This window comes from Peromyscus californicus, unplaced genomic scaffold (genome assembly GCF_007827085.1).
Source record: "Peromyscus californicus insignis strain IS unplaced genomic scaffold, ASM782708v3 Scaffold_16__1_contigs__length_79575227, whole genome shotgun sequence".
NCBI classification, from domain to species: Eukaryota; Metazoa; Chordata; class Mammalia; order Rodentia; family Cricetidae; genus Peromyscus; species Peromyscus californicus.
This window is the reverse complement of record NW_026294458.1, coordinates 47,025,223-47,169,401: the sequence shown is the minus strand read 5'-3', so window position 1 is coordinate 47,169,401 and position 144,179 is coordinate 47,025,223. Positions and strand designations below refer to the sequence as shown.

Genomic DNA, 144,179 nt, shown 5'->3' with positions numbered 1-144,179 from the left:
GGTTTTGACACAAAGCCTAGACTGGCCTCACACTTAGACCCCGCCTTGCTTCAGCTTCCCAAGTCCTAGGAGTACAGGCAAGCGCCAACACGCCCTCCATGACTTCATTTATGTTCTGATAATTTCTCTTTGTCTACAAAGGTTATAGTTACACTCTGAAGACCTCACGATCAACCATCTGGTGTCTTGTTCTCTACTTCCCTTCATCGCCAGGACAACATCAGTCCTGGCTGGTCTGATTCGATCCCACATTGTGCAGGTAAGAAACCAATAACAAGGAGTTCGTGCCAATAAACCCTTTGGGCCCAATTTTAAGCAAGTGGGAGTGAAAGGACCAAGCAGATGCCATAACATGCTGCTCAGTCTTTTCTCAGAGATCAGGCCTCAATTTCAGTTTCCTGAGACTGAGCAAGCAGTTTCTGGGAGGGCCATGAACAAAAGACATAGTCCTTGCAGTAGCTCCCTTTCTACACATACTCTGACTGCTCAAAGTTCAGCCAGATGTTTACTGTCTGGGACCCCTCATCAATTAGAGTTATGTGCATGAGTCAAGGACAGAGCCTAGACCACTGAGCCAGGCCCCACAGTCAGTACGTGCTTGGCTAGCTAGCCCCCATGGCTGCTCAATGACAAAGCCTGGGACTTGTGCTGGACTGCCCCCAAAGTGATAATTGTAACCCCCAACCAGTAAATTCAAAGGTTACATCATACCCTCACCCAATTAAAAGAGAAGAGATAAAAATAAACCAATCCGAGTTGCACCCGTGCAAACCTTCCCCCAAACCCCCTGAAGGGCTTGCAGTTTTTGCCTTTAAAAAGCTAGCCACACAAAGAAAGAGCAACTCCTCCCTGCCTCACTGTATTGGGTGTAGGAATGAGTTCCCTGTCTAGACTTGTATCTACAAAATAAACCTTGCTGTTGCATTCTGGACATCCAAGGTCTTCAGTGGTCTCTTTGGGGTCACAATCTGGGCATAACAAGAGGTGCAGAAGGGGTTGCTCCTAGGGATGGCTTGCCTGAAGCCCATTCTGCTTGTCCTGTGAGTAATGTCTAAGCATCTCAAAAATAAGCTCAGGTTCCTTCTTCTGAAGTGGCACTTCTGAAGGACTTTAACAGACAATTATAAAGCCGGGCGGTGGTGGCACACGCCTTTAATCCCAGCACTCGGGAGGCAGAGCCAGGCTGATCTCTGTGAGTTCGAGGCCAGCCTGGTCTACAGAGCAAGATCCAGGACAGACACCAAAGCTACACAGAGAAACCCTGTCTCGAAAAATCAAAAAGAAAAAGAAAAAAAGAAAGAAAACCCATAACTCATCGCATTTCCCATCAGGTCCAATCAGGGACAAACATATTTCCTGTCTGTGAGCCTCCCGCCCACATGTGATCAAGCATATCAGTGGGATGGGTCAAACAAACTTAATAGCCTCCAGCATTTCAGGAACTCTGTCCTTGGGCAAGGGGCTTGCAGATCAGAGGCATTTTTGTTTCAGGGAAGTCTTAGTTAAAATGTAACTTTGGCTCTCACAATATGAAGTCTGAGAAGTTTAATCACATATCACTATTATTTGAAAACACTTTTGGTAGATGCTGTTAGGTCTCAGAAACCCCAGAGGAATGGCTGAGGTGTCTATTAACACATCAAAGCAGACATTAGCCAGTTCTCCCAGCCTCATTCAGTACTTTTAGGGATTCCCAGGACTTCTCATCCTGCCCTACCCTAAACCTCTCCCTCTCTGGGTCGGGGGGCTTCTACTTCCCTTCCTCCTGGAAGACCCCTATAGAACTCAGCCATTTTTGGACCCAGGCCACTTCTCTTGGCCAGGGGATCCTCCCTTGCTCTCCCTATCACTTTCTCCTCTTATGGTCTGGCTTCGTCTCCGGCCGTGTTTAGCCTGCACTCATCCCTCTGCCTGCTTTCTCCTTATCGCTACAATAAAAATCTTCTCCATACTTGGGGAGTCATCATGACCTCCTCCTTTGATTTCACTTTTTTGCTCAGATGCATTCCACAAAGAAGAGAGTGGAATAAGCAACATTTCCTGTTTCATACAAACAGTATCAAAAGGGGAAGGGATTCTGAGGTGGATGAATTATAATGTCAGCCCAGCTAGAAAAGAATGGAAAGATTGGTAGGAGCCGAAGGAGGACTGGGACAAGGATCTTCTCAATCTTCTTTGAAGGGAACATACTCACTTGATGTTAGGCTGGATTTTCCTGGAATCACAACCTGAACCTCGAATTTGAAGGCAGATATTTTAATGTGTTGATGAGTCCAAGAACATCTGCAGAGAGGAATGCAGAAGTGAGACATGTGGAAAGGACGATAGTAGACTCAGGGCACATTAATAAGTTTGTTAGTCACTGTATCAAAACACCTCCCATCACCAGCTTAAAGGGGGACAATCTATTTGTGCTCACTATTTAAATGGTTTAAGTCTCCAATTGCTTTGCACTTATGAAGGCAGAGCATCACAATGCAACAGATCTGCTCAGTTAATCGCAGCTGGGAAGCAGAGAAAGATGGAGAGGAATCTAGGTGGAAGATAAAACTGCTATAAGGACATACTTTCCGTGACCTACTTCCTCCATCCTGGCCCCACCTCCTCCTAAGTATGCCATCACATCATAAATCTCTCAATAAGGTAATCCACTGATTAGGTCAGAGCCTCATGATCCAGTTGCCACTCAGTAATTGGATCTACCCACTGGCATCAAGTTTTCAACACATGAGGCTTTGGAGGGCACAATTCATATCAAACAGTTAACTGTGAGCAAGTTATCACTTAGGAATATGGGGCTAACTCTCCCTGGGGCCCTTTGAGAGATACAGAGCATGCCTCCGATTCGTTCGAGGCAGGGGCAATAATGGCCATTTATCCCTCATTGATTAAGAGCTTCTTCCATGGATAGTTACTCTGTGGAGGTTTCAGTAAGCCCCACCTATGCAAAACAGCCTCCTGAGGAACAGGAACTCTTCCGGCTAAAGGCTTTGGATGCTCCACATCAGCAGTTACTACCATGTGTGGTTTCCTTGCCCTGTTTTTTGTGGTTGTGTCATCCACTGAATCCCCTAAGTTCCAGACTTCCCATTCCATATCATCGTGGCTCATAATCTGAGGACTAAAAGTCAAAACTTGAATATTCTTTAGTATTAGCACCATAAGTTAGTCCCTCTGTCAACAGATTGTATCACTCTGGTTTGAATACATATGAAAGTGCTTATGTGGTAAGACAGGAAACCAGGCTAGCTTCAGTCTCCACAAGAACTCATTCTCCAGCCAGGCGTGGTGGCACACACCTTTAATCCCAGCACTCTGGGAGGTAGAGGCAAGCAGATCTCTGTAGCTGGAGAGTTTTCTCTCTGGGTCCACCAAGCCCCGGCAGTTCCTTAGTCCACTTATAAAATAAACATACAGATGCTTATATTATTTAAACTGCTTGGCCATTAGCTCAGGCCTATCATTGTCTAGCTCTTACTCTTATATTCAGCCCATTTCTATTAATCTATACTTTGCCATGTGGCTCATGGCTTACTGGTACCTTACATCTTTCTTGTCCTGGTAGCGGCTTCAGGCAGTCTCCTCCTTCCCTTCCTGTTCCCTTAATTCTCCTCTCTGTTAGTCCCGCCTATACTTTCTGTCTGGCTACTGGCCAATCAGTGTTTTATTTATTAACATATTTGCCATACAGAACATCCCGCAGCAGATCTCTGTGAGTTCAAGGGCAGCCTGGTCTGCAAAGCAAGTTCTAGGCCAGCCAGGGCTACATAATGAGACCCTGTCTCCAAAAAATTCTCACAAGAACCAACTAGGGTTCCTATAGAACTAGACCAATCCCTTCTAAAAATGCCTCTGTGACCTAATCACCTCCACTAGATTCTACCTCTTCCCTCCCCCTGTTGTGCCCAGATCGTAACCCCCAGAGAGACCACCAAAGACGAGCATGCCAGAATGCAAAAGTAAGGTCTAATTCTGGATATCCAAAAGCAATACAAGCCTAGGCAGGGACTTCATCCAATACATCCAACATAGTGGAGGCTGGAGGAAGTGCTCGCCTGTCTGCAAGCTCAGTTTTTAAAGGCAAAAACCACAAGGTTACATCATTTAGAGGTGCTAGTATGGGTACAATTCTGATTGGCTCGCTTCTAGGGGCTTTCTAGAAATCATGGCTTAATCTTACTTCTAAGGGGGTGGTTGCCTGCCACCATTTCTCATTGGCTGCCCTCAGGTGGGGACATTTCTGTGGTCAGTTACCCTGGAAACCAGGAAGAGGACATTCCATAGTCCAGTAGTCATTACCTTGTGACTACCTTGTGACTCTGTACTTTTACATTTCCTGATTTCTGGAATCTGGACTGACTTGTTTCAGTAACTATTGGCCTATTCCTAAAAGGAGAAATCTTAGGCCTTAGTTTTTGGGTGAAATAATTTTGGTCTTATTTCTAAGATGGCTCATTTTGGTCTTATAACCCCCACCCCCACCCCGGTTTTTCAAGACAGGGTTTCTCTGAGTAGCTTTGGTACCTGTCCTGGATCTCACTCTGTAGACTAGGCTGGCCTTGAACTCACAGAGATCAGCCTGGCTCTGCCTCCCAAGTGCTGGGATTATAGGTGCTCGCCACCACTGCCCGGTGTAGATTCTACCTCTTAAACATTATCATGCTGGGACAAAGCCTATAGGACATGGGCAATGGAGGCAAACACTCAAACCATATCCAAACTACAGCATATGCAAAATGTGATTGCACAGTGGATGTAGCCAAAATTGCTATAACATACCCACCCTCGCAAAACACAGACCTATTCATGCCATATTAAATCCTTTGTCTAGTTGCTGATCTTCATTTCAGTGAACTGTCACAAAAGAATGGGAAGGAATTTTCACAATAGGAAGACAACCTGAGAAACTGCAGTTGACTGTGGTGAATTCCGGACCTACCAGCAGCAGAGACTGGTACATCAAAGACTTTGTGGCGGGGCTGGAGATGGTTCAGTGGCTTCTCAGATCTTACCTGTAGCCTTCTTTCAGGTCACTTCTCTATCTACAATAAAGTCTCGTTCTGCTTGAAGCCTCACCCTCTGGGAGGCTCCCTTCCTCATGTTCCTTCAGGACGCATCTGAGTAAGTTCAGTGCGGCAGCAACTTGCTTTTAGCTCCCTCCAGTATATGGAACAGTCAATGTTTACATTCAAGCATACAGAAATATCTTGGAACTCCAGGGCATCTGAAAACTTTAATAGGCATGCAACCACCAACTTGTTGGTTAAACAGAAAAAAAAAAAAAAAGAAGGTTGAGGGGGACTTGAAACACTTAATACTATACATCAAGTCTTTGGAATACTACTGAACCAATGTTTAATGGAAATATTATAACTTGGATATATTTATCAGAAAGCTTAAACAATTAAAAACTAATGGGCTGAGCTTAATCCAAGAAACTAGAAAAGGAAGAAGAGAGTAAATGTATAGAAGAGGAGGAAAAAGTAGGGGAGAGTATTAACAGAAAAAGAAACAGTGTAAATCAAATAGAAAACGACAATGAAAGTAAATAAAAACCAAGGGGTGAAAGGGGAAATCAACAAAGCAGAGCTGATTCTTTGGAAAGATAACAGAGACAGGTAAATCAATAAGCTGTTTCCTTGTTCAGAGTCCAAGACAGTCTTGCATAGGTCACTAAAGGAACAATGTACGTTTAACGTAACGTTATTTGTGAAAGTAGTGTGGCGCTGTGGAGACAGCTCACTTGTTCTTCACCCAGATAAGAGGCAGGTAAAGTGTGATGACATTTATTATAGAACATTTTGAAGTAGAAAAATAAAACATGAGCTAGAAACAATCAAGGTCTCAGGACACCTCTTACAAACACGCTGCCAGGAAACAAAAATTAGTATAATATCACTTGGGTAAATTAAAATTACCTGAAAGCAATGAAACACTGAGATTTTTATACTTCTAGGACATCCTCTAGCTGAGGGGATAGAACAAGCACAAGAGAAAAGAGGATCTGAAGAACAAAGAAATAAAATTGAGCGAGGAGAAAAAACAAACAAAAGAAGGTCTCTAATGAAAATGAGGACATGACCCCTCCAAGGTATGATTGAGAAGAGATTTCTACTGTAGCTATGAGGGGAGAGAAAAGCAAGAGGCATCTGGAAGAGTCCAGACTGAATGTGGCCAGCATAATAGGCCTGACGGTGAGGAGGGAGGAGGAGCAAGAGAGAGGAAGGCGGAGGACAAATGGACCATGTAGTCCAAAGGTTTCTCCAGTCCTGACAGGCCCCTGAAGTCCCATGGCCTGCTTATAAAATAATCACTCAAAAGCTTATATTAATTATAACTACTTGGCCATTAGCTCAGGCTTATTACTGACTAGCTCTTACACTTAAATTAACCCATAATTCTTATCTATGTTTAGCCATATGGCTTGGTACTGTTGTGCCCAGATCGTGACCCCCAGAGAGACTACCAAAGACAAGCATGCTGAAATGCAAAAGCAAGGTTTAATTCTGGATATACAAGCCTAGGCAGGGACTTCGTTCAATACATCCAATGCAGTGGAGGCTGGAGGAAGTGCCCACCTGTCTGCAAGCTCAGTTTTTAAAGGCAAAAACCACAAGGTTACATCATTTAGGGGTGCTAGTAAGGGTAAAATTCTGATTGGCTCGCTTCTAGGGGCTTTCTAGAAATCATGGCTTAATCTTACTTCTAAGGGGGTGGTTGCCTGCCACCATTTCTCATTGGCTGCCCTCAGGTGGGGACATTTCTGTGTTCAGTTACCCTGGAAACCAGGGAGAGGACATTCCATAGTCCAGCAGTCATTATCTAATGACTACCTTGTGACTCTGTACTTTTTTTTTAATTTTTATTTTTATTTTGCAATACAATTCAGTTCTACATATCAGCCATGGATTCCCTTGTTCTCCCCCCTCCCTCCCCCCTCACCTTCCTCCCAGCCCACCCCCCATTCCCACCTCCTCCAGGGCAAAGCCTCCCCCTCCGACTGAGATCCACCTGGTAGACTCAGTCCAGGTAGGTCCAGTCCCCTCCTCCCAGGCCGAGCCAAGAGATCCTGCATAGGCCCCAGGTTTCAACGCATGCAATGAGCACAGGACCTGGTCCCACTGCCTGGATGCCTCCCAAACAGATCAAGCCAATCAACTGTCTAACCCATTCAGAGGGCCTAATCCAGTTGGTGACCCCTCAGCCATTGGTTTATAGTTCATGTGTTTCCATTTGTTTGGCTATTTGTCTGTGCTTTATCCAACCTTGGTCTCAACAATTCTCCCTCATATAAACCCTCCTCATTCTCGATAACTGGACTCCCAGAGATCCACCCGGGGCCTAGTCATGGATCTCTGCATCCAGATCCCTCAGTCATTGGATGGGGTTTCTAGCATGACAATGAGGGTGTTTGGCCATCCCATCACCAGAGTAGGTCAGTTTGGGCTGTATCTCGACCATTGCCAGCAGTCTGTTGTGGGGGCATCTTTGTGGATTTCTGTGGGCCTCTCTAGCACTTTGCTTCTTGCTATTCTCATGTGGTTTTCATTTACCATGGTCTCCTATTCCTTGTTCTCCCTCTCTGTTGTTGATCCAGCTGGGATCTCCTGCTCCCCTAAGCTCTCTTTCCCTCGACCCTTGCCCTTCATTACCCCCACTCATGTCCAGGCTGTTCATGTAGATCTCTTCCATTTCTCCATCATTGGGTGATCCCGTGTCTTTCTTGGGGTCCTGTTTTCCAGGTAGCCTCCCTGGTGTTGTGAGTAGCAGTCCAGTCATCCTTGTTCCACATCTAGTATCCTCCTATGAGTGAGTATATACCATGTTTGTCTTTCTGAGTCTGGGTTATCTCACTCAGGATGATTTTTTTTTAGATCCATCCATTTGTCTGCAAATCTCATGATGTCATTGTTTTTCTCTGCTGAGTAGTATTCCATTATGTATATGTACCACATTTTGTTTATCCATTCTTCAGTTGAAGAGCATCTAGGTTGTTTCCAGGTTCTGGCTATTAGTGACTCTGTACTTTTACACTTCCTGCTTTCTGGAATCTGAACTGACTGGTTACAGTAACTAATAGCCTATTCCTAAAAGGAGAAATCTTAGGCCTTAGTTTTTGGGTGAAATAGTTTTGGTCTTATTTCTAAGATGGCTCATTTTGGTCTCACAGGTACCTTTTCTCAGTTCTGCCTTGTCATGCTTCCTCTGTGTCTGGCTGGCAACTCCTGACTCAGCCTTCCTCTTCCCAGAATTCACCTAGTCTGCTCACTCCACCTATTGTCTACTGGCCAATCAGCATTTTAATAAACCAGTGTGTACAAGGGCATTATTTCACAGCAGGACCAAGAGAGGAGCCAAAAGGATCAAGAAGCCAAGAATGCTCATGGCCAAAACAGAAAGAGAAGCTGGGAGAAGGGAAGTGAAGCTCAGAGCCTGATAGGTTTAGGGTGCAGGGTCCAGTATTCCAGCCATGATATGTAGTGAGTCTTTCTCTGTTTCACTAGCCAGCTCCCAAATAATGACGAGGAGACTTCTTATTAATTATGAAAACTCAGCCTTAGCTTAGGCTTATTTCTAAATAGCTCTTATAATTTAAATTAACCAATTTCTAGTAATCTATGTGCTGTCATGTGGACTTTACCTTTCCTCCTGCATGTCCTGCTTCCTCTGTGTTCAGCTGGTGACTCCCCCTTTCTTCTTCCCAGAGCTCTCTTGGTCCAGAAGTCCCACCTATATTTTCTGCTTCTCTATTGGCTGTTTAGCTTTTTATTAAACCAATCACAGTGACATATCTTTACACAGTGTAATCAAAAGCTCTCAACATTTTCCCCTTTTTGTCTAAATAAAAAGGAAAGTTTAACCATAGTAAAACTATATACAATAAGAACAATTATCAATTAAGGATTATATTTACAGTGTCCATTTGTATTTGGTAATTTAGGAAAAAATATCCTATTTAATAAGTTTAAAGTTTTATACCTAAACCACTTTTTATAATAACTTGCATTACCAACCCCAAACTATCAAGGTCTCAAAATATTTTTTAGATAAGCAACTTTACTGTTAATGTTTTTTAATCTTATAAACTTTACATGTCTGATGTAAGTTTCTTTTTTGAATTTGGCAACAAAGAAAACTGTAAAACTATAACTATCTAGTCTTCAACCCCATCAAAGACTTGAGAAAGATATAATATTACCTGAATAAACAAGTACAGAGCAAGCAACCTCCAAAACTACAGAAATGACAGAGACAGCTGGCTGCCTGGACAGTCACACAAGTTTCCTTTGCAATGATGAGGCATCCATCTTCAGCCTACAGGCCTAGAATTCCTGACAGACTTTTTTTGTGAAGCAAAACTTTGAAGGACTATCCTACCCTGTCTTGGCAAAGTTCAACAGTTACATTCTTTTGTGTCCTGCTTGTCCAGTTTGGACAGCATACTGTCAGCAGTTGAGACAAGGGCAGTTTCTTGTCTAGTGACTAACTTTGCCAAAATAAAAGCAAACTTTATATGGAGGTTCTTCAATGACATCATCCTTTTATGAAGTAGATTGATGCTGCCAGGAGCAGACATGTCTCATGGTCAAGAAAAGCCCTATATTATTAAAACAATAAAATGCCATATTGTATAGGTTTGTGAAGTGTTTGAAGACCATATACATAGCATGACTATAAGTTTGATTGTTATAGATAACTATTAACCTGTATTTCTTTCCTATACTAAATAGCTTTTGAAGACTAGAATGTTACATTACATTGTTTTTTTTTAATTTATTTGTTATGTACACAGAAGAGGGTGCCAGATCTCATTACAGATGGTTGTGAGCCACCATGTGGGTGCTGGGAATTGAACTCAGGACCTCTGGAAGAGCAGTCGGTGCTCTTAACCTCTAAGCCATCTCTCCAGCCCACATTACATTGTTAAATGAGGTTTATAGGTACAATACCTTAAACAAGAGTAGAAGCATATATACAGTTATCAAAAATAACCTTAAATTTGTATCAACATACAAAAGTCCATACCAATGTAAAATATTTGAGACTAGTGGTTCTTCAAAAGTAGACTCAATAATACACCCCTTTATCCTATCATTTATATACTATACCCCCCTTTTTTCCTTCAGAAAGAGATCCCTGAATCTAATCTCCTCTGTTCATATTTTTTCCTGTCAATGACCAATAATAACTTGTAACCAACCCCCCTAAACAATAACAAGCATCTACAACCCACCAAATGACCAAAAACTACCCACCCCACCTCCTGGGAATGTGAGCATCATGTTCTCTAGACTACTTTCTGTTGTCTTGGGGTGATGGCATCTTTAGGGGATCCTGAGGAAATTGGGATAATGACCAAGTCCTGGGAGAGCTGGCAATGTCATTTGTTGTCCATTCTCTGTATAATGGGAAAGTGCAAGGCTTATTTGAAGACCTTGTGAGAGTAGTCTGTGAGGCTGGACCATCTCAGCTAGCAGCTTTGAAGATGTTCTGGATGCAGAGTTTTGAGGAAACTGCAAAAGAGGTATTCGAAAAGGCTGGATCACCTGGGCTGTTACTTGTTTTTATTGGTGTCTGGTCCTTTTTCTTTTCTGAAAACACACAAATTTTAAAGGTAACATATATATTAACTCAAATATGGAATGTGCAATGTGCACAAGTCAGTTAAAGATGATTTTTTGTTTTATGTTTGAGTAGGTAAAAGGCATCTGTTAACTTTATAAATTTGTTCAGACTGTATAACCAAATTATAATATAAATCTCTATCCATGCCATGTGAAAAGATGGCATGTAATAATAAATCATGAGGATTCTGTAGCCAACAAGATTTATCATGTCTCATCCAGTCTCAGAGCTGTTCCTATGTCAAAGGATCAGCATATACATCACCTGTCTTGTAGTTTTTCTTTTGTTCCTTTTTTTTTAATGCTTATAGCCAAGATTTTCAGGAGATCTCCCCCAGTCAAATCTAATCTCAACTAACTTTGAAGGAAACTTTTTCCTGTGGAAACAAAAGCACAACCTGTTTGCTAACACAACACATTTTTGGCTTCCATTCTGAAGCCAAGACATCTCTAAAGTATATGGGCTGGTTTAATTCAGCACTCTCTTCCACAATCCCATGCCTTTCAGCAGCTGTCATTCACTCATTAACATTCACAAAATTCAAAATAAACAAAACACCATACAGGATCTAGACACCTTGTATATTTTACATGGCTTATTTTTCTTACATTACTTTACTCTCTCCTTAAAGACTTTATTATTTTTAAACTATTTATTCTTATGACTGTCCATACTCATTTTCTTTTCTTTCTTTAACATCTAAGCATATTTTTAAACATGCTGTACCTTTTTATAGATTTTCTGTGTCTGAATTTCGCTTGACTAACCACCTTCAGCATTCTCTGACCACTTAAACTGTTATGTCAGCCACTGTGTGACTCAGCTTAGTGCATAGAGCTGGTATGTGATGTTGGCAGCTGGCTCCAGCCCACAGACAGAGGCCAGTAGCCATGCCTCTGTACACCAGGTACCGGCTGCCTGAGAGACTGCAGGACTAGGAAACCATGTCTGGCTCTTTGTCCAGAACTTTTGTTAGCTTTCTCAGGCCCTATGTTTAGATATTCAAGCCCCACATTGGGTGCCATATGTGACAAGTCTTTTTCTGTCCCACCAGCCAGCTCCCAGATAATGACACAGAGACTTCTTATTAATTATGAAAGCTCGGCCTTAGCTTAGGCTTGTTTCTAACTAGCTCTTAAAAGTTCAATTAACCCATTTCTATCGATCTATGTGTTGCCACATGACTCATGGATTTTACTTCTCTTCCTGCCTGTCCTGTTTTCTCTGCCTGGCTGGTGTCTTCCCCTTTCTTCTTCCCAGAGCTCTTTCTGTCCAGAAGTCCCACTTATACCTTCTGCCTAGCTATTGGCTGTTTAGTTTTTTTTGTTTTTTGTTTTTTGTTTTTTTGTTTTTTTTCCCGAGACAGGGTTTCTTTGTGTAGCTTTGCGCCTTTCCTGGAACTTGCTTTGTAAACCAGGCTGGCCTCGAACTTGGAGATCTGCCTGCCTCTGCCTCTCAAGTGCTGGTATTAAAGGTGGGCTGTAGCTTAAGTTTTCCTGCCTGGCCCACAGTCAGGACAAATCTCTATCACCTGCCAGTCCCACAGCCCCTCAGACCCAACCAAGTAAACACAGAGACTTATATTGGTTACAAACTGTATGGCCATGGCAGGCTTCTTGCTAACTGTTCTTACAGCTTAAATTAATCCATTTCCATTAATCTATACCTTGCCACATGGCTCATGGCTTACCGGCAGCTTCACATGCTGTTTGTCATCGTGGCAGCTGGCAGTGTCTCTCTGACTCAGCCTTCCACTTCCCAGCTTTAGTCTCCTCCTTGTCCCGCCTACACTTCCTGCCTAGCCAATGGCCAATCAGTGTTTTATTGATTGACTAATTAGCAACACATTTGCCATACAGAACATCCCACAGCAGCGCGTGCTGCCGCCGCTGCCGCTGCCGCCGGCACCACCACCCAGCATTAGCTTTTTATTAAACCAATCACAGTGACATATCTTTACACAGTATAACCAAATATTTAGCAACAAGGATGATTCTGTGACAGGTACCAGTGGGAAACTGCTACTGTTGTATTGCTAAATAGACAGGATGTACTTGTCAAATTGCTTTCTAAACCACCTGTTTATGTGCATAGAGTAGTGCTGCTGTCAACTTTGCTTATAAGGGCTTCCTTTTTCAGTGGTCAGCAGCAACTGCACAGACTTATAACTAGACAAAATACCAAAAACAAGTGATAATTGAATGTCCATCAATGGGACATCTATATTATCCCTTCCAAGGCTCAAGGAACATCAAGAAAGAAGGGACAGAAACAATGTAGGAGCTGGAGGAAAGAAGGAAAGCAATAGGGAACACAGACTCCCTGGCATGAGATGTCCCTTATACTCTTTTTTTGCAGGCCAGAAGAGGGCACCAGATCTAATTACAGATGGTTGTGAGCCACCATGTGGTTGCTGGGAATTGAACTCAGAACCTTTGGAAGATGGCTCTTAACCTCTGAGCCATCTCTCCAGCCTTGTCCCTTATACTCTTAAACTCATAGCAGCTGTGAGTATCTGCTCAAGATTGTTTGTCAACATCCTACCACAGGAAGAAGAGGAGCTCATGGGACCCCTCTCATCTCTGAGGATTTACATGCAGTTGATGGTTTCTGGGGAAGGATGAGACATTTTCGGCAGGGCATAGGCACTGATAAGGTGCCCATGCTCCCGTGAACAAACACGGCAAGAACCCACGATCCTGTAAATGTAGGGTTCTCTGCAACCACCAAAGCCAGCAGAGTAATAATCCTTGGGAAGCAAGAAAGTAGTTTAGTTCAGCATGACTAAGTACTCAACATCGGTTCAAACTGCCAGCATATTTAAGTGCAGCACAATTTGGTGTAAACTGTCCTGATGATAATTAACTCAATCTCACGTGCACAATGAAGTTTAAAGCATGACTACATCGAAACTCTTTGTAAAGGACAAGTGACAAGTAAAAATGGATTCTATAGATTAACTACATGTGACACCTTTCATAAAGGTAGACTTTAGAGACCGATAAGCTCACAGATAAGGGCCTGGGGCAGGATTTGGTATATGGTCTTGGCCACATAGCACAAAATGTCACCCAGTCTTTTACCTGGTCTGCTCCCAGCCTTCTGGGCAGATAACAGGTTATACATCCCTTACCTTGAAGGAACAACCCTGTGTGCTTAACATTTCTGGTTTCCTAGTTCTTTTTTTTTTTAAAGATTTATTCATTTATTATGTATACAGTGTTCTGCCTACATACCAGAAGAAGGCACCAGATCTCATTACAGATGGTTGTGAACCATGTGGTTGCTGGGAATTGAACTCAGGACCTCTGGAAGAACTGCCAGTGCTCTTAACCATGGACCTCCATGCCTCCCACATATAAACACTAATGAAATTCATTGGGTCACACATAAAAAAGACAAGTAGATGGGGGATTGGTTGAGAGAACAAAGGAGGGTGGGGAGATTAAATATGACATTGACATATTACATATGCATTTACATGTAATTTAATTTGAATATAATTGTACATATATTTGGGTTTTTGAGATAAGGTTTCTCTGTATAACAGTCCTGGTGTCCTGGAACTCACTCTGTAGGCCAGGGTGGCCTCAAACTCACAGAGATCCACCTGCTTCTGCCTCCCAAGTGCTGGGATTAAAGCTGTGTACCATCAACGCCCAGCCTGTAATTATTATATAAATAATTTAATTAATAAAACTTGCTATAATATAATTATGTAATATATCCACATATGTAAATGTCACAATGATCACAATGAGACCTATTATGATATATAATATATTAAATTACTATGTGCTAGTAAAAAATATTTGAAAAATAATTTGTTAAACAAATCATTTGTGTTACTAATGTATCTTATGTAATTTCATACACTGGGAATGTAGCTGTTACTTAGTTCGTACATTTGCATGAATGAAAGGCCAGCATGCTTGATCACAAAGTATCACTTTTTTAAATCCTTCATCAACTTTTTTTTGTGTGGAAGTGTAACAGCACGGCTCAGAAAGAGGGAGGCGGGGCTGGGAGACAGAGTACGTCCATTGGGTGGAGAGCTTGGTTTCCTGTGTGCTTTCTTTTCCTTGGAATGTTTCTCATCTCGGTCAGTTAGAAGCTTCCGATGCAGGGTTTGTCCGGAGGTGAAGTGCGTCCTTGAGGGTGGAGACCAACTGACTCTTAGGGCAGTAAAACTGCAGATTGCAGAGCTGATGGAAATGTGCAAGGAGAGGGTGAGGCATACCCCTCAGGCGGCGGCAGAGTTCACTCAAACTAGTTTCACTTTCAGTCTCTCTGTGTTATAGTTGGGTTTGGCAACGTCTCTGGTGGCTGGCACCGGATGCACAGTTTTACCTTTCATGTATCCTTAACAAAGAACTAGCATCTCATACCAAGACCCTTTGTAACAGACCCAGCTAGCAAAGGCTGGCGCTAACTCGTGTTTACTTCACTTGAGCTTGTGACCAAGCTGTGATTAACAATGCTGTAATTAACAATGCTGTTCCTGTTATCTGTGTCTCTCCGGGGAAACTCAGACATGGTTTGTTCTGGCTGTGGATGGACTAGCCCACTGAAAGTGCGGTGTAGTAACTTTCCTAGACTTATGCTGTGTGTGTGCATGTGATGCCTCAGCGCCTTGGGTGTGGAACCCTATGGTTTTACATATCTGATTTGAGGACTCTGAGCCCCACAGGACACAAGCTGCCACTTAGCCAGTGTTTCCCTCCTCAGTGCCTAGCTGAAATAGGACAGGCACTCAGTAACGTGGTATGAATAGCAAGAAAAATAGATGGAGACTTGACCGGAAAAAACTTATTCTAAGGGACAAATCTTCCCATCCAAGTATCACGGTTATTGCCAGCTCACTTTATGGCACATGCATTTCATGCATATATTTATTAACCTTACAAAAATAATGATTCTTAATTTTTTTTTCGAGACAGGGTTTCTCAGTGTAGTTTTGGTGCCTGTCCTGGATCTCGCTCTGTAGACCAGGCTGACCTCGAATTCACAGAGATCCGCCTGGTTCTGCCTCCGGAGTGCTGGGATTAAAGGCGTGCGCCACCACTGCCTGGCGATTATTAATTTTTGAAGTCAATTCAGTACCTAGTAATAGGTTTTCTGCCCCCCAACCTCCCATAATAAATTTCTCCTCGGACAAATTAGGCCAGATCAAGCAGAATTGGAAAAGTGTAACAACAGGTTTATTTGAGCAAAATCCCAGAGACTGGGGCCTGAGAAGCTACACTCCCGAACTAAAGCCAGGAGACTTTATAGATTGTAGGAGAGGGGTAATGATGTGTCAGCCACAAGCGGAGTTTGTGCCCAAAAGCTGAGCACTTAGGCAGAGATTTGGGCTGGTGGCCGCCATAGAGAAGCAAGGTGCAATAGTGGCCAAGAATAAGGAACTGGGCTTTTTGGTGCTTTTTCTTTGTTTGGAAGCTCTCTGGGCAGATGGGGTTTGGAGAGAGAGAGAGAGAGAGAGAGAGAGAGAGAGAGAGAGAGAGAGAGAGAGAGAGAGAGAGAGAGAGAGAGCGAGCTTTCACCATCATGCAGGGGCGAGCTGGAGGTTCCAACCAAAAACCCAGTTTAAGTAACTTGCATCAGGTGAAAGAAGGGCTGTATAAATATAAAACAACTCTTTTAGATTCTCCTACTCCTTTTATCTAAAATCAGCAAGCATAAAATAGACATAGAGTTCCTCTCAGTCCGAACTCAGGATCAAGCACGAAAGAGGGAAACACCAGGTAGAATTGGGTGGAATTGTCTGTTTGGAATAAGAAGTTGTTGGATCTCACCTAATGGGGTTCAGGTTCCCATTCAACTGACCTCAGGACTCACGCTTTCTGATCCGTGTTCAGACACACGCAAAAATAGAAACAAAAAAGAATAAGAAGATGTAACGTTTGCATCACTTTTATAGATACCACGGTTGAAAAGGCCTGAAAACAAAGACAAAACAACCCCCCCCACACACACACACATTAGAAAAGCGTCTCCTCAGAATACTACAGACAAAATAAAGCTTCAGCAGGAAGAATGATGTCTTAGGAGTCTCTTACCATCAGGTTCTTATAAGCCATCTTAACCCATTCCCCCAAGATTCAACCCAGTTAAGCAACACACTTTATTTTGTGTTTTCAGGCAGACCTTACTGACCTTGGCCTTATGTCTATGCCCCTCTCAGCCTCCTGATAAAACAGTCGTTCTCCACCTTCTTGATGCTGTGGCCCTTTAATACAGTTCCTTGTGGTGTGGTGACCCCCAAGCATAAAATTATTTTCCTTGCTACTTCAGAACTGTAATTCTGCTACTGTTTTGAAATGTAATATAAATATATTTGGAGATAGAGGTTTGTCTAAGATGTTGCCACCCAAAGGCTGAGAATCACTGTGATCAAAAAGGGCAAACATGAGCAACCACACCTGGCTAGCAACCACACTGCATTTTACCTCACAATTACAGAAATAAGCAAGTCTGAGGCAAGAGAGCCTTCTGTTTCCTAGAGATCAGTTAAGTTGGTCAGTTGAGTGTACACGTGGTGGGATCGTCTGGGAGTTGTCCAAGATTTTCCAGTTCCATGACTTGTATTTTCATGGGGAGACTGGGAAGGCTGAGTCGACTTGAAGCTATGACAAGGGCAGCAACACGCAGCCTTTCCAGCATGACAGTTCCAATGTCCTAGACAGTTACGCAGAGCTCTGTATAGAGATTTAAGGAGTGGGAACTGAAAGCTGTCGTTTTCTTCTCCAGCTGCCATGATCAGCTGGGCTCAGCTCTTCCAAGAGAAGGTTGTTGGAGTTGCCATTAGGAACTGTGTGTGTGTGTGTGTGTGTGTGTGTGTGTGTGTGTGTGAGAGAGAGAGAGAGAGAGAGAGAGAGAGAGAGAGAGAGAGAGAGAGAGAGAGAGAGAACCAGTTTCATTAGAATTGCTCATAGGAACACGGGTATTGGTTGCTTACAGGTGCATGGCACCCTACCTACCAGTGGTTACACTCACTGTTGATAAAAATGTACCTAACTCCCCCAGCAAACACTAGCTGCACATAAGTCCTCAGGGAGGGGTGGAGTCCCACGAGCTCCTTTTTCTTGTCATGACAGGGTATGGACAAGCCAGATCCTGTACAGACCTTGAGAGTTTAAGAGTGAAGTGGTCAGCCAGGTGGCGGTGGCACATGCTTTTAATCCCAGCACTGGGGAGGCAGAGAGGCAAGTGGATCTCTGTGAGTTCGAGGCCAGCCTGGTCTACAGACCACATTCCAGGACAGCCAGGGCTACACAGTGAAACCCTGTCTCAGCAAAACAAACAACAAACAAACAAAAAAGAATTAAAGAGAAATAATTTAATGCAACAGCGATTTTTAAAGTAAAGTGTCTGGGCTAGAAGGACCAATGATCAATGGATCAGAAAAGTGCCTGTCTGCAAGTATGAGGACCTGAGTTGAAATTCCCAGAGGCCATGTAAAAAGCCCCAGCAGGCACACTGTACCCCAGCACTAGGGGTAGGTGGTAATGGATGACAGGTGGATTCCCAGAGCTCATTAGTTGGCAGCTTAGCTGAATGCATGATTCCAGGTCCAGTGAGAGACCCTGTCTCAAACAATTGGGTGAATATTAATAGAGAAAGACACCTTATTTTTACCTCTGATCTCTACATGTTTATGTATACATGTGCGTTTACACCTCTCACTCACATGTGTACATATCCACTCAAATACATACACATACAGCCCTCCTTCACACATACGCACAAATTTGAATCTTTTAAAATATGTATAATACATACAGTATTTGCAACATCTGATCAACCAAGAGACCTAGAAAGGAAAAAGAATACATGAGTATAGGTAGGTACAGGATACACAATGAGACTTAAAATCTTGATCCAACGATGATTTTTCTCTTGAGATAAAAATCGGCAGAACAGGTTCAGAAAATTATGGAGAATGTGAGAAATGTAACTACTAAATCAAATAAGGAAACATAATTTCATCAATTTTTAACATTTCTTGAAAAAAAGGAAAACAAAGTGTAGTGACTGTTGTCATCCCTGGAAATGAATGTTCCCTATGGCCTTCCACCTCTCCACCAGCTTTTATATTCTTTCTACCCCTTCTTCCATGATGTCTGAGCCTTTGAGGGAGTGATATGGAAATCTCATTTGTGGCTGAACATTGAACAGTTACTTATTCACCATTTCCATCAATTATAAATCTGTTCGGTCACCACTGTCCACCGGCAAGGATTGTGGGGAGCTTCTCCAGCCAAATCTAGTAGAAGCACTAACCTATGTGTATAAATGAAGTTACTTAGTAGAAGACAATTTAATGAGAATATCACATCCATTTAGCCATGCAGCAGAACAGAAGCACTGGTTTCCCCCTTCACAGCCTATGACCTCCTAGCACAAGGTTTTGAACAGTTTTACAGTAAGAGAGGTAGCTGGAAATATGGCATCCACTGTCATGAAGGCCATGAAGCAGAAAAATGCTTGTGTTCACTTAACTTCCTCCTTTCTTTATTTCTTGTTTTTTTTTTTTTATTCATTCCAAGACCCTATCCAATGAGATGATACCACCCACATTCAGGGTGGTCATTCTTCTTCAGTTAAACCTCACTGGAAACATCGTCACAAATAAACCTGGGTCTCCTAGGTGACCCCAAATCCAGTCAACTGGACGATGAAGATCAACCATCACAGATAGTTTTAGACTTATTGCTATATTATCTTTTGGTGTTGCTTTCTTGCTTTATTTCCTTATTGATTTGTCTGCTCCATTGAATTTTATTTCTAAATTTTATGTCTATTAATGGTATTTGAAGTTATGTGCTAATTCTTGGTGGGTTTTGTTGTCCATATGTAAATTCATTTTATAGAAATATTTAAAAGTTAACTGCAACTGCATATAAGGGTAATAATTTTTTGGAAAATTATAGTGCATTTTAAAGCTTTACTTCCTTTTTCATTTTCTTCATTACCTCATCCCAGTCTTTGAAATAATAGTGCCATTGAGAATCTTATAAATGTATTTTTCAGTTCGTAAGCAATCTATGTCATCAGTATTCAGATCAAAGTGCATATTTGTGTGCTGCTCTTTCTTGTATATTGCATCTTCTGTTTGATTTATCCATCTAAATTTTTCTCCTAAGAAATACTTTACAAAAGATTTTATTTTATTATGTTTTAGTTATGTATGTCTGTGGTTTTGTTCAATGTGCAGTGTCTGAAGAGGTCAGAAGAGGGTGTTAAATACCCTGGTGTTGGAGTCACAAGTGATTGTGAGCTGCATGATGAGGATGCGTCTCCTGGAAAGCATTACATGTTCTTAGTCACTGAACCATAATTTTTACAATACTCAGAAAATTTTGTAGGTGACATTTCGAAGACTTTGCAAGTATGAATATCTCTTATTTTGATATCACACATATATTATAGTTTCAATAAGTGTACTGATTGTGGTGGTTTGAAAGAAAATGGCCCCCAAAGGGCATGGCACTATTAGGAGATGTGACCTTGTTGGAGGAAGTATGCCACTGTGAAGGCGGGTTTTGAGCTCAAGCTTCTCTCAGTGTGGCTGTCAGTGCTCTCAGCTCCAGCACCGTGTCTGCATGCATGCCTCCATGCTCCCTGCCAAGATGATAATGGACTGAAGCCTCTGAAACTGTAAGTGAACCACCCCAATTAAACGTTTTCTTTATAAGAGTTGCCATGGTCATGATATCTCTTCACAGCAATAGTAACCCTAACAAGACACTGATGTAGTCTCAAACTAATACATCCTCAGAATTTGGGAGGAATTGATCTATTGACTTCTAAACATTATTACCCAATGCTTCAACAATACCTTTCTTCAAGAGATACTCTCTTTGTATCTTAAGGACACAAAGCCTAGAGAATATCATGCACATGGTGCTTCATGGTGTTTGTGATATCTCAGTTTTTATATAGGTAGCATCTTTCCTTCATGGATGTTTAAAGAATTCCTCTGAGTTTTAAGAGTCCTGAAATTTCACAGATATCTATGATATCATTGTTTTATTATTATTATCACCATCACCAGTTACTTTGTGGTAACTAAGATCAAGTCTCACTGACAGGCTGTCCTGAGACTTGCTATGTAGCCCAGGCTTGCCTCAGTCTTAACAAACCCTCTGTCTTAGTCTCCCAAGTGATAAATATAGGCATGCATCTTCTCTCTCTCTCTCTTTTTCACCTTTCATTGTCTTCATGCTTTCTAGAGGAATAAATAGACATTTAAGGCAAGTATCTCTGCTCTTTCCTTTAGCTCATCAAGGTTGACCATAGGTTCACCTCAGTGCCTGATGACAGACCTTTCTTAGGAACTGAAGGGATTGTAAATGTAGCTACTCAAACTTTCTTAGTCTTCAAGCTTACAGGTACTGTCTTAGTTACCCTCTATTGCTGTGAAGAGACACCATGACCAAGGCAAGTTATAAAAGAAAGCATTTAAATGGGGGCTTGCTTACAGTTTTAGCTCATGACTATCTTGACCAGGAGCATGGCACCAAGCAGGCAGTCATAGTACCAGAGGAATAGCCAGGAGTTTACATCCTCAAGCAGCAGGCAGAGGGAGCAAGATCTGGCATGGTATAGCTTTCAAAACCTCAAACCCCACTCCCAGTGACACACCTTCTCCAAGAAGGCCACACCTCCTAATCCTTCCTAAACAGTCCACCAACTAACTGGGTTTGGTCCTCAAACTATCAAACATATGACCCCCTGGGGCCATTCTCACTGAAACCCCACCACAGATACCTTGAGTTGTTCAGCCTCCTCTGAATTCTCTCTGTGGCATGCTGATGTAATTTTCACCACTTTCTTTCCAGATGCCATGGCAACAGCCTTTTCAGAGATTAATAAGGGATTTTGGTTCTCCCTCTGTTTCATCTCTCAGTACATCTTCTTGTTATGGCACAATCTTTTTGTACACTGTGAAGATGTGTTGCTCTCATTGGTTTAATAAAGAGCTAAATAGCCAATAGCTAGGCAGGAGGAGGTATAGGTTAGAGAGTCAGAGAAAGAGAACTCTGGGGAGAAGAAAGAAGGAGTTGCCAGCCAGATGGAGAGGGAGTAATACATACAAGAGGACAGGTAAAAGCCATGGGTCATGTGGCAACATGTAGATTGATAAAAATGGGTTAATTTAAGTTGTAAGAGCTAGTTAGTAACAAGCTTAAGCTAATTGGCTGAGCTTTTATAATTAATAAGATGTCTCTGTGTGGTTATTTGGAAGCTGGCTGGTGGGACAGAGAAAGTCTGACTACATCTTCTTGATTTGCTTAGTCTTCAGAATGTTCTTCAAGACACCCCCAGAGCCTGTTGATAAGATCTGGCTTTAATCTATCAGTCTCCAAAACACCAGCAAGACATTCCTGTTTAAGTTCAGCAAGCTTCAGCTTGTGGGGTTCCACTATCTCCTTTGCCATCTTGCTGCACCTATGGCAGACTTTTTTTTCATTTTTCTATTAGTTGGTGAGTTAAACTTGTAGCTTGAGAGTTTTCTTTCCGGGTTCCACCAAGCCCCGGCAGTCCCTTAGCCCACTTATAAAATAAACATACAGATGCTTATATTATTTAAACTGTTTGGCCATTAGCTCAGGCCTATCATTGTCTAGCTCTTACTCTTATATTCAGCCCATTTCTATTAATCTATACTTTGCCACGTGGCTTGTGGCTTACTGGTACCTTACATCTTCCTTGTCCTGGTGGTGGCTGTCATCTCTTCCTTTCTGCCTTCCTGTTTTCACCATTTTCCTCTCTGCTAGTCCTATAATTCCTGCCTGGCTACTGGCCAATCAGTGTTTTATTTATACAGAGCAATATCCACAGCATAAACTGATATGATGGATTGAAATGTGCCCCCCAAGAAGATATGCTGGAACCAGTGAATAGGACTTTGTTTTGAAATACAGATGATCTCAAACTATCAGTAGTTTGACTTATGGTATGAGAACTTTTCACTTTCACTTTATGGTGGTGAAAAAGAATACATATTCAATAATTTTTTAAAAACCTTCAAATTTTGAGCATTTCCTGGACTTTGTAATATGTTTTCTTGTCATGCTGTGTAGCAGTGGGCAGGAATACATAGTTAACAGTTAGCCACGTGAGCTTGAAGATAAACAACTGATATTAGGAGCACACCATGCTACTCAACTGTGGGGTTCAATCATTAAGTATATCAGATGCATTTTTAAAATTTGTGATAGATGTTTTCCATTCACAATGGAGTTAGTCAGGAGATAATTCATCACCACCTAAGAAGCATCCCTAGAACAAATTACAGACTTAATTAAGTTAAGAAGGCATTAAAATGTTCCTAGTTCGGCGTGAATGGTGTTCTTACAAGCATAGGGAAATTTAAATACAGACACAAAGAAATAATTCCAAAGAACAGCAGAGGTAGAGACTGGAGGCCGCAGCTGTCTGTCAAGGAGTGTCAAAGATTGCTGTTAAACCACAGAGGCTAGCAAGGGGCAGGAAGGAGTCCCTCTTACGGATTTCAAGAGGAGAGTCCTGGTAAGTCTCCAGACCTTTCTCCCCTAAGGGCTCATGTATCACAGGCAAGCACCTTATCAGCAATCAGCCACCTGCGAACACCTTGACTTTAAGTTTGCAATTTCCAGAATTGGAGAATACACTGGTGTTGTTTTTAGCTATCTACTTTATGGTTCTTGCTACAGCATTGCTGGGAAATGGATATAGCTGGATTTCCTGGGGTTTGTTGCAACTATGTGAATCCTTTATCCTATCAATCTCACTTGCAAGAAGACCATAGCCAGTGAAGTGACACTTGAGTTATAAGGAGATGAAGGACAAAGGTCTAAGTTATGCCCCCCAGCAACCCCCCCCTTCTTCTAGAAGAAGGAAGGCCGCACCTGAATGAATGGGCTTTTGTCACAGCCCATTCACATTTGGGAGAATAATCTTTCTTCAGTCCACAATTCAAGTATGAATTTCCTTCAAAAGCACCCTCACAGTCACCACCAGAATAATAACAAATTTCCATGTACCTCTTGGCCAAGTAGCCCACTCATAAACTAACACAAGTTTACCTGTCATTAACTTGATACCCATATGTATCTACTTAATCTATACTTAATATCTAACTAAAGGCAGTATCAAAGATGTAGTGCCACTTGAAAACATATTCACCTGTTTCCTGGAACTGAGGTTAGCAACCCATGAGGTTTTTCATCTTCATATCCTGTGACTTAGGTAGTTATGTAAAATTAATAATACTTACATTGTACACTATCAAGTTGACACATATTTGCATCTCAAGAGAGATGAATGAAATGTGTGTGTCTATATACACACATATTTGCATCTCAAGAGAGATGAAAGAAATATGCATGTCTATATACGAACTCAAGTTTTTATGAATACCTTACACAAAATCCTGTTTGCAACAAAATAAAGATAATGTCACACTTGTGTGGTGGTATTGTGTTCCCCAAAATATTGTGTACCCTAATAAACTTATCTGGGGTCAGAGAACAGAAAAGCCACTAGATACTTAGGATAGGCAGTGGTAGCACACGCCTTTAATCCTAGCATTCCAGAGGCAGAAATCCATCTGTTCAAGGATACAGCCAAGCATGGTGACTCATACCTTTAATCCTAGAAAGCGAGCCTTTAATTGTTTAAGGGAGTGATGGTAGAAAGCAGAAAGGTATATAAGGCGTGAGGACCAGAAACTAGAAGCATTTGGCTGGTTAAGCATTCAGGCTTTCAAGCACAGTTCAGCTGAGAGCCATTGGGATGAGGACACAGAAGCTTCCAGTCTGAGGAAACAAGATCAGCTGAGAAGTTGGCCAGGTGAGGTTAGCTGTGGCTTGTTCTGTCTCTCTGATCTTCCAGTGTTCACCCCAATACCTGGCCCAGGTTTGATTTTATTAATAAGACTCTTTAAGATTCATGCTACACCCTTGCAGTCTTCTTTGCTGTAACTGTGCTTGTGGTTATAGTTGGAATTTATGATAGTATGGATCCTGAATATGCTCCAAGGATCCATATATTGGAAGATTTTTCTTTAGTCTGCAGCACAATTCAGAGTTGGTGAAGTCTTTAAGTGGGAGGAGCTTGGGGGGGGGAGTTAGGCTACTAAGGGCAGGCCCTTAAAGGGGATAGTAGGATTTTGGGCCTCCCCATCCCATCCCCCACCCACACTGCTCTCTCTGGTTCTGAACCACTATGAAGTGCACAGCATCTTTTCCACATGTTCCCTATTGTGCCATCTTGGCCTTTCCACTGGCCAAAAGAAAAAGCCTAGTAGCCTAGGATGTAGCTTTGTTTTCCTGCCTGGCCCACGGTCAGGGCAAATCTCTCTCACCTGCCAGTCCCACAGCCCCTCAGACCCGACCAAGTAAACACAGAGACTTATATTGGTTACAAACTGTATGGCCGTGGCAGGCTTCTTGCTAACTGTTCTTATAGCTTAAATTAATCCATTTCTATTAATCTATACCTTGCCACGTGGCTCATGGCTTACCAGCATCTTCACATGCTGTTTGTCATCGTGGCGGCTGGCAGTGTCTCTGACTCAGCCTTCCACTTCCCAGCTTTATTCTCCTCCTTGTCCCGCCTACGCTTCCTGCCTAGCCACTGGCCAATCAGTGTTTTATTTATTGACCAATCAGAACAACACATTTGCCATACAGAACACCCCACAGCACTAGGACTGAAACTTCTGGGCCAAAATAAACTTCCCCTTCTTTATTCATTTATTTTTTGTTCTTATTTTTGCTCTTCGAGACAGGGTTTCTCTGTGCAGCACTGGCTGTCCTGGAACTCTCTCCATAGACCATGATGGCCTCAAACTCAGAGATCTGCCTGCCTCTGCCTCCCGAGTGCTGGGATTAATGGCGTGTGCCAACACCGCCCAGCAGCCTTTCCTTCTTATAAGTTGATTTCTCTCTTTCTCTCTGCTTCCATAACAATGGAACACACAAGACAACCTGAGTGTCTTCCACAGCTGAAATACATTGCCTCACAATATTGCAGAGTTGAAGACCACAGTTGGAGCAAGGTGGATTCCCTTGGAGGTCTCTGTAGCAGGTTATGTTTCACGCCTGTCTTTTAGCTTTAGGTGGTTTGAGGCTTGGTGTTTCTTGAGCCGGGTTGGATCATTTCAGTCTCTACCTTGCTATTCTTTGGGTTTACATTGGTGCCATCTTCATTAATCAGGGGCCTACTCTACACTAGTATGGCTTATCCTATATCATCACTAATAAGCCTATTTAAACATAAGTTCATACCTTGCTGGGCTGGATGCTAAGATTTCAGCATGTGAACACCTAACTCAGCTCCTGCTCTCAGTCACCCTGCTCTCTTTGATGCTAGAGAGATGGAAAACCTTTAGGAAAGTTGTTTTTAGACTGACTTTGGCATTCTGTAAAGATTGTTGTTTGTTTCTATGTTCCTAAGGATGACTTTAAACATTTTTTCATATTTCATTTATTTTTATTACATCTCCATTGGTGTTTTGCCTGAATATATGTCTATGTAAGAGTATGGGATCCACTGTAACTGGAGTTAAAGACAGTTGTGAGCTGCCATGTGGGTGCTAGGAATTAAACTCAGGTCCTCTGGAAAAGCAACCAGTGCTCTTAACCACTGAGACATCTCTCGAGTCCCAGCATTTAGTTGTTATGTATGAACAAATAGTCAATGACCTCTAGATACTTAAATGTCTCCAATAATTGAGGCACAGTTGAGTAATTGAAATACAGAGTTGGAAATAAAGAAGCCTGGTAGAAAAGAGACAATATAAGAGAGAAGAATACTCTTTATTTATTTATTTATTTATTTATTTATTTATATATATTTTTGAGACAGGGTTTCTCTGTGTAACAACCCTGGCTGTCCTGGAACTCCTCTGTAAACTAGGCTGGCCTTGAACTCACAGAGATCCACCTGCCTCTGCCTCCTGAATGCTGGGATTAAAGGCATGTGCCACCACCACCTGGCTGAATGCCTTTATTTTATTTATTTTGTTTTTATAATGTTTTTTGAGATAGGGCCTCATGTATCCAAGGCTGATCCCAAGTCCACCTTATGTAGCTGAGGATGACCTAAACTTCTTTAAATTTTTAAAAAATTTAATAGCCTCAGGAATATAAAGTGCTGCAATGATAAACTTAAAATAGGATGTTATTAAAAGTAAATATTCTAAAACAGCAAAGATGTCTGTGGTAGTTTGAATGTAATTGGCACCCATAAGCTCATAGGGAGTGGCACTATTGGGAAGGTATGGCCTTGTTGAAGTAGGTGTGGCCTTGTTGGAGGAAGTGTGTCACTGTGGGGGCAGGCTTTGAGGTCTCTTTTGCTTAAGCTTCATTCAGTGTCACAGTTCACTTTCTGTTGCCTGCAAGATGTAGGACTCTCAGCTACAGTTACAGCACCATGTCTTCCTGCACTCCATTGTGTCCTACCATGATGATAATGGGCTGAACTTCTGAACTGTAAGCAAGCAGCCCCAGTTAAATGCTTTCCTTTATAAGAGTTGCCATGGTCATGGTATCTCTTCACAGCAACGGAACTAAGACAATGTCTTAGATATCAAAGGAATAAAACTACACACAGCGACTAGATTATCAATACCACAATATAAGATAATTACACATATTCATTTCTATGGAGATCTCCTTTCTCTGTCTTCTTTATTCTTACTATAATCAAAACTTGTCTCTCTAAGTCATTTTGAGTTGTCTTTGAATTCCTGTTTTGCAGCGGTAAATATTTATAATATAATGTATAAAAAGATGATATAAATCCATATTGAGGAAGACAGAGGAAAGCACCAAACCTTCTATTCTAACACATGGGACATGGAAGGAGCAAACAGTGTTGTTATTTCTCTTTATAGAGTATTTTAAAAACAACTAAAGGAAATTACTTTCAAGCTATTTAGTCAAACTTTCAATCAATTGTGAGGGAATAATGAAGTTATTTTTAGTCCTGCAAAGTGTGAAGAACTGTACCTTCGTTGCATTCTTTCCCAGCGACAAAACATGTTCATTAGTGCATGTGTGTGCTCGTGTATATGAAGGCGCACTTGCAAGTGTGTGTGATTCATCATGTGTGGAGGCAGGAAGACAAACTTCAGTGTCCCGTGTCATGCCTGGCGGTCCTTGTGCTCACAGTCAGTCACTGTACCAACTGAACCATTCTCCCAGCCCTCCTAGGAAACTTTTGACCCGGGCAAGCCAAAGAATTGATTAAGCAAAGCATAGGCTGTGGGACCCAGTTAAGGAAGGCTCTAGCCAGAAGAGCCCCATGTGAATGGAGGAGATATTCTAGAATCAGGACTGCGTTAGACCTGGAGGGAAAACATTCAGACTCTAACTGAAGAGAAAGGAAGCTGGAAAGGGCCATGGTCAGGAAGAGGTGCAACTGAAAGTTGATTTGGCATATTCAAGCATGGGGAGGATCCCTTATGGATGTTGGCTATATCTTTTGGAATCAACGAAACAGCAAATTAAAGGAAGTTATCCTTTTCTACAAATGACTTTAAGAAACGTTGAAAACCATATGAAGAGATTAATACCCATTGTTCAACAGTGGACAGTCATTTACATGGTCATAGTGATGGAAACCTTACCTATTGGTTTTAACCACATAACAAATCCTGTGGTGAAGGAAATTGTGGGATGATCATACAACAAAAGGTAAACTCATTTTTTTTAAGGTTTGTGACTAAAATTGATAATAGCACAAACGTTTTGTTCAGAAACAGGAAAGTGATGATCAGACTAAACATCTGAAAGACTTTCAAAAGGGGAGACTTTAGTGGCACCTGGGAAAATAAGGAAAATGAGAGGGTGAACAGAGACCGCTGACATGGCCTCTTTGCATCATTCGATGTCATAAGACATGTGCACCTATTGTTCTCACAAAAACAAGCTTTAAAAGAATCAGAAGCAAAACATTAAATCCCTTTATGTAGCATGAATCTTAAAAGGGCTTATTAATAAAAACCCGAAACCAGGTCTTGGGGTGAATGCTGAAAGATCAGAGAAGCAGAAACAGCCACAGCTAACCTCACCTTGCCAACTTCTCAGCTGATCCTGTTTCCTCAAGCTGGAAGCCTCTGAGTCCTCATCCAAATAGATCTCAGCTGAACTGCTGCTCAAAAGCCTAAAAGCTTAACAGATCTAGCTTCTGGTCCTCACGCCTTATATACCTTTCTGCTTCCTACCATCACTTCCTGGGATTAAAGTTGTATGTCACCATGCCTGGCTGTTTCCAGTGTGGCTTTGAACTCACAGAGATCCGGATGGATCTCTGCCTCCAGAATGCTATGATTAAAGGTGTGTGTGCCACCATTTTCTGGCCTCTATATCTAGTGGCTGTTCTCTTCTTTGACCCCAGATAAGTTTATTAGTGTTCACACTATATTGGGGAACACAATATCACCACACCATTATTCTGGATATAATTTTAAAACACATTTAGAAATGTTATTTCTTAAATGTAGCATAATGATTGATACTCTACATGGGCTTATGGAGACAGCAATTAAGTTGATCAGATACTTATAGTATTAACTTCATTAATATTGGCTAACACACAAAAAGCCAATATGACAGACACATTAATACTCATCTAATGAGTTTCATGCTAAAAACCTTAGAGCGTTGTAGAGAGTTTTATTGCCATTCTCACTTGTATGGAAATGTAGAATCTGAAGTCATATTTATAGGCAAGTTAGTCAAGACACTAGCTGTCACATTCTGTTAGTATATGATGACTGAATTGGACAATTTTGCTTTATGTTCTGGGTGTATTTAAAAATGTGGACTGATAACGACAAGCTTCTGGACATGATCAGTTTGTGAAGGGTCTCACAGTGAATTGATAATATTTTGTTATGCAAAGCAGCAACACCAGAATTGACAGAGGCCTTAAAGGAGAAGGAATCAGGTAGGAACACATTCACAAAAGAGAGCCAGCAGTGAGGGAAGGATTGCACTTCGAGTCTTCAGCTTTGAACAAAAAAGTATGACGTCAGCAAGCAAGGATACACGAAGCAATTTCTAAGAAGGAGAAGAACATTCAAAAGATTTAAGTTCTGAGCTAGCAACCTTTAAATACCAAATGTGGATTTTTAATCCTGATCTGGTAGTATTTTTCTAAAGTGGAAAATTAAAATAGTATGTAGAAGTTGTCACAAGTTCTAAAGAATTATCCGATGATATTGTGTAACATTTGTCTTATTTCTGTCAATTGGTGGATTTTTAAATATGTTCCAGGGCTTTGGCAGTGGTTCGATATTTGTTGGTAAGAAGCATCATGAATTATAATGGACTAATGTATACAAGTACTGTAAACAATTGGAAGTTCTTGGTTATGAATAGAATCATAATGTAAAGACATAGATATCACAGATTTGAACTTCACTCCCCTTTACCTATAAAAATAACTTGAGCAAAAAAAGACTTAACTTTACAAATGTGTAACTAAATTTTATAGATTTACAAATATTTTATCAAATTAGCATTCTGTAATGGAAGTTAAAGAATTAAATATTTACAATGTTTAATATTTCCATAATAAGGAGGATGAATTATTCAACTTGTTATTCTTTGCATTTAAATATGACTTTCATGTAAGCTGGTTTTAATGAGTTACTTCATATTTTATGTGTATGGTAATGATAACATATGCTATTGTAAATGAGTCAATCATAAAGGAGTGTATTAAAAAAAGGAAATATTTTCCCCTTGCCATATCCAATGTCTACATTTTTCAGTTATTTTTACATCTGATGAGTATCTGTCCATCTCATATAAACATATTACACTTAGGTAGCGTTGTTCTTTTCAAAGGTGAGAAAATATATCCTGTATATTTTAAACTTAGCAATTAGCATCGACAAATCTGGTCCAAATGTTTAGATAACTTCAGTAGTTTATAATACATCTATGCCATACATTTTACCCATCACTCTACTGCTGAACTTTTAGAGTACTTACTGTTGGTTTTCATTGTATTAAAATGAACCAGACAGAAACGGTGGCAGCATGGCCTTACTCTCAGCACTTGAGAGGCAGGGGTAAATGGAGCTCTGTGAGTTTGAGGCTAGACTGGTCTACACTACATAGTGAGTTCCAGGACAGCCAGGGAGGGCTAGGTGGCGAGACTCTGTGTCTTGTTAGGGTTTCTATCGCTGTGACAAAAACGCCATGACCGAAAGCAAGTCGGGGAGAAAAGGATTTATTTGGCTTACACTTCCACAATACTATTTGTCATTGAAGGAAGTCAGAACAAGAACTCAAACGGCAGGATCCGGCGGGCAGGAGCTGACAGAGAGACCATGGAGGGGTGCTGCTTACTGGCTTGCTTCCCCTGGCTTGCTCAGTCTGCTTTCTTATAGAACCCAGGACCAGGAGCCCAGGGATGGCACCACCCAAAATGGGCTGGGCCCTCACCCATTGATTACTCATTGAGAAGATGCCCTGCAGCTAGATCTTATGGAGGCATTTTCTCAATTGAGGGTCTCTCCTTTCAGATAACTCCAGTTTGTGTGTCAAGTTGAAGTAAGACTAGGCAGCACACTCTGTTTCATAGCCCCCCCCCCCAAATCCCCACACCTCCTTTTACATATGATTTACACTTGCTATTTGTATTCAAAGGGGAAATTTACTAGATTAAAGGGAATATATAAAATTAATCAAACTTTATTTTTTATATTTTATTCTCATGCATGTGACAGCTTTCCTGTCTGTGCACCCTGTTATTGGGGAATATTATTTTTAGGTGTGTTACTTTTTATTTTGTTGCATTTGTTTAACTCTGTGAAGCTGTGTTACTGTGTCTGTGTAAAACACCTGATGGTCTAATAAAGAACTGGCCAATAGCAAGGCAAGAGAAAGGATAGGCGGGGCTGGCAGGCAGAGAGAATATATGGAGGGAGAGAAGAGAGAAAAGAGAGAGAACTAGCCAGGGAAGAAAGGAAGATTGAGGAGCCAGAGAAGGAGGAGGATGCTGTGATATGTGTTGCTCTGATTGGTTGAAAAATAAAGCTGCATTGGCCTATGGTAGGGCAGGATAAGGTTAGGTGGTACATTCAAACTGAAGACAAGAAGAAGGGTAGAGTTTCGGAGACGCCAGCCCACTGCTGAAGAAGCAATAAGATGCCAGCAGACCGTCAATGCCACAGCCATGTGACAACATATAGATTAATAGAAATGGGCTGAGTCAAGTTATAAGAGCTAGCTAGCAAGAAACCTGACCCATAGGCCATATAATTTGCAATTAATATTAAGCCTCTAAGTGACTATTTTGTAAGCAGCTGTGGGACCGTGGGGCTGGGCAGGACTGGAAAAACATAGGATCGCAGGACCGAATGGGACTGGAAAAACTTATGGCTACAGGAGGACATCAGGGGCCAGCCACCCAGCTACACAGCAAGTCATGGAGTAGGAGTAAGATTTTCAGAAGTACTAGAACGAGAAAAACCCTGAGGCAAAAGGTAGATGGGATAATTTAAGTTAAGGAAAGCTGTCTAGAAACTAAGCCAAGCTAAGGCCAGGCATTCATAATTAAGAATAAGCCTCCGTGTGTGATTTATTTGGGAGCTGGGTGGTGGGCCCCCCAAAAGGAGCCAAAAAACTCCCAACAACACCCTGTGCATACAGAGCCTGTGGTAGTCAAAAAGAGTGCGATGGATTCCGGGGACTGGAGTTACACAATGATCTGAGACACTTAATTAGGGTGCTGGGAATTGAACCCTGGTCTTCTGCAAGAGCAGAAACTGTTTTTTAACCACTGTGCCATCTCTCAGCTCCCATCACTATTTTTACTGAATAGGTATTAAATAGCATGGTTAAAGGGGAAAAATGCAAGAGAGAATGTAGTGTACTGCTTTCATGCTTAAACAGAAAACTTTGGAGCATTTATTATGATATACATACGAACCCAGAGGTTTGGGTTATGCTAATCATTGAGAATGTGCTTATGTACACTTATGACTATCTTCACACTGAACAATGAATTGTTTGGCATTTTGTGCACAACTCATTAAAATTCTTGTGGTAGGTTCTTTGCAAGGATTTCAATTGGCAAATACCATTACTTGATTTTTTTTAAATCTGAAATTGGTATTCTATAAATTATATAGAAACCAGATTTTTTTCTTTTTTGGTTTGTTTTTTCAATACAGGTTTCTCTAAGTTGCCCTGGCTGTTCTGGGACTCGCTCTGTGGATTAGGCTTGAACTCAGAGATCTGCCTGCCTCTGCTTCCTGAATGTATGGATTAAAAGTGTGCACCACCACCGCCCAGAGGAATACCAGATTTCTAAGACATATGTGTCTGCAGGTATTTGAGGATCCAGACAAAAAATTGGCTGGTAGCAATTCTCATGAGAAATGTTTATAGCTGCCTGGAAACAAAGGCCTGTCCTTTTGCAGCATGCCACTGTCCTTGAGTCCTGAGGGCAGACATCTCTCTGATGTCACCATATATGTCAGGAACATTGGAGAGACTCATTGCATACTAGTTGGGTTTACTCTTAATAAGCTGAGCTTTAGAAAACCTGAAGACAGTTTGCTAACATAAAACTGAACAGTATGAGGTGATTTCTAAAGATCTTTTCTACCAGTTTGATTTCAGGAAAAAAACAAAACAAAAACAAAAAACCTCCAAACACTCTAATTCATTCGTTGTTACAGATGTGAGTGGAGGCAGAGACAGCTCTGACAAACCATATAAAATTGATTTAAAATAACTTTATTGTCTTGATGAGTTTCAAAACATATAAAGATGCAAACAAGGCCCTTTTCATACATATTTAATTGACCAGTCCTGCCTGTGGCTAACATTCATGACATTTCTAAAGATCTATCTTTATATGTTTGTCTGTACGAGTTTACATGTACTTGCATGCAGGTGCCCGAGGAAGCTGAAAGAATGTGTCAGGTCCCCTGCAGCTGGAGTTATAGAATGTTGTAAGACAATCAGTATGTGTGCTGGGAACCCTGTACAAGAGTGTAAGTCCTCTTAACGAAAGAGCCATAACCCAGGCCCTTCATAATACCTGTAAAATGTTCCCATTAAGATGTTGACTGAAACTTAAACATGGCCTATAGTATTCTGGGAGAACAGAGCAATTTGAAGCTATGATGTCACTCTGGCCTAAAGCAACATGCTTTCACACAGGCAACAAGGCTAACACCACAAACAGGAGAAAAGATTGGTAGAAAAATCAAAATTCAGTAGGCAAAACCTTGAAATTATGAAACGTTTGTCATTGGCTCACAAAACAAAATATGCTTTCAAAAACTTTAGAAACTTTTGAAATTTATTTCTAAATGTCACAAACTTTTAAAAAGCAACACATTTATACTAAAATACGTGCATGAGCAAAAGTAAAAAATAAGCACAGGAAGACAAAAATTAACATAGTAAAATTTTAATACAGTATTCTGGATACAAGTAGAATAGCACTAGGTAAGGACCGTAGTTACCTCAGTGATCTATGAGTATGGGTGGAGATCATCCAAGGTTTAGGATAGCCACTTCACATTTTCATCAGTGCCGACCAAAAGCCAAAACAATCTATTATGGAAACTATAGGACTAACCTTCCATGTACATTAATTATTTTAAGGTGATCTGTCCTCATTAAGTGGCAGTTGAGGTAAGTCAAACACAGAAAGCCCTTACAAAGACTAAGAACCAAACAAAAACTTGTTTCTAGCCTTTGTTTTAGGTCACCTTAAATTTAATTTACTTTTATATATTTGCTAACATTCACGTACAAATTCTTTCAGGCCAAAGTTTTAGCTTGGAAATCTTGCCAATTCTATGTTCACCTTCAGAACATTCCCAAGCAGACACGCAACTGTTTAAACAGTAAGATGTAAAACTTGTAAAAGTTTTCTGGTCCCTTAAAATTCAGTAGGGCCACAGGCATTAACTGGAAGTAGCATTTACTAAATAATATTAGAAAGCCTTAATCAAAGATAATGGATAAAATAACTATATAGGCTGTCATACACAATCTAATTTCTCACTCTGTAGAAAATGATTACAATGTTTCAGGCTTGCTATATGCCACAGATAATGAAAAAGAAACCAACAGAAAATTCAATAAGCTAGGACTATTTACTGTCAGGATATAGTGAGGTTCTGGAAGACATACTACGATACTCTGAGAAAACATTAACAGGTTAAGTATGTGTTGAAGGCAGTTTATAAATGAAACATTACAAAGCTTGTAATAATGCATCCAACTTAGAAAAAAAGCTGCTATTGGTCCAATAATATAGCATCATACTACCACTATATAAGATTGAAAGCTTCTGTACACACGTTCACTTTGCCTCCCAAGTAGCACATGCCTTAGTCTCATTTGTTATCTAACATGCCAATCATAGTTTTGCAAATCTTTACCAGTTTGAGCAGGCTACTATATAACCACTGGTATTATTTATGAGACAAATTTAACCAGTTCCAAGAAACAAACTTTCATAATCAGTAAAGAAACATTAATACTAACTTTCCCCCAAGAGAATGGAAAACTCATTCTAAGGACATGATCCAACCCTAACAGAATGAACTATGCCCCTAGAGATGCAAAAATGTAAGAATAGTTGCAAGCCTGGAAAAGCAGTTCTACAGGAACTAAGTGACTGTGAAGTCATTCTAACTGCAAGAAAGGCAAAGGTGAATTGTTTTTCTAGTGCAACATCAAACATGTTACTAGATTACTAGGCGCTGTTCTGCCATGTTTACTTATAGTGCATAGTCCCAGACAATAGGGAACAGTCCAAATCACATGGAATCCTGAAAAATTAGAATGATTGTTTTTATTCGGAAAATAGTGGTATAAAACTCAATTATTTCTTTAGTTGCTTAGATTTCCTACCATCTTAGACAATTTAAACATGGTTGCCTGCCAAGTCTTTGAGGAAGAAGCAAGACACTGTTTACACTTTGCTGCTGATCTCTGTGTGCTTTACCAACTGCAGTTAGTAAACAACTAGTCTAGACATTAATGTTCTACACGAATATAACCAAACATGAGAAAATGGAAACTACAAATTTTAAGAACTGATTTTTTTTTTTCTTCCATAGCAGGCTTTTAAAATAGAAGAAGCAAGTGGTCACTTTGACAACCTGAATTGGGAATGTTAAATCTACAAAGGACCCTAAGACAAGCTGTTCTTAAAAACACAAATTATTGCTGGGTGTGGTGGTGCACGCCTTTAATCCCAGCACTCAGCAGGGAAAGAGGCAGGTGCAGGTGGATCTCTGTGAGTTCAAGGTTAGCCTGGTCTGCATAGTGAGTTTCAGGACAGCCAGGTCTATGTAGAAAGACCTTGTCTCAAAAAAAAAACAAAAAACAAAACAAAAAAAACCAAACCAACCCCACAAATTATATTACTTTTTACTAACTTTGGCTTTTTGTTTAATGGAAATTTGCGGCACAATGACCAAGTCACACAGGGCATCTTGCCACTGATTTACAGTAGAAATATAACTTCAATGTTTTCAACTATTTGACTTTTTATTTTTATATTAAAGCTCTAACTAAGTCTTCTGTTACTAAACTTTTAAAAAATATAATTTGGATCTGATGAAGAGGACTTATCTGAGCTAACTTCCTTCTAGTAAGCTTGAAGAACAGTGAGGTTCAGAGAACCTAAGCATGGTTGACCTTTAACAGAACTGATTCTTTCTGACTCAAACAGCTAAGCAGCATCCTGCTTATCTCTACTATAAAATTCTTGCCTCGTTTTTTTGACAACTGTTTAGCATCCAAGTTTTAAAACCTGTATCACCAGAGGCAAAGCAGTAAAAGTCAAACTAAAACTCATTTCTAGTCTATTTACCTAAATAAACTCTTATGGAAAAATTAATGTATAGAAAGCAATTTTCTTATTTGCTGTTAGCCAAAAAGGAACTAATTCCCTGTCAAAAGAGGAAACTGAACCACAGTGTATTTAAATGAGAAAAAAAAAAAAAAGTCCTGTAGTCTTTTAATACCAAGACATAAAAAGTTTGCAAATCCAAGATGGTATTTAACATGAAAACTATGGTTCAAAAATTTGTGTTCATAGTTCGAGACGAAAATCTCATCACTGCAAAATCCCCCATGGCTTTTGGCAAAGACATTAAGAGATTTTAGTCTTTTGGTCACTTGAAGCTGCTACTAAAGTACAAGTCTTTAAAAAGGCAAAGACGACCGTGAGGAAGTAAAGGTCAGGCAATTATTTCACATACAAAGAAAATGCAGTTTGAATAGTCATTTCTCCTAGAGATCTCAAGCTCTAAGAACATTTCCCGCCTTCTATTTTGAAAAGAACTCAAACTTCAAGTTCCTGTGAGGGTATAGCCTGGGAGCAGCTTCAATTTTCTAGGCTAGTTCTCAATCCAAATAATTCAGTAACCTCACAAGAAATAATCATATATGGCAACACGGCTACAGCGCAGGGCAGTTCTTCCATGCACAAACATTTCAGGAGAAAAGCCATCAGGTTTAAAGATAACCACCAAGTTTCAGATATCCTAATACACTCTATAGCTACGTTTTGCTTTATACCATCGGTGACTAAAATTAGCAATACGTTTTGCAGTGAGGTTTTTTTTTTCTTTTGCCTGCAACTATATACACATTGCAAAACTATTCTGTATCACATGATTTTAATGAAATAAATATAAAAATGAACCACACAATCAACACATTAACTTTAATACTCCACATTATTTATCTTGATCACAATGGTCAGAACTGCCTTGTCAACAATCTTGTGAGTTGAGGAGCTGATTTTCATTCTCATATCCATCGGGCAGATAGGCTCTCCTCAGCTGGTCTGACTTAGGTATGGATCCTCCGTTCTTCACATGTCGAGACAGGAACGCTCGGACTGCTGGATGATCAGCCTTCTCCAGGGGGATGTTGGCTTCCAGGCACATCTTCACAAAGTCCTGGATAACACTGACTTTCTCTGTCTGCGCAGTACTGTTGCACTGGAGAGATGCAGTCAGGGGCCTCTGCTTCTTTCTCACATTCTGCTCTTCAAATTCTGCCTTCCTCTTGGTGTGAGTCTTTGACTTGAGGTGGTCACTGATGGCAGACTTGCGAACATGATTCAGAACCACATTGCAAGAAGTGCAGAAGAGTTTTCCTCCATCTTCATGAAGCTCACCTCCAAATTCAGTGACTCGATCCAGAGGGGTCACATACAAAGCAGTCTTAGAACGATTTCGGGCAGGTGGGGCTGTTACTACAAACCGTTCCATTTTGACTGAGTAAGGTTCTTCTACGACAAGAGAAAGATGTAAGTATCATGAAGATAGTTCATTCTAGAAGTGTTTAACAATAAAAGGAAGGGTTATAAGTGCTTTTTGAAGAGTAAAGATTTAAAGGAAAACCAATCCCTCCTCCTCCCCCGCAAACCCCAAACTTAATTCAATGATCTTCAATATCCCCCAAATGCTTAATTCAATTTGGTAGGTTGTAGGTCTTTTAAATCTTATCTGAAATACTCAAGGAAAGCAAAACTAAACCAAATTAGCAGCAAACAACAAATGTCCATTCCTTGACATTTGTGTGTATGTGGTATATGTCCATGGGTACACCTTCGTTTTTTTGAATAGCTTCTCTAACTGCACCTAGAACTGGGATTACAGACTGCTGAGACCAGCTTTTACATGGATGCTGGGGATCTGAACTCAGGTCCACATACCTGCACAGGAAGCAGTACACCTAAGCCAACTTCCCAATACCTTGACTTTTAAGACAAATAAATTAGATTTATGAATAACTCAAATTATTCTAGATATTTCTATTTTTTAGGAAATCCCAATCACAGTAAACATTCAGAGTATTTTTTATTTTTATTTTTTTTGGTTTTTCGAGACAGGGTTTCTCTGTGTAGTTTTGGTGCCTGTCCTGGATCTCGCTCTGTAGACTAGGCTGGCCTCGAACTTGAACTCAAGATCCACTCAGCTCTGGATCCCGAGTGCTGGGTTTAAAGGCGTGTGCTACCGCCCCCTGGCCATTCAGAGTATTAATAGCACTGATGAATAGCCCAAGTCAGATATGTTCAAGGTAAAGTGTTTGTGGGAAACTGATTTTGAGAACTCAGCTGTGCACAAACCTGACAGCAAAACTTGTTTTAAGAGAAAAACAAAGAATATAAACAAGTGTAAACATGTACAATGACATTAAGAGTTGAGGCTTATGTATAATTGAAAATAAGTATTTATTTATTTAAGGAAGGGTCTCACTGCCTGGTGTGGTGGTGGTGGTGGTGCACACCGTTAGTCCCAGCACTGTGGAGGCAGAGGCAGGCTGATCTCTGAGTTCTAGCCCAGCCTAGTCTACAGATACAGAGTTCCAGGACAGCCAAGGTTACAAAGAGAAACACTTTTTCAAAAAAAAAAGGGCAGGGCCTCATTCTGTAGACATAGAGATCGACCCATCTTTGCCTCCTGAGTGCTGGAGATTATAAGTGTATGACACCAGGCCTGGAAAAAATAAGTTTTTTGAGCTGAGGATCGAACCAGGGCTTTGGGCTTGCTAGGCAAGTGCTCTACCACTGAGCTAAATTCCCAACCCATGTTATTTTTAATACACGTTTTTCTCTAAGTTCTTTTAAAGGGAGATAATCAAGAGAAGCCAGTATGTTCTTTAACACTTGGTTTCATTTCCACTGAAGAATAATCTTAATTTCTCTTAGCATAGTGACTAATATGTGACAGAGTGTCGATCAAAACTTGATGTTTGAAAGAGTAGGAATGGCTGGGTGTACAAATCAGTGGCAGAGCAATTGCCTCGTATGAGCCAAGTCCTGGATTTGACCCCAGCAATGCAAAAAAACCCAAACCAAAATAAAACACAAAAAAAGCCAAAATCAAATTAACAAAAATCCCCAAGTAACCATTTATCCAAATACGTAATTTAGAAGCAGCTTAATAACTCACTTTAGCCAAATAACAAACTTTAAAAACCAAAAAACCTGTTGTCCAGCCTGGTTTTCAATGTGAAATCCTCCTGCCTCAGTGTCCTGAGTAGTTGGGATTACAGGTATGTACCACCATACTTGGCTGCTTTTTACTTCTTACAGTTACATATATGTATGTATGAATGTGTGTGTGTGAGCCTCTGTACCAGCACGTGTGTGGAGTTCAGAGGACAACTGGAGGGAGTTGGATCTCCCTTTCCACCCAGTGGTTGCAGGGATTGAACTCATGGTTCAATCAACACCCCCAGCAAGAATTAGTTTTGATAAGTATAATTACAAATCACGGAGGATCCCACTGTATTAGTTTACTTGCTGGGCAACATCAACATTCTTTCATTTTTTTTTTTTTTCAGTATGTTAGCAAAAATCTATGGACCCAAATTAGAGGACTTAGCAAGTCATGAAAATTCTGAGCCAGGCGGTGGTGGCATATGCCTTTAATCCCAGCACACTCAGGAGGCAGAGTCAGGCAAATCTCTGTGAGTTGGAGGCCAGTCTGGTCTACAGAGCGAGGTCCAGGACAAGCACCAAAACTAGACAAAGAAATTCTGTCTTGGGGAAAAAAAAAAAAATTCTGTAAGGCACAAAAAAGTCTAGAATTTAATAGGCTTAATTTTTGTGGATTTCTGCCCCATTGCATCTTTGATACAAGTCTTGTCAGATACTGTGTTAGGGTAGAGATTTTCCATGGCAGAAAAGACATGTCAATGAATTCTGCCTAAAATACTCAGTGAGTATCAGTGCAAATATTTGCAATTTCTAAATGTATTCTATACCTAAAAAACCAACCTGTTCTAGTAACAATGAATGGTTATAAGACAGTTATGAAAAATCCTGAATTCTTGCTTTGGGTTCCCCTTAGATTTTTTTTGCCATGGAAGTATATTAGTACTTGGACTGCAATCTTAGAAATAATGAATCTGTAATTCTTGTACTAATGTGAGGTCTGAACTTTTCTGATCTTTTAACTTGAAAAGTTTGTTCCGGATATTGCCGATGCAAATATCCACCCCATAGAGGGGTGACGATCTCAGTTACAAGTATTTTCAAAAGTCAGAAACATTTTAAACAAATGAGGAAGTAGAGAAGTTAAGTGCAAGAACTAGCTAACAAAAGCGAAGCAGTACTTTTCTAAAGCAAAACTAAACTCAGAAGTTTTCAAGTCGAAATGTGTACCGGCTTAATTTCCAGTTTTTTCTTGTTCCTTGATATTAAGCAGTGAGGGTTTTCCGGTGCAAAACGAGAGCCGCATCCAATCCTAGCAACTTTCCGTTTGTTCAGACCCGGAGACGCCTTCGAATCAGTTTTTCAACAGGTGGTGGTGGGGAAAGAGTTTCTGGGCTTGCACCCTATTTTCCCTGCGGCGCCGGGCAGTCATGCCTTTACTGTAAAACACAAAAACAAACAGAGAGGGAAGATGGTGGAGGGGCGGGAAAGGTCGACCGCGGGCCCGCCGCCGAGCGTCTTAGGGCACGCACGACCCGGGTGCTGCAGCCCTTCCCGTGCGCGATCCGGGGCGGGGGGTGGAGGGGCCCAGACCTCAAGGCAGCTCCGGGCCGTGTGGCCCCGGGGCGGGTGTCCCCGCGGGCCGCGCGCTCCGCAGGCCCGAGGCTCCGGTGGGGGCGGGGAAGGCGGGCGCGGGCCGCCCGACGTCTAGACAGTCTCCTCCCGCCGCGCCGGCCGAGGTGGCGCCCCGGCGCCGAGACCCCGCCTGCGGGCCCGGGGCCGCGTCCCAGCTGCCCGGCGAGGGCCCGACAAGTCGGCCGCCGACTCGGTGGCTGTCCCTGGGGAGGGGGCCGAGGCCGTCGCTGTCAGGTCGCCCGTCTCCTCCTCCCTCCTCCTCCTCCCCCTCCTCCTCCTCCGGCCGCCGGCCCCGCCCCCGGCTCCCGCTCACGGGGCCCAAGGCCCCGGCCCGCCGCCCGCACCAACGGCCAAGCCCACCTTCCGTCTTCCCAGCTCTTCGGGACCGTAGGATCGGGCCGCCGTTACGGGAAGTGCACGAGCCCTCGGCGGGGAACGAGAAGAGGAGGAAGGGAAGGCAGAGAGCAACGGGATGAAGGAGGTCCCGTTGCGGCCGCCGCCGCCGCTGCCGCCGCCGCCGCCGCCGCCGCCGCCGCCGCCGCCGCCCGAGCGAACCCCGCCGCGGCCGCCGTGTCCCCCGCCGCGCCCCGTCCTCGGGCGCGCCCTATGGCAGAGCTCGTAGGCGGTCCTCAGCAACCGCCGAGCGGCCTCGGCCAACAGACGGCGGGGCTGCCCGACAGACGGCTGGCCTAACCAATGGGAATGGAGGGCGGGCGTGCTCATGATTGGCGGCGTCCTCCTCCAGTGAAAACTGGGGGCGTGGGTGGGCGGAGCCGGAAGTAGAGCCCAGCCGAGTGGCCCCTGTCCGGCTGGGGCGGAGGGAAAGGAGGAGGGAACTAGAGGAGGAGGAGGAGGTTAACCCAGGCAGCGGCGGCGGCGGCGGCGGCGGCGGCGGCGGCGCAGGGGCTGGGTACGCGCTGGGCGGCGAGAGCCTCATGGCGGAGGAAGAGAGCGATCAAGAGGCCGAACGCCTCGGAGAAGAGCTCGTGGCCATTGTGGAGTCCCCCCCGGGCCCTGTGGGGCTCAGAGCTGCGGGCGACGGCAGAGGGGCCGCCGGCGTTAGCGGCTGTGGCGGCGGCGTCGGGATCAGCAGCCGGGATTACTGCCGACGCTTCTGTCAGGTGAGGCGCCCGTCGGCCGCCCCGACTTGTCACCCGGCTCCTGGGCCTCTGCGCGGCTCCTGGCCTTGTGGCCCAGGGATCTGGGCTGTGTCCGGGACTGATCCTCCAGCCGGACGGGGAGCGGAGTCCGGGAAGCCCCCGGTTCCCTCTCTGGACCTCTCCGGCTCGGCGAGGGGGACGGGGAGCAGGTTTGGGGGGTGAGTTGCGGACTTCGGGGTGAGGAGAAAGTGAGTTTGTCGTGGCGGTGGGGGGGGGGGGACCGGGAGCAGGACGGTCAGCTGGAAAGCACCGCGTCCTGACATGTCCCTGCCTCACGCAGACCCCCTTCGTGCCCGAGGGTCCCGCCTTTCTACGTTGCCTGCCCGGTTCCTCTCACTTCTGCCGAGCTCCCCTGCCTTTCTCTTAAGACCCCCGTCCCCGGCATTCTCGTTTTGGGAGACACCACGCATGCTATCACCCCACTACCTGCCCTCCTGTCATCCCCACCCCTCCCCCTCTGCTAGGGTCGCCTGTCATTCCCTCACTAGGTCCCTCTGGGCCGGTTCTTCAGTTGGCTTTGGCACTGACCCACCGTTAGCTACTTTTCCCCCTCCCCCGGGTGTTGGGGGGGGGGTGTTTGGGGTGTGGGACGTTGGTGGAGTGATTGTCATCTTTCCCTTTTTTGACCCCCACTTCTCTGACAAACACAGTTTCCTAATTAACTGCACACAGAGAAAGTCGTTTTCCTGAAACTATTGCCCTGGTTACACCGCCCCTCCCCCATCCTTTAAGTTACACGTTTTTTGGTTAGTCTGTTACATTCAGTATCGGAAAAGTGACAGTAAATTATTTCCTTTAGTCTGCGGACTGCTTTTAGGATTGAATGTAGTTTTGTATACAGTTGTGAGCAAATATAGGGACAACCTACATGTTTAGGAATAGTTTGTAAAATCTGCATTCTCATCCGCATTCATCTGTAATACACGTCTTTTTTTTTTTCGCATTCGCAACTCTCGCTTAAAAAAAGGTACTTTTTCATACTGCCTTTAAAAAAAATGTTTCTTATTGTTCACGGCTTGCGCTACCATTTCTTAACTGTTTACCTGTACAAGTTACTTAACCTCTGTGCCTTAGTTTCCTCTTTTGTCAATTGGGATAGTTGCTAGCTGGGTAAATACATGAATGGTTTGCATCAGCTAGCCGTTAATTTCACTCAGGTCACAGGTGCGAAATTAAGCGAACAATGAGTGGGCATTAAATTGGTTGACATTTCATTTTGTGTCCTGCCAAGCATTTAAGGGGGAAAAAAAAGGATAAAGTTGATATTTTTGGATAAGTTACTAATGGTTGGATTTAAATTTTCTTTTGGCAAGTTTTTGCCAATGTCATAGGTAAATTGGTTTGAAGGTCGAAACAGTCTGGGTGTGCACAGTGTATATCTTTAACATTTTTATTTTCTCTATTTAGTGACTTTCTTGAAAAAATGTTTTCATCTTGACAGTTGTTCACTGAAGTTCACTGTCTTGATTTTTAGAGCATTTGTCTTCTAACTACGTGTTTAATATTCAGCAACCGTTATGTTTGTAGACTATGTACTTAGGAACTTCAAACAGCCAAATTAGCATGCATTTGATATTTTAAATATATTCTGAGACAAATGGTATCGCACCTTTCTTTTTTTACTTTTTGAAAGAACAACTTTTCTCTTTCTCTCTGTTTCTGCCCCCCACCCCCACCCCCACCCCGTGTGTGTGTGTGTGTGTGTGTGTGTGTGTGTGTGTGTGTGTGTGTGTACACTGGGCATTGAAACCAAGGCTAGATCTCCCATCAGTCTACCCGCAGCTTGGTAGTGTTAATTTACTTGCTCAATGACTCTGCATTGCTGAAAATTTTGAGTGCCAGAGCATTTTTTGGAGAACTTTTACCTACCCTTAAATTTCTTCTTGAAGTAAATTTTTTAAGAACAAATGAGCAAATCTAGCTTCTGAAAAACTGTGACTACTCCTGAGGGAGGGACACCAGGCGCACAAGTTCAAGGGTTGCCTGGGCTACATTGTGAGACCCTGAGTCAATAAACGAAACAAAATCAGATTCTGACAGTTGACTTTAAAATGTTTTAAGAACAGATGAAGTTGACTGTTCTTTGAAATTCTAACTTATGAGTAACCAAGACTAAAACTGAACAGGAAAAACGCAGTGAACTTTTATACAACTAAATTATGAGTGTTATATTGACATACCTTCAGATTACCAATTTTTTTCTGAAAATTGATTACCTATTTTGGAGATCACTAATAGAGCTGTTTTTGAATTTCTGTTCTGGTTTTATTTCCCAAGTGATCTTTATATTCATATATATATTATTTTTACATATTTTAAATGGAATGAAAGAATCACTTAATGAATGACATTTTATCTATTACTTAATAAAATAGGAGTATATTTATTGTTTGATTTTCCAGTAAGGAAAACAGTGGCCTATATAACTGCATTCTTAAAGATCAATTCTTTTAAACAATTAAGATTCTATTATTTACTAATAGTGATAATAAATAACTTTCATTGATTAGCAAATTACCTAATCATGAGTAATTCTTAAAATAGATAATTTACTCTTATCTACTGTCTGACAGTAAGCTAAATATATGAATTATGTATACAGCTTAGTGATATTGAGAAGAAAATCCACAACTTATCTACTTTTTGGAGGGAAATATGAATCAAAATTTCTTGGCAGTAGCTGCTAGGGTTATGGGAGAAAGGAATGGAACAATTCTTTTAAGAGAAAGTAAAACAAAAGACTCCCTGGACTAATTGCCACTAATTACCTCCTCCCTTGGCCTATGTTAAGTTATCTGCACAAGTAATGCTCCAGTAGAATGGGTACTAACTCATACTTATTTGCTTTGATAGGAGCGGGAAGGGAAGGCAGCTTTTACTAAGAGCCTAGTAACTCTTCACCTTCAGATATTGAGTTACAAAGCAGAATTTGAAGCCTAAACAAGTTCACTTTTCTTAGATTCCAAAGGAAGGGCAAGCAAGGATTTGAATGCCACTTCAATATCTACTGCAAGGCAAATAATCAAACACATACTTTGAATTGTGTGGTGTGGATGGGATAGAGTGGTGAAAAGTTAGTAATCGGCAGGGGGCAAAAATCCTGAAAGGACTCAAGGAAGCACAGATACAAAGTTTCAAAGAGCCAGGTGTGGTGAAGTGGCCCACGCCTTTAATTCCTGCACTCAGGAGGCAGAGGCAGATGGAGCTCTGTGAGTTAGAGGCCAGCCTGGGCTACATAGTGAGTTCCAGGACAGCCAGGACTATGTAGACAGACTGTCTCAAAAAACAAACAAACCAACCAAACCAAACCAAAAGAAAAAAAAAAAAACACCTAAAGTTTAAAAGAAAAGTTTAAAAGGGATGCTTTAGTATACCATAGTAGTAAAACTTATTTCAAGAAACATCATTTTATCTCTCTTGACTTGTTAAGTGTAGGAAACATTCACTCAGTTCCTAAAACCTACAATAATTTGACTTTGGTCATATATTGTCAGGTAAACAAGTTAAAATACTTCATTCTTGGTTTTAGTAGCAGAATGATTATAATGAGACACATAGCTGGATCTGAGAGGTTCAAGTAGACTGTAAAATTATTTTGTACTACAGTGGGCTTAACAGCACCTAAGGAAGACGACAGGCGTATAAAATGAGGGAATGGACATAATGAACATAAAGCTCTCATGTTCCTACCTAGCACATGGGTAGGAGTAAAGAGACAGAAGCTATTAATATTTCTGTGATGCAAAATCCCCTGCCAGTTTAAGAGGGGCATTAGAGATAATCCTATCTTTGGAGTTGATAGCTTTTATTTCATAATGAACTTCAGAGAATATTTTTGAATGTTACCATCTTTAAATTTTAGTGTTTGTAAATATTGTCATAGCTAGACGCTCCTGATGAATAAGGCACAGTGATTTGCAAAGCAATTACATTTTCTTTCTGGTGGGTTTTCAGGAATTTTGTTTCCTGCAAGGGGCATTTGGCAGTCTCAGAATGGATTGTCCTGACAGGCAACTAGTGGATGGGGGCTGGAAATACTGCCCAGCCTCCTCCAGCGCCCGACAGTAAACCTGGTCTAACATGCAGGTGGTCGGTCCCTAGGGGAGAAAGCCTGCTCTACCTTTAAGTTTGACTTTGTAACAAGCCGGCTTTCCATTTGGGTTGTTCTTAGCAAAAGGTACTAATACTTCTTTAGTAAGTTTAACAGCAATTGTGCTCTATGCAAGACATCTAAAGAGATGGGTCTTAACAGAAAAGGAGTTTGCCTCATTATTTTATTTTATTTTTTACAAAATAAATATTTAATGTCTTTTCAAGGAAATTCAAATTGTCTTAGAAAACAGCCTTGATATGTTGGACTTGGTGCAAAATTTACACAATATTTACACTTTTATGAAAGATTTCTGAGGGTGTGTAATTCACTATTTTTATTATTAATTCTTGCTATTAATTGGCATTACCTTTTAATTTATCTTAATCAATGTACATATTTGAAAAAGTCATATATGAGGCCTAAATATGAGGAATTCCTTTTTGCCGCACGTTCAGACCTGATTGCAGTGCCTTAAACAATTGCAGATATTTACTGCTCATGTAAAAGTCTTGACTAGATAGTGCAGGGATGGCACTGTAGTCTCATTATGACTGCACAGTTGCTATTTCTAAGCCACCCTTCTCTTCCTGGTTTATCCGATAAGCCAAGATATGTGCTGGGATTCCAGCTATCACAGCCGACTTTTATGTGACAAGACCAGGGTATTTCTGTGGGGTAACTGAAAAATATCTTGCTGGGCAGTGGTGGCCCACGCCTTTAATCCCAGCACTTGGGAGGCAGAGCCAGGTGGATCTCTGTGAGTTCGAGGCCAGCCTGGTCTACAGAGTGAGTTCCAGGAAAGGCGTAAAGCTACACAGAGAAACCTTGTCTGGGAAAACCAAAAAAAAGAAAATAAAAATATCTTGCTCTAAATCCTCTTCACAGGCTTCTTCCAGCTTGTTTAGGCATCCCCCATCCACAAAGAATGTTAGAACTTATTAAAAATGATTAATTGGTGCTTATGATTTTATTTAGTAAGGAAGGAAGAAAACAAGTTTGGGTATTGAATTATAGAGGCAACCAACTTCTTATTTGCAGGGGGGGAGCATAACTTAAAAAAACCATTTTCTTCCCTTTCTTTTCAGAGACAGTCACTTGCAACTTACACACACACACACACACACACACACACACACACACACACACACACACCACTTACCTACTTATGATTCCCCCCCCTTAATTTTCGGTGTGATCAGGTGGCCTAGGTGAGGGAGAAAGTAGGGACCTCCTTGCCCTTCTGTTACTGAGTAGTACATCCAGCATGAACTCTTGTGTCTACTCATTTTCTTCACGTGTCCCTTATGGAGACCTTCTCTCTGTTTATTTTGAGTCCCTTTCTTACAGTTCTCTCACAGAAGCAACTAAGGGTTAGGTTCCATTTTTGGGAAGGAGACCTGGGGGAAATTTTTATCCCATTTTTGTGATTTTTTTTTTTAACTCTTTTTACTTCCACTTTTACAAGTATGTAGTTCCTCACATTCCTGTAATCCCAACACCCCCTCTCCCACCTCCCCCCAGGATTGTTCCTGAACTTCCTCCACTGATGGTTTATATTTTATCTTCCCAGGTCTCAAGCTAGGAACAGCTTCATCCAACTACTTTCTAGCTCCCAAAATGTAGTCATGAATCCTACGTTTTGACATCTTTGTGTGTTTAGGTCTTTTAAAACAAAAGCATTTTAACTCTTATTTTAGTTGAGTTTTCAAATGAGAACAGAAGTAAATGTGTGTTTATTCTGCCACATCTAAATAATTGTTGAAAATTGCTCAGTAAAGAATAAATACAAGGTTGAGCGTGGTGGTTCCCACCCTTAATCCCAGCACTTGGGAGGCAGAGGTAGTCAGATCTGTGAGTTCGAGGCCAGCCTGGTCTACAGAGTGAGTTACAGAACAACCAGGGCTACATAGAGAAACCCTGTCTCAACAAAAACAAACAATAAAAACAAAAGAGTAAATATAAAAGATGAAGGCAAGTATGGACAGTAACTTGCACTGATTTACTCCCTTTTGCCAAGTAGACTCTATGGTCTATTGAATTGTGAGTGTTCAAAGCTACAAATCAATTACTGCATCACTTTATATGATGCATATGTTCCTTTTAATCTTTTTAAAAAAGTGGTCTTTACCAAGGTTGGATAAAGCACAGGGACAAATAACCAAACAAATGGAAACACATGAACTATGAACCTATGGCTGAGGGGTCACCAACTGGATGGATGAGACAGTTGATTAGCTTGATCTGTTTGAGAGGCATCCAGGCAGTGGGACCAGGTCCTGTGCTCATTGCATGAGTTGACTGTTTGAAACCTGGGGCCTATGCAGGATCGCTTGGCTCGGCCTGGGAGGAGGGGACTGGACCTACCTGGACTGAGTCTACCAGGTTGATCTCAGTCCGCAGGGGAGGCTTTGCCCTGGAGGAGGTGGGAATGGAGGGTGGGCTGGGGGGAAGGTGAGGGGAGCGGGAGGGGGGAGAACAAGGGAATCCGTGGCTGATATGTAGAACTGAATTGTATTGCAAAATAAAAATACAAAAAAAAAAAGTGGTCTTTAAACAATGGTTTTCAGGAATTTGAGTATTAGAGACATTTCCAGTGTTCATAAAAGGTGAAGTTCATGAAAAGCTATTTATTTACTTATTAATAACTAGGGAGCACAAAACAAAATCAACTAGTCTCATGTTCTTTAATACTTTTTAGGTTGACTTTCACAGTGAAGTCTAATTGTTGCTAATGATATAATAGCAAATTACTGAGAACAACTTTAGTGACAAATGGCATGGGAATCTATGTCCCTTCCCCCAAGGCATGTTTGTAAAGAACATTTATTCACATGCAAAACTGTTTTAGCAGGCTGACTAACTTTTATCCAAGATGCTTAAGACCAGATAGAAGTGTTTTTCATTTAGGATTTTATTTTTTATTTATTTACTTTTGTTTGAGACAGGGTCTCAACATGTAGCCTTGGTTGGCCAGAAACTATGTAGAACAGGTTGAAATCACAAAACCTCCTCTACCTCCCTCCCTCTACCTCCTAAGTTCTAGAGCTAAACTCTAGAACTTCGAAGTTCTAGAGTTAGACTCAAACTCTCCCCCTCAGTCCAATTTGGTGGTTAGATTTTAGAGTATTTGCATATACCCATATGATACATTGCAGATGAGACCTAGATCCAAACCCTAAATTCATTTGCTTCCCATACACCTTATTTATAAGCTGAAGGTAGTTGTAGACCTTTTTTTCAGTGTATAGCGTTTCACTTTGAACCCTCACATGCAGACAAGTGTGGAATCTCTTGGTGATATGTTTATGGCTTAATTTTATTATTTTCTTTATTAAAACCTACTTCATATTTTTTTCTTTTTCTTTCTTTCTTTTCTTTTCTTTTTTTTTTTTTAAGACGGGGTTTCTCTGTGTAACTCTGGCTGTCCTGGAACTCACTCTGAGACCAGGTTGGCCATGAACTCAGAGATCCACCTACCTTTGCTGCCTCCCAAATGCTGGGATTAAAGGTGTGCATCATCATGCCCAGCTCTTGAAAACCTACTTTTTTTTAAAGAAGGGAAATTACAGGATGAAATTTATTTTATTTTCTTGCTTAGATAATTTTCAAGTGCAGTCATTTAGCATAATGAAATTTTCTCTTATTCCCAAAGATGACTGAAATACCTCCACTTTGGGGTGGGTAATAGGGAAATGATAATTTGCTTAAGTGAATGTAGTAAAGGTTATTTTTTACATTTACCAGTGAAATCCTAAACAGAAGTAATTTATTGACCCAAAGTCTTTCACATGTTTACCATTGTCTTCCAAATCACTAGTTACCTGGCTTTGAAAAGCTATCTCCGGCTGGGGTTGCGGCTGTGTGACAGACACATCGGTTTGTCTAGAATATTAGTTTATAGCTCTTGGTTTGATCCCCAGTTTTAATTTTGTAAATAATATTTTAGAAGGAAATACTTTTACGGAAGTTTATTGCTTTATGTTTTTAAATAATTTTTATAGTCTTGTCAAAAAAAGGTTATTAGTTGTACTCTTGTTTTTGGCCTATTTTTTTTTCTTGCCAAAATGTTCCAGATTATACCATAACCATTAAGAACACACACACACACACACACACACACACACACACACACACACACACACACATTCAATCAAGTTGAAGAAATTTGTGTAGCTGGGTCTGATTGATACAGGCGCTAACAACTAGAGTAGATGGCTTGCCAGTTCGAGACCTGTGTACACTACAGAAGGAGCTGAAAAGCTAGCCTGGGCAACTTAGTGAGACCTTGTCTGAAAACAAAATGTGAGAACGAAGAAAAGGCTGCAGATAGAGCTTAGCTGTAGAGAGCTAAGCTGACAAATTCCCGGTACTGCAGAAAAAAAACAAGAAATTAGTATGTAGTAAATTAGTAGTCAATATAATCTAGTTGATTGACTGCCATTTTAGGTGCATATTAGTATGGAATGGTAAGGGACTCAGGAGATGGTCAAGCAGTAAGTAGTACCAACACAAATGCGAGAAAAAGTGATATATAAGATTCTAAAGTTGAATACATTAATACTCTATATGATCAACTTCAAACCAGCAGTGAATCAGAAAAGAATGGAAAACTCTCCTCATCTATGTAGTAGACAAACTATTGATGTCAGTGTTGATACATGTTTATAAAGGCTTCTTGAGAAGGAGGTGTACAGTTATATACATGGAGCTAATAGACATGACTGTTTTTGGATTCTTACACAAGTTGAGCTCTGCTGAAGTTCTTTGGTTTAAGCATGAAATTTACAGTATATTGCCCCATTTAAGTTGAGTTCAAAGATAGCTGGGCATCCAGAAATCACAACTCAGCAAGGGAAGTCTGTTTTTTGTAGCTATGTGGATGGTATTTGATACCAGATATAATATGATACCAGTTATTTTCACATAGGGAGAAAATAACAACTAGGTTCATAAGACGAGGAATCACAACTGAAGCTCTTGGAGGAATTCCAAAATCAAATGGTCCATGGGAAGACTATTCTGTAAATGAAGTCTGAGGAGAGTTAATTATTGGAGAAAACCAGGGAACAGAAGACAAACTACCTTAGTTTCAAGAAGATAGTGTGGTTACCAACTGCAGAAAACTTGATTTGTGGAGAGTTGGGGTGCCTGGAGATAGAGAATAGAGGTCTAAAATGGCAGCTGCTTGAGGAGGTAGTTTGAATTGATAGACAGGATCATTTGAGTTTATTGATACTGGATATAGAGTGGCACTAGTTTGTACCTTACACTCTCAGTGCTCATCTGTCCCAGTAAAGGCAAGGAGGACATAACTCCCAGATGCAGGAATGGGGGACATACTGTATAATTGATCACCTAATTAACTTTAAGAAAAAAGGTGGGCAGGCTTGTTTTCTGGCTTCATGTAGGACAAAACAACAGAGAGAAGTGAAAGAATAATACAGAAGTGCTGATGTCGGTAGTGATTTGTGTTTAGGTGCAGAGCATTGCTCTGTATACTGTGGAAATCTGTGGTAGTCTAATCTACATTATCTGTTGTGTCAACTTTTCCTGAAGAGCCATGAAAAAGTGTCTGTTCACTCCAGATAGGGAACCAGTGACAGACTAAAGTAATGATTCTACCAAAGTCAAACTTGCCCAACTAATGAGTTTATTAAGGTTATTTAGCAGAGTATGGAATAGGGGTTTTTGTGCAGAAGCATGGATGACTCATTCCTGAGCCCTTAGCCCCTATGGTGATGATTCATGAAGGCTGCATCCTTGGAGACCCCGTCATAACTTGCAGATAGCTCAGTCATTAGGAGAGTCTCCTCTTGAAGAAGTTAACTGTCTGTATAAACTTGGGAGTCTTGTAAGCTTCAGCTTTGCTGAATTTAGGAGGGTTGTTTACTTCCTGAGTCTAGGAAGGAATCTTTCAATTATGAGAAAATTGCTGATCAACACTATCCCAATACATATCTACTCTGTTTGTTAATAAATATTTCTCCTACTAAAGTTGACATTTCCAGGGTATTTTCACTACTATAAGGTTTAAATGTTCTAAATTCTATTTAATGTTATTGTGTTGATTGGCATGGACAATGATTTAAAAAATACTTATGATAACAAAAACTTAATATTGTCTTAGTATATTTTCTGTTGCTAAAATAGATTACCACAGACTTAGGTAATTTATAAAGACAAAAGATTTCTTTCAATTCTGGAAGTTAGCCATTACAAGACTAGAAGCTGCAGCACTGGTTAGGGCCTTCTTACTGAATCAAAACTCGGTGGAAAACATTGTGTCAAGAGCAAGGGAGCATGTATACTAGGGTTTCCTCTTCTTTTTGGGGGGGAGGAATGTAAAACCACTAATGCTATCATGATTGCCCCATTGCAAACACCATGAGAAAGTAAATTAAGTTTCCAGAACACAAACTTTAGAAGAGATATTCAAACTAAAGCAGTTTTAAATATCCAGAACATTTTTTTAGATTGAACTCTATGTATGTATACATATTACTCCTATTTTCAGTGTTATCCATGCATCAGAGATTTGGTAATTGCTTTGCCTATTGTAATGCATTTATTTAATTTGCTGCCTTTCATGGTATGTGCCATTATTTTCATTTTATAGATAATAGAACTAAGATTGAGAGAGAGAGATGATTTAGCCAAGTTATGCTGCTAGTATGTGATAATCAGACTATATATAGCCTGGCTGGTCTTACTACTCAAAACCAGCCTGTACATTTTGGCTACTATGGTAGACATATAAACTGTATTCTATATGAGACAAGCATTTGACATATGTTATAGTGTTTAAAATTCATTATTGAGTAGAAGTAGTGTCATGGACACCAGTTTTATAAATAACACAAGACAACAAAACTGCAGCTGTTCATCAATGTGTGTATTACTTCCCTGTTGCTGTGATAAAACACCAGGACCCAAAGCAGTTCATGGAAGAAAGAGTTTCTTTGGGCTTACGGTTGCGGAGGGACAAGACTCCATCATGTCTGGGAGGCATGGCAGCAAGCAGCAGGCATGGGGACAGGAGCAGACAGCTGAGAGACCACAGCTTCAGATCCAAGCAGGAGCAGAAAACAAGCTAGCTGGAAGGGGCGCAGGCTTTTAACTGGCAGATCCTTCCTCCAGCGACCCTTCTCCTTCAGCAAGGCTGGACTGGCTAACCTCCCCAGACACCACCACCACCCGAGGAACCTGTGGGAAACACTTTCATTCCAGTCACTACCGTGTGGAAGAGAAAAAAGGGAAAGGGAAAAAAAAGGGAAAAGGGAGGAAAAAGAAAAAAAGAAACAAAGCAAAATAAAACAGAAAAGCCCCCAAACCCCCAAACCCAAAACATAAGCTTTCTGAAATTTCTTACAAAAAATAATTCTTAACTCTTATTCCATGTCCCCTATAAACCTTCGTGAAGACCCATGTATCCCAAAAGCAGTGGTTTATGGCAGGAGTTAGTCTCAGTGTAAACGTTGTGATGATTCCAGACCAGTAGAAATTATGTCTATTATCTTTTTAAAAGAGGAAAATATGGAAGATTTTAAATGTTAATAAATGATGAAAGTTTTATCTGTCCATGCTACTTAGAATACCTTAAAAGTCTCTACCAACTCTAAATAAAGTGGATATGTGTTTTTCTTCCTTTATTGTCTTTCAGTTTAGCACCCTTTAGGAACTATTACCTTTGATCTTCTAGATTATAGATGTTACTTATAAGTTTGTAAAATTTGTACTTTTTTTTTTTTTTTTTTTGGTTTTCTGAGACAGGATTTCTCTGTGTACTCACTCTGTAGCCCAGGCTGGCCTAGAACTCACAGAGATCCCCCTGCCTCTGCCTCTCAAGTGCTGGGATAAAAGGCGTGAGCCACCACCGCCTGGCAATTTGTACATGTTTTATGTATATAATGGTGGTAAAATTGTTTCTCATTGTCCTCTGAAGGATCAAAAATCACCATAATCTTTTGGACCATAATTAAGACACTTGCAAAATAATTTGTGCATTTTAACTTTCTTTCAACTCTCATGACCTAAAACATTTTTATCCAGAAAACTGATGTTTTAATTAATATGTAGCAACCTAGAAAATACAATAATGCAAAAAAAAATCAAATGAAACAGTTCATTTGTAGTGGGAATACACAGTTTGACTATAAATCAGCTCATCCCTATTGTATTTACATCTGGAATTTAAGGGCAAAGGAAGTATTTTAAAGAATATTGAGATGACATATTTCACTAGAAAGAGGATGTCTTGAAGTCTCGAGCCTTCTGAAATTAAAATGTTAGAATTCCATTTTCTTTATGAGCTACGTTGAAGTTTGCAAGTCAGATTCTTGCCTTAGAAACATACCCCAGCAGTAATCCAAACATGCACAGTGGTGAACCTCTGCTGCCCATGGCGTGGCACAGCAACGCTGCCTGTCTGTTTGCAAGTCAGCATTGGGGCAGTTGCTCCTGGGTTCATCTCTTTTCTGCCACTGTCTTCATGTTGTCTTCAGGACCGCCGGCCAGCTAGGGTAGAGAATGTATGCAGCCCTTAAGCCACCTGCTGGTCTTATGAAAAAAAAAAAAAGGGTCACTCTGTCTTAGGTTCTTATTTATTATTTGCAACAATATTAAACACTATTTTTTTTACTTACTTATTTATTCATCATTCATTTATGTATTTATTTTTGGTTTTTCAAGAAAAGTTTTCTCTGTGTAGCCATGGTTGTCCTGGAACTCACTCTGTACACCAGGCTGGCCTGGAACTCACTCTGTATACCAGGCTGGCCTGGAACTCACTCTGTACACCAGGTTGGCCTGGAACTCAGAGATCTCCTGCCTCTGCCTCCTGAGTGCTGGGATTGAACGCGTGTACCACCACCACCCCTGTTAAGCACTTTTTATGTTTATTTTATGCAGCTGAGGTTTAGATAGGTAAAGCACGTTTCCTTCCTTCCTTCTTTCCTTCCTTCCTCTCTCCCTCCCTTCCTCTCTCTTTTCTTTTCTTCCTTTCTTCTTTTTTTTTTTGAGACAGGATTTCTTTATTTCTTTATTATGTAGTCCTGGCTATCCTGGAACTTACTTCAGACCAGGCTGGCCTCAATTTCACACAGATCTGCCTGCCTCTACTCTTTGAGTGCTGGGATTAAGGTGTGCTCCACCATGCCTGAGTAAGCACCTAGTCTTAAGACACATAGATATATACAGAAGTATAGCAAGGTGTTAGTAGTGGTTATAGGTGGGTAAATTAATGCTGGATAATTTTTTTCTCAAATGTTGTTCAAATTAAATAAAGAAATATATGTGTATAACTTGTAATCAAAGTGGGAACAAGGTCTAAAGATTAAGTAGACAACAATTATGAGAATATTAAAAGCAATGCTTAAAAAATTATTACTTGAGTTTCATGTGTGCCATCCTGTGTTTATAAAAAGAGCAGATATACATTCATTACTTTACATTCCATTGAATGTACATTGAAACTGGAACCAGAGTCTAAGTACGCATGCTTTTCATGATGAGATGTCCATATTCTTATGTGGACTAGTGTGAACTGGGTCTTGCTAGTCAAAGAATTCAGTTAAAGAATGGAAAGCCTAAAAACAATTTAATCAGCAATTTAGAGGAAAAAAACCAACACACACAAGCTGTAAATCTCAGCAGTTTTGGAAGGAGGGAGGTGGAGAGGAGGAAGAAGAAAGCCATGCTACTTGAGTTAAAGAGTCTGAAAGCTGGCATGTGCAGCAGTGAAGGTTGGTAAACAGCTGCCTGGCAGAAAGGGAGAAACTTCAGAGACAGGGAACAGCCCAGAGAGTTAGGGTTAACACATCTAGGGATTGATCACTGTCTGAAAGAAGATACAGAAGAAAAGGAATAGGTATGCTTTTTCCTCTCCTCCTCTTAGCATTTTTTTCAAGTAAATCAAATTTCCTGTGGCATGGACTCCTGGCCAGGTGATTGACAGGCTTAGCTGGATTGCCTCTTAAAAGAGACAATACTATATAATGTTCTAATCTTTAGAACAGATCAGAATGTCATGGTCTCCACCCAGGGCCAGAGTTATTTTATTCTTTTGACCAGGAGGCCCAAGAGTGGCAAAGCTGATATGTTTACCTTTTTAGAGTTACCAGGGAAACAGGAAGTACAATGCAAAGCTTACTTTGAGGGAGGAGTCTATCCTCAATGGACTCTAAGACTTACAGCATCAGACTGAAAAGATGAATTCATCTAGAACTTGGCTTAGGAGTTTGAATTTTATGGAACAGTATGCACAGAGATTAAAGCAAAGCCATCTTTTTGGGAACCTTAAATGTTTTAAGATCTATTAGAGAAGGTAAAGTATGAAAGCCTACCCAAAAAAGGATACCGTTGTTGAGTAGCTAGAAAACAAATGATTGAAAGCCGGACAGATTAGTGAGAGTGAATGGAGTGAGAGGACAGTTACTAGAAACGTTAGCATTTTGTGAGTGAGGAGAAGATGCCCAAAAGAATTTCTTGAAATTCCACCAGGTTCTAATCTGAATACCTGGAGATATGCTGTTAATAAACAGTAGAAGAAACAAGTAAGAAATGGAATGAGTCAGATGATTTGCTGGCTCAGAGAGTTAATATATTCCTGCTTCAACTATTAGTATATTCTTTTAAGAAAGACCAGAAATTGTTTATCATCTAGCGATAATGTGTCATGTAGGTACGTAACATATTTATTAATTTGAGGATGTTCTTCCTGGTGTAAGAACAATGAAGTTTAAAGTAGCTGATGTGTCTATTGAAATGCAGAACTTGTTTTCTTTCCTTCACTAGTGCTCAGGCTCTGTAGGAGTTACCATATACCCAGTCAAATTGGTTGCATTTTCCTTTGGCTGCCCCCTTGTGGGACTAGGGTCCATCAATCCCAGACCCTGCGTTTACCGAACTTTTTTTTTTTTTCCCGAGACAGGGTTTCTCTGTGTAGCTTTGGATCCTTTCCTGGAACTCACTTGGTAGCCCAGGCTGGCCTGAACTCACAGAGATCTGCCTGGCTCTGCCTCCCGAGTGCTGGGATTAAAGGCGTGCGCCACCACCGCCCGGCTCCTTTCAGGTTTTAATTTGGGGGTTGAATAGCTTTGGTTTAACTGATTAAATGTATCAAATTTAATCTACTGATTAACGTATCAGTTTGTTTAATTGAATTCTCTCCTGTTACCAGAGATTTCAGACCGTGGTTGGCTGGCCATATTGCTTAGGGCCTGAGATGAGGATTGGTAGAATAGAGCTGCTCAATTCATGGTAGCCAGGAAGCTGAGCAGGTGGGAGGAGCCAATGACAAGATACAGTCATTAACAACATGCCTCCAATGACCTATTTTCTCCACCTAGGCCCCACCTCTGAAAAATTTGATAACTTTCAATAATGCCATCAAATTATGAAACTTAGTGGATTAATGAATTTATTAGGTCAAGACTCTTGTAATTCCAACACATGAGGCTTTGGGAGATACTTTATATCCAAATCAAAACAGATCAAAAACTATATGAAGTAAGTAAGTTTGTTTCCAGCTTTAGCAGTCATTATCAACTATTTGAAACCATAATGTTTATTTACTTACATGTATGTGCACATATATACATGTGGGGGGCAGAGGCCAACTTCAGGTGTCTTAATGTTGCTCCACCTTAATCTCCCCCCCCCACCCCCCCCTCACCCCCACCCCCACCCCCGCCCCACAGACAGGGTTTCTCTGTGTAACTTTGGAGCCTGTCCTGGAACTCGCTCTGTAGACCAGGCTGGTCTCGAATTTACAGAGATCCGCTTGTCTCTGCCTCTCGAGTACTGAGATTAAAGTCGTGTGCCATCACTGTCCAGCAATTTTTCTTTTCTTTTAAACTACAAGATCTCTCTATGTAGCTCTGGCTGGATTAGAACTCTGTCTGTAGACCAGATTGGCCTTAGAACTCACTGAAAGCAGGCTGTCAGCCTCCTGAGTGCTGGGACTAAAGGTGTGCACCATTATGCCTGGCTCCACCATAATTTAAAACGGGGTCTTACTGAAGCTGGAACTCAGGCTGGCTGAGAGAGCTGGTAGAGAGCACTGGACATGGATTTGTCTCTCACTAAGGCTACAGACTCATGCTGCTGTGCCCAGTTTGCGTGTGAGTTTAGGGGTCTGAACTCAGGTCCTCGTGCCTGGGTGGCAGGCCTTTTCCTGACTGAGCTCTCTCTCCTCTGTTTGCATTTAAATTGTAGTCGAAAGCTTCACCAAGTGGTTTATGCCACTCTGTGTGTGTGTGTGTGTGTGTGTGTGTGTGTGTGTGTGTGTGTGTGTGTGTGTGTATATATACATACATATGTTCCTTTTGAGCAGAGATTTCTTGTCCCAAACATTTTTGCATTCCTGCAAGTAGTTTGAATTGTTCCTTTACAACTTCTACGAACTCAGTGGTTTACAACCACAGGTACGAAGTCTTAATTGGTGTTTCCTACATTAGCAGGAGGGCATACTAAGGACTTTAATCATAGTTTTTCGGTGGGGTCCTGGTACTTTTTGCTAGAGTAAGTGTGGCATGTGCGTGGAGCACAGCACGTACTGTCTGAAGAACCCCAGGTGCAGCTCTTGTCCTCCAGTTGCCCAGTGTCCGGTCTCATGTCTGTTTTCAGCCTGGTGCTAAGACTTGGGTTGTCGCTGCATCCTGACATTTTCAAACTTACTGAACTAAATCATGAAAGCAATCTTCTGCTCCATGTTCACATCACTTACATAATAACCAAAACATGAAGTTCTTTTAGATGTTTTTGAAATATTTTTTTTTTTTGGAATCTAATGGAGTGCCTTTTTTTTAAGAACCCCCGCCCCCATTGTTTTATTTCTAATTGTGTTTGTTTGTGGATATGTGCGTGTGAGTGCAAGTGCCCACAGAAGTCAGAGGAGGCTGTAGGATCTCCTGGAGCTGGAGCTACAGGTTATGAGCTACCCAATGGGGGTTCTAGGAACTGAACTTGGGTTCTTGCAAGAACAATATACTGACCTTGTCTATTCTATATATTCCTTTCAATTTTTTGTCTACTTTTCTTTTAATTGTTCTAAGTCCTACATAATTTAACTTTATTGGCAGGATAAACATCCCCTTTGTCACATTTCTGTGAACGGTAGTAGGTATAGGATGCTTCACTTCAATAAGCGTCACTGAGTTTTGTTTGTACTTTTTAGACTACTTGTGAATTGGCCAGCCTCCCTCCCTCCCTGCCTCCCTCCTTCTTCCTTTTCCTTTCTCTTTGCATTTTACTCCTCCCACTGTCTCATACTTCTGTGATGCCAAGAGACTAAAATGTCAAGGAGTTTGAGTCAAGACATCTTCAGGATCAAACAAAATTTACTCACTCTTATCTTCTTCAATTATGAAAATCTTACTGGCTAAAGCAGATCTCCTACTTTCTCTTCATTGTTGCTTTTCTTCTCCCTAGGCCTTTCCTTGTGACACTATGCTGATTATATAATTGCCATTGGTATTAACTAGTAACTCAAAATGTGCTTGAAATGCTCAGGTGATTTTATAGAATCTCTCTTTTTTGCTACCTGTCAGAACTGTACACATTTTATGTTACTTTTATAGATTTCTCAGTGTTCAAGGTGAGGTTTTCTACATTCTTTTATTATCAGTTTTCTATCAGTTTATAAAAGACCACTTTATCATAGTTGAATTTCCACTCTGACTCAGTTTTGAGATTTCTGTCCTATAGTTAGCTTCGTTTCCTCAGTTACTTACCTTTGAAATCATCAGTGAAATCATCACTGAGTTATTAGGTACCTTTGAAATCATCTTCCTAATGGGTAGCAACTAGTGTTTTGTTCTTCCCTAATTCCATCTTTGAGAACAGTTTGGTGTGGTGTATATATTCCTTGTTCTCCCTTTCTCTCTCTAGACTTAGTATACTCTCTAGTATACTCTGTAAGGAAGCCCAGGTTTTTCCCCATCTTAGTAAGCATGCCTTCTTACTTTTCTTTAATTCTCTCACTATGAGTGTAAGTGTATCATCTCTTGTAAAATTTAATTCATCTGGAGACTGAGCAAACCTGGTATCGAGAGTTAGGATTTATTTTAGCTTTCATTTTAATTTAATCTTAAATTGTGCATATATTTGTATTCCAGGCACCAATCTGAGAATTTATGAAGCAAACAGTATGTTACTCTCTCCCTTAGTTTGGGTAATAAATGAAAATTGACATCACGGTTGATGTAAAACCTTTACTATTTATAATAGGAAAGCCAGATCTTTACGCCGACCTCCATTTAGGTGCCCTGACCTGCCTCATGTACAATGAATGTAGAGAACTTGAGGAGGAACATGGAAAAAAATCTGTACAGATAACCTTGGCCTACTGTTGTAGAATATTATTTTATGATGTGTTACATTTGTTTGTGCTCTGGAACATTTGTCTTAATGATGCAGAGATGTGTTGCATTCTTTTATATTGCATTTGTTTAACTCTGTGAAGCTGTGTTACTTTGCCTGTCTAAAACACCTGATGGTCTAATAAAGAGCTGAAAGGTCAATAGTGAGGCAGGAGAAAGGATAGGTGGGGCTGGCAGACAGAGAGAATAAATAGAAGGAGAAATCTGGGAGGAGAGAAGGAGCAAGAAAACACAAGAGAGGAGGACATCAGGGACCAGCCACCCAGCCACCCAGCCATCCATGGAGTTAGAGTGAAAGTAAGATATACAGAAGTAAGAAAAGGAAAAAGCCCAGACAAAAAAGGTAGACAAGATAATTTAAGATAAGAAAAACTGGCAAGAAACAAGCCAAGATAAGGCCGGGCATTCATAATTAAGAATAAGTCTTTGTGTGTGATTTATTTGGGAGTTGGGTGGCAGCCCCCCACTCCCCAATAGAGCAAAAACAACCAACAACAGCCTACAGCTGGTAGGATCTCACTAATCATTGCAGACATCACCCCGTGGACTAAGTGACTTTTTGGGGAGGAGTTGGAATTTGTCTTCACTATGGTATATTTTGAGAAGGACTAAGTTCATATTTTATAGACAAGAATGTAGTGAAAAAGAGTCATACTATCCAGAGTTTGAAAATACAACAAAAGTAGAGTGAGAATTCTGACTGCTGTTTTGGTGTTTACCCTTCTTCTCTTTTTCATTAGCTTTCTAGTATATAGTTTTCGGTATAGGCTTTCTAGCTCTTTCCTGAGTACATAGAAAGTGCTGGCTACAGAAGTGAAAAAGAAGAAAGTTGGTCCTTACTTTATACAAAGTATAGATAAAAAACAAAAATATTTTTATATTGTGGGAATGTAAGAAAAAATTGATTGCATCTGGATAAAGTTACCTTTTAAAAATAAAAAAGCTAACTGGAAACTGCTGCATATTATTTGTGTAAACTAGCAGAATGAAGTTTAACAGAATATTTAAAATATGAAATCACAGCTAATTTTAAATGTTGCAAATATCTTAGTTCAAAGAGTTATTTACAGTGTTTTAATGACAGTAACCTCAAAGCATAGTTGCTATGGAGATAATGTGGTGTAGTCTTTTTGTTTTTTTTCCTTTCCTTCTTCCTTTTTTTTTTTTGAGACAGAGTTTGTGTAGCCCTGACTGTCCTGGAACTCACTCTGTAGACCAGGCTGGCTTTGAACTCATAGAGATCTGCCTGCTTCTGCCTCCCAGGTGCTGGGATTAAAGATATATACCATCACCACACAACTTTGTCTTTACTTTTTCAAAAAAGTTTTTTTGTTTTATGAGTTCATGTATTTATACAGTGATTATAATACATCTACCACTCCATTTATAACTCCCTCAAGTGCATACGACCTAGTCTCCCTCTCACTTTTATGTCATCCTTTAAAAATTATTATTAATAACTCTTTGAGTCCAATTAGTGTTACCTATATGTATGATGTGGGACTATAAATGGGCATGGGCAACCTCCCAGTAGCCAAGTACTCAAAGGAGGGTGACTCTCCATCCCTCAGCAGCCATCAGCTGCTAACAAGTCTTCACTAGGGACCTTGCGAGCCCCTCTCCTACCCATGTTGGATCATGTATAGGTCCTGTGTAGGAAACCATAGCTGCTGTGTGTAACATCCATGTCATCTCCAGAAGGCATCGTTTCTGTTCTCCTTCCCATCCATTGGCTCTCACATCTTTCTTCCCCCTCTACTTCCATGGTCCTGCACTGTGGACTTGGGAGGCTGATATAGTTCAACTACTTTTGTGCTTCTGTTTTGTGTGTATACACACAAGTATTTAGAAACCCACTCCCCCCGCCAAAAAAAAAGCAGTAGGTTTTCCCCACTAAGGCCTATGTTCTTCCCAGTCATGGGATTTTGACCAGGTTTACTGTACCAGGTATAAAGCCCCTCCTGTGAGACAGGCCTAATATCTAATCAATATTTTAATATTTCTTGATTTACTGAAGTCCTTTATTTCATATATTAGATTTTAGTTGAATATTTTCATGTGAAAATTATTTTTTAGGTTGAAATGCTTTCAGAAGTATATTTGATAATGATAGTGCTAAATCTGGAGTTTGTTTCAAGCTTTTATGTGTAGCTATTTGATTTCTGTTAGAAACTAGTTTTGATGTCTTTTCTTTCCTTTTGAAAATCTTATAATATGATTTTACTTAATTTCCTTCTTTCTTGTGCAAATTTATTATCTTTTGTTAAGTCGATGGATATATTCATTTAATGCATTTCTTTTCCACTTTCAAAGACAGTTGATTTTATTTTCAGATTTATACCATGAGCTAAACAGTATAGGATGCTTTTCTTTCCTTCTCAGGCATTTGCGTTCACACAGAGCTAATGTTTCCGCATATCCTTTACGTTTAGTCTGCATTGGAAAATTTCAAGTTGGCGCCATTCTCCATAGTAATGTGCTTTTAAATCACTTCTCTATAAGGTGGTTGAAGATTATGCTGGACGATGGCAGGTCCCTTTGCCACAGCTTCAGGTTCTTCAGACTGCACTTTGCTGTTTCACCTCAGCCAGCGCATCCTTCCCAGATGAATGTGAGCACGTGCAGTATGTTTTGAGTAGTCTTGCTGTGTAAGTATTCTTTACTTCTTATCAACTCAGTTTTTTGCTTTGATATATTGGCTTTTGGTGTTTCTTCTGAGGAAAGAACCTTTCCTAATGTCTTACCTCAAAAAGAAATTACCATTTTTCACTTCAGTTATTTTCTTTTAATTTTCAACATTTAAGAATTATTTTACTTTTATTGGGGTGAAGTGGATTTGTGGTACACACATTCTTCTGGGTTTTAATTCTCCAGGTGGCCTTGGAAAATTCTAACGGTAAGTCTCAGGGTATGGTAATTGAGGCCATGGTAATAAGCAGAGAGGGACCTTAAAACTTTCCAAAAGGAGGTTAGGAAACTCCTGGTTTTAAAAAATGCTTGTACGTAACATTGAGTTAAAATTATACACTGGGCTTTGTGCTGGGAATTAGCTGCTTTAGTAGAGTAGTAGTTTTAGGTTCTCCTTCAAGATCCATGATTTCACTTACCCTGAGTTGTTGGCTAGGTGTTCATTACTAAGCATGATTTCCCTCTTGTTGAGTTGGTCATGAGGCCAATTAGAGAGCTATTAGTTACCACCAAGGTATGTGTGCTGCTAATGCACCTTTAGGATTATCGTGCTGTGCTGGTTGTTGATGTGGTTCATAGGCATCATAGTGGGGTTAGGACTGTTGGTTGATTTTCCTCCTTTGGAAGCTTTCATGGCACCTTCTGTTAATATGAAAGCTGATCCTCAGGGAAGAAACACTCAAATTCTTTCAAGCTCAGGGAGCCTTTGAGCCATGTGTCTGAAGTGCATGGTGGTCTTCAGAAATAGAAACTTCTATTCTACTTCTGAGGTGACCAAGGACAATAGCAATAGTCTCTAATGTTTGGGGAGTGTCTTGGACAACCCTGACCAACAACTCATACTCATATATAGAAAAGGAGTCAGTCATCACTTTGAGCTTTCCTAACTAGAATAGTTTTGGATTCATTCTCATTTCTTGGTATTGAGGTTTTTTATTAGGTGGTCTTGGGCTCTTGGAGGGAGTATTGTCAGCCCATATGAGAAAACTTCATTTAAACTATTCATATTTATACAAAGACTTATAGTTTTTCTTAGATAGATAGTTAATAGTATGATTTTTTAAGACATCCCTACTGTTATTATATCCTCCCTCCTGTATTTATTCCACTCCCTATTTAGAGCCCCCCTTTCCCATTATTTAAAATGTTATATAGTGATTTTTATTTTATTGTTTGATAGCATATTTACTGCTGCTCAGATAAAATACAATAGTTTAAGAATCAAATCTTAAACTATGTGCCCAGGGTGTGATTACACTAGTCTGCAATCCCAGCATGTATCTTATAGAGGCAGGAGAATCAGAAGTTGAAGGTCATCGCTGCCTATGTAGGGAGTTTGAGGCCAGCATAGGTTACATAAAACCCTCTCTCAAAAAACAAAAATCAAATGTTATGTAAGATAGAGAATGCTGGGTGAAAGAATTAGTTATTTGAACTGCTTATTAAGTTGTGCTGTGTTTTAAAAGGAAAAGTTTATTATTGGAATTTACTGTAATAGAAAAGAGAGCTGTATTTTCCATACTAGAAGAAAAATAGAGAAACAGCAAAATGATTGTTCCATTAAAATAGTAATAAGTTTGTGATGATGGTATTTTATTTTTCTAAAATAACCAGAAAATTATAGAAGTCCATAACTATTCTTTATTTCCTGTAAAGCTCTGTGTTTTTTCCTTAGGCCAGAGTTGGAAACAAATAAGTCTTATTCTTAAAAATCTGGCCGAGAGTTTAGAGATACTAAATCACCAGTTATACTATTATGTAATTGTAATTTTGAGATAATTACAGTGTATAATGAAGGGGCATAGCAAAGGTTTTACCTGGTATTGGATGCTATGGGAAATCTTCTGGTTGAGTTAACACTTGACTTCTGAAAGAACGTGAGGAATAGCTAGATGGAGCAGCAGAAGAGGCTCCCATAGCCACATAGAGTACCTATACAGAAAGTCAGAATATTCACAGAATTCATTATATTTAGTTTCTGTTTGAAGACTTCTGTTTCATAGTTTATATTATGTATGTATAACTTTTATTCAGTTGAAAAGATATATATATATATATATATATATATGAGCTATGTGTTTAAGACTCTGCTTTATATGCATGTAAATATATGCATATATATGCTGTATATAAATATGAAAGCTACTATAATTTATATATGCCCATCTTTACAAAATTCTCTATTAACATGATTATGCCTATAGGAAGACAGGCCATCTCTAGGCTGCACAGTTGAATTATAGCCTTAAGGGGATCTTTACAGAGAATGAAAATGAATTCTGTCTTTATTTACAGGAGTATTTTTCAAATGTTTTGGAAATGAAGAGCTATGCAGAAACTTACTTTAAATCAGCAGCTACAATATGTCTGGCTTTACTGGGGTTTGCTTCCTTTGTAAGCTGTATTTTATAAAGAAATGAAAGTTTTATATATATATTAAATTAAAGTATACTGCAAAAATTTATTCTTGGTAGATAAAGAAACTGAGGATCGAGAAGTTTAGATTGCAAATTTCGGGTAGCTAGTTATGACTATTTAGTCTTTTTCTCTTCTTTTGTAAATTGATTAAACAATTTATTCCTTCCTTTACTCTCTCCCTCCCTCCCTCCGTCTCTCCCTCCCTTCCTTTTATTGAAAATAGATTCTTCTCTCATACAGTACACCCCAACCACAGTTTCCCCTCCCTCCACTCCTCCTAGCCCCTCTCCACTTCCCCTCTACCTCAGATCCATTCCCCCTCCATTTCCCTTCAGAAAAGAGCAGGCCTCCTAGCCATAATGGCCAAACAGGACAAAACAATATACAATAAGATAAGGTGAAAGCCCTTATATTGAGACTGGACAAGGCATCCCAGTAGGAGGAAAAGAGTCTCAAGAGCAGGCAAAGGAGTCAGAGATCTATCTGCTCACTGTTAGGAGTCCCACAGAAACACCAAGCCAACACCCATAACATATATGCAAAGGACATGGTGCAGACCCCTGAAGGCCCTGTGCTTGCTGCTTCAGTCTCTGGGAGCCATGTTCTCCTGGTGCCATCTATCCCTTCTGACTCTTACAGTCTTTACTCCCCCTCTTCGGTGTGACTGCCTCATCTCCGAGGTGAGGGATCCTATGGAGACCTCCACGTTAGACTCTCTCTGCATAATATGTGGCTCTGGATCTCTGCACCCATTCCCATCTGCTGTTGGAAGATGCCTCTATGATGATGACTGGACAAGGCAACAATCTATGAGTATAGCTGTAATTTCTAACTTTCATAGATAAAACACAATGGCATATGAAACTGAGAACAGATAGCTACCAGTTTTATATAAAATTCAGATATTAATGTTGCTTTCCCAGCATTTTTTTTTCACCAAGGAAAGAATGTTCATGGATTTTAGCATAGCAGACTGAGATGAGCAAATAGGACATTGTTAAGTATTTGCCTGATAGACATCAGGTTCACAGATATTACCAGAGGAGTGGACTGGTTAAACTAGTAGCATTCATATGTATAGTGGCAAAAAAAAAAAAGCATATACCCATGTATGTCTTAGTATGTCAAGTTGCAGTATGTATGTATGATTAGCTTCTCATTCAGAACAATTAGACATTTGGGGGCTGTACCACATGTGTAATGGTAGATCACCAATCCTTTTTGATTATCTTACTTTATTATACTATATTTCAAACTTGATTTTCTATTGTATTGCAACCAAGTTTTATTTGATTCACTTATACTATAATGTAGATGCAAGTATCAATCAATTTGTAAATCAAAGGAAGAAAGAATAATTATGATGGTACATTTGTTTTCTTTTTAAATTACAGTGTGTATGTGAGTGTGAGTATGAGAGTGTGTGTGTGTGTGTGTGTGTGTGTGTGTGTGTGTGTGTGTGTGTGTAACTTGTGTGGAGGTCAGAGGACACCTGAGGTAGTGTGTTCTCTCCTACAGTGTGGGTCCTGGGGATTGAACTCAGGTCATCAGGCTTGTTGGTAAGTCCTTTATGCACTGAGCCATCTTGCAGGCCCCATGAAGGAAGAGGGAAAGGTTCTAATCTGAACCCCTTTTCTACAACAATAGCACTCTTAACTGTGTCTTAACTTTTAATTATATTGATCAACTCTTATTTAGTACTCTTTCCAATTTTGCATGTATTCTCTTCCATAATTATATTTTAGAGAGAACTATACATCGTGTAGATTTCTACTTTTCTGTTTCTTCTCCCTCTGAAGACAAAGAAATGTTTGTTGCTTTTGGAGGCAGTTGTTGGCTTTAATTCTATTTCCTTATTAAACTCAGCTCCCCTCCACCCCCATTGCCACTAGTACTGGGGATTAAACTCAGGGCCTTGTATTTTCCAGACAAGTGCTCAAACACTGAGCTATACCTCCAGCCCTTTGCATTATTTTTTATTTTTTATTTTTTTCAAGACAAGGTTTCTCTGTGTAGCTTTGGATCCTTTCCTGGAACTCACAGAGATCCACCTGCCTCTGCCTCCCGAGTGCTGGGATTAAAGGCGTGTGCCACTACTGCCCGGCACATTGTTCTTTATTTACTATTGCACTAGAATATTTTCTTTTCAGTATTTGTTGTACCTAAAGACAATATTAAACAAACCTGTATGTATTATCTTGTTCATAGTTAGAAATTGAGTGTTTCATTGGCACTAGTATGACTGGCATTTTCATATCTGTAATTTTGATATTTATTTCATGTTTTGTGCATTTTGCACTTAAAACGTGATGAAAATCCAGGGCTTTGCTTAAACTACATTTCCAGCCCCTTTTTCATTCCCCAGATATATCAAATATACTAATGAACTCATCAAAAACACTAACCATTGAGACTGACACTGTGGTTTTAGTTTCTGGCATCTAACTTTGAATAGTATATTGCGCATTTCTGTGCTGAAATCTGTAGCCTGTTCATGCATGTTGCCCATCTACTGGAAGATTGTTACATGAAGCCATGCTGTTTAGTGTAGTAGTTAAGCTAAACAGATTTTCAGTGTAGATGGAATAGCCATCCATTAGAAGATAATGCTGTCTAGGGGATAGTTTCTGAAACTATGTTGTGACCACACAGGGTTGGTAACTTAATGGGAGGGTTGTGAAAAAATTGAAAACATTAAAGTTTGTAAACATGAAATGAAGAAAACTTAATTCAAGTTCAGTGTGTGATGAATTCAAGGTATTTCTGGTACTGTTCACCTGTGTTACATCATACAGCTTCACTTCAGCCTTGGTTCTGAACATACAACATGCATTATGTTGTACTTACTGCTTACTAACTGTGCTATCACTCTATGCAGTACCAGCAAATGCGGCCTCAAACACCTTGGCTCAAAATAAAAAATACTTATGTTATAAATTGAAGCATTTTTACTATATGTACAAAATTTTCTACTTAGAGAAACATAATGGTAGAATTCTAGAAAACAAGACTTTAGTTTCCCACCCTTCCTCAGCATATAAGTATCAAATTAGTGTATCTTTGTATTGTATTGTATTGTATTGTGTTAGAATTTTTGACTGTAATAGTTGCTATTTGAGAGGTGGTTTGAATCTTACAAAGAAATGATAAATGAATTTGGGTTTGGGATTAGGACGGGATTGAACGCAATTTCTGAAAGGCCCCAAACATACTTCTGTCATTTTGTACTATGTATTTTTATTAAGGAGCATTCTCAACATTGATGATTATAAAACCAAAATATCAGTCAACTCTGAAGAACACAACTTATTCTATGTCCTACATTATAAAATATTCAACCGATATATAATTTTCTATGTAGCAGTAAAGAACGTGTATGGAAATTTGCTTTTATCTTTAGTAAGTGGTAAAATTAAATGTATAATGAAGAATTATTTTACAGTAAGTTTTTTCTGATTATTATCAATAAGTGATTTGTATACCTCTACACGCAGGATCATGTAAACGTTTTTTGAGTGAAAAGGAACAACTGTAGTGGTATTTGCTCTGCCCATGACCTTGGGGTATGGGGGGAGGGGGGCAAAGGAGGTGGTGCTTCCTGCCGTGTGCTTCTGGCAGTGGTTACAAGAACCAATGCCTTGTGAGTCACCTGACCCTTCTCCAACTCCTTATAAGAGGTCTCGTACAACATACAACGGCAGGAAGCACTGCCTCCTTTGGGCCTTATAGCCCATGGTCATGGGCGGAGCAAATACCACACACACAAAAAAAAAACCAACAAGGAAAAAAGTTTAAAGAAGCCCAACTGTGAGGTTCAAATGGCTAAAGAAGGTTTGTACCAAGCCAAGCTGACTCTTACTAATAGCTAATGTGGCTGGTGACTCTGTGTGGAAGCTTGTCTACCATTTCTGAAAAATCTAGGGTCTTTATGGATTCTACCAAGTATCAACCAAGTTCTACTAGTAGAACAATGCCTGAATGATGGCACGTCTGTTTACAACATGGTTTGATGAATATTTTAGTCCAGTCTGGAGACCTACTGCTTAATGAGAAAGATCACTTTCAAAGTATACTGTTTGCAGTCAATGGACCTGTTTGCTCAGGTGAAGGTTTACAATGAGATTAATGTTATTTTAATGCTTATATATCTATTTTTCATTGAGCAGTAACTTAAACTTTCATGTCTTATTATTCGAGAATTTTATTTTGTAAGGTGATACTTGTCTTAGGTAGTGATCCCCTGATGGATCTGAGCAAATTATATTATAAACCTTCTGGAAATGGTTCATCATTCTAGGTTGCAATGAAACAAACACTTGTAGTTCATAGGAGGTTGTGAGAGAGAGAGCGAGAGCGAGAGAGACAGAGAGTATATGTATGGGAAAAGTTGATTCTAACCTTCATGGATAACTTTTGAAAGGTTCAAGACTCCAGTAGAAGAATTAGCTGCAGATGTAGAAAGATCAAATTAGAATTACACATGAAGCCTGGAGATATGAATGAATTGCTATAATCAATTTTAAAATAGGAAGAGTTACTTCTTATGAATAAGTATAGTGCTTTTAGATGGCCCTGGGTAGGCACCTATCAGAGCTATTTGATAAGTTGACATGGGTAGGTTTCTTGAATCCAGAAGTTCGAGGTTAACCTTTGGGCATGGGGAGACTGAGTCTTAGTGCAAAAAGAAAAATGGTTTTTGAGATAGAATCTACTCTTGGTGAAGAGTAGATTAAATATTGCTAAAAGGTCAACAGAAGACTAATATACTACCAAACTCAGTTTATAAAGAGGTTTGAAAGTTTCATTCCAATTTTTACTAAGATCACAGACTTTCTCCTCCCTGGTGCTAGGGATTGAACCTAGGGTGTTGCTCATGCTAGGCAAGGACTCTACCACTGAGCTACATCCTTAGCTCATTCCAATTTTGTGAAGTTCTACTTCATGTTGTAGCATGGTGATCCTGTCTGAATTACATTCCAAAGAAGTCTTTGTGAAAAGGAGAACCAACTGATGTGGCAACTTCATTATTTTTTCTCTCTTTTTTTCATTATTAGAGTATATTCATTGTACAAAATAATGGGTTTTATTATAAGATTTTTTTTATACACAGATATAATAAACTTTGCCTTTATTCATCCCATCAGTACACTCACTTGTTCACCCTTCTTTCTCCCACTGGTGTTTTTTGGTTGGGGGGTGGGTGGGTGGGAGGAGGGCAGTGTTTCATGTATTCAGGCTGGCTTCAAACTTACGTGACTGAGGATGACCGTGAACTTCTGATCTTGTTTTCACTTGCCAAGTGCTGGGATTAGAAACATGTACCAATACACCTCTTCTGTGTTGTCCTAGGGACTGAAGTAGGTGGGGCTTTATGCATGCTAACAAAGTACTTTGACAATTGAGCTAAATTCCTAGTCCTTTAATGAGCTTTTTAAAACCAAGTATTTATAAGTAAAATACTTGGTACTAGATAGATGTTACAACTTGGTAGAACAAAACCACAAAGCAATGAAAATGACATTTTTTTTTTCAGGAGTTTCTTTGAGTTGCTCCTGTTCTTCGGAAGAGATGAGTTTTATGAAGAACCCTTAAAGGATATTCTTGGCTCATTCCAGGTAAAACAATTCACTATTTTACATTTTATACACACATACATCAGTTTGATTCTCTAAAAATACTTTGTCATATTAAATTTTTGCTTAAAAGTTGTTATGGTCACTCTAGTGACAGTTTTAAAGATTTCCCTATACTGGCAGATGAAGAAAGATCATAAATCAATTTTAACTGTATTCCCAAGCAGCTTATATCCAGGACACTAATTCTACATTAGGTAGGCCAGCGTGGTCACCACGCTTAAAGAACCTAAGCACATGTGGGAATATAGTGACTTTCCCCCCTGTCTAGAGCTTTCCCCCGGGGAAGAAGCAGTCTTGATGATTACAGAAGCAAACTGCTTGCCCTAGGTTGCTTTTTTCCTTTGCCTAGCTGATTTTCCCATCTCATAGTAACCTTTGCAGGTTGTTTGTTTTGGCCTCTAATGTAGGGGAAGAAAAGAAACAAATCTAGACAAGAATGACCAGTGAAGTGAGATGGCTCAGTTGATAAAATGCCTGCCCTCGAAAACATCAGGATCTGAGTTTGGCTTCCAACATCCAGAAAAAAAGTTAGTGTAGGGGCTGGATAGATGACTTAGGGGAAAAGGTGATTGTGGCCAAACTGAATGACTTGAGTTCAGTTCCTGGATCCTCCATGGCAGCAGGAGAAAACAGACTCCCAAGGGGTTGTTGTCTAAATGTCACATGTGTGGTTTGACATGCAAGTGTTCACACATGTACACAAATTCTTGTAGAAAAAGTGCTAGACATAGTTGTCATCCTTCCGTAATTGCAGTGCAGATACTCATAGCTCACTGGCTACCCAGTAGTCTAGCTGAACTGAGAAGCTCCAGGTTCAGTTGAAAGACTCTCAAAAATAAGGTGGAGAACAATTGAGAAAGACATCCACCATCAATCTCTGACCTCCACACTCATGAACACACTTCCATGTGCACCCGTATGAACTCACACACATGAATATGTACGTCCAGTGCACAAACATAGGCTGCTAAAAGATTTCAAGACCTCTTCTATACATCTAAAATATTTTGGTGCTTTTAGCCATATATTTAGGAAACAATAGTCTTAGTTAGGATTGCTTTGAAGAGACCCCATGACCATGGTAACTCTTATAAAGAAAACGTTTAATTGAGGTGGAGGCTCAGTTTCAGAGGTTTAGTCTATTATCATCTTGGTGGGAAGCATGGCGGCATGTACGCAGACATGGTGCTGGAGAAGGAGCTACTACATGTTGATATGCAGGCAACAGGAAATAGACTGAGACAATGAGTAGTATCTTGAGCATATATGAGACCCCCAAAGCTGCCTCCCTAGTGACACACTTCCTCCAATAAGGCCACACCTCCTAATAGTGCCACTCTATTTGGGGACCATTTCCTTTCCAACTGCCACATTCCACTCCCTGGCCCCCAAAGGCTTTTTAGCCATATCATAATGCGAAAATGTGTTCAGTCCAACTTCAAAAGTCCTCATATTCTATAACAATCCCAAACTTATTTAAAAGTCCAAAGTTCAAAGTTTCTTCTGAGATTCATGCAATCTCTTAATTGTAATTACCTGTAAAATCAAAATCAAAAAGCAGATCATATATTTTCAACATATGATGGCACAGGATATACATTACCATTCTAAAACATAGGGAAGAGAACATATTGAGGAAATACTGGACCAAAGCAAGACAGAAAACCAGCTGGGCAAACTTCAAACTCTGCATTTCCATGTCTGATGTCAAAATGCTCTTCAGATCTCCAACTCCTTTCATCTTTGCTGACTGTAACACACTTCTTTCTCTTGGGCTAGTTCCAATCCCTGTTAGCAGCTTTCCTGGACAGGTATTCCATGGCTCTGGCATCTCTAACATCTTGGAGTCTCCAAGGCAATCCAGGCTTCACCTTCACAGCTTGACGAAATGGCCTCTCTAAGCTTCCATGTAGGGAGACCCCTGACACATGCCTGGACTCAGCAGCTTTCCTTAATCACTGAGGAAGCTTCCACAACACCTTTCTTTTATCCTTGAAACCAGTACCATGTGGCCCAAGCTGCCAAATTCTGCTGCTTCCTGGGGCTGGAAAATGGCCCCTTTGTTCAATTAGATCTTCACTAGCTTTCTGTTTTCGATAGTTCCTTTCACTGCTTAAACTTGGCTGTCCTAAAACTTGCTCTGTAGACCAGGCTGGCCTAGAACTCAGAGACCTTTCAAATTACATTTTCACCAGCTTTCTGTTTTTGATGAATTCCTTTACTGCCTAAGCTTGGCTGTTCTGGAACTTGCTCTTTAGACCAGGCTGACTCAGAGACCAGCCTCTGCATTCCAAGTGCTGGGATTAAAGATGTTCACCACCACACCCAACTCTAAGCTTTTCTTTAATTCGTTTTCACAAGTTGGAAACAAGCTGGGTGTGATCTTACTCTGAGGTCACCACTCATTTTTATTTTTTCAATCCACACCACAAACACACAGTACTCTGCTCATCCATGTGTTTTCACTATTCATCAGCACTTCTTTGAGGTTGGAATAAAACATGGCATACGTGAAGCACCTCCAGGGGCTGATCTGCAACCTGTCATATATAATATTACTGTAGTGTTGAAGGCTTACGACCATTAAGGAGTTTAGCTGTATTATGAAAATTATATTCAGCATTCTACTGTGCCTATTCTTAATTCAACAAAATAGATCAAAATACTTGTTTTCCTAATATCAGCACTTGGTAGGCAGAAACAGGCAGCTCTGTGAATTCAAGAGCAGTTTTGTCTTCATAGTGATTTCCAGATCAGCCAGAGCTACATAGTGAAATCCTGTCTCACAAATACACAAATAGGAAATAACAAAAATCAAAGCAAAACTGTTTTCATGACATTCATAATCTATTCAGATGATAATATTCAAGTTTTTAACATTTACTAATTTTCCATTTCACTTTGTGTTTGACACTTGTTTTTGGTAATGTACTCTTGAACTTCTCTGCTCAGCGATGTTTATTGAGTCCACACACTGTGCTCAGCACTGAGCTCCATGAAAAACAACAGTAAGCAGAATAGTGAACTCCTGTAGTTGTGGCAGAGTGATAATAAGTCAAAACTTTTAAAGTGAGTATTTTGGAAAGCAGCAGCTACATTAGAGTTAAACCAGATAGGAGCTAGAGAATGCTGGCACAGTGGTACTGGAGAAAGGACATGTCAGTGTTAAATGATGGGCTCGGTGAGTGTGGCTGTGCGCTGATACTGGGAACCATCTTAGTGGCTGGAGACATTGAGAGTTTTTTTATTCCTTTTTTATATGCACATATATATATGTATATATATATATATAAAGTTTTGTTTTATGTATCTGGGTGTTTTTGTCTACATGCATATTTTTCCAACTCCAACTAAGGTTATTTTTTACTTAAAATGTATGTAAATATCTGTGAAGAAATATATCTTGTATTTTTTCTCTTGTGAGCAGAATATCATCAGTTACTGAAAATCTGCCATAATCAGTCCCCACACCCCCCCAAAAAAAACCCTTAAGGGAAAGTTAGATGTGTGTGTGTGTGTGTGTGTGTGTGTGTGTGTGTGTGTTACAGTCAACAGGGGCTAGATCAATAAATAATCTGTGGGATGAAAACCTCAAATATTTACTGAAGAAGCCTAATTTTGACAGTGTATATAAAAATGGAAACTAAAATATGTTTAATTGGCGACTAGAGAGATGGCTCAGTGGTTAAAAGTACTGGCTGCTCTTCCAGAGGACCTGGATTCAATTTCTAGCACCTACATGGAGATTGACAACTGTCTATAACTCCAGTTCCAGGGGATCTAAAACCCTCACACAGATATACATGCAGACAAAACACCAATGCTATAAAATAAAAATAAATAAAAATTAAAAAAATGTTTAATTGTGAGAAACAGAGGAAAAGATAGTATCATCTATGAAAGAAACATTTGCGAAGTGTACCATACATGTAACATTGGAAATGAAAATAATTGATGTTAGAATTAAGTTTAGATTCTTTTTTTTAAAGATTTATTTATTTATTTATTTATTTATTTATTTATTTATCTATTATGTATACAGTGTTCTGCCTGCATGCCAGAAGAGGGTGCCAGATCTCATTACAGATGGTGGTGAGCCACCATGTGGTTGCTGGGAATTGAACTCAGGACCTCTGGAAGAGCAGTCAGTGCTCTTAACCGCTGAGCCATCTCTCCAGCCCAAGTTTAGATTCTTAAACTATTTTCTGAAGACTATATTCTTAGCTTTATTGGATGAGATAAAGCTTTAGTAACTTTTTATTGGCATTTATCTACTTAAAGTAGCTAACTGCTTCATAATTCTTATATATCGTTCCCTGAGAAATGCTTGCTTTTGGTGTTTAAAAATAATCTTATGTTTGAAAAATATCATATTATATCTGTTGAATTTACATAACTTAGGGAGGTATAAAAGGCAGAGTTATTTTTAAGCTGTTTTTCCTCCCAGATAAGGTCTGTCCAGGAAGTCACTATGCCTAGACTGGCCTCGAACTCACAGAGATCCATCTGTCTCTGCCTCCCGAGCGCTAGGACAAAAGGTGTGTGCCACCACCTCTGACTGAAGCATAATTTTAAGTAAGAGACTGTTAGCCCAAGAAGCTAAGTTCAAGTGTTTAAAAGATTGAACTGTCACCACCAATGTATTATTTGTCTTCTGAAAAAGCAGAATTCTGGCCATGGAATAGCAGTTATCTCGAGAGGATATTAAATATTGTGCAGTAATAGTTTTTCCATACAGTATCCAATTTGTTAATAAACAAAGATATTATATTCTGACCACCTTGATGTCTGTTGTTGTCAAGAGCAGGCATGTAAATGACCAAAAAAATGGTAAGATTAGCATTTTGTAAGTAGTTCTAAGAACATATTAGGGTTGAGATATTCATTGTTCACTGAAAGCAGACTGTAATACAGAATTAAAATTCTCAACATATTAATGCTTGAGGCAGTCCATATTTTCTCAGATAACATATCACAGAAAATTAGGCATGTGGAATAGTAGAGAATATTAAGGCCAGTCCTATTTTAACATAGTGAAACAAAGAGATTCATTCATTCATCCATTCAGACAAAATCTGAGATTTAGTAAGTTGCCCTGCTGGTGGCAGGCAGCATAGAGAGCAATAGGACCTCTTTCTTCTCCAGACTGCAAGTGCTTCTTCTACTAAACTGGATTTTGTATGTATTTCTTTGGGTGGGCTCCTGTGTTCAAGTAAGTCTTACATACATATCTTAAGTCTTCAGGTCTTGTGTTATGGGTTAGAACAATAAGATTAGCACATTGTCTGATAGTTATGTTAATTCATTATTTATTTACAACATGTTGTGTAATAATGATGCCCAGTTTAAAATTCCTTGTACCAATTATAGAAAGGTTTTGTTGAAATCTGTTGACCTCTAAGTTTCTATTATTTCTCCCCCACCCTGCCCCCAGTCCTTTGTGTGCAGTGATGTGCTGTGTATGTCCGTAGTATGTTGTGTGTATGTTATGTGCTTGTTAGAGTGAGTGTGTGCATATGTGTGAAGGTGCACGTGGAGGCTCGAGGTCAATTTCTGGTGTTGTTGTATTCAATCACTCTTAGTCCTTGAAGTAGTAGCTCTCACTGAGCCCTACGCTCATTAATTTGACTAGGTTAGCTGGCTAATAAGATTCAGGGATTCTCTTGTCTCATAATGATGGACTCCTCAGGCAGTCTCCCTATCTCTTTTGACTTCTTTGTCTTAGAGCAGGTCTGCCTCTGGGTCCTGATTCTGCTGTTCTTCCCAAGGGACTGTGATATATCAGGGTGTAGGTCAGGGAGTGCAATCCAACATCTGACTTTTTCAGGGATCCAGACTCAGTTCCTCATGCATGGTAAGCACTCTAGTGGATCAAGCCATTCTTCTGGCCCTAGTTTCTGTTACAGCTGAACCATTGCACTACCTTCCTTGTCTGTAGCTGATGCTCAGGGCCTGACAAATGGGTCAAAAACTCATTAAAAAACTTCAAGTGAAAGGCTTTCCAACAGTCAATTCTGCCGTGAAAATGGAAGATAGCATGCCTATAGTAATAACAACCATAGGATGGAAATATACTGTCACTGGAAATTTTCTCCATTAAAAGTATCTTTTCTAAAACAGTAATGTTTTTATTATTGTGAATGTTCCTTTATATTAGAAAACATAGATTTTTTTTAGTTATTTTCAAACTCATCATGGAAGAGAGGAACAAATTAATTTATTTTAAAAATATGTAACGATCATTAATATTACATTTTTTTGCCATGTGGTAACAATGAAATTGTAATATAAAAATCAGTGATAGGTAAATGATCTTAAAAACTTTTTCAAAGTACTGTAAAGATTTTTGTTGTTTGATTTTTTTTTTTTTTTGAAGGCGGTTTTGTATGCTAGCCTAGTCTCCAGCTCTCTATGTAGCCTGAAATGACATTGAGCTTCTGATCTTCCTGTTGCATTCCCAGTGCTGCAGTTTTATGTGATTTTAAGGATCAAACCCAAGGCCTCGGGCATGCTGGGCAAACATACCAAATCTTGATTTTACTGATCTGTGTTTTTTGTAAATAACCATACTGAAGACCATTTACATTTTTGCTTCCATTTGATATGGTAACTTACTTACAAAGAATTTGATACATGATATTATAAGTAAGAAAAATGCCGATGATGCTTTCATCTACACAAATGCCTATGAAATCTATTTTGATCAAAAAATTAACACTAAGCCGGGCGGTGGTGGCGCACGCCTTTAATCCCAGCACTCGGGAGGCAGAGCCAGGCGGATCTCTGTGAGTTCGAGGCCAGCCTGGGCTACCAAGTGAGTTCCAGGAAAGGCGCAAAGCTACACAGAGAAACCCTGTCTCGAAAAACCAAAAAAAAAAAAAAAAAAAAAAAATTAACACTAAGAATATACCTCTGGGTCTGGAGAGATAGCTCAGCTGTTAAGAGCATATGCTGCTCTTCCAGAAGACCCATGTTTGATTCCTAGTACCCACATGACAGCTCGTAGCCATCTGTAACTCCAGTGCCAGGGAATCTGATGCCATCTACTGGCTTCCATGGGCACTGTACTGTACACACATGGTGTTAGGAACATAAATGCAGGCAAAACATCTGAAATAAAAGAAAATTTTTAAAAGAAAAAAAAAGGAGCTTCTTTGGCATACCTTTCCTGACTATGAAACGCCCCCCCCAAAAAAAAAGCTTGTGTGTGTTTGTGCAAGCATGTTGTGTGGCATATGCACAAATGAGTACATTGGTGCTTATACTCATGTGCTCACATGCATAGGACAGAGAGGATATTGGGTGTCCTTTATCACTCTCCGCCTTATTTTTTGAGACAGGGTCACTCTTTAAACCTGAAGTTGGATGCCTGGCCAGTGAGTTTCCTGAAGCTGTCTGCCTTTGCCCTCAAAAATGTTGTTATAGGCATGCCTGATTTTTTTTGGCAGTGCTTGGGAATTAAACCCAGGTCCTCTTGTTTACACATAGCAAGTGCTGTGACCCCCTGAGTTATGGCTCCAGACCTGAATAAGCTCCTAATTACCTAAGGAAAGTAAGGTACTAACACTCAAGACCCTCTTCTTAATATATAATTAAGAGTGGATTAGTATAGATTTACAGTAGTTACATCTTGTTATGGATTGAAGTAGATAGTAAACACTTCTATAGAAGTGGAAATATACACAGACAATACAATAATCAATTATTTGACTTACTAGGATAGTTTCAGATAGCCTCATGGAATTTGGAGAAGAGTGACATGAGAAAAAGGCACAGGTAAAATACAAGGTGAATTGGAATTTGTTGAAGACAAGGATGGAGAAAAGGATGCAGGTTGGGCCTTCAATTTCTAATTATGACAAAGACTAATTATGAAGGGGTCAAACCGGTTTGTAAAAAGATCTAGACACTGAAATACTGCTTTATGACACATGTAGAATTTAAAATGGCATCCACTGTAGGATGGAATAAAATCTTCCTTCAGAACATCAATCCCATTTTCCAATCGATTCTGAAAGAAAAGTGAGTAAAAAGTTGTGTTTTCTTCATATCCCTGCAAAGGCACCAGATTGACAGGAAATATCTGAAGGAATTGTGATCAGCCCACTGCACTAAGTACAACAGGAAATAGTTTAGGTAGAGGAGTGTTTTTATGTACACCTATGTATTGTTTCAGAAACATTCTAAACATATCCCCCATGCTCTAGGAGAGAAAACAATTCTATGGTGCTCTATGTGCTTTCTTACTAACTTTGGAGGTGTTGGATTAAATACCATGCAAAAAGCCATTAGTACTAGTTAAAGAAGGGAACTATTTTCATATTTATTTATTCTCTTTCACTATGTCTTTTAAAAAATAGACCACACTGTAATGTTTCATTTTTATTACCTATCATATTATTTATCATAGGAATGCTCTCTAAAATGTAACAATACTACACAAGAAGCACACAAATAAACATACCAGGAAAATCACATTGATGGACTGCACATTAAATGAGGAGGGTAGAGTTAAAAATGTATCTTATGAGATGCAGAGTGTGTATTGTCATCCTAGTCAGGGTGGACGCTGAGCTAGGTTTGTTTGGCATAGGAGTCTGGGAGCAGTCTGGGAAACAGTAATATCTCCTCTCTTACACACATGCACGCACAGCTACAGCTACCTACCTATCTTACTCTTAAATTTTCTTGGGGATAGTAGCTGCAAAAGATAAAAAGATTGTTATGGCTTTCTCTCAGGAACTTTCAGTGGTCTAAATAGGGGGCTTTGGAACTTTTTTTTTTTAACATAGGGTTTAAACTAAACCTCCATTTGTTTTTTTGGAAACTGACAGTGTACACTAACAGACGCCCAGTTCTAAATACCTCAGCATAAGTGACAATTGGCTGGTAATTCATGTGCCGTTACACATACTTTTTCTTCCCACATACTGCTTAATAATAAATGTTTTAGCATACTGATGAGAAAATGCACATTGTTTTTGATGCTCAGGCAAGTAGGTATCCTAAAATATATTATTTTACACATGCACACACACTTTTTTTTTCAAAATGTTAAAACTACTGTAAGAAATGAAAGCTAACATTTATTGATTGCTTACTATATGTGAGGTAATATCCCAAGAACCTTTTAGTACTGTGTATTGTTATTTACCCCTCACAACAATCTTATGAAATAGGTTCTTTTTAGTAGACCCATGAACTGCTAGAGCACAGGAGCTTAACTAATTTGCCCACTCTAGGATTTTTTTTTTACTTGCTTATTTTAATTTGGGGACACCCTTGAATGAATAACATTTAGGAGTTAACTTATTTCCTAATGTTTGAACTTAATGATCCTTTGACCTACTTGATATTATTTTTTTGTTATTAAAAAAAAAAAAAAACAACCAAAACCCAAAAACTTTGAGCTCTTTAGTGTGGTGCACTCCTCTAGTTCCTGCTACCTGGAAGCCTGATGTGGGAGGACAGATTGAGCTCAGCAACCTGAGACCAACCCAGGGAAAAGGGATACCACATTTGAAACTCTTTTTTTTTCAATTTCTCCTATCTTGTTCTTTAATAAAATAAAGAAAACCCCCTTTTCCCTTAACTAGTAAGTGAAAATAGTACGTAGAAATATTTAGCCTAAAATGTAATGCTCAAATGATATAAAACATGATAGTTTAATACAAGTAAAGTAACAGCCACCATGAATTTATTAGTTGATGATTCATCTAATAAGCAAAAATTTTAACACCATTTAAAAAACAATGAAGCAAAATTTATAAGATGCTAAAGTATCTGCCTGAGGCATTTTGTAGGTACAGAAAAACTTCTGGCAATTGTGCTTTAATTGCTATGCAGATAATATTCAACTATATTCAGATACTGCCAGCTTCATTATTGTCTTTTTCCTTAAGTGCTCAAGCTCAACTTTTTAAAAATAAATTTACTCAGTCTTAGTTCATGTTTCAAAAATCTATGACTAAGTGTACCGAACAACGTTTCAAACTCTTAGTGTATAATGATCCAGAGTGAACAGTACAAGTAAACGAACGGTCCATATTTAAAGCTAGTCCCTCAAACGCAGTCAATAGGATTAAGTGAACCAACTTAATTTCCTTAACAGATTTCACAATATAATGAAAGATACTGAAAAGCACTGTATATACCTAAAAAATACAGGGGATGGAGAGTTCTTATTAATTACTACTCACTTTATCATCTTTATCCAAACTTGATGTAAACTGCTCCTGTCACAGGTTTAATTCTTTCCTCAGCTGTTGTTTCTTCTTCTGCTAATCACAAATTTATTTCCAAACAAAGGGAAGTGGAGTTTTCTGTTTTGAAACCTGTTCCTGCACCTTAGATTTGGCATAAATTCAGGACAAAGCAAGGGACCTGTGTCTCCTGTGTGTAGAGTGTACATTCTGAGCAGAGTCTCCCCTTAGGCTCTTGCCTGCCATTGTTAACAGGAAATTTTTGAATCCATATGTAAATTTAACAGAGCATTTAATTTCCAACTTTTTGCAACCTGGCTCTTTCCCTACAAGTGATTCACCTGTAAGTTTCACCCTTTGGTTACATTTACCCCTGTTTTAATGGGACTTTTCTCAGTCTGATCATGTATATCTGTGTAACCTTTGGCATTAAGCCTATTTGTTACTAATAGGGTTTTGTCACCCTTTAGGTTGCAATGATACCCTTTTCTCTTACAATTTAGTAGCTATCACATGGCCATCAGTCACTTTATGGACAATGATGATCAAGTAGTTTTTAACCCCTTTAAATTCACAAAGCCGAAATGATTTTTCTCTCGTAGGAATGCCAGAATCACCTCCGCAGATATGGAAATGTGAATCTGGAACTGGTGACTCGAATCATTAGAGATGGTGGCCCATGGGAAGATCCAGTGTTGCAAGCTGTTCTTAAAGCCCAACCGGCATCTCAGGAGATAGGTACTTCAGGAGAGTCAAAACCCCAGCCATTGCTTTTCTGACTTGGCCCAACGCTTCTTGACGCCAGCGTTGTTACAGTGCTTTCTAGTAATGGGACTGGCTGCTGACGTATTTACTGGATGTTACAGGGAATTTGTTTTACTCCTTCGGTTGCATTTAAAAAATTGGTTTAAGTAGGAATGCTTTTTTTGTTTGTTTTGTATTTTTGTTTTGTTTTTAAAGCCCAAACCCTAAACTTCCTTTCATAAAAAGAACATGCAGAGTATCCATTGATTGCATAGGAGTTCTCTTGTGAAGCTTGGTGAGTGAACTTCTCTTGAAGTTCTCTTGATGAGTGAATGAATCAGTTAAATTTCAAATAGGATAGAAATAGTATTTCCTAAACTAATAAAAAATTGTCTCATCCCCTCATTACTTACATCCTTCTTTGATATCAGCTCCTGTCATACAGACCCACAGTGGACTCTTAGTAGCCAAAATTTCTTACTGAAGCCAGAGGCTCTCTTCTCTACTCCTCCCTGTTAATTCTTTAGTTTCCCATAGTATTAAAATGTTGTGAGTTCTAGGATATGTTACATCACCAACATTTAGGATGTAAGCTTAACCATTAGTGAATAAACACAAAAATGTAAAAAATATTTTGAAATCGTGGAGAGAGTTTATAAAGTGCAGTTATAAGAAAGCACAAGAGAACAGACAAGCCCTTCCAACTTGGGAACAGTTTACACTAGCATGTGTTGTACATGTTAGGATATTCCCATTTGCACCAGATTAAGAGGTGGAGTGTGTGGAGAAGGGACTATGATGCTGGGCTTAATACTGAGTGTGGAGGAAGGGAAACATGGGAAGCTGCTGCTTGATGTTTTGATCTTGGAAAGCACTTAGAGAAGATCAAGAGGGAGACAGTTGGAATTGAGGCGAAACACTTGCTTGTTGAGGAAAGTTATGAAGAGTAAAATATAAGAAAGATAAGGGGCATAATGAAAGGAAACCAGGAAATGTGGCCAGAGAAGCTAGAGGGTGGCATCAAGCAAGCCACACATGGGAGGAGGCAGGAGCTCGCTGGATGGCTCAGAAGGGAACGGCACTTCCCGCACATGCTTGTTAATCCACGTACAATCCACGTTGACAAGCTTGTTAACCTGAGTACAATACACACAGGCACGCACACATTCTCTCTCTCCCTCTCCTCTCTCTCTCTGTCTCTTTCACACACACACACACACACACACACACACACACACACACACACACACACACCATTAACAGTATTTTTTTGTTTTTTATAATTTTTTAAGAGTGCAGAAGAGAAGAAAATTTATTAGGCTTTTAAGGGAGCTTTTAGGCTTCATTGAGTAAGAGCCAGACTTCTTGTTAGCTGGTGTGAAGGCTGAGGGCTCTTCAGGTGGGCATCACATTAAAATAATGAACATGCCTTTTCTAACTAACTAGCATTCCTCCTTTGGGCAGAGGCTCTTTCTCTAGAGCCTCTTTAATATCGATGACTCTTTTGATAGTAGTCATTATGGTAAAGTTCAGACTGAAATTTATTTTTGCATTAACTCCAAGTCAGCGTTTACTTATACATTTTAAACAGAAGTATAAGTAAAATGTTTAAGTCAAAATAAAATATAGTCCATCAACACTTTAGTAGCTTTTGATGAAACTTCAATAATTGCAAAATGTTTGAATTTAAAAATCGTAAACTATAGGTTCCACTTTAGTCTCTGCCACTGATTTCTTTGTCATTGGAAAAGTCATTTAATCTCTAAATTGAATAGCATAGCACCTGTCATAAGGTTGTTGTTAGGCTTAAATAAACTTACAGAGTTAAGTGTGTTTGTATATTATGAAAATGAAAGTAAGCATAAATTAGTAATTATCCTTGGTGATACATGAACATAGTGATAGACCTCTTTGGCACAACTTTGCATTAATTTTATTTAATATTTATTTATTCATGATTCCGCCTTTTCATTAACTTAGCTTACACTTCTCTACAGTTAATCTGATTTAATGTGGTTTTAATGTACTAATTTAGCATTCAGTATTTTATAATAATGAGAATGTGGGACTACAAGAAGCAAAAGTGTGTAATCTTAGACTAGAGGAGCATTTTACACTTGCTACTTGAAACATTCTAATGCATTCATGAACTAAAGAACATTTGATTTTTTTTCCCCTTTTCTAAAGTTTTAATTCTGTTTTTACCCCTTTTTTTAGACTGAGAAGAAATCAACTAGTATTTCTTGAGCACTGTTTTAGTGTTTTATTTTCATTTTATCAGCCATATTAACTGACTATGCAAAAATAAAAATTTCATTATGGAGCATGTTACTTAAATCTCATTAGATAGGATGTTTTAGTTGTAAAGTTTCAAGCAAAGTTTGAATATTTTTTTAGAGTAATAATATGTTTTCTTTTTTTAATATAGTGAACAAATACTTAAGTTCTGAAAATCCACTGTTCTTTGAACTACGTGCCAGATACCTAATTGCCTGTGAGCGCATACCTGAAGCAATGGCTCTTATTAAATCTTGTATAAATCACCCAGAAATCGGTAAAGACTTGTACTTCCATCAAGCACTCTTCACCTGTCTGTTTATGTCACCCGTAGAGGATCAGCTATTCCGGGAGGTATCATCTGAGACGATTTTTTTCCTCTTACCACTTCAACCTTACTAAAATTAAAACAGAAGCCCACTGTTAGGGAATTTCTTCTGCAGTAATACCCAAGATTTATCTGAATGTGTTCTCTTAGGACCATTCTTTAAGTTCATGTGAACTAGTCAGAATCTGATATTAACAAATGATTGAATTAATACAATATATTTACTAAATTTGTGGTATGATTCAGACATCAAATAAAAACTGAGAAACATCGCCGGGCGGTGGTGGCGCAAGCCTTTAATCCCAGCACTCGGGAGGCAGAGCCAGGCGGATCTCTGTGAGTTTGAGGCCAGCCTGGTCTCCAAAGCGAGTTCCAGGAAAGGCGCAAAGCTACACAGAGAAACCCTGTCTCGAAAAACCAAAAAAAAAAAAAACTGAGAAACATGATTTTCCTCTTAAAGTGCTAAGAAGGTAAATGCTTATGTTTGCTTTTCACAATAAAAGAAGGAATTCTTTCCTAATCTGAATCTTACTTACCCATAAGCATTGATGACCTTGCAAGTACTTGTGAAATGCATATGTTATACTCTAAAACTATGAGACCATGAAAGTATTTCAATATAGTATATAATTGTAAAAGAAACTAGAAATCTACCAGTACTTGCAAGTATTTTAATCAGTAACTGCAACTAGATTTTTATACATTGTTGATGACAGGAACTGATTCTCCCTTTCTTCTTATAGCATTTGTTGAAAACTGACTGCAAGAGTGGAATTGATATCATCTGTAACACTGAAAAGGAAGGCAAGACTTTGCTAGCCTTACAACTCTGTGAATCCTTTCTTATCCCACAGCTCCAGAATGGGGACATGTACTACATATGGTAAGTGTTTCTGATCATAAGTAGAAATGGAGAAATGATGAACAGAAGGAGGATTGATTAGTGGATTTGGACTTTATATTTTCCTTACAGTTGTGTGAAAGTGTTCAACTGCTTAAAAAGGTTTAGATTTATTAATTTTTAATTAGTGTGTATGTATATGGGTATGTGCATGTGAGTGCAGATACCCTTGGAGACCAGAAGAAGGCATCAGAACGTCTGGAGCTGGAGTTGACTGGTGTTTGTGAGCCATCAAACATGGGTGCTAGGAACTGAACTAGAGTCTTCGACAACAGCACTCCAAGTTCTTAACCACCAAACCATCTTTCCAGCCACATTTTTTTGGGGTGGGGGGGTACAGGGATGTATTTTGCTTACCAAGTCCAACCCCCATCCCTGATTTAACACAGACAAAATTCTTTTACCACCTAAGAATTAAAAAACAAAACAAAACTTTTGTGTGCGAAGAATGTCCATTTAAAATCTCATATTATTTTGGAATAAGTTGGGATATATATATATGTAATATGTTCATTTGTAAAATACTAAATGAATTATTTATCTTATGGTTTCCAGCATCATTTTGTCTTAAAAATCTGTTGCAGTTAGGCCATATATGCTCCTAAATATAATTCAGATTGATCTGCCTGCTTTCTTTATCCATCTCCCTTTTACAAAAACACTCCTTATTTAAAATGTTTACCATCATCTTTAATCTCATTTCATGTGTACACTTACCTTACTAAATTCCTCAAGAAGCTTCAGCATTTAGGAATATAATAGTTACCAGATTATCTGGATGGGGGCAATAGCTTAGTTATAGAATAGTTGATTGGCATCTGTGAAACAATGGTAACAGACCAAAAATAAAATAAAATACCCCAGATTATCAGCTAACAAAAATTTATTGAACAAATGTTATTTCTTGGTATCCTGAAGGTTACATTGAATGTATGTAAGAAGCTAGTGACTTATTAAACTTTAGTACATTACCAGGCAGTTCACTATTGATGTCTTTAAAGATATTGAATCTTGGGCTGGAGAGATGGCTCAGTGGAGAAGAACTGGCTGTTCTTCCTAAGGTCCTGAGTTCAATTCCCAGCAACCACATGGTGGCTCCCAACCATCTGTAATGAGATCTGGCGCCCTCTTCTGGCATGCAGGCAGAACACTGTACATAATAAATCTTTAAAAAAAAAAGATATTGAGTCTTTATTGTAAACATTGACTTTTTTAGTTTTTAAGTGTCAGTTACTGTCTCCATCATACACTGTGTTACTGAGGAGATTTATGTGCATTAGTCCTGGGAAATATGATTCATAAAATACATAAACAAGCCCATCCAGCATCTCAGGAAGGCAGTGCTTCAGGAGATTTAAAACCAAAATCACTGTGTGTAGCAAACACATCGTTGCTTCCTCACTGGAACAGTGATAATCATTTAAAAAATTTTCATACTACAGAATAATGGAGTAATGAATTTTTAACTGAAGAATGTTTGTTACTCTGTCCTGGCCCAAAGCACTTTTTGATACCAGATTTGTTACATTTCTTTCTAGTGGAATTGTATTTACCTGGTGTTACTTACAAGGTAACGCCCTCTTATGCAGATAGGAGCCCAGTGCCCAGTGAGCCCAAATCTGTTTGCATGTGTTGATGTGTTGGGCTCACAAGACAGAGTAAATAACTTGAAAAAAGGAAAACTCTACCAACTATTTTATTAGTTCCAAATTACAATGCTTTGCATAACTTTAGGGCAGATTTTAAAGTATGCTAATTTTCTGAGTTATATCCTTATGTTCTGCCTTTACCTCAAAACCCACTGGCTTTATTTGTTCTTGTTCGTCCTTGACCATGGATTAGAAAAGAATCTATCTATAGTTTGTCTGTTCAAAAGTATTGCATGTTACCAGAAAAGCACATGATTAAAGATGATATAAAGGATACAGTTTCAAAATCAGTACTATAATAGTGCTAAAATTTTAAAATTACTTTTAGTATCTTAACAGAATGAAATACTCTACAATACTCGTTTCTAAATTTGCAAGTAGTATGTTTATTGCTCTAGTTGACACTGTAACCTGGGAGAATGAAGCCAATAAATGAGGTGGACTGAAGTCTCATGCAATAACTAACTTTATTGAGAGCATCAGACAATTTATACTCTGAAGGTTAAGAGGAATCACATGAGTACAGTGTACAATCAATCATAAGGGCAAGCCACACATGGCAAAAACATGTTTTTCCATAGAGGCGTATAAACAAATAACAATAGCCTGTTGTAATGAATAATCAGAAGTAAACTCACTCCTATCTGCTACACCTGGGAGGGGCATGAAAACACATTCCAAGAACAATTCTGTGTTTTTGAAGAAAATGGGGTCACAAGACTTTTGTCTTATTTTCTTGGAGTTTTCTCACAAGCACTCAGAATTCATCTCACATGACTCCATTCTTGGATGGTGTTCTGACAGTAGTATACTAAAGGTCAATGTGTGTGTTTTAAAGTTATAACATCAGTATTAGTACATTAAAATTAGAACTGCTTTGATTCAACACTATAAATTTCTTAGGTGTGCCAACTTATCATTGGAAATCATTACTATCAATGCAAAATTATAATTTCTTTTTTATTTTTCTCTCTTAATTTATATTAATCTCAAAGGTAGGACAGATAATGTGCACATTTATAATTACTTTATGTATATCCTAGCTAGGATAGTATAGAATCGGGGAAAGGTAACTAATGTCTGTACTTGAATAAACTATTTTTTTGATATATGTCTTTTTCTCATTTACAGGGAGTTGATTTTCATATGGAGTAAACTACAGCTTAAATCGAATCCTTCGAAACAAGTGTTTGTAGATCAATGTTATCAACTTTTAAGAACAGCAACTAATGTGAGAGTCATATTTCCTTTCATGAAAATCATTAAAGATGAGGTACATATGATATTTATCCTTTTAGTTTTAGCTTTTTAAGGCTGCATTCTCTATATGTCACAATCTTTTCTCTCCAGCTTCAAACATTCAGCATGGTACATGAAATAGAGGGGAAAAAGCCAGTCTGTTGTTACTTAATTTGAGAACAATTGCTTCAATATGAAATGTTTTTCTTATGACTTAAGCAAATTTATCATTTTTACCATTATAAGTTCTGTTTTTGAACATTAATTTACAAATGATGTGATCATACCCATTCACTGTCTCAGAAAATCTTAGTTGATAGTAAAACTCTATCTAGTTAAGTGAGATTACCATACTATAAGAGACAAAGAGAACAGGAGGCTTGCAAATGGTTACTTTTTCCTATGATCCATAACCATATGTAGGCAGTATGACATGCAACACACACAGATACCTTATAACATAAAGACAATTCTGATTTCTTGTCCTATTCAAATAAGTATTGATTATTCAATCATTAGAGGCATAAAATCAACTGCAGTGGATCATTAAAAATTCTGCAGTAAAAGCTAATATAATTATCATGAGCAGAAGTAAAAGTTGACTTGTTTTCATACAATTTCTAGTAGGCTTATTATTCTTATACTTCATTAGATTTGTATGATGCCCCCTTTCATATTTGTATAAAGCACTTGCCTATCATATATAATAATAACAATAATAATATCTTATACCAGTATTATAAGTACTGTTTAATATGACAAAATTTGCATAGATCTTAAAAAAATAGTTACTTCTTGGCATCTGTTCGAATATCTATAGTCTATCTCTTTCTGTCAGAGAATGAGAATGATCCCCCAAGTGAGCTCAGAATGGAAAGAAATTCTACAATTTGCAAACATTTTTATACTGTGGTTATTGGTCTTTTCTCACTTGAAAATTAAATGTAAACCTATATCAGGTTATTATCATTTAATAGAAGATACATGTTATAGAAGAGTAAAAACCTCATAATTATTGAAGAGATGTACAGTAGCAATTCTTCCTACACTTCAGAACACTGTTTATAAAGCTTTCCCTTTTGGAGTTGTATTTAAAATGCTACAGCAGTTAAAATGATTTTTTAAGTTATATTTAGTGGGATTATTTTTGTTTTTTCCAGGTTGAGGAAGAAGGCTTACAAATTTGTGTTGAAATATGTGGTTGTGCCCTCCAGCTTGATCTTCATGATGATCCTGAAACTAAATGTCTAATTTATAAGACAATTGCATATTTTTTGCCAAATGATCTAGAGATCGTCAGGGTTTGTGCTCTCTCAGTATTTTTTCTCGAGCGTTCCTTAGAGGCCTACCACACTGTTGAAGAGCTTTACAGACGTCCTGATGAAGAGTATAGTGAAGGCACAAGTACTGTTCAAAATCGGGTTCGCTTTGAATTACTGCCAATTTTGAAAAAGGGATTGTTTTTTGATCCTGAGTTTTGGAACTTTGTAATGATTAAGAAAAACTGTGTGGCATTACTGCGTGATAAGTCAGCAGTGAGACTTCTGAATGAAAATACACTGGAGAATTCTGCAGGTAGTCTAAAAAAGACAGTGGGCCAGCAGAGCGTGGATGAAGGGCTTGACACAGTCCCAGATCAGAGCCCTGGAGAGACTGATTTTGATGATGTGTCTGGAGTGCAGCCTAAAGGGCATGTTAATGTGAAGAGAAGCCTCACTGCTCTTAACACTTCCAAAGTGGATCACAGTGTCCCAAGGCATCGGTGCATGTTATGTAACAAGGAATTCCTAGGTGGCCACATTGTAAGGCACGCCCAGGCTCATCAGAAAAAAGGCAGTTTTTCCTGTGTGATCTGTGGTAGGAAATTTAGAAACAGAGGACTTATGCAGAAGCATTTAAAGAACCATGTTAAGAAGATCCAGAGACAGCAGATTGCTACAGCACAACAGGATGATCCAGAAGTTATCACTCTGGAAGAGATAAACTGTTCCAAATCGTCCATTTCTTTTGAAAATGGAAATTCAAATACTAAGGGTTTAGAAATAGAGACATTGACTGCTTCCAGTGATAGAAACAAAGAGGTCATCCGTGAACACATGGCTGAATTCATTAAAATTCCCATTGGTAGACCAGAGAATGCTATTGAAAATGGCAGACCAGACACTTCTTTCAATAATATCTCCGAGTCTTTACCTCAGTGTGATGATGACTATGAAGAGGAAGAAAATGAAGATGATTATGAAGATGATTATGACCTGAATCAAGAAACATCAGTACTTCATAAAATCAATGGAACTGTGTGCCATCCAAAAGATGTATATGCTACAGACCAAGAAGGCAACTTCAAGTGCCCTGCTCTTGGCTGTGTAAGGATATTTAAAAGAATTGGATTTTTAAATATGCATGCAAGGACTGTACATCCAACTGATTTAAATGTGCGGCAAACAGTAATGAAGTGGAGCAAAGGAAAATGCAAATTTTGCCAAAGGCAATTTGAAGATTCTCAACATTTTATAGATCACCTTAATAGACACAGCTATCCAAATGTGTACTTTTGTTTGCATTTTAATTGCAATGAGTCATTTAAGCTGCCATTCCAGCTTGCTCAGCATACAAAAAGTCACAGGATATTTCAAGCTCAGTGTAGTTTTCCAGAATGCCACGAGCTTTTTGAAGATCTTCCTCTGTTATATGAACATGAGGCCCAGCATTACTTAAGCAAAACTCCGGAATCATCTGCACAACTGAGTGCAGCAGTTCCTAATCATCAGGAAATAGACCCATCTAGTAATGAGAACCAAATGATTTATCAGCCAGTTTCTACTAGTAAATCAAGGAAAGATTCTACAGAACCAAAGACATGTATAGACACTATGGAAAAGAAAACAGACAGTTTAGTTCAGAATGGAAATGAACATTCTGATGATACTGTTTCAAATATAAGCTTGATAGACCAAAAGATGCCTGCCATAGAGCCAAATCCTGAAAATAGTCATAGTACCAGTGACTTAGTCAATGGACACAGTGAAATAGAGCAAACACTGTTAGGTGCATCAGATCCTAATCTGAAAACAGATAGAAACAGGACGGAAAATGGTTCTATTTTACCGAATGTTGTATCACAAGAACACCATGCCCTGTCAGTATCTCAGGCGCCATCCAAACCAAATCTTACAAGTGAACATACTTCATATGGCTTAATTTTAACAAAGCCATATGTCAGACCATTGCCTCCCAGTTACCTTGATGAACGATACCTTAGTATGCCAAAACGCAGAAAATTTCTGACTGATCGAGTAGATTCCTGTTCTGATCAAGATAACATATGTAAAAAACCAGTAAAAAGATTACGATGTGGCAAATGCCTGACCACCTACTGTAATGCAGAAGCACTTGAGGCTCATCTTGCACAAAAGAAATGTCAGACACTCTTTGGATTTGATTCAGATGATGAAAGTAAGTCTTATGTGTTTTCAGTAGCTCTATCTATAGAAAGATACTATCAATATAGCCATAATGTATCTTTGTACTATTAAAACCATTAACATCTGTGTGGCCCAGATAATAAAGCACTATTTCACATGTTTCCTTTAAATCCACAACCACTATGATTTTATGAGATTAATATCCTTGTTTTGGATTAAACAACAAATTCACAGGTCGTTTGTATAGGCTTTTGAACTTGTGGAATCTGGTACTCGGTCTTTTTCACTCTTTTCTCCTGATTTTCTTACATTACTATACTCTTTCTACTACCAGTGGCTTTTCTTCATTCTGAGTTTCACATAATAGAATTTGTAGAAACAGTCATTTTTATCAGCATGGTAGTATATAAAACAAGTGAAACTAAATTGCTGTCAAAATAGAAGAGTCTGGAGAGATGGCTCAGCAGATAAAATCCTTCCTGTGCAGTGGTGAGGACTAGATCCAGATCCCCAGCACCCATGTAAATGCTAGGCTGGCATAGTGCCTCCTCGCCTGTAATCCCAGCGTACAGGGGGCTCAGATAGGCTCACCAAGCAAGCTGATTAGCTAGATAGGCAGTATCTGTGAGCTATGGGTTCCAGTGAGAGAGCCTGCTCAAATAAAGTGGAGAGGGCTCAAGAAAGATAATCCAGCATCAGCCTCTGGTCTCCACATGTGCCCACACACAGGCATGCATACACATACATGTACACTACAAAGCACATGCACATATGGACACCAGAAATATAAGGCTTGCTTTTCTACTATAATCTATAAAATTTGAATTAACACGTATTTTATTTTACAGGTGCCTGATAATGTCTCAGATCTGTTGATCATGCAGTAGTGTTTTTAAAAAAAAAACACTACAAGAAAATGCATCATCAGTTTGCTATTTCCCTGATGGCCTTAATTTTAGAGTGGTCTCGGATTACTAAAGAAAAGACAAAGCACATTTTCTGGAATGAACTTGCAGAGGAGATGTGCCAGCTAAGACTCCAAAAGGGTTATAAAACTCCCAAAGTACCAGTTATCCATGAAACCACACTTTTTAAAAGTTTATGGTGATTAGTAGCAGCATGTTCAGTTTTGCTTATGTGAAAACACATTTGGATAACTAGTCAGAAATAAAAACCAGCTATGGCCTTACTGAAGAAAGGAAAATGTTGATTCATTATAGTACAAGGTGGAGGGGGAGCTGGTTTACAATAAACAATGTAAAACATTCTGAAAATGGGAATTGTTTTCTTGTTATGCATATTCATTATGTCTTCCCTTCTGGTCAAACATATTTTATAGAACTGTTCATTGCTCTTTAGTTTGTGATATAATTTAGAAGCTGACACATAGAAATGAAGCTTGATTTACCACCATGCTATCTACTAAAGATTGTAACATTTTTTCCTGATAATTAAGTAGACAGGTCAAAGTTCAGTGAATGGCATGCCACCATTGAAAAATTAAAATCAAAACAGAAACAGTGCTTGGCTAATAAGCTCTTGATAAGAATGTTCAGCATTCCACTTCTGTAAAGTCAGTTAGTTATATTTAAAAGGCAGCAGTGTTAAGTAGAAAAGTAAGAAAAGTATCAGTTACTTTGGGGGGATGCGAGAAGAATCTAAGACCATCACATGCTAGACAATTGAAGGAAAACACTGAATTAAAAATTCTTCAATGTGAATAATGGTAAAAGCACACTGGGATATTTCTATCTGTACATAGTTTTAGGACATTGCTTGATGATTCATAGTAAAGTCCTTTAGACATTAGTGTGAGTTATCTAAGTATGGTCCTATGAAAATAATTGGCTTAAAAGTATGTCAGTTAAGAATCAGATCAAGAGTTCATTTTATTCAGTTAGGAGAATTTATTCCAAAGTAAGCCATACTAATGTACTTTCTTCAATAGTGATAAATTTGGCTCGCATAATAATTTTTATATTTAAGGAAGTATTTACACCAGAATTTGCACAACAGGAACACAATAAGATATGTTAATGCATTACTGTCCTTGGTGACCATTAATTTCCCTAAGGAAGATTTTAACTTAATGGATTATTAAAACAAATGTTTTACAGATTAAAAAAAATCCTCTAGATATTTCCCACCTATCTATTATTAAAAGAAGATGCTTACAGATCTCCTTTACCTAATTGTGTATTACTCTACGGTGAGATAAAGAGACTACAAACACAAAGGCGAATTCTTTAGACACATTTTACATCACTGTCAACTGAGTGTTCCAGTTATTCCAGCAATCTCATCACACATATTAAAAGTTTTTGGAACATTATGGCTACTTGAATGAGGTTGTAAAAATGTGACATTACTTTCAGGGTGGCATCCAGACTTTTAGAAATTGTTTTCCAATAATCTCTATCAGAGGATTGTTTTAAGGTTCTGCATTTTCTTACTTTCCATGGGCATTTGCGACTATGCAGTGACAGTCATCAGTCCATTCCAGTCCGAGTTCAGTTTGTTCTAGTTTTGTTATGTAGCCTACATTAGGCTGTGGAATTTACACACAGATAACAGGAAAGTACAACTCGTAAGTTAGTTCTAAATCCTTGAAGTTCAACTCAAAATGTTTTCCATATTTCCCGACATTACAAATGTAATAATTGACTTTTAGTTCATCTTAAAAGTATATCTTGTAATAAAAATTCTGTTTGGAAACTGGTTCATTTGCACAATGAAGTTTTTTTTTGAAACGTAATTTCTGCTTTGTACATTTTCCAGTTAATAACATTTTACCATTTCTTTATTTTTTATGTTATAACCACTGCTATAAATATAAGTCCACAAAGTGTTACATTTTCATGAATTTTGAAGTTTGTGTGAAGATGTCTTAAACAAATTCCACCTGTTGTTTTGTCTTTAATCTTAATTTGAAGGTTTTCTCTTGACTTGTGTTGCTAGGAGAAAATTTTCTTATAGATAAAACTGGTTCATATATAATCAAATCAAAATGTCACGTAAAGTTCTGTTTGACCACATTTTTCTTACCTCTTTCTATATTTCTCAGTTTTACCTCTTAAAGAATGTGTGCATTTTGCTCTTGTGTGAACTTGCAGCAGTTCTGGTTTGGGATTTAGAAGGAAAGGAAGCTTTGTCTTACATCCTTGCCCCTCTCCTTTCTTCTTTTCTACTTTTGTGTGGAGGATACATGGACCAAGTTTCACATCTTTGTTTTAAAATAAAATCTATGTCAGTGAGGTCAGGACAAGTACATACCTGAATCCTTGCTGCTAGACGCAGAAGACGCACAGGAGGGAGTCTCCATGGACAAGGACACTGGTACTTTGGGCACTAGCCATATTCATGTTTTTGAAACCACCAATATAGAATGAATACATAATTTATATCATTGATCTTGTGATTCTTTTCAAATCACACTGAACGTTTAGCTGTATTTTCATGTTTGGTTTAATATTGTTGTATGAATGAAAAGCTTAAAAGGGATGATAGTGTTTATTTTTTAATTTATTTGGTACTGTCAAACACCTTTTCAGAATGAGCAAATGCTGCATATGCATTTTGGAATTGTTATTATGTGAAAGATATTACAAATTCAGCAAGAAGGGAAATTTGTGCTTCCTTGTTGAACATTAAATTATTTTACTTTGCATTTTATAAAGTACAAATTAAAACTGAGCCATTGAATTGCAATAAATCAACAATAGTGTCTCATTTCAAGAAACTTTTTGTATTGTACATAGATTTGTTCAATAAAACATTGTCCTTGTTGATAATGCAAGTGTTCAGTTTTATGTAGTATACTGATTTCAAGAAGAATTCAGCCTATAAGAAATTTTTATGCCTCCTAAAACTGGAATACTTCAGTTAATGTTATCACATTTAGGTTTTTGAAACTTTTTGAAACATGATAGAAAATGATGCAAGTATGCTTTTGTTGATTTTACGTCCGATGCAGGGGCGAGAGCTGATAGAGGGAAGCTGAAAAGGTGGCTCAGAGGTTTAGAGTGCTTGCTGCTCTTCTACAGGACCTGGTTTCAGCTCACAGCACCTATATGGCAGTTCACAAGTGTCTTAACACTAGTTCCCAGGGGTTTAAAACCCTCTTCTGGCCTCCATGGGTACCAGGTGGACACACACACACACACACACACACACACACACACATGCACACACATGCACACACAGACAAACATGCATATACATAAAATGATGGTTACTGAAGTCCCTTCAGGTAAAGGATACTAATGATCCTGCAGACGTGGGGCAAAAGGAAGTATCAGAGCTCAGCAGATGCCAGGAAATGCATATGTTAACATTTGTGTCTTCAAAGATGAAGTGCTTTCTGGAACTTAATGAGGGAGTCACTCAGTGTCAGGGTATATCTTATTCCCTGGGACACATCTTCTTTCCTGCCATGCTCAGGATTTTCATCCTTATTTTAAAAAGGATTACGAGTATGGTTTAGCAGTGGACAAATGTTTGGCATGCTTGAGGACCTGGTTTTAATGCCAATATTTAAAAAGAAAATCATGAAAATTAGTCTTTGTATCCAAAAGTGGTCTTGGACATGAGGGCTCCTCTTTTTGTTCAGTAACAGGAAAAAACAAAAACCAAACAAACCCAACCTTGTACTATTAGGTATAACTTAAAAAGTTGAAAAATGGTGTATAAGTAGAAAGAAAATCTTTGAAAGCAAAGGAATGAATAGATGAGTTAAAGTGATTTGCATATATTACAAGTTTGATAGATGAAAACGCTAATGGAATATTCTAGCACTGAAATGTAGAATTTTCTGACTGAGGGACGTATGACCTTAGATTAAATGTGATCTATTTTCAGAACAATGAATCTATTGTGATATTTAGACAAGTTGTTGCTTAGGTAACTTTCCATTTTCCTTTTCTGGAACTGGAGGAATTTTGGGAAAATAGTACTAAGTTTTCTTATAAGATAATCAAATTAAGTTGCCTTCATAGTTTTTCCATCTTTTTGGTGCTGCCACTATACCCAACACTGGGTAATGTATAAATATGGTTTATTCAGCCCACAGTTGGGGGCTAGAAAGCTAAAAAAGCATACTGCCAACCCTGACTGTATCATGGTATGGTTAGAAGAGTAGAGGGAGTATGCAGACAAGGTATGTGCCAAGAAGAAGGACAAGTGAGAAGGAGCCATGCTGTTCTGTAACAAGCTCACGGGAGCCAACATAGTCCTTCAAAAGTTAATACTGTCAAGGATGACTAATGATCTGGTAATTAATGTTCTTTATACCTTAGTATGACTAAGCTCCCAGCACAGAAACTTGTGCTCATGCTCAAATCAAACATGCTCTATCCGAACAGCTTAAAATTCATACTAATTTGAAGAATCAGTGGTTAACCAGGACACAAGTTCAGGTTATATATCAAGATTTTAAGATGGTTATTCAGTGTTATGTTCATCAAAAGAAAAAAAAGTTCATCTCATTGAGGAGTGCTACTTACTGAAGAAAAATGGCTTTTCATTAACTGTATTACCATGTGTCCACCATGTGTCACCTCCAATTCTAACAACTCAAGTGTTAATGTGAACACTGCTCGTCAGATGCCTAAGAGTCAGAAGGGTTTCCCAACTGAATGATCAAATTTTTCCATTCTGCCATGCAACTTTACCTACAAACATGAATGGAAATAAGTCCAGAGACAAGCTTATCAGAGAATCAGTGATTTCAGGGACAGGATGAAGTCTGGTGGACATACTTAGTGGACAATTCATTATCTTGTAGCAGGTATCTTAAAAGTTCTTATTAATAAAATCAAACCCGGGGCCAGTTATTGGGGTGAAATGCTGGATGGTCAGAGAGACAGAACAAGCCACAGCTAACCTCACCTGGCCAACTTCTCAGCTGGTCTTGTTTCCTCAGACTGGAAGCCTCTGTGTCCTCATCCAAATGGCTCTCAGCTGAACTGTGCTGCTAGAAGCCTGAAAGCTTAACCAGCCAAATGCTTCTAGTTTCTGGTCTTCACGCCTTATATATCTTTCCTTTATACCATCACACCCTAGGATTAAAGGCTCGCTTTCTGGGATTAAAGGCGTGTGTCACCATGCCTGGCTGTTTCCAATGTGGCCTTGAACTCACAGAGATCCAGAGGGATTTCTGTCTCTGGAATGCTAGGATTAAAGGCATGAGTGCTACCATTTTCTAGCCTCTGTATCTAGTGGCTGTCTGTTCTCTGACCCCAGATAAATTTATTAGGGTGCACAATATTTTGGGGAATACAATACCACCACATTATCTTCTAGCAATGACTTAAAAAGTGTGGTCCTTGGGGCAGTACAATCGGCATCACGTGGAAGCTTGTTAAATATTAGATTAAAGAACACTTTGTTATTTATATTGTGGGGGTCCCAGCAAACCCTACTTCTGGCAGAGAAACAAACCAAGATTTAAGAAGGAAACTTGGTTCAGCACGACTTAACTGGGCTGGATCAAACCTCTGGAGTCTGACACCATGCAGTTTATTTTAGACACATTACGTTTAATTTTGGGGAAAAAAAGTTTGCTGGTAACAATTATCTCAACCCCATGTGCACAATAAAACTTAAAGCATGACAACAGTGAGACTCTTCTGCAAAGTACAAGTGGCCTTTACCATGAAGATGGGTTCTATAGCTTACTGTCCTAGGATCTGGTGTGGTCTCTGACAAGGATAGTGTAAACGTCACTAGGCTATAAAGTACATGGGACATCTCCCCTAAGAATGGCTCCTACTGACTGAGAAACAAAGCTAAAGCTAAAGGTCTAAGGAGGGAGAGTCTGGGATAAACATTCTGGGAGATTCACATCAGGCCTAGCCTTAAGACAGCAAAGTTATCACTAGATTATTAACATCCACTTTCAGCCTTCCAGGTGGAAAATCCCTTCCAATGAAGAGATAAGCCTGTGTGATTAAAGGTTCCTGGTTTCCCCAGTGCTTATCTGTGAGCTAATGCCCTTTACATCTATCACAAATCTCTTACACAAGCTAAGGTTTGAAACTAGATAAAAAACAATAGTGTACCATATTTCCCTGTACGGTAAACTCCTCTTAAATTCAGAGCCTTCTTGAAAACTCCCATTGGTAGGCACTTAATGACTTAGTCAGTAGATAGTAAGAACTAATACCTGAAATGGCTTAACCCATGTGAAAATTGTATTTACCTTTCAAAAAATATACTGAGTATACTCTGGTATCTCCTCACAATGTATACGTCTTTCACCTCTTACAAAGAGTATTCTGTTCATAGTTATTAGAAACAGATTAAAGGGTATGTAGATAAGTAAGACTGCACTCAAATTCTAGAATGGTAGTTTTATTCTGGAAATCTAAGCAATTAATAATATACCACTAAGTGGATATAATCACTTATCATTATGCATCTCCCAACCCTCATCAGAGAAGATTCTATCTCTGTAGTAGATGGTTATTACCACAGAGACTCATAACTGGCCAAGGTGTAGAGAAAAAGAAACTGTGAATGCTCATCACCTCCCCCCATTCCCAAAACACTCAGTATTCTGCCTACCAAGACTCAGGGATCACTTCAGAAGAGGAGATGAAAAGAGTGTAAGAGACAGACAGAGGTGGTAGATGACAAGAAAACTGTCTTCTAGACACAGTGGGCAGCAGCAAATATGAAATCACAACAGACATAAGACATGTGCAAGCTCAAGCCAGGTCAAATCCAACAAGGACAGGAAAAGTTGGGGACATAGTCCTAATCTAGCTGAGGAGGAGCAATTTTAGCCCCTAGAAAGGGAAAGTCAGTTTTCTTTAAGAGTTTAACTAACCTCTGTTAAGTTGATCATGCTCCAGCTGAAGGCCATACAACCAAGGATACCTGGCAACACAAACTGGTTTTGACAGGTCTAAAAAATAAGAAGACACAAGATATGGAGAAGGGAGTTAATGTAATGATCAAAATGTACAAAATGCTCATGGAGCTAATAAATCATTTAAAAAAGGATAGCCAATTGACTTTATATTTTGTAAAATGGGACAACTATTGCTGCAAGGTTGTAAGAATTTAGTAAATGAAGGGCTGGATGCCAAATCCTTCTTGTTATGTGTTTGCCAAATTTGTAATCATTACTATTCTGTCTCTGGCCTTATAGTCACGCTGGAAACTCTACCCGCCTTCATACTATTCTATTGCATGCACTTTTTTCACTGCTGCCTGGTCACGATTAATTCAGCAACCTTCTTTCTTTGATTTATTCTTTCTTAGGTACCATCACATGTTCCAGAAAGTCTGAGCTCTTAGCTATTATATCCCTCATTCAAACCTACTTTACCCAGTTTTCCTTTTCTCAGCAAATGGCAACTCTGGTGGCCCAAACCAAAGCCTGCAGTGATCCAAGACTATCCGATCTTCCACTCTGCCTGAGCTTACCATTTTCTGTCACACAGAAAAAGTAGTACTGGCCTCCCAATTGGGCTCTCTTTCCTCTTCGCTTCCTTCAGTCTACCCTTCATACCATTACTCAAGTGATCCTGTTTGAAACTTCGATCATTTCATCACTCTGTTTAAAACCCTCCAGGCTTCACAATTTATTTATTACAAATGTTACTTTAAAAATAGCATATCTACTATATGCCAGGCTTCATAAACATAATGAAACAAAAACTGCTTGCCTCGCAGAGCTCACCTTATAAGGGGCTGGGAGTGGAATGAGAGCAATGAACAATATAGTATACTAAATTATATAAACACTTTGGAGACAAATGAAATGGGTAGGAAACATAAGTAGGGTGTTGATGGTGATTTTGAATGGGCCGATGCAGTGAGGCTTCCCTGGTAATACTTTGAAGTAGGGACCTGAATAAACAGTAGGGAAAATGAGCAGTTGAGATGTCTGAAGGGAAGACCATCTCAAGTTAATTAGCAAGAACAAAGGCTTTGAAGCAGAGACCTGGAATACGAGTCTAAGGAACCAATCATAAGGAAACCCTTGTGACTTATCTGCACTAATGGGTTTTGAAAATAAAAACAAATTGAAGTCAGAGGTCAAACATAAAAGATACATGTCTACAGAATGGCCTACAAATCTTTAGTTTGGCATAATCCAATTTAGTAGCCACTAGCCACATGTGGATATTAAAACTTAACTCAAATTCAAGTAAAATTTGAAATTATTCAGTTTTACTTCCATACTGCAAGATCTCAAAAGACAGATGTGGACAGTGGTTAGTACTGGGCAATGCAAAAATATCTTCATCATCTCAGAAAACCCTTTGGAAAGTGAATCAGTGGTTCACTTGGGGATGATTTTCCTTCTCAGGGAACATTTGGTAGTCTGGAGGTATTTTCACTTGCATCAAGTCAGAGAAGGGCAACACTACTCCTTGTGGAAATGTAGGGAAGTGTTAAGCATCTTGCAATGCAGAACTAAGCCTCTGCAACGATAAATTATCCTGCTCCAAATCTCAGTGATTTTGTATTTATGAAAAACTCTAACCGAAATCTAGCCTCTCCTACTTATACTCACAACACAAATCACTTTCTATCCAAGGTGAGTGTGTTTGTGTATCTATTTTTTCCCCCACACCAACCAAGCAACTATTACTGCAGTGGGAGATACTAGCCACTAATTCAAATCTAATGGCGTCAGGCACCACGCCCCTTCAGCTGCACATTCCACGAAAATCTGAAGCCTCAGGTTGTTTCAGTTGTACTTGTGACCAACCAGTTGCAAATTGGGGTTCCACTGCCTCATCCTTGGGCTCAATTAAAGTCATCTACAAGGTAGGTGTGAGACCAAAGTTCCTCCATTTTAAAAATAAGGCCTAAATGTTCTCCATTTTAGGTATAGGCCTCGAGTTACTGGATCCAGTTGACCGGATTCCAGAAATTAGTGCAAAGTACAGAGTATCCCAACCCTAGTCTCTATGGTGATTGCTTAACTATAGAAATGCCCCCATCTGAGTACAGCCAATGAGGAACGGTGACAGGCATCCACTCCTCCTTAGGTGTAAGATAAAGATAAGGTTTCTGGAAAGTCCGCAGAAGCTAGCCAATCAGAATTGTACCCATATTAGCACTCCTAACTGATGTAACCTTGTGGTTTTTGCCTTTAAAAACTGAGCTTGCCAGCACTCCGGAGGCAGAGCCAGGCAGATCTCTGTGAGTTCGAGGCCAGCCTGGTCTACAAAGCGAGTTCCAGGAAAGGCGCAAAGCTACATAGAGAAACCCTGTCACAAAACCAAAAAAAAAAAAAAAAAAAAAAAAAAAACCCACAAAAAAACAAAAACCAAAACACAAAACAAAAAAACCCCAAACAAACAAACAAACAAAAAAAAACTGAGCTTGCAGAGGGATGGACACCTCCTCCAGCCTCCACTGAGTTGGATGGCTTGACGGGGGTCCCTGCCTAGGCTTGAATTGCTTCGAAATAAAGCTTTGCTTTTGCATTCTGGTAAGCTTGTCTTTGGTGGTCTCTCTGGGGGTCCAGATGTGGACACAACAGTGGGCAAGGATGGAATCATGGGTAAGTAAGTTATAGTTCTTTGAAAACATTTTCTCAGCATAGTGTTTAAAAGTTTAAGTTAACTTGTGTAGCTAAAGAATATCAAGGGACCAGCTCACCTAACTTAGATGTGGCCAGAGACGACAAACTTTCAAACGCTCCCGGGTCACCAGAGGGGGAAGGGGGAGGAGCGCTTCCACCTGCTAGCCCCGGGGGATGATGGGAGCTGGCTTGCGCTCTCCACCCCCACGCACCCGCCGGTGCATGCGCTGCACTTCCAGTCGCTCTTAAAGGAGGCAGTGCTGGTGAGTTTAAAGTTTCGTTTCTAACCAGCCCTCGTGTGGAAGGTGAAGGTTCACGATGCCTCTTTGAAGCGCCAGCGGTGGAACGCTACTCCAAGACGGCCCGGAACCCCAAGTCGGGATCCCCAGCGTTTCCTCGCCGACTTTCTGAGCCAGCACTTCCGCCCCGGGGGCTGGAATCTCCGAGACCCTTCCGGCACGAGCGGCTGGAAAGGCACTTCCGGTGCCTGTTGCTAAGGCGCCGGCCGGCCGGCGGGCCGAGAGGGCGACATTGGTGGCGTCGTCCTCTGCCCCCTTCCCCGGGGGCGAGATGTCTGGGCTCAGCCACTTAGAGACGGAGGGCTGCCGTCACCTGCTCGGCCTGCTGGACGATGACGAGATCATGGCCCTGTGCGACACCGTCACCAACCGCCTGGTGCAGCCTGTGGACCGCCAAGGTATCGCCTCACGCCGCCGGGTCCGGTCCGGTCCGGTCCGGTCCGGGGAGGCTGCTCGGCTCCCCTGGGCCAGAGCCCGCCGGAGAGGCCGCTCCGGCCGCGGCTGCACAGCTCTGCAGTCCCCCACGCAGGTTTCGCCGCCCGCGGAGCCCGGTCCCGGCATGCCGACGGGTCGGGCAGTGGAGCGGCTCCCGGGATTTTGCGAGTGTCTGATACCGACCCGGTAAAACTTTGTTGACATGGTGGCCCGAGTACGAATCAGCCATTTTCTTTTCTTTTTTTTTTTTTTTTTCCTTCATGATTTCCACAAAGCCCCAGAGGGTGTGTTTCATTTTAAGTTTCTGTCATCCGAGGGCATCAGCTGCAGCTGATCTGCCGGTTTTCTTTCCACCGGAAGGGAGAACACAGACACCTTTTGTGGGTCTCTTAGGGAAATACCTATTGCACCCAACAAAAGGCCGATGGCTTTAACCCATATATGTCAAGGAATGCTCAGTCTCTTCGTCTGACAGATAAAGTTGAGAAGTGGCAAAACCACAAGTTTTTTTTTTTTTTTAATTAAAAAAGGTTATATGTAAGACACAAAGGATATATCTGTACGTTGAATTTATAAAACATTCAAAAAATCCTTACTAAATACAGTAATAATACGTATGTTGCTGTAAAGAAAGGAATAGAAATGACAACCCCCCCCCCCCAAAAAAAACCCCAAACAATCGAATGTAGTAGCTACCCTGAAATGGGTGGAAAAAGAGGATAGCCTTAGGGAAGTTTGAAATAGGGGCCTCAAGGATACTGTGTGCCCCTTGGGATAAGGTCTTTGGAAGACATAGGTAATGAGTGCATTTTTTAAAAGTTAATTTTTGCCATTTTGCACCCGTTGTGTATCAGAAAGATACATTTTAGTCTGTGTTTGTAGCACAACTTTTAATTAAAAAGCAACTTCCTGATTATCTGTAGAATCCTGTTACCAACTTCGATTATCTGTAGAATCAGGAATTTGACAACATTCCTTGACATCTCAAATACTGTCATTTTAATCACTTTTTCAAGGTTTGTAGATTTTTTTTGATATTTGGGGCGGAGAAATAAATTTTTTCTGGGTCAAATATTTTTTATTTAAACAACTCATATTTATTTATTTTGGTTTTGGGGGACAGGGTTTCACTGTGTAGCCCTGGCTGCCCTGGACTTGGCTTTGTAGACCAGGCTAGCCTTGAACTCAGAGAACTGCCTGCCTCTGCCTCCCAAGTGGACTGAAGGCTGCATCACCATTCATTACCACCACATCATCCCCAGCACCATCACTGGCAAGGTAAAGGAAGTTTAAAGTATAAAGGATTTAAAAAGCAAACGAATGGATGAGCCACTTCTTGCTTTTCAAAGCCAGAGCCATCTTAATGCAAAAGCAAATATCGTGAGCTTAAATATTTTTCAGTAGAATTTTTGCTGATGTTGGGCAAATTTGCAAATGCCTTGTGATTGTCTATTAATTATGGTTATTTTTTTCTAGATGCTATTCATGCAATATTAGTTTATAGCCAAAATGTAGAAGAACTTCTGAGGCGAAAAAAAGTCCACCGAGAAGTCATATTTAAGTATTTGGCAAAACACGATGTGATTGTACCCCCAACTACTGAAAAGCACAATCTTATTCAGTATGCAAAAGATTATTGGGAAAAACAGTCACCAAAATTGAAGGAGACAGCAGAATCAGATACAAAGACAGAGGACATCCAGCTCTTTGAACAGGTACACTAGATTTGTACTTTGTCCTGAATCCTTGTTCTGTCTGAAACTGTGCAAATAATCCTAGCTCTGAGGTGCATGGTTCATAGTACTTGTGTTTTCTAGTCTTTATCTCATTTATTATCTTATTCAAGACCACTGTCTTTGGTAGTCATGCAAAAATCTCATTTAAAACACTTGGAGAAAATGATTTCCACTTCAGTTAATCCTGGCTGCTCGTGTGTGTGTGTGTGTGTGTGTGTGTGTGTGTGTGTGTGTGTGTGTGTGTGTGAGAGAGAGAGAGAGAGAGAGAGAGAGAGAGAGAGAGAGAGAGAGAGAGAGAGAGAGAGTGAGTACTTAATGTTGATAGATTGAACTCTGGATAGTTACTATGCTTTCATAGTGCAGTTAGGAAAGGATGTTTTAAGGTCTTTTTTGCTTCATATACTGAAAGGAGAAAAAGAAATGCTCACAGAAATAATATGTTATCAAGCTTATTGTGCAGACCAGGAAAATAAACTTAAATACCACATTCTGTGCCAAATATAGTGAATTGCAGGCTCTCCATGTAGTATAGAATGAGACATAGTATCTTATTCTTGGTGAGGTACTATGTTCTGAAATACATAGGTGCATGGAGTCTAGTTTATAGGGTATGTTTTTATAGTACTATTCCCTTTTAATTAAAAAATATAGTATTCTGGTCATGGAAAATTACCCATTTCAATCACCTTTAGAAGTATCTGTTTAAGGAAGGTAGAGGGATTTTTTTAAAATTTCATTTATTTATTTTGTTTTATTTTATGTAGAGGGAAATTTTTTTAAAAAGTTCTGACAAACCTTTCCTGATTAAAAAAATAATAGTCATTTTATGTTAAAGCAGATAGAATGAGTAACAAGAGCTTACTTTTCAATAGAATTTATGATGATGTTAGAAAAATGCAAATTCCTCATGAGTTTTATTAATTATTGCAATTATTTGTATAATCACCTTTTTTGACCTTTACATTCATTAAAGGATCCATTTGAAGCAGTTGTTTTAAAGTTTTGGAAGATGTGTACAGTCAAAGGAAAATTATGCACAAACCATTGTCATTGACTATTCATGCTGATATTGATATTTTAAAGGGCTTTGTTCATTTTTTATTTTTTTTAACTTTTTCTAAGATCAAATCATCGGAATTGCAAATAACATTCCTATATTACTGTTTTAGAATTGGTTTTGAGGAGAACAGGGTATCAGAATAGGTGGAATGTTAGATGCCTGTAACCTCAGCATACAGGAGATAAGAAACTTGATGATTGCAAGCTCCAGGTCAGTTTTGGATAGAGTAAGACCTTTTCTTAGAAGAAGAAGATAAAGGTCTAGGGTATCTATCTGGTTTGATCCCAAACACATTGAAGAAAAAGAAATGAGAGGGGGTAGGGAGGGGAAGAGAGAGGGAGAGTAAGAGAATGAATGAATGAATGAATGAATGAGAGCATGCTAGGGCTGGTCTTGGGCTCCTGTGCTCAAGCCAGCCTTCTCCCTCAGCCTCCCGAGTAGCTGACATCTTAGCTGTGTGACACTGAACCCAGCAGTGGGCTTGTTCAATTTTACTTAGATAAAATTTAAATTGAAAATATTTTCTTCTGTTATAGAATATTATTGTAAGGTGTGTTACTTTTGTTTATGTTGCATTTGTTTAACTCTGTGAAGCTGTGTTACCTTGCCTATCTAAAACACCTGATGGGCTAATAAAGAACTGAACAGCCAGTAGCGAGGCAGGAGAAAGGATAGGTGGGGCTGGCAGGCAGAGAGAATATACAGAAGGGGAAATCTGGGGGAAGAAGAAGAAAGTTCGAGAGAAGGAGGAGGACACAAGGGGCCAGCCACCCAGCTACATAGCAAGCCTCAGAGTAAGAAGTAATGAAAGGTATACAGGAATAGAGAAAAGTAAAAGCCCACAGTCAAAGATAGATAGGCTAATAAGTTCAGAAAAGCTGGCAAGAAACAAGCCAACCTAAGGCTGGACATTTATAATTAATATGCCACAGAGACAACTGAACCAAACTAGTGGGAACTCATGAACTTTAGACCAACAGCTGTGGAGCCTCCATGGAACTGGACTAGGCCCTCTGCATAAGCGAGACAGTTGGGTAACTTGATCTGCCTAAGGGACCCCCTGGCAGTAGGATCAGGATCCATCCCTGGTGCATGAGCTGGCTTTTTGGAGCCCATTACCTGTGATAGGACATCTTGCACAGCCTTGATGCAGGGGGAGGGACTTGGACCTGCCTCAACTGAATGTACCAGGCTTTGCTGACTCCCCATGGGAGGCCTTTCCTTGTTGGAGGAAGGAATAGGGGGTGGGATGAGGGGGGGGGAGGTGGGAGGGGCAGGAGGATCGAAGAGAGGGGCATCTGTGTATGTAAAAATGAATAAAAAAATTCTTAATTAAAAAAAGATACATAGCCTCGGGGGAAAAAAAAAAGAAGCCTCCATGTGTATTTATTTGGGAGCTGGGTGGTGGGCCCCCAAAAGAGCAAAAACAACCAGCAACACTCTTCCTTTTGGAAGAAGTTGATCTGCGCATGGTGTAGTTCATTGGTCTTTGTTCTGACCAATACATTTGCACTTAGAACCTTGGCCGTGAGAGGTGAACCTTCACTTTCCTCTGTTTTTGTTTTAACCAGCAGGCAAAAGAAGAGCAAAACGCTGAAAAGGTTGATTTCCGTCGCTTAGGAGAAGAATTCTGCCACTGGTTCTTTGAACTTCTTAATTCTCAGAATCCTTTTCTGGGACCACCTCAAGAGGAATGGGGCCCACAGCACTTCTGGCATGATGTCAAGCTTAGGTTTTATTATAGCACCTCAGAACAAAACGTGATAGACTACCAAGGAGCAGAAATTGTGAGCCTTCGTTTACTGTCATTAGTGAAAGAGGAATTTCTTTTTCTCAGTCCCAACCTCGATTCTCAAGGACTAAAATGTGCTTCTTCTCCTCATGGATTAGTTATGGTTGGAGTTGCAGGGACTGTTCACAGAGGAAATACTTGCTTGGGCATATTTGAACAAATTTTTGGACTTATCCGTAGCCCTTTTGTGGAAAATACTTGGAAAATCAAATTTATCAACCTGAGAATTGTTGGAGGAAGTTCCCTTGCTCCTGGGACATCCCTGAAACCAGCTGTCACATTTGAACAGAGTGATCTGGAGGCCTTTTATAATGTAATCACTCTTTGTAATAACCCCAGTAGTGGGACTGGAGACCAGGTTTTATGTAGTGGAGATGAGGCATTGTTGAACAAAAGGGGACAGAATTTGCCTAATCCTCTAAAACCCTGAGCACTGTATTGTCATCCCAAAGTAGCTGCAGAAACTTCCCAGCACAACACTGATCATCTTTAAGTGACTGCAGATGTGAGGATTGACATATTTTAGCTGAAATACATTTTTGGACTGGAGACTAATGTGATTACTTGCCTATTTCTACCCAAGTTAGAGCAAATGTTCTGAGAACTTATTGTGGTCCAGCAAATAAATCCCACTTTAGATGTTGTAGATAACTGTGTGCCTTAGAAACCATAGGTAAAAATTTCATTTTATTTAGTGAATAGCTTGTTAGTCTCTGTACCTCCAAGTGGCAAAGATTAGTAGTAGTCATGGCTTATTGGATATCTTAAAAAATGCATCTCACTAAAGAGTTGTCTAAAAAAAAGGTAACAGTTTAGAGATGTTTAGTATAAATGCAAAAGTTCTATTAATTATATAAAGTACAAATAATGTACTTGTGCAAAAAGTCCAATAATTTATTCTGGGAAGAAAAGCTTAGTTCACCTTTTTGAAACTTCTCTTTTAAATTATCTGTTCTAGTCCAAACAAATATCTCAAAATCTGCTACTTTTCTGAACTATTTTGGGCAATAAATGCTGTTTTCAACACAGACCTTATTACTACTCAGGCTTTAGCCAACAGTTTTATAGAACATTTACTATGATACCCTAAAGATGAAAAATAGGCTTTGGAATTTTCAAAGTATGCACAATTCCCAGCAAACAAATTATTGTTCTTCCTCCTGATTGATTGTGGCTGAGGTTGACTCTCCTCAAAATAACAAGGCCTATTTAGAACTTACAACATGGGTAGGAAAATATGTATACATATAGCCTTACATAAAGTTTTTTTACCTTTGTGTTACTAGATTTGAGATCTAAAATTGATTTGCCAGCTTAAAGTTTAAATTTCTCATCACCTGGTAACTATTTGCTGACCTTGGATTTGGTTTGGAATTTGTTTTTAAATTACTATTTGGAAAATATGAGGGTATTTTATGCCTGTTAATTTTTATATTTAACTCTGATAATCTAGGGGGATTGATATGAATATTAAAAGAGGTAAGCGTTCACACCTCCGCTTTTATTTTAGTGGCCTGCCTCTATGAAGAGTACAATCAGTATGTTCTAACGTAAGTTAATAAAGACGGGGAATTCTTTTTGTGTGTATTAGAATCATCAACTGTTTAGATTTGGCCCACAGTTCTTAAGGAGAGCTCTAACAATTTAACTGCCACAAAGCAGATTTTCCTCGTATGTATATTGTCAGTATAGTACAGTTAGGTTTAAAGAAAGAGCAGTCTACAAAATGGTTACTGTATGTTCATAAAGTAAGACAACTAGGTCACAATTGACCCACTCTACCTCTGCTTGGGTTTTGAAAACTCAGTTTGATTTTATACTTCCTTGGGTTTGAAGAATCAATACAGATATCCTGAGTAAAGCCCAAGATTAAAAACTACCCTTGTGGTATATGTGTCGGACTATGGAAAGATTTTCTTCAGTTATCTTCAGTATTGGACTTTTGAATCTATAAAAAGCCTAAGAAAGACTCAGATTTCTACACATAGTTTTAAGTCAACTTGAAAATTTTGAAATAGTCTTAATAGATTGAGAGAATTGGCTCCTTTTTTCGGGTAATCTCTGCATCTGTCCTCAAAGTAGATACTCATATTGTAGGGAAGTGATAAATAAACAAAACTCTCGGTGGGGAGGCTTCAAATTTGGTGTCGCCCCCCCCCCATGTCTTTTTGGTCACATTTGGTTTAATATGTAGATGTGCAAAAACTTGGGCCTCCTTATTACTCAAATTTAAGAGAATTGCATTTGGGCTGGTGGACTGTTCTTGACCTCTTAGGCAGTCTAACAAAGATGTATAGGGAACTGATATGAAGAAACTGTCCAGAGAAAGAAATCTTGAAGAGCTGAAGTCTATTTAAGAAGCTTGGCACCAAAAGGATTGACTTCTTTGGCCCACCACCCAGGGCTGTGTGTTAGGGGGTAGCTGAAAGAGCTCCAAGTCTGTCTTGCTATATTTTACCCAGCTAATACTCGGGAAATCTGGCAAGTACAACACTTTACATAGACTATGGAATGATTGGTGTCCTGGCTAGTTTTATGTTGACTTGACACAAGCTAGAGTCTTCAGAGAGGAGGAACCTCAGTTGAGAAAATGCCTCCATGAGATCGGCTGTAGGCCAGCCTGTAGAGCATTTTCTTAATTAGTGATTGATGGAAGGGCTCAACCCTTTGTGATGGAGCCACCCCTGGGCTGGTGGTATTGGGTTCTATAAGAAAGCAGGTTGAGCAAGCCAGTTTGCAGCACCCCTCCATGGCCTCTGCATCAGCTCTGCCTCCAGGCTCCTGTCCTGCTTGAGTTCCTGTCCTGATTTCCTTCAGTGACTAACAGTGCTATGAACATGTTGGCCAAATAAGCATTTTCCTTTTCAAGTTGCTGTGATCATGGTGTTTCATCAGAGCCATAGTAGCCCTGACTAAGACAATTGGGGTTTCAGTTAAGGGATCTTCAGGACTTCGTTTGCTGTGGGCTGTTTTGCCATAGCGTAATAGCAGGGTGCATGGTTAAATACTCCTTTTTGTTAAAACAACTGAATAAAAATGTTCAAATCTTCCACTAAATTGTAAGCAGTGTTACATTATGATATTCTGTTAGTATCATGATATTTTTATGTCTTAAAAACTAAAATGCCAAACTCTAGGAAAAAGCCATGTGTAATTTATTAAGCCACTCTGAACAATAGCAGGTTTGGAGATACTCCACATTCTTCCCAGAAGGTGATGTTTTTCTGCCAGATGAAGGCTGATTACCCGATCTTACTAAAAATTATAAGAATGACCAGAAGAAGATGTAAAGGATTGCTTTAGAACATAATTATAGCCAGATGCTTTAATCCCCGCAGTTGGGAGGCAGAGGTAGGAGGATCTGTGAGTTCCTGGTCTCCTTAGTGAGTTCCAGGACAGCCAGGACTACATAGAGCTATCCCATCTCCAGAAACTAAAATAAAATAACTAAAAATAGCTCTTTGCCTGAGTAGGTCATAGAAATGAATGAAAACCATACCCTAATAGTCTTTTACAAATGCAGATGGTGTTTTCTTTCTTTCTTTTTCTTTTTTTTTTTTTTTTTTTTTTTGGTGCTAAGGGTTTGAACTCAGACTCTTGCATGTAATGTACTGAGCACACCGTCTACTACAGCAGTGGCTAATGCTGTGGGTAGACATCAGCCTTTTGTAGCATCAGGGGAGGGTAGAAAGTTGGCTTCTTTCAACATTTTGATGTGCTCATGAGCCTTTCCAAAACACATGAGTCCTGTAGATACTATATTCCACATTTAGGAAACTTAACTATAATACTATTTTTCTGACTTTCCCCAATGTTAAAATTTCAGACATTGTCTAAGTCGTTAAGGCAATGGACTAAACCTAATGAATGAAAGTGTAGTCTCTAGAAAATATATTTTAACTGACAAACTTTATTTTCAAAAGACGTTAGGATTGAATATACTGAAATACTGTAAAGTGGGTCATAAAAGTTTACAAGCTATCACGTGGATAAAATGCTTTGGAATAAGAGTGTCAAGCTGTTAGCCTCATCCTGAGATGATGTTGATTATTAGCGAATGTATTTTGGTAATTCTGATGGATGATTTCCAGGACCACTAGCATTTCTTTCTGTAGAGTCTATTGGTGGGACTGCACACTGTTCCCTCCCTCTACTTCCTACAAGCCTTACTATAACCTTTGTTTCTCCTCAGCTTGGAAGTAGATAGCGTAGTTGGAAAATTGGATCAAGTTTATTTGACATATATTAATTACTATTTATAAGTTACTGGGTCAAGTGTAAAATATCAATAGGTTGTTTGGGTAAAGATGTTGAGTTTTAAGTCTCATTGAAGTTTAGATTGCCTTAGAGTGAATTTATTTAGGTTGAAAGATTTTGATAGACTCTTTTATATAATCATACAGAAAAAATAAATTGGAATTTTAAATAGTCATGAAGATGTATGCAATACAGATTAGATATAAATATAGAACATAAGCCAGTTTGACAGTATGTAGTTTAAAGTTTTAAGGAAAACTTCCAGATTATCAGAATGTGTCAAATGTCTTAGCTTCATTTTGTTAGTGAATCTTTTTGGTAGTCTTTAAATAGTACTTCAGTTATGTGTTAAAATTGCTGTGTTTATCTTTGAGTTTCCTGTGATCTGTGAGGCCAGAACTCCAACTCCATATATGTTACATCATGAAATTACTGGCCTAGAATTTCATATCTTCTAAATTCAGTTTTCCATTGTATCTCCTTATTGTTCTTTTAGTCATTCAGTGAGGCTCTGTGGTAATTTTCATCTTCAGTTTGTACACACTAAACAAAGTTGAAATGACTTATATTTGACTCATTAAGCCTAAAGACTGAAAGACAAATGACCCACGACCAAGTCCACCTGTCTGATGATCTTTCTAACAATGTACTGAGGAGGGCTGGGTGTGTAGCTCAGTTGAATGAGTCTTGCCTCACATGCAGGAAGCCCTTGAGTGATCCTTGCCACTGTGGAAACCTTGTATGGCTGTGTACACCTGTAGTGCACGCACCAGGAGACAGTGCTAAGTTCAGACTGCTTGTGGTCATCTGTGTCTGTATAGGAGTTGGATGCCAACCTGGGATGCATGAGACACCCGCCCCCAAAAAAATTACTGAGGAAGAATTATTATTGAAGCCTTTAGTTTATGAAATTTGTACACTCTCCTCCAGCTCTTCTCTTCAGCTCTGTTAATGATTACATAATTCTTACTCTTATAATAAGTTGTTTTTGTCTTCCTAAGTTGTATGTTGCTGGGGCTATTGTTTTTTTTTAACTTTGCAATCAATCCTCTTCCCACAGTTACTTGCACAGGATGAACAATAGATAACTTCAGAGTACTAGTTACATGACAGCTTACCTTCCTGTGTACACTGAATGTATTGGTTTATTTACTTTGGCTGACCGTCATTACTGTAGTAGCAATATTTGATGTTACAACCTAGATTTTTTTTTTTTAAGTTATGGTCTCAGTTTGGCCTTGGGTGTCCTGAAATTCACTGTGTAGACTATGCTAGCCTCAACTCATGGAGATCTGCCCGCCTCTGCCTCCTCAGTACTGGGATTAAAGGTATGTACCACTGCACCTGACTAGAACTGGATATAACCCCAGACATTCAAAGATAAGAGCTATAAGGTAACTCTTGCATCTTTATATTGCATATAAAAGGTTAATGTTTAACTCTTTCTGACAAATCATACTCAGAATGAACATTGCCATTTGTTTATTGTCATTCTTTGGAAACGAAGATGCTTTTATATTTTAAAGCTTTTTTTCCATTGTATTTATGTATTTTATATATGTATATGTGTGGGTGTGTGTGCACCATGATTGGCCCACAGAGAAAGCAGGCAGCTTGTGGAAGTATGTTCTCTGCTTGTACCCTGTGGGAAATCAGAGGCTGTCAGGCTTGGGAAAGTGTCTTTACCTGCTGAACCTTCTGCCCAGCTCCCCCTGTTTTTGATGTAACTGTTTCTTAAGCATGCTCTAGGGGTTTCAGGTGCATTGAAACATTGTCATGTGTTCTGCATGGCTGCTTCTTTTTAGTCTTTGAGGACTTGGCCTAGATATGTTTTCTCTCTTCGCTGGAGATCCTCTGCACATCTTTTTGGTTTAGTGTTAGCAATTCCTTTGTTGTAAGTTTCCCAAGTATCCTTCCTACTGGATGTTAAGTTGGGATTACAGTTGTTTCTGTTACATTCTGTTTCTATTACTTGGACTATTACTAGTGTTTAGCGTTTTGTTTTTTGTTTTTCCTTTGTTTCTGTTTTTGTTTTTTGAACTCCTGGAAGTGTGATTGAACCCAGGGCCTCAGGTACACTAGGTAAACACATCACCACTGAGCTATACCTTCTGTCCCTTCCTCCCTTTCCAAGTTTATTTTGAGACAGGGTTGGAGGGTGACCACCTTGCCTCAGCCTCTTGGGAAGCTGGTTTTACATGGCTTGTATCATAGTGCCTGTTACACCAGACTTTGCCTATGTGTTCATGACAAGGCCTGGTGTGGGTGTGCACATGTATTTATATTAGGTGCTCAGTATTTGCTAAATGGATAAAGGCAAAGTTGTCCATTGCTATTTATTTATTCAATATTTATCTCATATTTTATGCATTTTGAGAAGTCTCTTCACGTGTTCTAGGCTGCCCTCAACTCCTTGTCTTCCTGTCTGCTTCTTCCCAGTGATGATATTGCACATATATGCTACTGGAACCAAGTAACAATACTCTGATTGGTAGAATAGTGATGGTCTCAAGGTACTTTTGTAAAAGACAAGGAAATTGAAGCTCCAGTATTTAAGTAACTCACATTTTCAGTTCATTTTATTGATATGGAGGTCGTGTATTTGGCCTTTTTTGAGTTTTGGTTTAAAACTATAAAACCAGTGTTCATTCTTGCATTTTTTTTTGTTTTCAGTCTACTACTTTATTTTGAAATATTTTATTTGTATTTTTGTTATTATTAGTGTATGATGTGTGTTTATGTGTGTGTGTGTTGTGTGCGCATGCACATGCGTAGGCCTGACACAGTATATGTGGGGTCAGGGACAACTTGTGAGAGTTGAGAATTGAGAGTCCTTGGTTCTCTCCTGCTGTCTTGGGTTCCAGGGTTTGAAATCAGGTTGTCAGGGCTGCACAATAAGCGCCTACAGCTTCATAGCCATCTCACTGGACCCTTATTTTGAAGTTCTTTAAGCTCTAATCTGTAACTTCTCATGGAAAAGTAAGCTAAGTGAAGTGGCTTCTGTGTCCTGTGCTTTTGAAATTGCATGCTGCTGTGATTGAATAGTTTCTCAAACATTGATTTACTTTTAAAAGAATTTGTAGTTTTATTGGTGTGGAAATTCTCTATTATCTTACTTTCTCACAAATAATGCTCATTGAAAAACACAATTCTTCAAACAAAAACCCAGGTGGTCGCTTTTAAGGATATGTGTGGGTAGTAATTATATTTCTATTCATAGACGGAAAAAGCCTGGAAGTATGTGATACTAGGAATTTGGAGTTTTATTGCAGCATATGCTATACTTTTAAAGAAGTTCGTGACACAAGAGCTTAGGAAAAGAAAAATCTTGGCAGCCAGGTGTGACGCTGCACACCTTTAATCCCAGCACAGGCAGTTGGGATCTCTGTGAGTTTCAGCCCAGCCTCATTTCTTTAGTGAGTTCCAGGCCAGCCAGGGCTTCTTAAGGAGACTGTTTCAATAAATAAACATAAAGAAAGAAGAAAAGAAGCCAGGTGGCAGTGGCGCCTGCCTTTAATCCCAGCACTTGGGAGGCAGAGCCAGGTGGATCTCTGAGTTTGAGGCCAGCCTGGTCTACAGAGTGAGATCCAGGACAGGCACCAAAACTACACAGAGAAGACCTGTCTCAAAAAACCAAACCAAACCAAACCAAACCAAGCCAAACCAAAATTAAAAAAAAAAAGAAAAGAAAGAAAAGAAAAGGAAAACATACATCTTCTGGAATACATCAGTGTTTGCTCCTAACGTTTTGATTTTCTAAGCATTTATTGAGCACTTGGTGGATGTGAGCTTTCACCATTTTTCTTATGGTGTTCTCCTGTTACTTGTACAAAGTAATTTTTACAGTTTTAAAAGTTTATTTTATTATAGAGTGTTTTCTTGTGATGTCTCCTTGATGCTCTACTACCTGAACTATTTTTATATTTTATACCTCCCTGAAACCAGGTTGAATCGTAGTGGACTGTATCAGTGCTGCTGAAGGGATGGTGATCCTCTGCTCTGTTACTCTGGCAGTTCTGTGCATAGGAACAAATGCCAGAATGCGTCCCATCTCATGTACTTGTACAGATTTTGCATATAATTAATATTTTTCAGATTTTAAATGAAAATGATATCTATTGTTTAGAGCTTCAATAATTTTAATAACTGAACTGGGTGTACTGGCACACACCTTTACTCATAGCACTGGGGACGTAGAGGCAGGTGGATGGATCTCTGTGAGTTCGAGGCTAGCCTGATCTACATAGTGAGTTTCAGGACAGCCAGAACTACATAGTGAGACTCTGTCTCAAAATAAAAAAGATTTAGCCGGGCGGTGGTGGCGCACGCCTTTAATCCCAGCACTCGGGAGGCAGAGCCAGGCGGATCTCTGTGAGTTCAAGGCCAGCCTGGTCTCCAAAGTGAGTTCCAGGAAAGGCGCAAAGCTACACAGAGAAACCCTGTCTCGAAAAACCAAAAAAAAAAAAAAAAAAAAAAAAAAAAAAGGATTTAAAAGTAAGTTATACAACATAATACCCATCTTGCTTCCTCATGAATTATACTTACTGGAAAACAGAATTGATTCTTCAAGCACATGTGTGCAGAGGCTGGAGATGGCTCAGTGGATAAGAGCATCTCCTGCTGTTGCAGAGGAACTATATTCAATTTCCAACTGTATTTAAAAACCCACATGGCAGCTCACAACCATCTGTAACTATAGTTCCAGGAGATCTGATACCATCTTCTGGCCTATATACATGGATACATACATGTAGGCAAAACTCATACAGGTAAAAATTAAAATAGATCTTAAAAAAATCATGTATACTTTTAAGTGTGATTAGTACTTGAATTTTTTTTTTCTGTATTTTGTTGAGACAGGGTTTTCCAGTGTAGCTGTGGCTGTCCTGGAACTCACTTATGTAAACCATGCTGCCTAGAATTCACAAAAATCTGCCTGCCTCTGCCTCCCAAGCTAATATTTGAATTTTTATTTGCAGTGGGCTAATACCCAGAAAAGTGATATGAAAAATTTTATATTATACTAGAACCAAAAAGGGAAAACTGTGTTAAGTCTTTAACTTTTAACAAAAATGTATTAAGTCTATAAACAATATATAATGTTTTCTAACCATAAGCTCTAAAGTGTTTTGCTAAGCTGTTTGTTGTGCTTTTAAGTATGTTTATAGTATATTCCTGTGTTTTTAATCAAGAAACGTACAAAGTGGTTTGACAGAAACCAAATGCAAGGAAATTCTCTGTGTCTGATGGTTCGACCTGGGATCTTGTGATGTGTAAAAGCAGTACACAGAAGTGTCTTTCAGTTCCACCTGCTGTAGATCCATACACACACAGGGAAGATTGTATTTTGTAACCATTCCTGTAAATGCCATACTGTAAATGGTGGAAAGATGTGTGTAAATTCAGAGAAACTGTGTGTGCCATGCAGGAAATCCTGTAGACGCAGTGTTTTCAATCATCTGAAACACACAAAGAAGGACATTGATGACCATCTGAAGGGATTTGAGCCTGAAATTCTTTTATTATTGATCACAAGTATAATGCATGTCAAATGGCTATTTGATGCCACCAAAATTTCATACTATTATTTTGGTTTTTTTTAATAGAAGCTTTTATTTTTAGCCATTTCATACATGTAAACAAAGATTCTTGGCCGTGTCCACCCCAACTCTCCTCCCTAATCTCCCTTCCTCCCCCGGCAATCCCAGTATATATCCTCCCCTCTCCGTGTCCTCCACCCCCTTTTTGTAGCTCATAGTCCAGTTGGGGATATTCGTGGGAATGCTGACTATCTTGTTGCCTTGACCTGGTGCAGGCAACCATAGCTGCCGTGAGTTCATGAGCACATTGGCCACGTCCTGTCCAGATGACAGTGTTTCACAACATTCGTCCCTGTCCTTCAGCTACATTATTTCTAAAGCATATCGACTTCTCTGGTAAGGGATTTCATTAGGTAATTATTTCCTATGTTAGATAATACTTGGTTCACCATGCCAGGTAGATGAAACAAAAATTAGAAACATAGAATTTTTTTTAGAGTGGAAAGGTTTTTTTTTAAATGTTTTCATTAAGAAATTCTTTATTCATTTTGCATACCAACCACAGATCCTCCTCTCTTCCCTCCTCTAGCCCCCCAGTCTTCCCCTCCAACCCATCACCCCCCGCCCCATTCCCTCCTCAGACAAGGTAAGGCCTCCCAGCAGAGCCTGGTACATTCAGTTGAGGCAGGTCCAAAAACACCCCCTCCCCCTCCTCCTGCATCAAGGCTGTGCAAGGTGTCCCCCCATAGGTAGTGGGCTCCAAAAAGCTAGCTCATGCACCAGGGATGGATCCTGATCCTACTGCTAGGGGCCCCCTTAAGCAGATCAAGCTACACAACTATCTTGCTTATATAGAGGGCCCAGTCCAGTCCCATGGAGGCTCCACAGCTGTTGGTCTAAAGTTCATGAGTTTCCACTATCTTGATTCAGTTGTCTCTGTAGGTATCCGCATCATGATCTTGATGCCCCTTGCTCATAGGATCCCTCTTCTCTCTCTTCGATTGGACTCCCGGAGCTCTGCTTGGTGCTTAGCTGTGGATCTCTGCATCTGCTTCCACCAGTTACTGGATAAAAGCTCTATGATGACAGGGTATTCACCAATCTGATTACTGGGGTAGGCCAGTTCAGGCACCCTCTCCTTTATTGCTAGTAGTCTAAGCTAGGGTCATCTTTGTGGATTCCTGGGAACTTCCCTAGCACCCGGTTTCTCCCTATCCCCATGTCTCCCTCTATCATGGTATCTCTTTCATTGCTCTCTCACTCCGTCCCTGTTCCAACTTGACAATCCTTTCTCATCCCCCATCCCCTACCCTCCATCCTCCCCCCCATCCCCAGGTTACTCATGGAGATCTCATCTACTTCCCCTTCCCAGGGCAATCTACCAATCCCACAGCTCCCCAGAGTTTTCTTGGTATGAGCATCAGGAAATATTAGGTATAAGGAATTAGATTACGGAGATAAACAGATAGAAAATAAAGGATAGCCTCAAGAGGGCCTGGAACATTTTCCAACGGGCCCTGACTGTCTTTGCCCCAGGGTATTTATAGAGACGCCAAGGGGTGGAGCAAAAGACCTCCCCCCAGCACAGCCAAGTGCAGACCATCTCAGACACCTGCACTCAGGACTGTGGTCCTAATCATCCTCTACGACCTGCGGGGTAAAGCCACAAGGAACCTGAGAACGGGCTCCCACAGAGCTCCTGCTGCTTTAACTGGGGACTTGGGTTTAATCCTCAGCACTCATGTGGCAGTTCACAACCATCTGTAACTCTAATTTCAGGGGATCTGGTGGCCTCCGTGGGTACAAAGCATGCATGTGGTACACAGACATACATGTAGACAAACTTTATACACATAAAAATAAGCTTAAAAAATAGCATAACTGAGTGGCAGTGTGGAAACAAAAAGGCAGACTGTGAGCCCAGCACAAGTCCTGACTTGTGCTCTTGAAGTTACTTAATTTTCAAACAAAATTCACGATATGAAACATTTGACATTGTATATTACATGTATAAACAAAATGGCCTTAATTTCCTGTTCTGCTTTTCTCTGAAAACCCAGAAATACAGAAAATGACTATGCTAGAAAATAAGCTTTGGTATGGACTAAGCCCATCATCCTTAGTACCATGTCATTTCTGTGATGATGCAGTGTAAGCTTTGGCAACCCCGAAGGTGACAGGTAAATGAAGACACAACAGAAAAGCCAACAACACTTCCCTTTCTTTTTTTTTTTTTTTTTTTTAAAGATTTATTTATTATGTATACAGCATGTGTGCCTACATGCCAGAGGAGGGCACCAGATCTCGTTACAGATGGTTGTGAGCCACCACGTGGTTGCTGGGAATTGAACTCAGGACCTCTGGAAGAGCAGTCAGTGCTCTTAACCTCTGAGCCATCTCTCCAGCCCCAACACTTCCCTTTCTTAAGAGTGGTTAACTGGATATATAAGGTCAGCATGGTGGTTCATTGTTGAAGGGAGTAGAAGTAAATTTGGATTTCTTGAATTATGGTATAATGCTGGAGGAAATACTGGGCAGAAAGTCACACTACCTTCCCACACTACCTGTGTATAGCGCAGGCAGAAACTAAAAACATTTCTTTGAGATACTGTTTAGTGACGGACTTTCCTGTACTATTAGGAACCTTGCAAAAATGGCATGTGAACAAAGCATTGCCTTGAAAGAGCTGGTTATTTTAAGATTCTGAAGTCATGTGACTGTATACATGGTTCAATTCTACAGAGCTGCTTATCTCTTCGGCAATGTCTTGGTGTTTTGCATACTGCAGAAACTGTTGGGGCTTAGTTCAAACCACATCCGAATACTGTGACTGCTATGAAAGAGCACTTCTTTCTGGAGCTGACAAAAAGGCAGACTGCGAGCCCATCTGAGATCATCTGTGGACAGATTTGTTTCTTTTCCTGTATGTAGGTAGCAAGGTTAAAAGAGAAAGTTTATGGTCAAAAATATTTATATAGGTTGATTGGTACATAGAGCTCCCTGAAAAGCCTGCTTCCAGAACTCTGCTGAAAGACATCAGAGGCTGTGCTGGGCGGACTGTGTGCTGTCACAAATCAGGAATGAAAAACCTGCTTCCAGAACTCTTCTTGTGTGCTATCACAAATCAGTAATCACTTTTTCACAAAGCAATTGACTGAAGTTATCTGTGTTGCAGCAGCTTTTAGTGCTCCTTTTTTAAAAATAAACTTGATGGTCTGACTATTTAGCTAATAATTAGACTACCTATCATGTAGTAGTAGTAGGACTGAATAAAAATGAGAAAGAGAGCAGAGAGTAGGCTCAGTGGTTAAGAACACTAGAGGCTCTTAAGAAGGACCAGAGTTTGGTTCCCAGCATTCACATTGGACACTTCAAAACTGCCCAGAACTCTAGTTCCAGGGAATCTAATGTCTACTTCTGGCCTCCAAGAGCAAACACACACACACACACACACACACACACACACACACACACACACACACACCATAATACACAATAATATTTTTTAAGTATGTTGTTAGACACAGGATTGCATTCACTTTAGAGACTTCTTTGCATCCCAAGAGTAACTGCCAACTCTACAGGCTTCTGGGACCTAGGGCTAGGCATGTTTCCACTTGTTCCACAGGCCCCTGGTTGCATGTGTGCACCCAGGTGTGGCACACCTAGCAGAGGGGTGTCTCTGAGTACATCCGAGTTGGAAAAGCAAACACAGCCTTCAATTCTACAGCTGAGCATGCAAACTGAGCGAACCAGAACTCTGCCAGCCAGTGCCAGTGTTTTCAGAGCCTGTCCATCAGTAAGCTACTCCAGACAGAAAGGAGCCTTTGGACACCCAAGTGGCCCACATCTCAGAATTCTAGGTAAACCACATATGGAATGAGGAAGCTCTGGGGGCTGAGCAGTTCTTGACCCTCCCCATGGAGTTCTCACATATTTCTACAATGTATGGGATCATATATTCCCACCCCTGCCTCCCTCCCTAGAACTCCCACCCCATCTGTCTCCCAGCTTCATGTCCCTTTTTTCTTGTCATTGTTATTAATAACCCCCTGTGTCCAGCTAGCAAAGTTCATGGTTGTGTGGCCATCCGCTGAGACATTGGTAACCTACCAATGGCCACTCCCTACTTTTCTATGTGTCATTTTCCTGCTCCTCCCCCTGCGTTTTTGGCTATCATTCATCCCTTTCTTGATTATTGAGCTCATTCTTCTCTTTAGAATTTATATTTTACTATCATGATTTTTGTTATTCATGGGTATGGAGGAAACTTATAATCCACCGTCTTACCCCAGCACACCTGATAAATCTCTTATGCTAGCATAAGTACTTGCTCTACTCCTCATGGCATTAGCATCCATGTTCTCAGTGCACCAACCCCCCCCCCCCCTTGCTGTGGATAGGCCTTTCTACTGTTGTCTGAGAGAGATTAATGCCACATTGCCTAAGGAAATGCCGGCAGCCTTCATTGAGTCAGTTACTGAATAGAAACTATGATTCTCTCAAGGCCTACGTCTACCACTTTTATTGTCTTTCAAATCTATAGCTGGATTCAAGCCCTACCTGACCCATAAAGGCCAGGTACAAATTAAGACTCAGGAGCAAATATGTTGTACCCCAAAAATGCTGCTTGGATTCTTTTTTCTTATTTATTTATTTTTTCGTTTTATGTACCAACCCTAGTTCCTCCTCCCTCCCATTCTCCTGCCCCCACCCCCACCTCCCCCATGTGACCCACCTTCCACTCCTCAGAGGGGATAAAGCCTCCCTTGGGAAGTTGACAAGTCTGACATACCAAGTTGAGACAGGATCAAGCCCCTCCCCCCTGCATCAAGGCTGAGCAGTGTATCTTACCACAGGGAATGGGCTCCAAAAAGCCAGTTCATGGACCTGGGATAAGTCCTGGTACCATTGCCAGGGGCCCCACAAGCAGATCAAGCCACACAACTGACACCCATATTCAGAGTGCCTTAGTCGGGTCCCATGCAGGTTCCCTAGCTGTCAGTCCGGAGTCTGTGAGCTCGTACTAGCTTGCGTCAGTTGTCTGAGTGGTTTTCCTCAGACCTCACTTGCTCCTGTGATCCCTCCTCCCTCTCTTCAATTGAAGTCTAGGAGCTCAGCCCAGTGCTTGGCTGTGGATCACTGCATCTGCTTCCATCAGTTATTGGATGTAGGTTTTATGATGACAATTAGGGTAATCACCAATCTGATTACAGGAGAAGGCCAGTTCAGGCACCGTCTCCACTATTGCTAGGAGTCTTAGCTGGGGTCAAACTTGTGGATTCCTGGAAATTTCCATAGCACCAGGTTCCTCCCTAACCCCACAATGGCTCCTTCTATCAAGATATCTCTTTCATTGCTCTCCCTCGCCATCCCTCCCCAACTTGCCATCTTGATTCCTCATGTTCTCATCCTCCACCCCCTCCCTTCCACTCCCACTCCCAGTTTACCCAGGAGATCTTGACTATTTCCTCTTCCTGGGGCCCTCCATGAATGTCCCTCTTAGGGTTCTCCTTTTTACCTAGCTTCTCTGGGGTTGTGGATTGTAGCCTGGATATCTTTTGCTTTGCATCTAATATCCACTTATGAGTGAGTACATACCATGTTTGTCTTTATGGGTCTGGGTTACCTCACTCAGGATGACTTTTTTTAGTTTCATCCATTTGCCTGCAAATTTCATGATGTCATTGTTTTTTACTGCTGAGTAGCACTCCATTGTGTATATGTACCACATTTTCTTTATCGATTCTTCAGTTGAGGGGCACCTAGGCTGTTTCCACGTTCTGGCTATTACAAATAATGCTGCTATGAACATAGTTGAGCAAGTGTCCTTGTAGTATGGTTGAGCATCTTTTGGATATATGCCCAAGAGCAGTATAGCTGGGTCTTGAGGTAGGTTGGTTCCCAATTTTCTGTGAAACTGCCATACTGATTTCCAGAGTGGCTGTACAAGTTTGTACTCCCACCAACAGTGGAGGAGTGTTCCTTTACTCCACATCTCCAACATAATATCTTCAATGTATTTGATCTTAGCCATTCTGACAGGTGTAAGATGGTATCTCAGAGTCGTATTGATTTGCATTTCCCTGATGGCTAAGGTTGTTGAGTAATTCCTTAGATATCTTTCGGCAATTTGAGATTCTTCTGTTGAAAATTCTCTGTTTAGATCTGTACTCATTTTCTAATGAGATTATTTGGTATTTTGATGTCTAGTTTCTTGAAATCTTTATATATTTTGGAGATCAGCCCTCTGTCAAATGTGGAGTTGATGAAGATCTTTTTCTGTTCTGTACGCTACCATTTTGTCTTATGGACCATATCCTATGCCTTACAGAAGCTTTTCAGTTTCAGGAGGTCCCATTTACTAATTGTTGCTCTCAGTGTCTGTGCTACGGATGTTATATTTAGGAAGTGATCTACTGTGTCAGTGTGTTGAAAGCTACTTCCCACTTTCTCTTCTATCAGGTTCAATGTAACTGGATTTATGTCAAGGTCCTTGATCCATTTGGGCTTGAGTTTTGTGCTTGTCAATAGATACAGATCTATTTGTATTCTTCTATATGTCAACATCCAGTTATGCCAGCACCATTTGTTGAAGATGCTTTCTTTTTTCTGTTGTACAGTTTTGGCTTTTTTTTTTGGTCAAAAATCAGATGTACATAGGTGTGTGGATTAATGTCAGGGTCTTCAATTCGATTTCATTGATCCACGTATCTGTTTTTATGCCAATGCCAATACCTGTTTTTATTACTATAGCTCTATAATAGAGCTTGAAGTCAGGGATAGTGATACCTCTGGAAGTTCCCTTATTATACAGGATTATTTTAGCTATCCTGGGTTTTTTGTTTTTCCATATGAAGTTGAGTATTGTTCTTGGAGGTCTGTGAAGAATTGTGTTGGAATTTTGATGGGGATTGCATTGAATCTGTAGATTGCTTTTAGTAAGATTGCCATTTTTACTATGTTAATTCTACCTATCCGAGAGCACGGGAGATCTTTTCCATTTTCTGATATCTTAGTTAATTTCTTTCTTCAAAGACTTTTAAGTTCTTGTCATACAGGTCTTTCACTTGTTTGGTTAGAGTTAACCCAAGATATTTTATGTTATTTGTGGCTATTGTAAAGGGTTATGTTTCTCTGAATCTTCTAACTTGAACAGTCATACTCTGGTGTGACCTGAAGGCAGCACATGGGACAGGATTCAGTATTTGCTCTCCTGGGTTTGGGTCTAATCTTTACTTTCTATTTCCATATTTATCCTTTGAGAATGGAGATGTTTACCTAGTGCAATTATGTCCTGACAACATTTCATTTTATTTTATACATTTCCACAGTTAAGACTTTGCATTGACAATGATATTAAGAAAGAGGAACTCTTATCCTTTCCTATGGTAATGGAAACTGTTGTAGCCACTAGGGAAGTTAGTGTGTTGGTTCCTCAAAATACTAAAAATATAACTACTACATGACCAAGCTATTCTACTCCTAGGTAAATACCAAAAACCTCTAAATCATCACACCACAGAGATATTGCCTATCAATGTTTATTTCTGCATTCTTCACAGTAGCAAAGAAATGGAATAGGCTTAGACACTGACCAACAGATAAGTGGCTAAAGAAAGCATGTATACATATACACAATGAAGTCTTATGCAGCCATAAAGAAAAACAAAACCATTAATGACATATACAGAAAAATGGATGCAACTGGAGGTCATTACATAAAGTGAAATAAGCCAGGTTCAGAAAGACAAATACCAAGTTTTCTCTCATACACACAATTTACATCAATTAATACAATTAATCTTTCTCCACCTTTCTCACTGTGTGTGTGTGTGTGTGTGTGTGTGTGTGTGTGTATGCCATAAAAGCAGAAAGGGGACCGTGAGATGGGGGAGAGATCTCAAGGTTTGAGGGAAAGATGAAGGGAGATAAGAGAGTAATGGACTGCAAATGACAGGAGAGCAGAACTACTTAGTGGATATCAGACTGGGAGGCATTGGAGAAGGGTTAATCAGAACATAGGAAAATGACATACATATATGAAGATGCTATAATGAAATGCATTGCATTTTAACTAAAACAATAATAAAGGAGAGGAAGTTTGCTGAGCTTTCAGAAGACCTTAGACTTTTGACCAATGCTGAAACTCTAAAGTCAATGAGAGCTCCTGTAGGTGGACTGAATGTGTCTTGCATTGTGCAATGGATATGAGCATTTTTAAACTGGGGCAAAGCATTATGGCTTAGATCTTCACTATCTCCAAATGTCTGCTATGAAAAATTGACCAGAGTTGGGCCACTTGGAAGACTTTGATCTCATGAATAGGCTAGTCCATGTATGGATTCATAGCTCAGTGAGTTTTAGGAGAAAGACTTTATTATAAAGGTGAGCTCTCGCCGGGTGGTGGTGGCGCACGCCTTTAATCCCAGCACTCGGGAGGCAGAGGCAGGCGCATCTTTGTGAGTTCGAGGCCAGCCTGGTCTACAGAGCGAGATCCAGGAAAGGCAAAGCTACACAGGGAAATCCTGTCAAAAAAAAAAAAAGTGAGCTCTCTCTCTTCTCTGTCCACAGTGTGTTAAACCTTCCCCAAGTGAGTTAGTTGTATCACATAATTTGTCATAGTTGTGGAAAAGGGAGTAACAAAGTGGCGTATGTAAATTTTACGTAAGTGTTGAGCTCTAGTTAATTATAAAAGATATGATCCTGGGCAACATTAAAATTTAAGGCACTTAATTGGGACCCCAGATCTGTGGATCAGGGAGCACTAACCTGTACTGATAGCTTGAAGTCCACTGAAAGGGTGCAAAGGGAAAACAGAAGTATTCATGAAATATGATAAAAGTATTTGGTTGGCTAAAGTATATTAGGAACTTTAAAGCCATTAGAGAAATTAGTTGGGACTTTCTGGTTGGTAAATTTCCTAATTACAGGCTAGTTGGCAGTTTCCAATCACCCATTCCCCAGTTAGTAGTTATTTGGCAGTCTCTGATTTGTTTAGACTAATTAATTTTTCCTCATAGATTCGCTTACATTGAGTTGAATTTGTTTTGCTTTTGTAAGAACTTAGGGCAAGAGCTACATATGGCCACTGTCCACAGTAAATTATTTTGATAATTTCATGCAGAAGTATTCATGCAGAGAAATCTACCAGTATCTGTAATTGACTTGATTATTGGTGTCAAGAATGATCTATGGGAGACACATCATAAAGCAAGTGTCCGGAAATAGTTCACAGCAGGGCTTTTGTGGTAAATGTATAACCACTCACATTATTTCAACCTTGTCCTTTAAAAGAAATTTAATAGTAAAATGTTAAAGAAAAAAATGTAGAAACAGAACAAACACTATTTTGTTTCAAGTAAAACAATACTTTCCTGGTGAGAATTGCCAAAACATTACTTAAGTTTACCATTAATTTTTATTTCCTGGTGCCAGAGTTATTAATGGTTTTGTAGATGCTAAGACAAATACTAATGTCCTTTAAAATAAAATAACAAAACAATGCACTGAAAATTGAGGCAAGAAGTACTATTAACACAATGAGATCTAACTGAAATGATACAACATATGTTATAAATCTCAAACTTGGAGAAACTCCAGTTATTTTTATCCATATTAACTTGTAAACATTTAAATTTCACCTAGAAGTTGCTCATGTCAGTAAATAGCTCATCAGGATATATATAGTATGGATATTTAATGTGACTATCAATTAACTAAGCAATAAGTAAAATCAAAGCCTAAATACTAAAGGTAAATTTTAAAGCCTGACTAAAAAAAATAGGGTTTTCATAGTCATTTTTGAATGAGCTGATATATTTTAATTTTTAAAGTAAATTAGCTCCAATTAATGGATTTGTCCATACTGATATATTACTAGTTTTCTAGTTTCTGATATATTTATAATTTTGATAAAAATTCTGGTTTCTCCACTTTTGAGTATAAACTTTACATTATTAATTTTAATATCATTTAAACATGTCAACTATATTCCATTTTACTAGAAACAAATTTGTAAAGGTCCAGATAGCACAAAATGATATTGCAAATGGTATCTCCTTTGCGTTTGCATCCATTCTTGGTTGGTCACATTTTTTTCACTTGATATTAAGAAGAACTAAAGCTCTCTCTCCTTTCGTTGCTCAGAACCTGATGCCTTTCAGGATCTTTTGGGCGGAAGGCCCCGTCTTGCAACATTTTACAGAGAATGTGGAAATTTACTGACATCTGGTGGCCAAGATAGTTCTCTGAGTGCTTTATGTCCACGTCATAGGATTGGCTTCCTAGTGGTCATCCAATGAGGAAATGCATCCTCCTGAAAGTTCCTGAAGACTGTAATGGTTTCTGAAGTCCTGTCTCAAGGGGTTGCCCCTTAGCTGCAAAGAACTAACTGGGGGAGCAAGACCCGTGGTTCAACCCCAGCTTCGCACCACAAAACAAGATACAAGACACCTCAGGTTCTATGTTATTAAATTTAAATTAATAATTAGCATGTGTGTGCACACGTGCGTGTGTGGAGGTCAGAGAACAACACTTTCAGAAGTGAGTTCTCTCCTTCCAATGTGGTATCTGGGATCAAACTCAGGTCCTCCGGGGTGGCAGCAGAAGTCTTGACCTGCTAAGGCCTATTGCTACTCCCCCACAGCTCCCCCGTCCCTGTCAGTTTTGAATGATAGGTCCATGACAAGGATTAACTATGGCTGTGATGAATCTTCCATTCTTGGGCAGAAGAGGGAGGGGGTAGTGGGATAGCTACAGGAAGACGACTGGGGAGGAGTCCCCATGAGATTCCCACAGTGAAAGTTAATAGCTGATCTTGTGACTTAGAAAGGGTATTTTAATCACCACTAAGGAGAAGTCAAAGGATTCCTGTGGGCTGCACAGGGGAAGGGACATTGAGTTGCTATTCATTTTCTGTCCATGTGACCTGTCTTCCCCTCCCCTCCCCACCCCATGTGCCCTTTCTCCTGTTAAGGATTCAAACTGAACTCTCAGGCAATCAGGCAAGCTAGCCTCTCCTGCAGCATCATATTCCTTTTGCAGATTGCTGTTCCCTGGGCTTGTCCCAGTCCCTCCCCATTAATGTCATCCTGGTGACGAAGGAAGATGGTGTTGACATGGAGTTCTGGAATGCCAGTTTATGTTATGCAAATCTGAAAAAAGAAAAACTAGGATTTTGCACATCAAAAATAACTTTGCTTTTTAACAATTTAAATACAAATAACTTTATAGCTAGACAAGATAGGCATGGGGCAGGGAATTTTTAGGAAATATAAATGTTTATGGTTGGCAAATACTTACTCTGACTTTTTTCCGTGTAGTGACTCAGATATCTTCACAATGTTATCTGGAGAGAGAGAGAGAGAGAGAGAGAGAGAGAGAGAGAGAGAGAGAGAGAGAGAGAGGGAGGGAGGGAGGGAGGGAGGGGGGGGGGAGGGAGGGAGGGAGGGAGGGAGGGAGGGAGGGAGGGAGAGAGAGAGAGAGAGAGAGAGAGAGAGAGAGAGAGAGAGAGAGAGAGAGAGAGAGAGAGGATGGGAGCACACACATTACTAAATGCATTGTTTTCTGGGTACCATTCCTAATCAGTTGGTGTTAGAAGGAGACAGAACACCCAGGTCAAGCCAGGTCAAGAAGTCTTCTGTGCTTCATAGAAAGTCCTCTTGTTCTATACTTCAAAGGGGCCACCAGTGGGAAGGATCAGGAGTTCAAGGCTAGTGTCAGCTACAAAGGGACTGTGTGCTTGAGTGGCAAGGTTATAATTTGGTAATATGGTCAATTATTCCAGTTATGGATTTTATTATGCTGCATCAGTGTGGGGTAGACCTTTCAATGCTTTGTAATGTAGAAATACTTAATGCATTTTTTTAATGGGAGATGATTAGTAGTGTAGAGATTCCTTCATGTGATTATAGTGATTGCATACAGACTTGGCTTCAGAACTTAAAGCTGTATTTCTAATATAATTATAATATATAAGTAGATTTTGTAGGTTAATGATGCTACTTATATTTTACCTGTATGTATGAATACGTATTTGTTTATAGTCTACTTGTGATTTCAGTGAAAATTTACCTTTGCAATTTAAGTGTTTTTAATTAAAATATTTAATATAAATAATGCATTTCATCATGTAATTATATAGCATCGAATTTGGAGAACTCTTACTGATTATTAAGCCTCTGTAAAAAATAAAGCAGAAATTGCTCTTTGACCGTGGTCATGATTTGAATCAAAGTTCTCCAGTGAAACAGAACTGCTGGACAATTTCTTAGGAGAAATGGGATCATACCACTGTGCAGAGATCTTCTTGGTCTGCCACTTGCATTTGCAAGACCTAGGAGAGCAAGTTCTGTAGCTCAGCCTGAGGGCAGAATAAGGTGAGCAGCCTCAGCTTTAATGGGGAGGAGTAGACAAGAGGGGGTCCCTCCTCCTTCTGTCTTTCATTCTATTCAGGTCCTCAGAAGTTCCAAAAGTGCCCACCTGCTCTCAGGAGGGCTGTCCATCACCTGAGGTCCACTGGCTTAGTTTCTAATCTCATCCAGAAACACTTGAACAGAAAGAGTTGCAAACTGTCTTAGTAAGCAGAATGGAATGTTCCAGTCTCAGGGCAAACTACTATACAGCACCTGTATAGGTGAATTCTAAGCCCCATTTTCAGTGAGAGATCCTTTCTTTTTTTTTTTTTTTTGGTTTTTCGAGACAGGGTTTCTCTGTGTAGCTTTGCGCCTTTCCTGGAACTCACTTGGTAGCCCAGGCTGGCCTCGAACTCACAGAGATCTGGCTCTGCCTCCCGAGTGCTGGGATTAAAGGCGTGCGCCACCACTGCCCGGCGAGAGATCCTTTCTTAAACAATATGATGGAAACTTATAAGGACACCTAATGTTGACCTTAGTGTCCAAACACAAGAACACACATGGGCATACATGTGCACCTGCATACCCATGACCGTGTACAGACATACACACATAGGAAACAGCTTTATGAAACTTATCATATTTACAATGGATTTGCTTGCAAAGTTTTTCATTAACAAAGAGATAATAATGGCACAAAACACGTGGAGCCTTGATAGAGAGCTGACAACTCTCATATGTGAGGTATTCTTAGGAAACAACTTCAGTATTTTGGACAAGAGATGATGGCACAGTACCCATTACTGGGACAGTAGAGTGAGAAGTGGGGAAGGAAATTTAGGCAGGAAAAATGGTGTTGAGGTAAGAATGAGACAGGTCAGAGTGTGACTGAGCAGAGTAGAGGGCAGATATGTAAGAGGGTGGGCAATTCCAAGGTTTAAGGTTTGCGGCTTTAATAGAAATCAATGTCAGTGCAAAATGCTTGTCAAGGAAGATAAGGAGTATAGTTGGAGCCACACTGAATTTGATAGACTTCCTACAGAGATACCAGTCTCCCAAGATCCATGAACCTTCCCATTGATGATGCCTGAAACCATGTAGTTATGACTGCATCCAAAACAAACAACAACAACCACCCCACAGGTATAGAAGGTATTAGTGAGCAATGAATCTTCTGGACTGGCTATTTTTGGAGTGCTGTAAGAGAAGGTTGCACAGCCAGTTCTAAGAAAGCTACTAAGTAGGTCTCCACCGCTCACTCTGAAGCAATATGAGGCTTTAGAACTGACTTTGATGACTCATAGACCACTGTGACTACTGAAAATGTTTTAATAGAGTGTCCAAGCATGCAGTACTTCAGTTAAACCCATAATGATGTAGGCTTATAAGTTAGTTTTGAAGCAAATGCATGCTTAAATGCTATTTTAATTAATTGTGACATCTCGTCACAGTCTGCTGAGAGTTTTAAACTTCCCTTCCTATTTGCCATTCTTTGAGGGATGTTCTCACCTCCTGGGTATTTGCCAACCAAAAGTTTCTAGAAATAGTTACGGAAGAAACGAAGCATAGTGAAAGTTTAGCTTCATTTACTCTTCATCGACAGAAGCGTCTTCACAATCCCTAAGGTTTCCAAAGTGACTTGCTCCAGTGAGTTTAGTGGTAGAAATGACTGTTCTGTTTACCGACAGCTGCTTCCTTTGAACTTATGGAATTAATTTACATCTTTCTCTCTAACTGGTGTTACCAGTCTGTCAAGCACATGACAAAGCCTGTCCCTCAGATAACTAGATTATTTGGATGTTCGGTGCACTGAAGATTTTTATCAAGAACGTTTGTATGGTGCCATTTCTCTTTCTCAAAACCCATAGCTGCTGTCCCGTTAAAGCACTTCTAAAAAAAAAAAACAACAAAACAAAACAAAACAAAAAACTCCATAAATTCCATGTGTAGCAACTGCTTTAAAACTGTTTTTGCATATAGAATAATAGAAAACCAATTTTCCCTCCTCACTCATCTCACTATAGCTCAAGCTGTGCTAGAATTCCAGATAGTCCTGCCTCTGTCTCCTCAATGTGTGGATTATATATCTGCCATACTGGTAAGCAATGTGTTGGTTTTCCAGTTTTATGTTTTATTCAGATTTAAGAATTCCTCTGAGAACCTTACATATTACTTACCACCCTATAAGGTGTATACCACCCTATTAGGGTTACACTACCACCCAATAAGATATACATCACAGGCCGGCCCCCAGCTCCCATCTTGCTCCGGACGTCCCTTTTGGAATACTGGTGAGTACCCTTCCTTGCCCCAGACCCCATCCCTGGGCACCAGCCACTCCAGGGAAGACCTGCCCAACTTGGCCCCAGGTTCTGGCCACCGGGCAGGTTCCCTGCTAGCCGCACCGGGAAGGATCCCCTTCTCCAAGACCCCTGGCAGACCCTGCAGTCTCCACGCCCTGCCCCCACGCCCATCCGCCTGAGCCCCAAGCCTCTTCCTGAGACTTAGAGGCCGGCCCCCAGCTCCCATCTTGCTCCGGACGTCCCTTTTGGAACAATCGTGAGTACCCTTCCTTGCCCCAGACCCCATCCCTGGGCACCAGCCACTCCAGGGAAGACCTGCCCAACTCGGCCCCAGGTTCTGGCCACCGGGCAGGTTCCCTGCTAGCCCCACCGGGAAGGATCCCCTTCTCCAAGACCCCTGGCAGACCCTGCAGTCTCCACGCCCTGCCCCCACGCCCATCCGCCTGAGCCCCAAGCCTCTTCCTGAGACTTAGAGGCCGGCCCCCAGCTCCCATCTTGCTCCAGACTTCCCTTTTGGAACACTGACTTCCCTTTTGGAACACTGGTCTGTCTGAACCAAGTGTGCGGATAAGGCCAAGAACGAACCACAAGGAGATGGGCAGACGTCAAGGCAGAAACATATACAACAAAATGAATAGCAATACAGCATCACCAGGCCCTAGCCCTCCTCCAACACCTAGACCTGAACATCAGAAATTGGAAGAAGCAGAAGAAAACAGCCTTATGAATGACATCATGAAGAAGCTAGAGGCTTGCATAGAGGAAAAGACAAAAAAATGTGAAGAACGCTGTAAACAACTAGAGGAAAGGGCAAACAAATTAGAAGAAATCAATAAAGTCCTGGAAGAAAACAATAAAATACTGAGAGAAAATCAAGAAAAATCAATGAAACAAATGAAGGAAACAGTCCAAGACCTGAAAAGGGAAATAGAAAAAATGAAGAAGACACAAACAGAGGGAATGCTGGAAATAGAAAATCTGAGAAAACGATTGGGAACTTCAGATGCAAGTATAATCAACAGAATGCAAGAGATGGAAGAGAGGATCTCTAGCGTTGAAGATACAGTAGAAGAAATACATTCATCAGTCAAAGAAAACACTAAAACCAACAAAGTCATGAACCAAAATGTCCAAGAAATTTGGGACACCATGAAAAGACCAAACCTAAGAATAATAGGGGTTGAAGAAGGAGAAGAATACCAACTCAAGGGCACAGAAAATATATTCAACAAGATCATAGAAGAAAACTTTCCCAACTTAAAGAAGGAAATGCCTATGAAGATACAAGAAGCTTATAGAACACCAAACAGACTAGACCCCCAAAAAAAGTCCCCTCGCCACATAATAGTTAAACAACTAAACGTACAGAATAAAGAAAGAATATTAAGAGCAGCAAAGGAAAAAGGCCAAGTGACATATAAAGGCAAACCCATCAGAATAACACCCGATTTCTCAATGGAGACTTTGAAAGCCAGAAGAACCTGGACAGATGTAATGCAGACACTAAGAGACCATGGATGTCAACCTAGACTAATATACCCAGCAAAACTTTCAATCACCATAGATGGAGTAAACAAGACATTCCATGACAAAGCCAGATTTAAACAATACTTATCCACAAACCCAGCCCTACAGAAAGCACTAGAAGGAAAATTCCAACCTAAGGAAGTCAGATACACCCTCGAAAACACAGGCAACAGATAAAGCCACAGCAGTAAACCCCAACGTATAGAAGTACCCACACATCACCACCAAAAAATAACAGGAATGAACAATCACTGGTCATTAATTTCCCTCAATATCAATGGACTTAATTCACCTATAAAAAGACATAGGCTTACAGAATGGATACGAAAGCAGGACCCATCTTTCTGCTGCATACAAGAAACACATCTCAAATTCGAAGATAGACACTACCTAAAAATAAAAGGCTGGGAAAAGACTTTCCAATCAAACGGTCTTAAGAAACAAGCGGGTGTAGCCATCCTGATATCCAGCAAAATAGACTTCAAACTAAAATCAATCAAAAGAGATCAAGAAGGGCATTACATACTCATCACAGGAAAGATCCACCAAGATGAAGTCTCAATTCTGAATATTTATGCCCCAAACACAAGGGCACCCACATATGTAAAAGAAACATTACTAAAGCTTAAATCACATATAAAACCCCACACGTTAATAGTGGGAGACCTCAACACCCCACTTTCACCACTGGACAGATCTCCCAAATTGAAACTTAACAGAGAAATAAAGGACTTAACTGATGTCATGACTCAAATGGACTTAATCGATATCTACAGAACATTCCATCCTAACAAAAAAGAATATACCTTCTTCTCAGCACCCCATGGAACCTTCTCTAAAATTGACCACATACTTGGCCACAAAACAAATCTAAACAGATACAAAACAATTGGAATAACCTCCTGTGTTCTATCAGACCACCATGGTCTAAAGTTGGATTTCAACAACAACAAAAACTACAGAAAACCTGCAATCTCATGGAAACTGAATAATACCCAACTGAATCACCAATGGGTTAAGGAAGAAATAAAGAAAGAAATTAAAGACTTCCTAGAGATCAATGAAAATGAAGACACCACATATCCAAATTTATGGGACACTATGAAAGCAGTACTAAGAGGGAAATTCATAGCACTAAATGCCCACATAAATAAGTTGGAGAAATCTCACACTAGAGACTTAACAGCATACCTGAAAGCTCTAGAACAAGAAGAAGCACAGTCTCCCAGGAAAAATAGACGCCAGGAAATTATCAAAGTGAGAGCTGAAATCAATAAAATAGAAACAAAGAGAACAATACAAAAAATTAATGAAACAAAGAGTTGGTTCTTTGAGAAAATCAACAAGATAGACAAGCCCTTATCCAAACTAACCAAAAGACAGAGAGAGAGCATCCAAATCAACAAAATCAGAAATGAAAAGGGGGACATAACAACAGACATTGAGGAAATCCAGAGAATCATCAGGTCATACTTCAAAAACCTCTATTCGACAAAACTGGAAAACCTAAAAGAAATGGATAACTTTCTGGATAGGTACCACATACCTAAGTTAAATCAAGACCAGATAAACTATTTAAATAGTCCAATAACCCCTAACGAAATAGAAACAGTCATTAAAAGTCTCCCAACCAAAAAAAGCCCAGGACCAGATGGTTTCAGCGCAGAATTCTACCAGATCTTCAAAGAAGAGTTAATACCAATACTCTCTAAATTGTTCCACACAATAGAAACAGAAGGAACATTACCAAACTCCTTCTACGAGGCTACAATTACCCTAATTCCTAAACCAAACAAGGATACAACAAAGAAAGAGAACTACAGACCGATCTCCCTCATGAACATTGATGCAAAAATACTCAATAAAATACTGGCAAACAGACTCCAAGAACACATCAAAACAATTATCCACCATGATCAAGTAGGATTCATTCCAGGGATGCAAGGGTGGTTCAACATACGAAAGTCCGTCAATGTAATACACCATATAAACAAACTCAAAGAAAAAAACCATATGATCATCTCACTGGATGCAGAAAAGGCATTTGACAAAATCCAACACCCCTTCATGATAAAGGTATTGGAGCGATCAGGAATACAGGGAACATACCTAAACATAATAAAGGCAATTTACAGCAAGCCAACAGCCAACATCAAATTAAATGGAGAGAAACTCAAAGCAATTCCACTAAAATCAGGAACGAGGCAAGGCTGTCCACTCTCCCCATACTTATTCAATATAGTACTTGAAGTTCTAGCCAGAGCAATAAGACAACATAAGGAGATTAAGGGGATACAAATTGGAAAGGAAGAAGTCAAGCTTTCCCTATTTGCAGATGACATGATAGTATACTTGAGCGACCCCAAAGATTCCACCAAGGAACTGATACAGCTTATAAACACCTTCAGCAACATAGCAGGATACAAGATCAACTCAAAAAAATCAGTAGCCCTCCTATATACAATGGACAAAGAAGCGGAGAAGGAAATCAGAGATACATCACCCTTTACTATAGCCACAAACGACATAAAATACCTTGGGGTAACACTAACCAAGCAAGTGAAGGACCTATATGACAAGAACTTTAAGTCCCTGAAAAAAGAAATTGAAGAAGATGTCAGAAAATGGAAAGATCTCCCATGCTCATGGATAGGCAGGACTAACATAGTAAAAATGGCAATCTTACCAAAAGCAATCTACAGATTCAATGCAATCCCCATCAAAATACCAACACAATTCTTCACAGACCTGGAAAAAATAATACTCAACTTCATATGGAAAAACAAAAAACCCAGGATAGCCAAAGGAATCCTGTACAATAACACAACTTCTGGAGGCATCACGATCCCTGACTTCAAGCTCTACTATAGAGCTACAGTAATAAAAACAGCTTGGTACTGGCATAAAAACCGACATGTGGACCAATGGAATCGAATTGAAGACCCTGACATTAATCCGCACACCTATGAACATATAATTTTTGACAAAGAAGCCAAAAGCGCACAATGGAAAAAAGAAAGCATCTTCAACAAATGGTGCTGGCAAAACTGGATATCAACATGTAGAAGGCTGCAAATAGATCCATATCTATCACCGTGCACAAAACTTAAGTCCAAGTGGATCAAGGACCTCAACATAAATCCAGCTACTCTGAACCTGCTAGAAGAGAAAGTAGGAAGTAGTCTTGAACGCATTGGCATAGGAGACTACTTCCTAAATAGAACACCAGTAGCACAGACTCTGAGACAAACAATCAATCAATGGGACCTCTTGAAACTGAGAAGCTTTTGTAGAGCAAAGGATACGGTCAACAAGGCAAAGCGACAGCCTACAGAATGGGAAAAGATCTTCACCAACCCCACATCTGACAGAGGACTGATATCCAGAATATATAGGGAATTCAAGAAATTAGACATCAAAATGCCCAACAGTCCAATTAAGAAATGGGCTATAGAACTAAACAGAGAATTCTCAACAGAGGAAACTCAAATGGCCGAAAGACATTTAAGGAACTGCTCAACATCCCTAATCATCAGGGAAATGCAAATCAAAACAACTCTGAGATACCACCTTACGCCTGTCAGAATGGCTAAGATCAAAAACACTGAAGACACCTTATGCTGGAGAGGATGTGGAGCTAGGGGAACTCTCCTCCACTGCTGGTGGGAATGCAAGCTTGTACAACCACTTTGGAAATCAATATGGCGCTTTCTTAGAAAATTGGGAATCAATCTCCCCCAAGATCCAGCTATACCACTCTTGGGCATATACCCAAGAAATGCTCAACCACACCATAAGAGCACTTGTTCAGTTATGTTCATATCAGCATTGTTTGTAATAGCCAGAACATGGAAACAACCCAGATGCCCTTCAACTGAAGAATGGATAAACAAAATGTGGTACATATACACAATGGAATACTACTCAGCAGAGAAAAACAATGGCATCATGAGGTTTGCAGACAAATGGATGGATCTAGAAAAAATCATCCTGAGTGAGGTAACCCAGACTCAGAAAGACAAACATGGTATGTACTCACTCATAGCAGGATACTAGACATGAAACAAGGATGACTTGTCTGCTACTCACATCACCAGGGAGGCTACCTGGAAAACAGGACCCCAAGAAAGACACAGGGATCACCCAATGACAGAGAAATGGAATGAGATCTACATGAACAGCCTGGACATGAGTGGGGGTAATGAAAGGCGAGGGTTGAGGGAAAGAGAGCTTGGGGGAGCGGGAGATCCCAGCTGGATCAACAACAGAGAGGGAGAACAAGGAATAGGAGACCATGGTAAATAAAGACCACATGAGAATAGGAAGAAGCAAAGTGCTAGAGAGGCCCACAGAAATCCACAAAGATACCCACACAACAGACTGCTGGCAGAGGTCGAGAGACAGCCTGAACTGACCTACTCTGGTGATGGGATGGCCAAACACCCTAATTGTTGTACTAGAAACCTCATCCAACTACTGAGGGATCTGGATGCAGAGATCCATGACTAGGCCCCGGGTGGATCTCTGGGAGTCCAATTAGCGAGAATGAGGAGGGTTTATATGAGCGAGAATTGTTGAGACCAAGGTTGGATAAAGCACAGGGACAAATAGCCAAATGAATGGAAACACATGAACTATGAACCAATGGCTGAGGGGTCCCCACTGGATCAGGCCCTCTGAATGGATGAGACAGTTGATTGGCTTGATCTGTTTGGGAGGCACCCAGGCAGTGGGACCAGATCTTGTGCTCATTGCATGAGTTGGCTGTTTGAAACCTGGGGCCTATGCAGGATTGTTTGGCTCGGCCTGGGAGGAGGGGACTAGACCTACCTGGACTGAGTCTACCAGGTTGACCTCAGTCTGTGGGGAAGGCTTTGCCCTGGAGGAGATGGGAATGGGGGGGGGGGGTGTTGGGGGGAAGGTGAGGGGGACGGGAGGGGGGAGAACAAGGGAATCCGTGGCTGATATGTAGAACTGAATTGTATTGCAAAATAAATTAATAAAAAAAAAAAAAAGAAATGAAAGTTAGTAGTTAGACATTACAATAGAAGTTGTAGTCATATTAGATATGTTTTAAAAATTGAGCAGATATATTTTAGACAGGTCATCTTCAAACCCTTCGGAGATCTACAGAATATGGCATTTAAAATGTTTTAATAACTTAGAAAATTTTTCTTTTTTGTTATGATTATGAGACATGTCGGCTCCTGGCAGTACCAATCTACTTCAGAGAAAATATGGGCATTGAAGAAACTGCATATGGAGTTAACTTTCATTGTGGCAAAAGTTAGCCACTGGACAACAAAGTATCCTTGAATCAACTGCTGACAAAATGGACAGACAGGACATGAAACAAAGGACTACTGATTCTTGCCAAAACGAGTGTGGTTATGGCTTTATCAAAAGGCATCTTCTGAGGCCAGGACAATATGGCACCATCCCTGAAGTGGCCTTCGCAATTTGGAAAAGGTACAGTGCCCTTTTCTTCGAAGGCAGCTGAATAGGCAGTGGGCCGATGGCTTCTGATGTGCAATGGAACAGCAGCTGAAACAGTTATTCTTGAAGAGTAACTAAGCTCACGCCTCGCAATAGTAAACTGGCATTTGACAGAGGGATGTGGAGAAGAACGGGATGTTAAGATGAAGCCATATATACACAGCCAAGAATGGACAGCTGAATTAAAAAATCAACAACAATTTCCAGAATTTAAAATCCTGAATCATGACGTGACACTAGTGGAATTCAGGTGTTTCTGGTACATGGACTGCTCTCACCCAATGTGAGGTTGAACTGTCGACCTTGTGTACATCCTACTTCACAAATGAGTCTGTCAGATATGCTAAGCCTATAGGCTGAAGATGATGCCCCAACACTGTGGAGAAACCTCAGGTGACTGTCCAGGCAGCTGGCTGTTTCTGTCAACTCACAAATTTTTTGGAAGTTGCTTGCATGCACTTTCTGTTTTTATTTTTGTTAGCTAATATTATTTCCTTCTTGGGTCTCTGAGGGAGTTGAAGATTAGTTAGTTATAGTTGAAGGTTAGTTAGTTATAGTTGAAGATTAATTAGGATAGAAAGTGAATTAGATACATTTTGGACTTAACAAAATAGGATAGATAATGAAATTATTTTCTCTGAATTTGTCAAATACAATTGGACTAGACATTGTTTAGACATTTATTACTTGTATATATTGTATATAGTCATTGTACTTTTGTATATAGTTTTTCTTTTGTTAGTTATAACCTTTTTCTTTTTTTTCCTTTTTATTAAAATAGAAAAGGGGAAAAAAAAATAAAGCTACTATCTCATAAAAAAAAAAAAAAAGATATACATCACCACCCTATAAAAATATAGGCTGCATCAGCTCCTACAATCTCAAATCTTGAAGAGGCTTTAGAGAAAAAATCTTCTATGTCATTTGAACCCTGCAGAATTAGAAAGCCAGAAAAATTAAAAGACTGTAAACTTCATATGATGTATTAACACATAGCATATGACTTTGTGTTATAGAATAACAAATGTAAATAGATGACATATTGATTACTCACCCATTTAATCCATTCTGCATACTTTTGGATTGTCAGTACAGATATGAAGCTACATTAGGAAATGACAGGAAGAATCATCAGGGGACTGCATTGTCCTCACCCTCCTGGAGGCTCATGCCTGGGACACCTTCAAGTGCTAGCTTCGAAGTGTAACATAGAAAGTTACAGTGTTGAGAGATTTTGTCTAACAAAATGCCCTTTCTCCCTTGTATGGTAAAATGACTAGTTGACATACTCACTGAGGAGTTTTTAATATTAATAATTTTTAGGGGTTGAGGCAATAACATCCATAGAATGTTTGCTTAATAAGGTCCTAGGCTTGACCCTCAACATCACACATAAGCATACATACCTCTGCCACACACGCACACACGCACACACACACACACACACACACACACACACACACACACACACACACACAGATGCACATGCATGTGCACGTACACATACACACACTCCTTACATTTAAACGTAACTTGACTGTGCATTTCAGATTATAGAAGGAAAGATAAACTTCTGTGGAAGTGGATAATGATGAATAAAAGAAATTACAGTTAGAATTGGAGAAGAGAGATAATACAGTCCCCTTTTGATTTTTTTTGTTATTCTTCTTAATAATTATGTGATTTTTTAAAATAACATTTTGGGTATGTGAAATGAAAGATTTGAGAACCATCAGACAGGAAAACAACAAACTGTGTCAATGCTGTATTGAGCTATGATGATTAAAGGGTTCTAATAAAAATTTGAGTTTTTATTATTTGCATTATTTCTCTTCTGAATAAGTAAATAAGTAAATGCTTCGAAGCATTGCTCTTACTGACCTGTAAAGCTTGTGTAAACATGAGAACTGAATCGATTCTGAATCTGGCCACAGGGTGGTGATGTTGTGACACAGATTCATATTGTCAAGGAAGGAATCCTGAGTTCACATGTTGAACTTATATTTTCTGGGCCTGCACTCATTTTCCTTCTCATTTTATAATATCTTATCATAAACTAGTATTTCTATTTCCTGGTATAAGTTCAGCACTTTTTGGTGGGGGTCATTAGATTTTTATTGCATATGTTACCTCTAACTGTAAAACTAACATAATGCTTTTTAACTGTTTGGATAGCAACTAGGATCCCAAGTAATGCTAAATAAGCAAATTTCAATATATAGCACTCTGTGAAGAGCCGTGCAGCATTTAAAATAAGGACAAATACCAGCCCAGTGCCTAGGCTTTGCTGAGGAATAAAATGGCACTCCTTGTAAATAATACTCATGAGTAAATGTACAAATCCTGCCTCCAGTCCCACAGACAGAAGGGAACTAATGCTCTGCAACAGTTACTACAGCTGGATATGCAGAGACAAACAGACTTGGTGTCTGCCTATGTGGCATTAAACCTACATTATTAGGGGTTGGAAAGATGGCTCTTGCAGAAGACCTGGGTTTGATTCCAGAACCCACATGGTGGCGCACAACATCTGTAACTCCAGTTCAAGGGGACCTGATTCCTTCTGGCCTCTGTAGGCACTGCACACGTATCATGCATATACATACATGCAGGCATGCTACCCGCTTCAGAAATACATAGTGACACAAAGATATGAAATAGTATAAGCTGATTCAGAGGATGAGATGGGAAGGAGGAGGAGGACAGACAGCGAGGCAGGTGAAGAGTTTCCCACACAGGGAAAAGAGCACTTCAGACGTTCTGAGTAGTAAGGGAAGATTGTTAAGCCAAAAACAGGAAGAAATGCTAGCAACTGGGACATGGAAATGACCTAGAATGGATAATGAAAGCATGGTGGTTTATTCATCTGTAAAGAAAAATGAAATTATGGAATTTTCAGGCAAATGGATGGAACTGGACAACTTCATACCAAATAAGGTAACCTAGGTCCAGAAAGATGAATGTGTGTCCTTATACACATGTAGATCCTAATGTTGACTCTTTATTCTTATGTGTTTAACTTGGAGAACATGGAGAAGTGAGGAAAATGGAAATAGGCCATTGGTCGAAGAAAGATCTTAAGGGAGGGGATAATAGAATGTAGGTGAGATAAAGGGGAAAGGGGGAAATGATGGGAGGAGAGATGTAAATTGGGAGAGGGAAGGTAGGGTGGGGTGAAGGAGAGGGCTGGGGGAATAACTAACACTAAGGATATTTGAGAAAACCATATGGGCATCTGTCTTATAAGCTCTCTAAATATACATATGCATACATACTATAGTCATATAAAAGTTTAATGAAGTTACCCTATACAGGGGACAATTCTTCTTCTCCCCAAAGCCATAGGTTGCCAGATAAGCCCTAATCCCATTGCCAGGTGTGGGATAACTCCCGTAGAGTTGTTGATCAGTGGAGTGTCCCAGAGACCCTCCAAACAATATGAGATATTGCAGTTGCTCTTGGCTCTGCATGAGAACTTGATGGCAAAATACTATTGCTAAAGACACTACACAGTTTAGCCATAGGCCACAAATTCAAGTCAGTACTGACAAGGAAGCTTCCCCATTGCTGGTTAGTTGTCATAGCATCAGAAGGGGCTGTGCAGGCTACTGGGAGAAAACCTCATAACGGTCTTACCTAGTTGTGAACCTTGGGAGCTACAATAATGTCAGATATTCCCATGGCTGCAATAGAAGCATGAATGTTATGGGGGTAACCAACTGTTTTCTGATTGGATTTAAAGCCTACTCCACAGGAGGAAATACATGTCTGGTACTATAAATCTGGCCAAGAACCCATGGTTGTGTAGTGCAGAGGCCCTGGGGGGAACTTACTACTTTGATTTTGCTAAATGGATGTAGTATCAAATTGCCCTCTAAATTTGTATCTCTCTACCCGTAGATTATTGTAGCCTCAGAGCCCAACAAAGAAGTTTTATTTCGTGCAATGTATGGTGGTTAATGCAGAAACTCACAACTGCTTAAACTGCAGAGACGATGTGTCTGTGGAGCATTCAACAGATACCACAGATGGTGCATCCAACTGACACCTCTCACCAAGGCCCAGGGACCACTAAGGAAGAGGGTTGGATTGTAAGGGAGGAACACAGTGAAAAAAGTATCTTTTGGACACGACAAGATTGCTCCACTCATGAACTCATGGCAGCTGTGGTGGCCTGCATAATATCTGCACAAGATCAACCCAGTTAATATTCTACCATAGAGTGGGGTTGGGCTGACAGCAATTAATAGTTGATGGCTTCTGGGGAAGAGAGAGTCAATTTGCTTCAGTGTTGTGGACTCTTGTGGATTTGACTCTGCTTCAGTGGATGGCCTCACATCCATGAGTATATGGGGACTAAAATTTGGACTTGGAGGGTTCCAAGAAAAAGAGGACAGGAAGTTATGAGGGTTGGGAGGTGGGGATTGGAACTGGGAGAAGCTGGAGAAACTGGGGTTGAATATGCTCAGAATATATTGACTTCATGTAT

The 144,179-nt window shown here is 39.8% G+C and overlaps 3 protein-coding genes and 1 long non-coding RNA gene across 8 annotated transcripts; 2 read left to right on the top strand and 2 right to left on the bottom strand.

The window, feature by feature from the left end:
• Positions 1-33,359: 33,359 nt before the first annotated feature.
• Cggbp1 (CGG triplet repeat binding protein 1) lies at positions 33,360-41,749 on the bottom strand. Of its 3 annotated transcripts, none has more exons than XM_052740967.1 (3): positions 41,566-41,749; positions 40,801-41,009; positions 33,360-37,917 (listed from the first exon to the last, which is right to left on the bottom strand). In XM_052740967.1, the coding sequence occupies exon 3, from the start codon at positions 37,895-37,897 to the stop codon at positions 37,394-37,396; it is 504 nt and encodes a 167-aa protein (XP_052596927.1). In that variant the 5' UTR covers positions 37,898-37,917; positions 40,801-41,009; positions 41,566-41,749; the 3' UTR covers positions 33,360-37,393. The 3 variants fall into 3 exon arrangements, with proteins under 3 accessions (XP_052596927.1, XP_052596930.1, XP_052596929.1); XM_052740970.1 differs by having other exon boundaries at positions 33,360-37,914; XM_052740969.1 differs by lacking the exon at positions 41,566-41,749 and adding an exon at positions 41,164-41,274.
• A 296-nt stretch (positions 41,750-42,045) lies between these two features.
• Znf654 (zinc finger protein 654) lies at positions 42,046-96,134 on the top strand. Of its 2 annotated transcripts, XM_052740963.1 has the most exons (9): positions 42,046-42,326; positions 63,339-63,484; positions 71,476-71,557; positions 82,383-82,518; positions 84,953-85,155; positions 85,873-86,012; positions 88,811-88,952; positions 90,079-92,374; positions 93,192-96,134. In XM_052740963.1, exons 1-9 carry the CDS (start codon positions 42,141-42,143, stop codon positions 93,197-93,199), a joined length of 3,339 nt encoding a protein of 1,112 aa, XP_052596923.1. In that variant the 5' UTR covers positions 42,046-42,140; the 3' UTR covers positions 93,200-96,134. The 2 variants fall into 2 exon arrangements, with proteins under 2 accessions (XP_052596923.1, XP_052596924.1); XM_052740964.1 differs by lacking the exons at positions 42,046-42,326; positions 63,339-63,484; positions 82,383-82,518.
• Positions 54,280-103,076, bottom strand: LOC128112152 (uncharacterized). The gene is made up of 3 exons (XR_008218860.1): positions 102,967-103,076; positions 100,172-100,249; positions 54,280-54,972 (listed from the first exon to the last, which is right to left on the bottom strand). It is a non-coding gene; the product is annotated as an uncharacterized LOC128112152 (long non-coding RNA).
• Positions 103,077-103,331: 255 nt separating this feature from the next.
• On the top strand, positions 103,332-111,268 carry CUNH3orf38 (chromosome unknown C3orf38 homolog). Of its 2 annotated transcripts, none has more exons than XM_052740966.1 (3): positions 103,332-103,586; positions 105,100-105,338; positions 107,994-111,268. In XM_052740966.1, the coding sequence occupies exons 1-3, from the start codon at positions 103,460-103,462 to the stop codon at positions 108,639-108,641; spliced, it is 1,014 nt and encodes a 337-aa protein (XP_052596926.1). In that variant the 5' UTR covers positions 103,332-103,459; the 3' UTR covers positions 108,642-111,268. The 2 variants fall into 2 exon arrangements, with proteins under 2 accessions (XP_052596926.1, XP_052596925.1); XM_052740965.1 differs by having other exon boundaries at positions 107,991-111,268.
• The last annotated feature ends 32,911 nt before the right edge of the window (positions 111,269-144,179 follow it).

Bases quoted from the DNA above. Each gene is read 5' to 3' on its own strand.
- Cggbp1 (XM_052740967.1), bottom strand. From the start codon at position 37,897: ATGGAACGGTTTGTAGTAACAGCCCCACCTGCCCGAAATCGTTCTAAG.
- CUNH3orf38 (XM_052740965.1), top strand. From the start codon at position 103,460: ATGTCTGGGCTCAGCCACTTAGAGACGGAGGGCTGCCGTCACCTGCTC. The intron at 103,587-105,099 runs GTATCGCCTCAC...ATTTTTTTCTAG, and splicing joins GCAGCCTGTGGACCGCCAAG to ATGCTATTCATGCAATATTA. The intron at 105,339-107,990 runs GTACACTAGATT...TGTTTTAACCAG, and splicing joins ACATCCAGCTCTTTGAACAG to CAGGCAAAAGAAGAGCAAAA.
- Znf654 (XM_052740963.1), top strand. From the start codon at position 42,141: ATGGCGGAGGAAGAGAGCGATCAAGAGGCCGAACGCCTCGGAGAAGAG. The intron at 71,558-82,382 runs GTAAAACAATTC...TTTCTCTCGTAG, and splicing joins ATATTCTTGGCTCATTCCAG to GAATGCCAGAATCACCTCCG. The intron at 88,953-90,078 runs GTACATATGATA...TGTTTTTTCCAG, and splicing joins TGAAAATCATTAAAGATGAG to GTTGAGGAAGAAGGCTTACA.